This window comes from Salvelinus sp. IW2-2015, linkage group LG11, assembly GCF_002910315.2.
Source record: "Salvelinus sp. IW2-2015 linkage group LG11, ASM291031v2, whole genome shotgun sequence".
Classification (NCBI taxonomy): Eukaryota; Metazoa; Chordata; class Actinopteri; order Salmoniformes; family Salmonidae; genus Salvelinus; species Salvelinus sp. IW2-2015.
In genome coordinates, this window is record NC_036851.1 from 44,109,129 (window position 1) to 44,236,307 (window position 127,179).

A 127,179-nucleotide genomic window follows, 5' to 3' on the forward strand; every position below is an offset into this window, starting at 1 on the left:
GTGTTTTCTATCCAAATATACAAATTATATGCATATCCTAGCTTCTGGGCCTGAGTAGCAGGCAGTTTACTTTGGGCACGCTTTTCATCCGGACGTGAAAATACCGCCCCCTACCCGAAGAGGTTAAAGTTGATGCCATAGAGTGAGTTGCGTGATGAGATGAATGCATGTATGAGGTTTTCAGCAGCAGGATGAGAGATGGAGGACCTGACTTTGGCAATGTTGCAGCGGTGGAAGAATGGAGGTGTCCAGTCCTGGCTTTTTTAAGATGGGGGGTGATTGCAGCTGTTTTGTAGTTCCCTGAGGTAGGGAGAGGTTGACGATGTGTGTGATATATGGACAGAAAGCAGGCAGGCAGGCGTTGATAAGAACAGTGGGGAGAGGACCCAGGGAGCAAGTTGTAGTCTTGGATGACATGCTGAATTTTGAGATATAGCTCGAGTCAATTTGGATCGAATTCAGAAACCTGGGAGGTAGACAGTGGGAGGGTACGCTGAAGGAGATTGATCATTCAGTGATGAGTTTATTATGGTGATCATGTCCAAACTTAAAAAACTGAAGGAAGGAGTTGCAATAGTTCCGTGGAGGGAGTAGAGTTATCCAGACAGAAATACAGAAAGACAGACAAAGTGCGAGTGATGGCGAGCGGGAGAGAGAGAGCAGTGACAAATGTCTGATCTGCAGATGTCTTGCATTCTTGTAGTGACTCAGTGGAATTTTTACAAGGCTGCTATTGTCTATGATTTCCCCAGTAAACTAACACTCAGATTACTCATGCATCTAATATTCAATGTAATGAGATGATATGGCCATAAATGAATAAATATTATGTTCTTATATCAGTCAGTTACCTCCGTTTATGGATATTCTGTATCCACCAATTTAATTATTGTGACGGTATCATTCACTTTGAGTGTGTATGTGCAGGTGTGTGTGTGCGTGAGATTAGACAATAAAGATATTTTTCTATTCCATTTTACTCCTCCAATTCCTTAGCCATCTTCTGTCTCATAGTGATTGACCAATAAAAGAAACAGTCTTTGTGCATCTTCAGATTGTCTGGCCAGTCTGGGAGAAATGGTAACATTATTTGTTTGGTTTGAAAAGGCTGAGGAGAAGCGCTGAGGCTGCTGCCCATACAACCCTTCACACCTGTTGCCCTCTAAATGAACTGAAAACATGTCCGTCACTGACTAAGGTCTGTGTTTGAGCCCTGACTTTCCCAGAAGAGACGTGGTGAAATGTTTTCACATGCTGCTTTCCTAAACACCATGGTGTCCCCAGCTTTGCTTATTCAACAACAGTGAAGCTAGCGTCCTCTAAGGTTAAAAGCTGGCATCCTTTTAGCTAACTTATTGGGTGTTCCGTTCTTGAAGTTTTCTTCAGTTCAGTGACTGCAGTCACTGCCCAAAAGTCATTGTATACGGCTGGTTAATGCTGGTTAAAAAGCTGTCTGTCAAAATGAGCAGTAGCTAAGCAACCTGCTTAGGCGATGGGATGTGTAGCATTTGTGCATGCAGCAATACAGGACTCAGAATTTAGCTGTTTTCCTGTGCCTCCACTACACTTCTATTGGAGCAACGACCATTGCTCGTGCGTTTACAGTATACACACATGCTTTCTCTGTTTCTCTGTTCTTTTTAACTCTTTCTTGATTGTATTTGGTGTTTTTTCACTTGTGATAAAATATTGTTCCCTTCACATTGTATGTTGTTCCCTTCATAATAGTATGTTGTTGTTCCCTTCATAATAGTATGTTGTTGTTCCCTTCATACTAGTATGTTGTTGTTCCCTTCATACTAGTAATGTTGTTGTTCCCTTCATAATAGTATGTTGTTGTTTCCTTCATAATAGTATTGTTGTTGTTCCTTCATAATAGTATGGTGTTTGTTCCTTCATATAGTACGTTTGTTTGTTTTCCTTCATAATAGTTTTATGTTGTTGTTTCCTTCATAATAGTATTTGTTTGTTCCCTTCATAATAGTATGTTGTTGTTCCCTTACATACTAGTATGTTTGTTGTTCCCTTCATACTAGTATGTTGTTGTACCCTTCATACTAGTATGTTGTTGTACCCTTCATACTAGTATGTTGTTCCCTATATCCCTTCATACTATTAAATAGTGTATCGGTATATGTTTTCAATTTAGTATGTTGTTGTTCCCTTCATACTAGTTTGTTGTTTTTCCCTCGTAGAAGGAGGAGAACGCTACATACCTCAATTCTTTTTTTCATGGTTCTGGCCCGTTAGTCAGTGAAGTACTTAATACTACAAAATACAATGACATCCGAGATGATTCTGTGCTTCATACTTTGTGGCAACAGTTTGGGGAAGGCCCTTTCCTGTTTCAGCATGACGACGCCCCATTGCACAAAGCGAGGTCCATACAGAAATGGTTTGTCGAGATCTGTTTGAAACTTGTCTGGCCTGCACAGGGCCCTGACCTCAACCCCATCGAACACCTTTGGGATGAATTGGAACGCAGACTGTGAGCCAGGCCTAATTGCCCAATATCAGTGCCCAAGTCCCCGCAGCAATGTTCGAACATCTACCAGACAGCCTTCCCAGAAGAGTGGAGGCTGTTATAGCAGCAAAGGGAGGACCAACTCCATATTAATGCCCATGATTTTGGAATGAGATGTTCAATGAGCAGGTGTCCACATACACTACATGACCAAAAGTAAGTCTAAGAAAAGTCTCCAGTGAACAAAAATAGATTACTGTGTCTCAAAGCCTATCCCTGCAAAACCTATCCCGGCCTACTTTAACACAAAATACCAATAGGGCAATTTTCTAAATCTGTCTCTTCCCAGCTGTAGGAACTCGTTTTGCAGATTCTGGAAAAGTCTGTAATGTTTTTAGTCTTGTCCAGCCAGAGCACGCATGGTGCATTAATCTTAGTGTCGGATTCACCAAGCTCACACATATTTCAGACAATGTTGTATCTGTAACGATAGTCGTCATATTCCTCCTCCTCGGACGAGGAGAGGAGAGAAGGATCGGAGGACCAAAATGCAGCGGGTTGTGAATACATAATTAAGTTTATTAAAGTACTGACGAAAACCGAAAACACTTCAACAAACTACAAAATAAGAAAACGACGTAGACAGACCTGAACATGGAACTTACATAAATGCACGAAGAACTCACGAACAGGAACGGACTACATCAAACGAACAAACAAACCGAAACAGTCCCGTGTGGTGCAACATACACAGACACAGAAGACAATCACCCACAAACAAACAGTGTGAACAGCCAACCTATATATGGTTCTCAATCAGAGGAAAACGTCAAACACCTGTCTCTGATTGAGAACCATATAAGGCTAATTACAAGTGACCTAAACATAGAAACACAAAACATAGAATGCCCACCCCAACTCACGCCCTGACCAACTAAACACATACAAAAATAACATAAAACAGGTCAGGAACGTGACAGTATCTGTATTGTTTTCCACAGGATCGGAGATTGTCTTCGACTAGAGAATCGCTCCAAAATCAGTCTTAGGTATGTAACTGTGCGACGCTAACTTAGCCATCCTCTAAATGTTGTGTTCTCTTATACTTCCTAGCATATAATGACTTTCAGATACATTGGCATTGGAGTCTGTGTCCATAACATTACAAAGACATATTCAGGGATAAACCAGAGTTGTACAAAAATGATGTGTCATTATGGAATCACAGATGGGACTAAGCAGATAAACCAGATGGAAAGCAATTTAGAGTGTTATATAACTCTCAGTGGTCTCGTTTAGCACCTATAAAGATGTAACATCACTTCTGGATCGTGATAGATTTATGGATTTACAATTACAGACAGCGTACATTTGGGAAACTTTAATGTCATGGTATATCATTCAAGTCTGGTTTTTAGATAGTTGACAGTCAACTTTACCATACCGCATAACTTAGTACATGCACACAAGAGCGAGCAGGCACACGCACACACAGGCGCACACGCACGCACACTCAGAGGCGCAGACGCTCGGACACACTCAGAGGCACGCACACACAGAGGCGCGCACACCCACGCACACAGAAGGACACACACCCACGCACACAGGGGCGTGCACACACAGAGGCACACAAGCAAACTGACACACACACACACACACACACACACAGATAAGCACGCACAGTGGTGTAAAGTACTTAAGTAGTACTTAAAAGTATTTTTACTTAAGTCGTTTTTGGGGTATCTGTGCTTTATTTTACTATTTATATTTTTGACAACTTTTACTCAACTACATTCCTAAAGAAAACAATTTACTTTTTACTCCTTACATTTTCCCTGACACCCAAAAGTACTCATTACATTTTGAATGCTTAGCAGGACAGGAAAATCTAATTCACGCACTTGATCAAGAGATCATCCCTGGTCATCCCTACTGCCTCTGATCTGGCAGACTCACTAAACACAAATGCTTAGTTTGTAAATGATGTCTGACTGTTGAACTGTGCCACTGGCTATCCATCAATTTAAAAAACAAGAATTGTGTTGTCTGGTTTACTTAATATAAGACATTTAAAATTATTTTTACTTTTGATACTGAAGTACATTTAAAACCAAATACTTTTAGATTTTTACTCAAGTAGTATTTTACTGGGACACTTTGACTTGAGTCATTTTTTTTAAAGGTAGATTTACTTTTACTCAGTTATGAAAATTGGGTTATTTTTCCACCACTGTAAAGGCACACAAGCACACGCACATGCACAGAGACACACACAGTTGCACAGGCGCACAAGTACACACAAACAGATACACGCACACCCACACACAGAAACACACACACAGATGCACAGTCACACGCACAAAATCTCATGCACACACACATACAGCTTTGTTTTCGTGACATTTCTGGACTTTTTGGAGTGTAAAAATGTTTGACCATTAACCTTAACCACAAAACCCTTCAACTTAAAATAGCAGTTGACAAATTCAGGACCTGAAAAAAGTCCTGACTTTTCAAAAATGTTATTGTTTTCCTATCTTTTCAGCACATTCGGATGAATCGTTCGGACATTAAGGTCCTGATAATGTAGGAAAACTAGTACACACACAGCTCCAGGATGTTTCACTCACCCTTCAGGAATGTACTTTTTAGTGTTTCCCAATACGATCTGTATTAGCTAAAGGAACACAAGTAATGACACACTAGGAGTCAAAATGAATCTTTTAGTCCCTATAAGCCCCGCTTAAAAGAGAAATGCCCCATGTGAATACATCACACAAACACACCTAGGGTGAGGACAGATGGTGGATGATGGTCTGCTATACTGCCTGCTGTCTGTTGAGAGATAATGTAGGGTCGTATTCATTAGGCACCAAACGGAAGATAATGGACTGAAACAGGGAGGGACTACTGGAACTTGTCCAATGAGAAGCGCCTGTTTTCGTATCCGTATACCTACGGTGTGCCCTAATAAATACGACCGTAGAAAGTCTGTCTAAATCACCACGGCGACAACCCAGGCCAGGCAGGATATGATGTCGTAGTCTATATATCTGGAGATCTCCAGACAGAGATAACAAGGCACTCTGTCTGGTGAAGGGAGGAGAGGAAACAGATAACACTGTTGTCCTCAGTTTCCTCCTTTCATCCTCCCCGTGCCCAGATGAAACACTTCAAACATCAAGACTGAGATCGTTGTCATATAGACACATTTAATGACATTTATGTTCTATGAAATGTTATGATCATTGCTATATTTGAGATAATGTGTCTATACACCCAATCCCCCCCCCCCCCCCCCCCACACACAACACACACACACACACACACACACACACACACCCACACACACACACACACAACACACACAACACACACACACACACCCCACACACACAAGGAAATGGAAAGGGGAAGTGGGAGGTCTTCATTCTAACCCTAGGGTCCTCCACTCACTATGAAGGAATGACCAACAGGAGGGTTTGGGGGATTATGGGTCTCATCCTGCTGTGTGTGTGTGTGTTTGTGTGTGTGTGTGTGTGTGTGTGTGTGTGTGTGTGTGTGTGTGTGTGTGTTGTGTGTGTGTGTGTGGTGTGTGTGTGTGTGTGTGTGTGTGTGTGTGTGTGTGTGTGTGTGTGTGTGTGTGTGCACATGTGTGTGTGTGTGTGCACATGTGTGTGTGTCATCATCTGTATCTGGCTGCATTATCTGTGTTCTTTTAGCATCTCTGTTTGTCTACATTACGTCTGTGTTTATGGTTGTATGTCTTGTCTATTTCCCTGAAGTCTGTGTGTAAAATGACTGGCCCAGTTCTGCCTCATCCCTCTGCTGCCATGACAATCCACTAGCCCCAGTCTTAGTGGAGATGGACCACCACATCTGGTTTTAATGAATGGAGGGGGTTGAGATAAATGTCAGCCGCTGTGGCCTCTATGATCCAGCACAGCCTCACCAGACGAGCATGTTTCATATGAAGCGACAGCACCAGGGATTGTCACAATGATGAAGTGAAACCCAAACCAGACTCAGAATCTTCTCTCCACATGCACATTGACCAGAGCAAATGAAGGCATATTCAGCCGAGATTAGGGAAAGTGTTGAGGAATGTTTCTGATAGAACTAGAAGTATGTAATGAAATGGAAATTGTTCTCTGCCAAAGGGGAGGTTATGTACAGTAATATGTTAAATGATATTGTTACATCTAGAAACGGGGATGGAGCATATGTTAAATATAAACATTATTTTCAATATTCCCACTGGTCCCTTTACATACGCAGAAAGCGCTGAGCAAAGAAGAGAGAGGAAGAAAGGCGAGCGTGAGAGAAATATTGTCACAAATGTGTGATACTTAAGAGAGAGAACCTTTTACCTTTTACATAGAGGGAGAGAGAGAGCTAAAGAGAAAAATGGGAGCTCCTGAGCTTAACTGCGATGCTTCTTCGCTGCCCATCCCCCCTGGCCAAAACACCTCCCCCTCCCAGCAGTCACGACATTATGTTCACTTTAAAGGCCACCCTCTCCCCCGTGGCCACAACTCTGTCCATCTGTGCGAAACCCTACAAGTAGAGCTCTTGGCCCTTACTCCCAACCATGAGAGAGAGAGGAGAGAGAGGAGTAGGGAGAAAGAGAGAGAGACTAGAGTAGGGAGGAAAGAGAGAGAGAGAGGCGGTAGGGAGAAAGAGAGAGTGGGGGAGAGAGGGTAGGGAGAAAGAGAGAGACAGAGAGAGAGAGAGAGGGTAGGGAGAAAGAGAGCGAGAGAGAGGGTAGCGAGAGAGGGTAGGGAGAGAGAGAGAGGGGGAGAGAGGGTAGGGAGAAAGAGAGAGAGGGTAGTGTGTGTTTTATTTATTTTTACATTCGGTATATTGTTTCAACTACATTCTTTTCACCTTTTTGCTGAGATAAACACTATTATGCTATTTAAACAATGTTTTCTCCCTCGTTCTTAATGAAAATTGTTTGAGGCACATAGTTGAGTTTTAAAGCCATATTGAGCATTTCTTATTTTACCTTTATTTAACTACACAAGTCAGTTAATTAAGAACAAATTCTTATTTTCAATGACACCCTAGGAACAGTGGGTTAACTGCCTTGTTCAGGGGCAGAACAACAGATTTTTACCTTGTCAGCTCAGGGACTTGATCTTGCAACCTTTCTGTTACTAATCCAATGCTCTAACCACAAGGCTACCTGCCACCCCATGCCCCCTGAGTATGGTTACATGCACACAACAAAACGATTATTGTGAATAGTCAGATTAATATAATAGTTAGATTTAAACGTTTACATGCTTTGCAAGAAGAACGATTTCCTTAATAATCCTGTTCACTTGGAAACATCTGAAATCAGCCTACCTGATGAGACTTTGTTAAATGCAGAAAATCGGCAATCATAATAAACGTTCTACCACAGCGACCATGTTATTTTTGGGAAGCCTATTTGATTCGGACATACAAAGTTTATATGTGAAAACTATTTCTAAGATACCTACCTTCAGTTTTTCTAAACTCGCTTCACTCGAGCATAAGAGGGAGGCTTGCGCTGCTGGTGCTTACACATGCACAGATCAAATATACCATGTCTTAATAATTCATAAGATTGTCAAAAAACAACAGGTGTTTTAATCGGTGTATGCTTACTTACGATTATGACCATAGATAAGCAGAGTAAGGTGTTAACATGTCTAATGCCATACTTGTCTTACTGCCATAATCAGTTTAATATCAAATTATTAGTGTGCATAAGCATACTCATTGAGACAGAGAGAACAGCTGACACGCTCTCCATTCCAGTTACTTAATCTACATTATTCTTGTGCGTTTGGCTCAGAGAAGTAAAAACTTCTCAGTTCTCTCTCCTTCTTAATGAAAATGTTTATAAGCTAAGTGCAGTCAAAAGCGTGATTTTCCTGTGTGTCATATATACAGTGCATTTGGAAAGTGTTCAGACCCTTTACTCAGTACTTTGTTGAAGCACCATGGCAGCAATTACAGCCTTGAATCTTCTTGGGTTGGCACACCTGTATTTGGGGGTTTCTCACATTCTTCTATGCAGATCCTCTCAAGCTCTGTCAGGTTGGATGGACAGCGTCGCTGAACAGTGATTTTCAGGTCTCTCCAGAGATGTTAAATAGGGTTCAATTCTGGGCTCTGGCTGGGCCACTCAAGGACATTCAGAGACTTGTCTGAAGCGACTCCTGCATTGTTTTGGCTGTGTGCTTAGGGTCATTGTCCTGTTGGAAGGTGAACCTACACCCCAGTCTGAGAACCTGAGCGCTTTGGAGCAGGTTTTCATCAAGGATCTCTCTGTACTTTGCTCCGTTCATCTTTCCCTCGATCCTGACTAGTCTCCCAGTGGTTTTCATCAAGGATCTCTCTGTACTTTGCATTGTTCATCTTTCCCTGACTAGTCTCCCAGTCCCTGACGCTGAAAAACTTCGCCGAAGCATTATGCTGCCACCACCACGCTTCACCATAGGGATGGTGCCAGGTTTCCTCCAGACGTGACACTTGGCATTCAGGCCAAATAGTTCAATCTTGTTTTTTTCAGACCAGAGAATCTTGTTTGTCATGGTCTGAGAGTCCTTTAGGTGCCTTTTGGCAAAATCCAAGCGGGCTGTCATGTGCCTTTTACTGAAGAGTGGATTCCGTTGTCCTTCTGAAAGGTTCTCCCATCTCCACAGAGGAACTCTGGAGCTCTGTCAGAGTGACCATCGAGATATTGGTCACCTCCCTGACCAAGGCCCTTCTCCCCCGATTGCTCAGTTTGGCTAGGCAGCCAGTTCTAAGAAGAGTATTGGTGGTTCCAAACTTCTTCCATTTAAGAATTATGGAGGCCACAGTGTTCTTGGAGACCTTCAATGCTGCAGAAATGTTTTGGTACCCTTCCCCAGATCTGTGCCTCGACACAATCCTGTCTCAGAGCTCTACGTACAATTTCTTCGACCTGATTGTTTGGTTTTTGCTCTGACATGCACACTAGACAGGTGTGTGCCTTTCCAAATCATGTCCAATCAATTGAATTTACCACAGGTGGACTCTATTTCTAGTCTCATAGCAAAGGGTCTGAATACTTACGTAAATAATGTATTTCTGTTTTAGTTTTTTTAATCAATTTGCAAAATAATTCTGACAACCTGTTTTTGCTTTGTCATTATGTGGTATTGTGTGTGGATTGATGAGGAAGAAAGTTAATTTAATCAATTTTAGAATAAGGCTGTAACGTAACAAAATGTGGAAACAGGGAAGGGGTCTGAAAACTTTCTGAATGCACTGTATTTCCACACTTTGATGTTGGAATAATACTGTGAAATTGGGAAAACTATCACAATGCCCTTTTAGTGTAAGAGCTGTTTGAAAAGTACCTGACATTTTTGCCTGTTTTGCTGGAATTTGTGTTTTGGTCTGCCTGGTGACACCACCAAGCGGTAAATTAGTTAATATACCAATAAGAAAGCGTTTCAAAGTTTTCCCCTCCCCACTCAGACCACTTCAAAACAGTCCTAACAATATTCTTGCTTGAGAAACTGTTATTTTTGTATATTTTTGACAATATTTATTGAAAACAATCACAGTGAGGTACTTCATTGTTACCCAGATTTCATTTGACATTGAGATAAAAATTGCTGCATTAGTCCATTAAGGATTGTTTAGTCAGTCCTGATGTTCGTCGCTCTCGAAACGACCGACTGGAGAGAGAGAGCAGCCATATTAAATTTTGCCATATTCAAAGCACTTCACTTCCATACCTTGTAGCTTAAAGCTGCGAGAAATAAACACTATTCTCTTTCTCTGTCTGTCTCTCTCTCGACGAAAACACTCAAGGAATGTTCAAGCAACCCCACCGCTCACACACTAGCTCTTGAGTTTCATTCACCATACCAGCAACCCCTCAGAAGAAGGCTACAGTCCAGAGAGGGTGTAACCTTACATTCCATCATTCTGCTGTGAAAGCAGCTAGCTATAGCTAGCCTATCACTCTGCTAATGCCCTGCTGGTGCACTGGGCCATTTTCATTCGGCACTAAACGTAAGAAAAACGGTTGGAAATACGGAGGTACTACCTGGTCCAAAAACGATTTGCTAAGGTGTGCCATAATGAACTGGACCCTGGAAGTCTGCTCTATGCCATCTCTTCCAAGTGTTCTCTTCCAAGTGTTGTAACACTGGGCAGTCTCATAGAGCAGTGGTTCTGTGCAGAGGAAATGAAAGAGTTTGTGTCCTAAAAATCACCCTATTCTCTATTTAGTGCACTACTTTTGTCTCTAGCCCTATGGACCCTGGTAAAAAGTTATGCATTATGTAGGGAATAGGGTGCCATTTGGCAGGCAGCTTAAGCCTAATAGCCAGTAAAAAGAGGAGACTCTAAAGGGCACTAAGCTATGAAGCTACCCTCCCAAAGCCTTAATGATTAATGATTCAAATAGACAGAAGGGAGCCGCTATAGAGCCGCTATAGAAGGAGGCGATATCAACGGTAGGTTGTGTTGTTATTGAGTGTGGGGAAGGGTTTGTGTATGTATGTGTAAGTCGATATTTGAATACTCATTTCACTTTAGATCTAAATACAGACACACACTCATTTTAACACTTTATTGAGATCCAAAATGAAATAAAGCTTTCAAGTTTGTGTCTGAGCACGTGTGTGTGTGTGTGTGTGTGTGTGTGTGTGTGTGTGTGTGTGTTGGTGTGTGTGTGTGTGTGTGTGTGTGTGTGTGTGTGTGTGTGTGTGTGTGTGTGTGGTGTGTGTGTGTGTGTGTGTGTGTGTTGTGTGTGTGTGTGTGTGTGTGTGTGTGTGTGTGTGCGCACGCCTGTGTGTGTGTAAAGAAAGAGAGAGAGAGAGCGAGAGAGAAAGAGAATCCCACACTGGTCTGAAGCTACTGCTTCCTCTGAGAAAAAGCCTGAAAAGCCTAGAGGGATTTTCTTCTGAAAGGGAAAGCTTTTCTCCTCCCCCTTCTCAGGCATTTTCTCTTACTCCCTCTCTCTCCTGCGCTCCCACTTGCTCCAAAAACACAGTGCTGCCAGAGAAGCTGAAACGTGGAGCCAGTGAAGCAATAGGCAGCTAGACACTTCACAGCTCTGAGCTCAACTTACTCGAACGGGAAAGCCACTAACGAATGGGAGTTTTCCTTCTTATTCTGGGTCGCAGACCACTAACTGTCATGTGGACCTTCCATTATTGATGGCAGGAACTTGGCTATTGAGAAACATGGCAAGAAGACCTCTCTCTCTCTGGAGTCAAATTGAAGTTATCTGGATTGGATTATAAAGAAAAACGTGAAGAAAAATTCAGCAGGATAGAAGAGATACTGTCAGAAAGATGGTAACGAAAGGCACTTTTTCTATTGGGCTGTCATGTGCTTTTGTTTCAGTTGTCTCATGTTACAGTACTTCTCCAGGTCTATGAGTTGTGGTGCTCCACTGACCTACTGAGTTAATAACCTGCGGGTTTGAACGAGTCTGTGTTGTCTTTCTCAGTGGCTTCTTCTCTAATGCATGAATGGAGAGTGTTCTGTATGCATTTTATTATTCGAAGCACACTGTTGGCAAACTGAGATATAGAGTACAGTATGGATTTCAAAGATGAATAGCAAAGCAAGTTAGCCTACTACTGCAGCAGGTGCTATGGCCTTGATAATGTTGATTAAAAACGTGTCATCTGAAAGAAATAAGTGAACGCTCACTACAAGTATTTACCAATTTCGATCTCCTAAAAAAGTTACACATATTAAATGCATTGCCCCTAAAGCACAATGTACTGTATGTTGTTAGGGACACTGTTTCATACAGCTAACTGAACACATCATCCCAAGCCCCTCAGGTGTCCCTCCACTACTCTACTACTCCACTACTAAAAGAAGCTGCAGCACCGTGTCTTTGTTATGTTGCGACGGCAAAACTTAAGCCCTTTGATTCTAATTGAATTGATATGAATTGCACTCATCAACGGGATAGCCAATGACGGTATAGGGGCTAAGCAGGAGTATTTCTCACACTGGGCAGTATACAAGGCAGAGTGCTTTGCATTTTGGAATAATGTGATTCTTCAGTTCAGTGAGCTGCTTCTATAAACTCTGTCAAAGTCCGGCCCAGAATCCCACAGAGTCCTTTCTGTCTGTTGGGGACTAATCCTGGTCACAATGGGGACTAATTAATGACAGCGGTTCAACCACATGAAGAAGCCGAAAGTGGTGCGACCACTGAGACATGAATGGGGTTTTGGAAGGATGTGGCGTTTTTCAACTTTTATGGAGATGTTTTTGGCTGTATAATGTTGGAAGGAGGAAGACATAGCGGATAGCTTTAGTGGACTAGCGCTGAGATTGGAGTCATTCAAACATGTGCCAAAAACCTGGAATCTGAGTAAACAAAAGCTGCAGACGATGATTGTTTTCAACGCATTCTCAAAGCAAAAACTATGACGTCTGAATTTGTCTGATCATTTGCATAGCTTATAACGTGCATTTGTTTTGCAGGCCATGTTCATTTGATCAGCCTCCAGTTTTTGGCATTGCAGGGTTGATTGAATCCCAAGCCAAGTGATACCATACATGACATATCTGTTCCACTGTTCCACTGCAACCTTGAGTGGGAGGTAGCAGCTCTAGACATACCTCTGTATCTTCCTTTCCAAGGTTTGTCCCTTAGTTACACATCTAATGTAGGCTTCACTCACTTCACTCACAGGGGCTACAGCTCAAACCGTTGCTTGGGAAATTGTGTGACTTCATGGCTGCAATGTTCTTAGAACTTCCTACATTGTGACTGACGCTGTCGTCACGTTCCGCCCACCTGATTTACATTTGTTATCCTATCAGTTAAAATGATTCGATTACCATACTGTGCCTGTTCTAGTTTTCCATTTTCCATTTTTTTTTAAAGCTCAATGCTGTTATACAGTAATACTGTATGTTAGTCATTCACTACTTACTGGTCTGTTTGTTTAATACATGACAAATCACCATGTCAAGTAAACGATTGACTAAGAAAATATAAAAATTCCTATCAAACTTCCTTGGGTCTAGATGCCACATCAGCATGTGTGCTCCAGTCAAACACAACTTGGTGGTCTGATGCCGAACAGATTGGATTTGGGACGCCACGCCAAAAGGGTTTGTCATGGGATTCAAACTGTATTCAAACTTCATGTAAATGATCAACCCCAGAGCCTGAGCAGCTCTTTTGGATGAATTCTCAACAGTTCAAAGTCAACAAATGTTTATTGACAGCTTAACACGACTCTCCATTGCTCATAAATGACTGTGACACAAACAACAGAGAGTACAACATACAGTATGAGAAGGTCATGAATTTTACAGGAATACAGGTCAATGATTTGGTTGAATCTCGAATTGTTGGCTATAGTATATCATATACATTGTGGGACTCTTTCTTGGCATGTGCCAACACTATTTGACTCACTGAATCAACCCTATTGATACAGTAGGCTATGTGAGAACTACTTTGTCCATTAAGGATATTTCACAATACCATGGCACAATACAACAACATGATGCTCATAAAGTATGAAGTTGTGGGAACGTATGTTTTTGGTTTTATATTGGTTGTGGGAACGGAGCCATATGTTTCCTTAATAAATCGGAGAGTGTTTTAAACACTCTGAGAACAGAAGTGAACATTTCACCTGTTCTGGAAACATTTATTTTTAGGTTGCAGGGAGGTTCTTAGAACATTTTAATCTGGTTCTTTGTAAGATTTCCTGGGAGCTCTTTTATTAAGAGGTTTTGGAATAACTTCTTTAAAACTTTCACTGAACGTTTCAATAAAACACTATTAATAACACTGCTAGTTTATTTTGGATTAACTTTTTTTTTAAACTTCAAGCACGTATAGGACACATGGAAATTCAGTTCCTTAGGCATTAATCCAGCCTGGTCAATAGAAACATTTCGGACATTTCTTCTATTTCGGACGTTTGAAAAGGTCTTGAGGACGTCGATATATGCCTTCCTTGGTGCTCAACCCCCCACAAAAATGTAATTAAATAAAAAATTAATAAAAACAACGATAACACTGGGCACCAACTCTTGAGACTTGGCACTAGACCATGCTGCTTTGACCATTGCGCCACCTCAGTTCACAAGGCTCTAGCAAGCAGGAAGAGTACATGATGATACTTGATGGAAACAGCTAATTGTTTTTAAATATTTTGTTTTAAGCCTTCCCCAAACCATAGCCCTAACCTTAAACTTGAAATAAATGCCTACATTTAACCCTTTGAGTTGTTTCTATTTGAACCCTGCAACCACACGGAATTAACCCTATAACCACGTGGAAATAATGCACCCAAAAATCGACTTTCATCCATAATAAAGCAAATTCCGAAGTGAAACTATGAGACCAACACATGTATTGTGACTCGAGTTCTTCACAGATCTGGGTCCAAAATTGTAGAATAATAGTGAAGACATCAGAACTATGAAATAACACATATGGAATCATTAAGTAACCATAAAAGTGATAAACAAATCAAAATATATTTTATGACAGCTTTGCACACTCTTGGCATTCTCCCAACCAGCTTCATGAGGGTGTCACCTGGAATGCATTTCAATTAAGAGTGCCCAAATAAATGCTTCACAAGAGTTCAAGTAACAGACACATGTCAATGTCAACTGTTCAGAGGAGACTTAGTGAATCAGGCCTTCATGGTCAAATTGCTGCAAAGAAACCACAACCAAAGGACACCAATTAGAAGAAGAGACTGGCTTGAGGCCAAGAAACACAAGCAATGGACATTAGACTGGTGGAAATCTGTCCTTTGGTCTAATGAGTCAAAATGTAAGATTTTTGGTTCCAACCGCCATGTCTCTGTGAGATGCAGAGTAGGTGAACGGATGATCTCCGCATGTGTGGTTCTCACTGTGAAGCATGGAGGAGAAGGTGTGATGGTGTGGGGGCGCTTTGCTGGTGACACTGTCTGGGATTTATTTAGAATTCAAGGTACACTGGTTTGCGCTTAGTGGTACTATCAGTTGTTTTTCAACAGGACAATGACCCAACACACCTCCAGGCTGTGTAAGGGCTATTTGACCAAGAAGGAAAGTGATGGAGTGCTGTATCAGATGACCTGGCCTCCACAATCACCCGACCTCAACCCAATTGAGATGGTTTGGGATGAGTTGGACCACAGAGTGAAGGGAAAGCAGCCAACTAGTGCTCAGCATATGTGGGAACTCCTTCAAGACTGTTGGAAAAGTATTCCTCATGAATCTGGTTGAGAGAATGCCAAGAGTGTGAAAATCTGTTATTGGTATACTTTCAGAGATTGTTGAATTATTGGTGTCTATCCCAGTTTTAAGTTAACGTGGTGTTATAGATCCCCATGAATCCTGTGCTCTCCGTCTTGTGATAATAGAACTGTTGTAGCCAGCCAAATGCACTTCAAAGCTCGCCCACTTTTTAGCCTCAGAGAGATCTTGGCATTAGCAGAGAACAAGAAAAAAACATAGCAACTGTCAGTGCCGTTCACCTACATAAACATACACACACACCACCCGCCAGTGTCTCCACACTCAGTGTTTACTGAAGGCAAAATCATTCACTCTGATACCTGGAGTGCAAAGAGTAAATGGGATGCCCTACGGGCTAAGACTACCCCTATTAGCGCTGCGTCCAACGCTTTGGCCTATTTAACTAGGTGAAGGGTACTCTGGGAGCCATTACTTACAACTCCCAAAAAACAAACAAACAAGTATTTTTCCTGATGTTTTTCTCGGAAAGCAAGCTCAGAGGACAGCTTGGAGATGAAAAAATACAACGTTTTTTCATGCTAAGTGGGTCGTCAGTATTCAGCTGTCGAAAAAGTGCCCGGGAAAAAAACACATGAGCAATTTCATGGTAAAGGAATCGGAGTGTCAGCGTAATTCTGTTAGCGTGGAATTGTCCAGATATGAAAAACATATATATTTTTAAAAGCTGCCCGCTGTTCCTCTCACAATAGGATATTTTTCTTTGGGTTGGTTTGTCAGAATTGGCATGTGAACCAGTTCCACAGGTGCACCTCCGCCAGGTGAAGCGGTTGAGGTGTAAGGATGCAGGGGCTTACTTTGAACACTTTAAAAATCCTTCCTTCAAATTATAAATCAATATGATTCCATAGATGAAAGCTAGGTTAAACTTTAACTTTTACCTAGCAAAGCATTTCAAGATATTCAAGGAAAGGAGGAATTAACTATGCAATGTCACACTATTATGGATTTTTCATTTAAATCATAAGCATTGTTGCTTTTGGCCAAAATGTGACAGGGGGTGGTTTATGGGAGCATTTAATTACACTAAGCCCATTGTCATCAGAGGCATGGCACAATACAGTATAGGCCTTAATGTATTTTATTCATCTGTAACTCAAGATTCAGATCATTTGTATTTGCCCTTGAATCCCAGCACACCAACAGGCACCCGTTTTTAATACTGGCCCTTCCGAGGACAAAGACAAACAAAACATCAGACACCCCTAACACTGCCGGAGAGTCTTAGAGGCTTGTTAATTAAAACTAGTGGTGTATACAGTAGGCCAAATCCATTTTCTAGCAACACAACATACAAGACTTTGCTAAAGCTAGATAGATGGATGGATGGATGGATGGATGGATGGATGGGTGGGTGGGGGAGAGGAAGGATGGAAGGGGTGGGGGGTTGGATGCATGCAGGGACTTGTCTTGTTGGGGGCCTTCTTTATTAGGCGGGTTCAGCTTTAAAGGATTTAAAATGGCTTAGTTCAATTGTGTGCCCCTTTGCCAAAGCCCTGAGCCGTGGTTTACAACAGGGCCTCAGACAAAGACAGTACTGTCCCAACAACCAACGAGAGTAGCGCTCTCCTGAAGAATTAGAGGAAAAAGAGAAAGAAAGGAGGGGGTGGGGGAACATGCTGGGAACAGGGAGCATGCTGGGAACAGGGAAAGAGTTGTTGCATGTTGGAAGCTTCTTATACCTTAAAGCAGTTTGTTCTTAGTTTATTTGCAAATGTGCTGCCCACGTATTATACATGTGTTCGCTGAAACAAGTATCCTGCCCATTTACTGTATATCGTACTGTCCTAAGTTGCTCTAAATGCTGATACATGAGGGATACGGCACAAGTGACACAAAGTGCATAACTCGAAAATGAGCCATACGCCCCGAGTAGGGCTCCCGAGTTGCGCAGCAGTCTAAAGCAAAGCATCTCAGTGCTAGAGGTGTCACTACAGACCCTGGTTCAATTCCAGGCTGTATCACAACTGGCTGTGATTGGGAGTCCCATAGGGCAGTGCACAATTGGCCCAGCATCGGCCAGGGTAGGCCATCATTGTAAATAATAATTAGTTTTTAACTTACTTGCCTGGTTAAAGAAATTAAATAAATTGAAACTGGAATTGCGTTTCAGTTATTTGATCTCTCTAACGGTTATTTTAGCTTTCGCTTGTTTTGGGAACAATGTGGAATTGTCCTGCCCATCACCTTGTGTCCACAAAGACATAATAATGTGGTTTTGGGTAGATGTGTCGTCTGGGATTTGCTGTCTACCTGTCTGTCTGGCCAGACGAGCATGATGAGTCACTAGAGTTTACCAACGGGTCACTGCTCTTTCTCTAAAACCACAAACCATCACTTCTAATCAAAGGTGACATTCCTTGGAGCATTGCAGAGTTTATAGCCTACTTTCCCTGCGTAGTGGTTAGGGTTGCGGTCTTTGGCCCAGAGGGGCTATTGACTTGCCTGTCCATCCCTCACAAGTGTTTGTGGAAAAATGTGAGGATTAGTTCTTGAAATCATGAGCCCATGATGGTATGTCGCACAAAGGAATAGTGGGTCATTTGGTTGGAGGTCAGAGATGATCTTTACGCTAAGCACATTTGCATTTGTTTTACACGCCTTTAAGCTTTTGACCTTGCTGCTGATTACAGGGTTCAAACACTGCCAGTCTACACATAGCGTGACACACACCTTGACAGGTTGTTTACATAGCCGATGAAATCCAAGAGCAGTCCTGCCTTCGTTGACCAGTGCCTAAGGCAGTAGAAGGAGGGAGGGAGGGAGAGAGAGAAAGAAAGACGTGGTAAGAGTGGGGGGGGGGGGGTAAGAGAGAGAGAGAGGGGGGTAGGTAGAGAGAGAGAGGGGGTAGGTAAGAGAGAGAGAAGAAGAGTAGGTAGAGTGGGGGGTAGGTAGAGCGAGAGAGAGGGGGGTAGGTAGAGAGAGAGAGGGGGTAGGTAGAGAGAGAGAAAGAAAGAGTAGGTAGAGTGGGGGGGTAGGTAGAGCAAGAGAGAGAGAGGGGTAGGTAGAGTGAGAGAGAGGGTAGGTAGAGAGAGAGAGGGGGTAGGTAGAGAGAGGGGGTAGGTAGAGAGAGAGAAAGAAAGAGTAGGTAGAGTGGGGGGTAGGTAGAGAGAGAGGGAGGGGGTAGGTAGAGAGAGAGAGGGGGTAGGTAGAGAGAGAGAAAGAAAGAGTAGGTAGAGTGGGGGGGTAGGTAGAGCGAGAGAGAGGGGGTAGGTAGAGAGAGAGAGGGGTAGTAGAGAGAGAGAAAGAAAGAGTAGGTAGAGTGGGGGTAGGTAGAGCGAGAGAGAGGGGGTAGGTAGAGAGAGAGGGGGTAAGGAGTAGAGAGAGAAAGAAAGAGTAGGTAGAGTGGGGGGTGTAGGTAGAGCAAGAGAGAGAGAGGGGGTGAGTGAGTGGGAGAGAGGGGTAGGTAGAGAGAGAGAGGGGGGTAGGTAGAGAGAGGGGTAGGTAGAGAGAGAAAGAAAGAGTAGGTAGAGTGGGGGTAGGTAGAGAGAGAGGGTTAGATAGAGAGAGAGAGAGGGGTAGGTAGAGTGAAGAGAGAGAGAGGGGTATAGATAGAGAGAGAGAGGTAGAAGAGAGAGAGAGAGGGGTAGGTAGAGTGAGAGAGAGAGAGGGTTTAGATAGGAGAGAGAGAGAGGGGAGGTAGAGAGAGAGAAAGAAGGAGTAGGTAGAGTGTGGGGGGTAGGTAGAGTGAGGAGAGAGGGGGTAGGTAAGAGAGAAAGAAAGAGTAGGTAGGAGTGGGGAGGGGTAGGTAGAGCAAGAGAGAGAAGGGGTAGGTAGAGAGATAGAGTGGGGGTAGGTAGAGAGAGAGAGAGGGTAGGTCAGTAGAGAGAGAGAGGGGTAGGTAGAGAGAGAGAGATGGTAGGTGAGAGAGAGAGGGGGTAGGTAGAGAGGAGAGAAAGAAAGAGTGGGTAGAGTGAGGGGGTAGGTAGAGAGAGAGAGGGGGGGTAGGTAGAGAAGAGAGAGGGGGCAGGTAGAGAAGAGAGAGGGGGTAGGTAGAAGAGAGAGAGAGAAGGGGTAGGTAGAGAGATAGAGAAAGAGTAGTTAGAGTGAGGGGGTGGTAGAGAGAGAGAGAGGGGGTAGGTAGAGGAGAGAGAGAGAGAGAGGGTAGGATAGAGCGGAGCGAGGGGGGTAGGTAGAGTGAGAGAGAGGGGGTAGGTAGAGAGAGAGGGGTAAGGTAGGAGAGAGAAAGAAAGATTAGGTAGAGTGAGGGGGTAGGTAGAGAAGAGAGAAGTGGTAGGTAGCGAGAGAGAGAGAAAGAGTAGGTCGAGTGAGGGGGGTAGGTAGAGAGAGAGAGGGGGTAGGGTAGAGAGAGAGGAGGGGGGGTAAGGCAGAGTGGGGGGGTAGGTAGAGAGAGAGAAGAAGTGGTAGTACGAGAGAGAGAGAGAAAGAGTAGGATCGAGTGAGGGGGGTAGGTAGAGAGAGAGAGGGTGTAGGTAGAGAGAGAGAGGGGGGGGTAGGTAGAGAGAGAGAGAGAGAGTTAGAGGGTAGGTAGAGAGAGGGGGTAGGGTAGAGAGAGAGAGGGGGGGTAGGTAGAGAGAGAGACGGGGTAGTGAGGGGTAGAGAGAGAGAGAGCGAGGAGTAGATGAGAGGAGAGGTATGGTAGGAGAGAGGGGTAGGTAGAGAGAGAGGGGGTAGGTAAGAGAGAGCAGGGGTAGAGAGTAGAGGAGAGAGGTAGTTAGAGAGAGAGAAGGGGGTAGGTAGAGAGATGGGGTAGGTAGAGAGAGAGAGAGAAGAGAGAGAAGAGAGGAGGCTATAATATGAGCTGTGGTTCGAATACCTATACTAACATACTGTATACTATGGTTACATACTTTAATGAGTATATACTACATACATATGCACAATATACTGTAAGCATATCGGAATTGGACAATATTAGCTAAAAATGCCAACATCGGCATCGGCCCGCTTTTCTAGTTTAACACGATGTGCAAACTGGATGTCAAAGCTGACGGTGCATACTATAAAATAGGTAAATGACGTAATGACACCACAAACATATAGCGCTACACGATGCAACACAGCATCTACTTAACCTAGCCCACAATGTCTGCTTGTGTGTATCGAGCAGTAACAAGTCGAGCATTCATTTGAAGAGTAAAAATTCAGCGAGACAACTCAAAAGCCAATCCATTAGCGCAAGATAATGAATTCATTGCCCTTGACACATCAACCGTTCCTCTGTCGTGGATGATGTTGGCTTTTCGCCGACTGGTCGATGCACCTTGAGCCCGGTACACACTAAGTAGGTGCTATTTTTTCAGATGTTGCCCCACTTGGAGTTAGCACAGATTTTGTTAAAATGCATATCCATTAGCTACTTGCTAATGGGCGTCACTGATATTAGCTTCATGACTGACATTTGGACCAGCGACGTCAGCCCCATGAGCATGCTGAGTCTGACAGCACAGTGGGTCGATGAGGATTTCCTACTGAGGAAAGCTGTATTGCATGCTCAAGAATGTGCTGGTTCTTATACGGCTGCTGCCTTTTCAATGGCATTTGAGAACATGTTTCAAACTTGGAAACATGAACACTCCTAGCTCCATTCGAACAACTGTCTCGAGAAATAAGCTCAACTGACAATGCTTGACATGTATGATGAAATCCTGGTTGAGACTGAACAAATGAACAACGAAATATCGCAGCAAGTAAGTGAAAAAAATAGGTTTTGATTATGTTTTACTGGAAATTGGGACATACTTAAATGCCAACAAAATAACTTGGTCAGTGTGTGTGTCTTTCAACTATTTAACTGTACTAGAACGCTTTAAAGGTGGCAAAAATGTTAAATATCGGTTATCGGTATCAGTATTGTTTTTTTTGGGGCAAGGAAAATATTGGATCATATTGGTCATATCGGTGCATCCCTACTACATCATTTCAGTTGAGCGTACCAGAGCTTCGCCTGTCTATCGGAAGTTGATGCTGTTGCTTTGCAACCTCTTGCTAGCTTGTTAGCATAACAAATGACTAGCTAAACATTTTATGATTTCAGATGTGTTCGTAAATTCAATCTGTAGTGCCAGAGTGTGCTCTGGGCCTTCATAAATTCAGAGCGTTGTCCGATTGTCCGGTCTAAATTCAGAGCGTTATCCGATTGTCCGGTCTAAATTCAGAGCTTTATCCGATTGTCCGGTCTAAATTCAGAGCGTTTCGCTCTCGGTGCGTTCAGTGCGCACACTGGACGCTCTGGCCGAGGAGTAGGGTTGATCCGAGCATTCAATGGCAATCAAGCCTCCCAAGCTAACTGGCTAACATTGGCTAGCTACTTCCAGACACAAATGAGAGAACACCTCACTCTGACCATTTTACTCGCCCTAGCAGAGCTGGTTAGGCTGTTTTCATGTTATCCAGAGCATTGGTGACTGTAACTGTGCTGCTGGCAACAATTTAATTATGCTTTTTTCCCCCAACGTTTACTGACACCGGCCATATTCAACGGGTGTTGTCGAGTGTTCGTAAATTCATTAGTTATTCTGCGCGAGAGTGCTCTGAAATCGGAGTAGATTGACAGAATTAACAATGTTCCTTGATACGCACAACGACTATACCACTTAGCTAAGAATGATGTGAATAATCAAGTAAAAAAAGTTGGGTAGTTAGTTAGATATCAGATAGTTAATATACTGCCTGGCAAGTTAGATGTATTAGTAGCCAACTAAAATTAGGTAACTAAAGTTAGCTAACATACCGGTAAAGTACATACTGTTGTAATGCTATGCGGTTCGTAAGGATAGCATAGCTAACAAATTGTCAGCCAACATAACGTGTAACATAACTTATTTGAAAAGTCATTACTTTATTACATTGCTCAACATTTTCTGAAACATTTGTCATAATTAGTTAAAGCAATGAATTTGTATCCGCTCTCGTACAACTTCGGTTGCCATTTTCTTAAAATCTGCAAAGTTATGAAGCCACGCCCATTTTCTGAAGAATTGCATTGTGGGCCCTAAAAGAACAGAAATAGTGTCCACTGCATGTATACTTAGTATTTTGGCGAACTTAGTATGACATCCGGGAACTTTTGGCATACTAACCATTTCCATACTATGACCAATAAGCATACTATATACTCAATTCACATCACAAATACTACGGTTAGTGCAGTTAGTATGGGTATTGAAACACAGCTTAACTCTTCAGTGCTTACCTCAGTGAAATACCCAGGGGACATCCCTCTGATAGACAGGACAAAGACCCACCCATCACGACAGATGCCACAGCAGAGAACAGACAATCCATGTCAAACAATGACCTTTGATTGAAAGGCTTCAAGAGTGCGTTGAATAGGGTTAAACCTCTGGATACACAGGACAATAGATGCCAGATGGAAAACCCCAGGATGTCTCACACACACACACACACACACACACACACACACACACACACACACAACCACACCACACACACCACACAACACACACCACACACACACACACACACACACACAACACACACACACACACCACACACACACACACACACACACACACACACACACACAGCAGGACTTACTTGAGTGGGTGGCAGGGTAGGCGGTACTGGAATGTTGCTGTCAGCTGGATTCAGAAGTAGTCTACTGTCTGTGTGGACTAGGGGGAATCCCAATAGTGTAATGTGCTTTCCTCTCCCTGTCTCCTCTCCTTTGTTTGCACTGGTCTGAAAGCATTAGATAGGTGAAAGTAATGTGGTAGATGCCCAACAAGGATTTGCTTACACCAGCTCAGTAATATCAGTACAGGTAAAGGAGCCGAGAAGAGGAGGCTAATACCTCCTATTGAGATACATCCTCCATTATAATGCTTGTGGATTCAAGTTTGATTAAATATTTTGCTCTGGGTCTGGGTCCCTAACCCTATTCATTTTAGTTTTTTATATATGGAAATAGAGCTAGATACAGAAATATACTGTAGAGCTGTTATGTGTTGTCACAAGGATGTGGGGCAATGATAGTGCAAAGGTGTAAATGGGAGTTAACCAAATTGTTATAAGCCAGAAGTAATTTTAGTGAGAGAAAGCGCTGAAATACAAAGCAGTAGCATCAATAATACTGAAAACAATGCAACAAACTAATTAATCCTCACCTTTCCCCTACACTATGGTATGGGGGTCGTTGTGGTCAAAAGGATTTTCAAACGGGTTTCCTATTTTTCATAATCTGTTTTTGTTGCTGAGTTGTTTATACCATCACATTTCATTTAATCACAAATCATCAGATATTTGATTAAGAGGGCTGACAGGTTGCTATGAGCCTGGCCAATGCTTAGCATGTAGTCAGAGGCCAAAGGGGCTGCTATCAGAGCCCCATCTGAGACACGGCTCCTTTATGCAAATACCGGACCCATCTGCCATCAAAGACAGTGTTTTCCCTGGGAAGAAGTCATGCTGAACTGTGCACAGCCCCAGCCTGTTTGGCATGTCATGCTGGCAGTTGGTCAAGTGTAATGGGATACAAAAGAACTCATAACACCAGACTTCCTTCCTCCACTCACTTTACTTGGCTTAAAGAGGCATTCTGAACTGGATCCAGCTGCGGAGCTATGTTTACTGTAGCTCAACGGGGTCCCACTCACCAGAATATATCACCAGCCAAGCCACCCATGAGGTGGAATGAGTCAAGGTGAGAGGCAAAATGTTCAATGAGTTCAGCCTGTCTGGATTGAAAATGTACCTTGTCAGGATTTGGTCATTTTAGCCAGGTGTGAAGTTAATGAAAAGAGGTAGCCATTTAAGGTTATATTTCATTTTTAGCTTTATTTAACTAGGCAAGTCAGTTAAGAATAAATTCTTATTAACAATGACGGCCTACCGTGGCCAAACCCGGACGACGCTGAGCCAATTGTGCGCCGCCCTATGGGACTCCCAATCACGGCCGGATGTGATACAGCCTGGATGTGGCGGTCAATGTGCCTGCTAGCTACTACTAGCTAGCTTCATTCATTGACAACACAGAGTTGGAACTTATGTAATATTATTTTATAGGTCCGTAATAAATCATTTATAAGGTATTTAGGTAACATATTACTAGACACCCAGTGTCATAACACATTATGACACGGTCATAACCATGTCATAATATGTCATAACAGCTGACATAACTTGTCATCACATCTCATAATATGGTCACTAGTCTCAACGTCAACAGTGAAGAGGCGACTCCGGGATTCTGGCCTTCTAGGCAGAGTTCCTCTGTCYAGTGTCTGTGTTCTTTTGCCCATCTTAATATATATATTTTTTATTCGTCAGTCTGAGATATGGCTTTTTCTTTGCAACTCTGCCTAGAAGACCAGCATCCCGGAGTCGCCTCTTCACTGTTAACGTTGAGACTGGTGTTTTGCGGGTACTATTTAATGAAGCTGCCAGTTGGGGACTTGTGAGGCGTCTGTTTCTCAAACTACACACTCTAATGTATTTGTCCTCTTGCTCAGTTGTGCACCGGGGCCTCCCACTCATCTTTCTATTCTGCTTWGAGACAGTTTGCGCTGTTCTGTGAAGGGAGTAGTACACAGCGTTGTACGAGATTTTCAGTTTCTTGGAATAGCCTTAATTTCTCAGAACAAGAATAGTCTGACAAGTTTCAGAAGAAAGTACTTTGTTTCTGGCCATTTTGAACCTGTAATCGAACCCACAAATGCTGCTTCTCCAGATACTCAACTAGTCTAAAGAAGACCAGTTTTATTGCTTCTTTAACAACAGTTTTCAGCTGTACTAACGTAATTGCAAAAGGGTTTTCTAATGATCAATTAGCCTATTAAAATGATAAACTTGGATGAGCTAACACAACGTGCCATTGGAACACAGGAGTGATGGTTGCTGATAATGGGCCTCTGTACGCCTATGTAGATATTTCATGAAAAATCTGCTGTTTCCAGCTACTATATTTATTTACAACATTACAATGTCTACACTGTATTTCTGATCAATTTGATGTTATTTTTTAATGGACAAAAATGAAGATTTTCTTTCAAAAACTAGGAAATTTCATAGTGACCCCAAACTTTTGAACAGTAGTGCATGTATTTATTTAATCATATTTTAAATGACTTTTAGAAAATACACTTTATGACACGGTCAAGAAGCATTATGACCATCCTGTGTCACTTAGACTAAGAAAATACACTTTATTACGCTGTTAAAGAAACACTATGACCATCATAATCATATAAGCCAGATAGGCCTATCACGTACATTCCCTTATGTCAGTCATCAGTCAAAAAGAGGGTGTCTTGTCCTGCTCCTGAAATCTGCTCCTGCATTCATACCAGTCATTGGCAACAGAGCATTGGGGTAAGTTCATGTCTGACATCAGTGTGTGCAAAAATATAAACGCACCATGTAAAGTGTTAGTTCCTTGAGCTGAAATAAAAAATTCCAGAAATGATCTGTACACACAAATATCTTATTTCTCAAATTATGTGCACAAATTTGTATACATCCCTATAAGTGAGCATTTCTTCTTTGCCAAGATAATTCATCCACCTGACAGGTGTGGCATATCATATTCGTCTGAGGAGGGGTGCTGAGGAGTATTTCTGTCTGTAATAAAGCCCTTTTCTTGGGAAAAACAAAATCGGTTTGGCTAAGCCTGGTTCCCCAGTGGGTGGGACTGGCTGCCAATTGGGTGGGCCTATGACCTCACAGGCCCACCCATGGCTGCAACCCTGCGCAGTCATGTGAAATCCATAGATTAGTGCCTAAAGAATTTATTTCAATTGACTGATTTCCTTTTATGAATTGTAACTCTGTAAAATCTTAGAAATTGTTGAATGTTGCATTTATAACTTAATGACTCCAACCTAAGTGTATGTAAACTTCCGACTTAACTGTATATATACTGTACACAGTACCAGTCAAAAGTTTGGACACACCGATTCATTCCAGGGTTTTTTCCTTATTTGTACTATTTTCTACATTGTAAAACAATAGTGAAGACATCATCAAAACTATGAAATTACACATATGGAACATTAACATTAAGTAACCAAAAAAGCAATAAACAAATCAAAATATATTTTATATTTGAGATTCTTCAAAGTAGCCACCCATTTGCCTTGATGACAGCTTTGCACACTCTTGGCATTCTCTCAACCAGCTTCACCTGGAATGCTTTTCCAACAGTCTTGAAGGAGTTCCCACATATGCTGAGCCCCTGTTTGCTGCTTTTCCTTCACTCTGCGGTCCAACTCATCCCAAAACATCTCAATTGGGTTGAGGTCAGGTGATTGTGGAGGCCAGATCATCTGATGCAGCACTCCATCACTCTCCTGCTTGGTCAAATAGCCTTTACACAGCCTGGGGGTGTTTTGTGTCATTGTCCTGTTGAAAAACAAATGATAGTCCCACTAAGTGCAAACCTGATGGGATGGTATATTGCTGCCCGAACGCTGCGGTAGCCATGCTGGTTAAGTGTGCCTTGAATTCTAAATAAATCACAGAGAGTGTCACCTGCAAAGCACCCCCACACCATCACACCTCCTCCTCCATGCTTCRTGGTGGGAACCACACATGTGGAGATCATCCGTTCACCTACTCTCCGTCTCACAAAGACACGTCAGTTGGAACCAAAAATCTCAAATTTGGACTCAAGGACAAATTTGACCAAAGRACAGATTTCCACAGGTCTAATGTCCATTGCTTGTGTTTCTTGGCCCAAGCAAGTATCTTCTTCTTATTGGTGTCCTTTAGTAGTGGGTTCTTTGCAGCATTTCGACCATGAAGGCCTGATTCACCCAGTATCCTCTGAACGGTTGACGATGAGATGTGTGTTTCTTGAACTCTTTGAAGCATTTATTTGAGCTGCAATTTCTGAGGCTGGTAACACGAATGAACTTATTATCTGCAGCAGAGGTTACTCTGGGTCTTCCTTTCCTCATGAGAGCCAGTTTCATCATAGCGCTTGATGGTTGTTGTGACTGCACTTGAAGTGTTTCAGATTGACTGACCTTCACGTCTTAAAGCAATGATGGACTGTTGTTTCTCTTTGCTTATTCAAGCTGTTCTTGCCATAATATGGACTTGGTCTTTTACCAAATAGGGCTATCTTCTGTATACCACCCCTATCTTGTCACAATACAACTGATTGGCTCAAACGCATTAAGAAGGAAAGAAATTCCACAAATTAACTTTTAACAAGGCACACCTGTTAATTGAAACATATTCCAGGTGACTACCTCATGAAGCTGGTTGAGATAATGCCAAGAGTGTGCAAAGCTGTCATCAAGGCAAAGGGTGGCTACTTTGAAGAATCTCAAATATAAAATATATTTTCATTTGTTTAACACTTTTTTGTTGCTATATGATTCCATATGTGTTATTTCATAGTTTTGATGTCTTCGCTATTATCCTACAATGTAGAAAATATTAAAAATAAAGAAAAACTCTTAAATGAGTTGGTGAGTCCAAATTTTCACTGGTACTGTATGTATAACATAAACATACCATTGACACGTAGGTTATGGTGTAATGGAATGTTTTGCCTTGTGTGATTGGTTTAGTGGGTTTTGACACTTATGTAGGTGTCATAACCAGCCATAAAATAACTACCGTAGTAGGTTTTGTGGGTTTTTCCACTCTATGTACAGTAGGTGTCATTAACAGCCATAGAATAACGCAGTTTATGTCACAACAGGTCTAAATATATGTGTCATGACAGTTATGACCATATTATAACAGGTTATTACAAGTTATGTCAGCTGTTATGACATATTGTGACATGGTTATGACTGTGTCATAACGTGTTATGACGCTTGGTGTCGAGTAAAGTATTGCCAGTTTTTATAAAGTCTGTGTTCACCATTTATGAATCATTACTCCCACATCTGTAAACCATTTACTTATCAATAGTAGTCATTTTGCAGCCCCTAATCTAAAGTGTGAGCTATTAATGCTTTATAAATACTGTTTTGAGTGTCCAGTGTAATTTCTCACAAAAAGATGTGCATGCCATTGGTAGACATTCCAGCAGTACCTGGTACCCTTGTGGCGCAGTGGTCTAAGGAACTGCATCTCAGTGCTAGAGGTGTCACTACAGACCCTGGTTAGATTCCAGGCTGTATCACAACCGGCCGTGAGTGGGTGTCCCATAGGGCGGTGCACAATTGGCCCAGTGTCGTCCGGGTTAGGGTTTGGCCGTCATTGTAAATARGATAAATATTGTAAATAAGAATTTGATCTTAACTGACTTGCCTAGTTAAATAAATGTTAAATAACATACAAATAAATAATAAGCACACAACACAGGATATTTAAGGAAAAATACATTTCTGAATATTTTTGAATAACTAGCTTATTAACATTTACAAATATAAATGGTGAGCATACTGTTTGTAAATGCCTTATTAATGGTTGTTACAGACCCTTAAAATAAATAAAGTGTTACCAGAACTTAACTAGCTAACAAGTGATTTTGGGCACTGATAAACAGCGTGTAGCTTGTGCGTTATTTACAATAGTTTGACAGCTGCAGATGATGATGTTGTAAACATGTTATTGTTCTCAGAAATCAGCCCTGAGCAACTTCCCAACTCAATAGACTGTATGCAGACTAGTTTTACATGCACATTTTTTAAACTTGAGAAATACTACACCAAACACCTTACCTGGATGTAAAATTGTGCTACTAATGTCTAAATTATTTACAGATTTCTTGATTTTATCATCTATCATCAACTATTTTAAGGAAGTGTGCGAGGAAGTGGGGGGGGGAGTGGCTATGTTGTTGCTACGGTGACCCAGGAGGGACCAACAACAGTACCTACCAGGGCATGATATGCAAACATAACACACCCACATCAAACTACACCCCCAAGACAGCTCTCGTTTGGCTTCAGTCATGGCCGCTAGCATTTCTTAATGAGCAGTCTTAAAAACGAGGCCAAATCAGGAACTGCAGTGGACGTTTAAAGCCGCAGTCTATAGTTTTATTTCTGGTAAAAAGTATTGATCTCAGCAGGGTTGAATGGGAAGGCCTTTGCGAGAGTACTGATACACCGATTTGCTAATTGTTTTAAACGCACGTGTGTCTTGTTTGTCTAAATTTTTGCTTAATTTTGTCCTGAGCCCATAGGGGACAAATAATGGATAGACTGTCTAGAAGCAAATATAGAACAATGTGCTGGCTCAGTCTGGTATACCTTCAGAGTACTTTTTTATTGAACATGGCGCTAAGTCTAGGTCAGAACTCATTCTTGAATGATGACTCATTCACAGCTGTTATACATTAACATCTGATGACCGGCCTCAAAGGCAGTTCTGTTCTTCAACTCCTGATGTATTGTGACAGATGTGCACAATTAGCAGAAATAAGCATTCTTTTCAGTTGAGTACGAAATCTTTCTAACAGACACAAAGATTTAATGTAATTAGGTAACTATCGATGGAGGTTCAATACAACCATAAGTTTTATTATTGTATTTTTTTATCCACGTCCTGTTGGTGTAATGTACTAATAATGTGAGCACAACTGCAAAGCCATACCTCGACCTACATTAACATAATGGTCAAAGTAAAACCTTGATTATATCCTGTAGAACAATGTTTTTTAGATGATTCCTGAGGGACAGACTCATTTTTGTTTGAGCCCAGCACTAACAAACCTAATTCAACTAATCAGGAGCTTGGCGATTATTATTTGAAACAGGTGTTAGTTCTAGGCTACAACAAAACATTTGAGCACCATGCAGGAATGGATTGAGAAATGCTGCTGTATAATCCACAGTGTGTTTTGCTCATGAGGGAAGTGCATTAGCAGGTTATCATACATTAGCATTTAGCATATCTTTTGAGTCATCTGGCATATATTAGCATAGCATATGTTAGCGTATCTCTCCCTCAGCCAGTGTGAGACCTTTGAAGATGTTGGAGGCCTGTTTACCCTAGACCTCCCAGTGGCCTTGGCTAAGCCAGAGAGCTAAATCAGGTCAAGTCTAAAAACAGTCATTGCGGGATTGGAGATCAACACAGAGGGGAACTTTGAACCGACTGTGAGAGCTAGCATGCTTTTTCTGCATCTCTGTGCTGAGATATCCTATAAATCCAACATATACAGTACACTGGGCAAGTATGAAAGGTGGACCAAAGCTGCCAACTGACTGTGCAAAATATGCGAGTTCTCTCTCAGTCCTAGACAAAGCCAATAGCATATTCAAGTCAAATACACATGACAGGCCTACAGACCTAAAGCTCAGCTGCATTCAGATGAAATAGGAATCCAGTCTTGAAAATCCATGGAATTTCCAGATAACTGTTTTCAGGTAGCATGTTCACGAATCCTCACAAAAACTAACAATTATGCTGCGTTTACACAGGCAGCCCAATTCTAATACTTTTTTCACTAATTGGTATTTTGATCAATCAGATCAGCTCTGAAAAAGATCTGATGTGAAAAGATCTGATGTTATTGGTCAAAGAACCAATTAGTGGGAAAGCAGATCAGAATTGGGCTGCATGTGTAAACGCAGCCATAGCAATCCAAATAGTAAATGAGCTACGTAAATCTRACCAATTGTGTCCAACTGTCTGAAAACAATTAGTCAGATTTATGTAGCTCATCCCCAATCACATCATGTTATTCTATATTGTGATTGGTCCTTGAATCCATAGGAAGCCCATTTGTAAAAAGGATATGGGCTAAGCATTTCTCCAATAGCAAGCATTTCGCTACACCTGCAAGAACATCTGCTAAATATGTGTATGAGACCAATAAAATGTGATTTCATTTGATTTAAATAGATGAATATCCTTCTCTTCAGTTTGCTCCTCTTCCTTGGTTGGAGAAGGAGTGTTCCTTTCACAATATTCAACAAAATGATCAGTCTTTGGCTTTTTGGATATGTCTAGACTTCTAAAGGCTTAACAATATTAGGCTTAACAATATTCCAAGCATCTGTTAACGATCTACACAAAATACTCTGTCAAAGTGGAAGAAAAATTTTAACATTTGTAAAATAAGAWTGAAAAATAAAACACTAATATACTATATCTCGATTAGATATGTATTCAACCCGTGTAGTGGAGGGTATACACACTTATTTTTCAGTAGGCATTACATATACTCACTTCTTAATCCCCACGATGCGTATCAAAGTAGCCATATCAATTAATAAGGCTGGTAGCAAAGATTAGAATGTTTAGCTTAAAATGTTGATAAACTATTATTTCTTCACATTTTAGGCGCAGCAATGTCAAATCAAATCAAATCAAATTTTATTAGTCACATACACATGGTTAGCAGATGTTAATGCGAGTGTAGCGAAATGCTTGTGCTTCTAGTTCCGACAATGCAGTAATAACCAACAGTAATCTAACCTAACAATTCCACAACTACTACCTTACACACACAAGTGTAAAGGGATAAAGAATATGTACATAAAGATATATGAATGAGTGGTGGTACAGAACGGCATGGCAGATGCAGTAGATGGTATAGAGTACGGTATATACATATGAATGAGTACTGTAGGGTATGTAAACATAAAGTGGCATAGTTTAAAGTGGCTAGTGGTACATGTATTACATAAAGATAGCAAGATGCAGTAGATGATATAGAGTACAGTATATACATATGAGATGGGTAATGTAGGGTATGTAAACATTGTATTAAGTGGCATTGTTTAAAGTGGCTAGTGGTACATTTTTACATAATTTCCATCAATTCCCATTTTTAAAGTGGCTGGAGTTGAGTCAGTATGTTGGCAGCGCCGCTAAATGTTAGTGGTGGCTGTTTAACAGTCTGATGGCCTTGAGATAGAAGCTGTTTTTCAGTCTCTCGGTCCCTGCTTTGATGCACCTGTACTGACCTCGCCTTCTGGATGATAGCGGGGTGAACAGGCAGTGGCTGGGTGGTTGTTGTCCTTGATGATCTTTATGGCCTTCCTGTGACATCGGGTTGGTTAGGTGTCCTGGAGGGCAGGTAGTTTGCCCCCGGTGATGCGTTGTCCAGACCTCACTAGCCTCTGGAGAGCCTTACGGTTGTGGCGGAGCAGTTGCCGTACCAGGCGGTGATACAGCCCGACAAGATGCTCTCGATTGTGCATCTGTAGAGTTTGTGAGTGCTTTTGGTGACAAGCCAATTTCTCAGCTTCCTGAGGTTGAAGAGGCGTGCTGCGCCTTCTTCACAACGCTGTCTGTGTGGGTGGACCAATTCAGTTTGTCCGTGATGTGTACACCGAGGAACTTAAAACTTTCCACCTTCTCCACTACTGACCCGTCGATGTGGATAGGGGGGTGCTCCCTCTGCTGTTTCCTGAAGTCCACAATCATCTCCTTTGTTTTGTTGACGTTGAGTGTGAGGTTATTTTCCTGACACCACACTCCGAGGGCCCTCACCTCCTCCCTGTAGGCCGTCTCGTCGTTGTTGGTAATCAAGCCTACCACTGTAGTGTCATCCGCAAACTTGATGATTGAGTTGGAGGCGTGCATGGCCACGCAGTCGTGGGTGAACAGGGAGTACAGGAGAGGGCTCAGAACGCACCTTGTGGGGCCCCAGTGTTGAGGATCAGCGGGGGTGGAGATGTTGTTACCTACCCTCACCACCTGGGGGCGGCCCGTCAGGAAGTCCAGGACCCAGTTGCACAGGGCGGGGTCGAGACCCAGGTCTCGAGCTTGATGACGAGTTTGGAGGGTACTATGGTGTTAAATGCTGAGCTGTAATCGATGAACAGATTCTCACATGGGTATTCCTCTTGTCCAGATGGGTTAGGGCAGTGTGCAGTGTGGTTGCGATTGCGTCGTCTGTGGACCTATTGGGTCGGTAAGCAAATTGGAGTGGGTCTAGGGTGTCCGGTAGGGTGGAGGTGATATGGTCCTTGACTAGTCTCTCAAAGCACTTCATGATGACGGAAGTGAGTGCTACGGGGCGGTAGTCGTTTAGCTCAGTTACCTTAGCTTTCTTGGGAACAGGAACAATGGTGGCCCTCTTGAAGCATGTGGGAACAGCAGACTGGGATAAGGATTGATTGAATATGTCCGTAAACACACCAGCCAGCTGGTCTGCGCATGCTCTGAGGACGCGGCTGGGAATGCCGTCTGGGCCTGCAGCCTTGCGAGGTTAAACACGTTTAAATGTTTTACTCACCTCGCGCTGCAGTGAAGGAGAGCCCGCAGGTTTTGTAGGGGGCCGTGTCAGTGGCACTGTATTGTCTCAAAGCGGGCAAAAAGTTGTTTAGCCTGTCTGGGAGCAAAGACATCCTGGTCCGCGACGGGCTTGGTTTTTCTTTTTGTAATCCGTGATTGACTGTAGACCCTGCCACATACCTCTTGTGTCTGAGCTGTTGAATTGCGATGTGCACACAGGCATTAGGCTACACGCACATGTTCCAAAAAACAGTTTGCGGATAAACACTGTTCTGAAATGCACAACACACATGCAAGCAGTTTCATGGACAGATATGGAAATATCCATTCGAAATTTAGAAAGAGGGGCGATCTAAAGATGCAACAACTATCATGGGTYGCTAATATGACTAGGATAGTGACTTTGGCTGCTAGACAATGAAAGAAAGTTGAAAGAAAACCAATAGAACAAGAGAATGCATAATGAGGAAGTTTTTATAAAATAATTGCCTCCACGTTTCTATGGTGCGATTTTGGCTATAGGCTACTTTGAAGCAAGGTGAGACATGCCTCATAATATGAAGAAAATCTTCCAGGTTTCAAACAAGGAACAGGAACAATATAGCGATGCTAATGATAGGCCTAACCRTCTTCTGGCAGATGGAAAGGCTTTCCCAAAAACCTTCTCTATTAACTGTTAACTAGCTACAAAGTAGCCTATTCCTACCTGGCAGAATGATATCATGTAGCTTTGGCCTGGTGTTTTAGGTTATTGTCCTGCTGAAAGGTGAGTTCATCTCCCAGTGTCTGGTGAAAAGCAGACTGAACCAGGTTTTCCTCTAGGATTTTGCCTGTGATTAGCTCCATTTGTTTCTTTTTTATCCTGAAAAACTCTCTGGTCCTTAATGATTACAAGCGTACCCATAACATGATGCAGCCACCACTATGCTTTAAAATATGTAGGGTGATACTCAGTAGTGTAGTGTGTTGGATTTGACCCAAACATAACACTTTGTATTCAGGACAAAAAGTTTAATGCTTTGCCACATTTTCTGCAGTATTACTTTAGTGCCTTGTCGCAAACAGAATGAATGTTTTGGAATATTTTTATTCTGTACAAGATTTGTTCTTTTCACTCTGTTAATTAGGTTAGTATTGTGGAGTAACTACAATGTTGTTGATCCATCCTACGTTTTCTCCTATCACAGCCATTAAACTCTGTAACAGTTTTAAAGTTACCATTGGTTTCCTGAGAGGTTTTCATTCCTCTCCAGCAACTGAGTTAGGAAGGATGCCTGTATATTTGTAGTGACGGTGTATTGATACACCATCCAACGTGTAATTAATACATTCACCATGCTCAAAGGGATATTTATTCAATGTCAGTTTTTTTTTTTATACCCATCTACCAATAGGTGCCTTTCTTTGCAAAGCATTGGAAAACCACCCTGGTCTTCGTGATTGAATCTGTTTGAAATTCACTGCTCAACTAACGAATCTTACAGATAATTGTATTTGTTGGGTACAGGGATGAATTAGTCATTCAAAAATCATGTTAAACACTATTATTGCACACAGAGTGAGTCCATCCAGCTTCTTCTGTGACTTGTTAAGCAAATTTGGACTCCTGAACTTATTTAGGCTTGCCATATGAAAGGGGTTGAATACTTATTGACTCTAGATATTTCAGCTTTTCATTTTTATTCATTTGAGGATAAAACAATTCTAAACATAATTCCACTTTGACATTATGTGATATCATGTGTAGGCCAGTGACAACAAATGTCATTCCCACAAAAAAATCACATTTTAAGTTCAGGCTGTAACACAACAAAATGTGCATAAAGTTAAGGGGTGTGAATACTTTCTGAAGGCACTATATATATGTAGAGTTAGAGAAATCAATGCGTATGTCCATATCAGTGTCACAGAACCTAAAGGGACATTACACTCCAAAATCAAACATTTTTCCGATGTTTTTCAACATTGTGGAACTGAATTTATCTTGACATTTGACTAATAAATACGACTGTTAATACCAATTCTTGGTATACAGTCTGAAACAAAGCACTGCAAAAACTTGGTAAGTTTCCTTACAAGTCAGAATGTTGAATAAAATTCAGCTGGTCGACCTTTGAGGCAAAATACCCAAAGAAATTATTACTTACCCTAGTTTTTAGAGCACTGGCGCTGGAGTTGAAATGTCGATCACCTGGCACATGCACAAAACCATGTAAACATCTGCAAGACTTCGGTGCATGTACTTCCGTCTTGTGCACGTGCCTTAGGTTATGCACAAACACATCTTGATTGCCACACACCGAAACCTACATTTTKAAGTCAGTTTAATAATACTTTTGTCCCAAATTTCGACCAGCTGAAGGACGAACTCCACAGTATATCGTCAGAGTAAGTTCAAAGATAATTTTATTCAACATTTGTGATAGACAAGGGATGTTTAAGTGTTTTTCTATCTAAATGTGCATGGCTATGCTGTACACCAGTGGTTCCCAAACTTTTTGAGTTAATGTACTGTACTGCAACTGAATGTTGCTCTGCCTGGAGTACCCCTGAAGTACCCCCTCATGTGCATTTTACCAGTATGCTGGTAAATGAGTCTTCTCAAGTACCGTCTGTGGATAGGCCAAGTACCCGCAGGGGTCCTAGTACCCCTGGTTGCGAACCACTGCTGTACACAATGGAAAGCATCCCCACATTCGGGACTACTTGACAGTATGCTACTTTTTCAGGTGGGACAATGTCTAACAAAGTTTGATTTTGGCGTGCAACATCCCTTTTAAACTCCCCCGATTGCTTCTGTGTGTTTTGCTTGTACTATTCTCCACCGGTGGTCCAAGGAGCAGTACGCAGAGCGCAACCCTGGATAAATGTGGCCTAGTTCTTATTGCCGTGACTATCTAAAACAGACATATGTAGCATAGCATATACTGTATGTAGTAAAACTACCCTCATGCCTGATGTTAGTGCACAACGGTGTCCGTTTACACAACTTCTTTTCTATGGGGACCTGTGATGTGAAGGAGACCATACATTTCTTTGTTCTCTCACTCAGACCACGACTCTTCCCCTGCTTGAAGAGTACCAGCTTAAATTAGGTGCATTTTGGAAGGACATGAAACACAGAGCTAAGTATATCCAGAGCATGCCAAAGGCTTTCTGATTAGTTTAGTTCCCCACTCAAACAAAAACCTTGATCTTCCAAAATGTCTGTTTTTAATTTCCCTGAAACTAAAAATGAAGTCAGAGAGTGAAATTATTACATTTTAGAGGAATGTTTTGGTTTTGGGGCATTGTTCCTTCTTTGCAGCGTTCCAATCACGTTTTGAGGATGTTGATGATTATTCTGAATATGAAGACACAACTAGAGGCTACAATGCCCCTAAAATTATATCCATACAGTTTACTTCAATGTTCAACATTTTTGGGTTGCTGACTCTAAAGTGATATTGCTTTGAGGCATTCCAGAGGGCCCAGCGCAGGAGTAAAAGCCAAGAAGGATATCTGTCCTGTGGCTTTACGTTTACAGATTATCTATCTTTTTGGACTTTCTACGGTTATGTGGACTTTTTTCAAACAAACCGGCGCTGTCAACACTAGTGGAGGTCAAAATATACACTCACCTCTGAAACTATTCACATACACACATAYGCGCGCACACACAAACACACAGGCACACACACACATATTTTGGGATTTGCACTCTGGCAAACATACGTGCATTGCATTCCAACTGCTGCAATGAAAAAGGTCAGGGTACAATTGCATTATTATTCACTCTTTGGTCATGCGTTCCAATCTTATATGAAAGTGAAATGAAATGAATTTGATGTTTGAACTTGTTGATGTGGAAGTTGACTTGAAACTAAAACATTCCTCTATCACTCTCACTCACTCTCTCTCCTCACTAGAATCCAGAATCCCTGGACTCGTCCATTCAGAGTGCCCTGTCGGCCCTGTTCCCGCCCTTCGAGGCCACAGCGCCCACCGTCCTCAGTCAGCTGTTCAGGACCATCGAGGAGCGATACCGCGGTGATGCGCTGCACTGCCTGCTGGACTTTCTCATCCCGTCCAAACACCTCCTGGAGATCGTGCAGCAGGCGGCTTGTGTGAGTACACACACACACACACGCACGTACATAGATACCCATACAACCAAATGCATATATACACACTCACTCACACACACATTGACACACAAAAACACACACACACCTCTCTATCTCTCTCAGACAGACACACACACACACAGAGAGAGAGAATAGATCGAGCAACTTGACTGTAACAGTAAAACTGCAGAGGTTTACAACTGAGGTTCTAGCTGTACCTCAGCAAAAAGAGATCAACAAAAGGTTTACTTGTCCATCAGGGGATACATCCAAGCTGTTCTTTATGCTTCATCAATCCCGAATTCTATTATTTTCTGTGGTTGCTAGACAGACACGCAACTGAGCTGACATCGCTCAGCAAAGGATTATATTGTATTGTTTTTATTGTACAAAAGAAAACAGTCTAGAATACCAGGCATTTGTCTTATTGGAGGCTCAATAACAGTCTGGTGTAGGCCAGAATCAGTTTTCCATAACCACAGCTCAGTAGTGTACTGACATAAAGGTGAATTTGAGGTGAAATGAATGGTGAATCTATCCTTCCCTCATTGCATTCCAGTCTGTCAAATGCAATTTAAAGTAGACATAAGCCTGATTTGTTTTGGATTCTAGTCTCCTCACATGGCACATGTTACATAGCTTAAGTGCACCCCTAGTGGGCACCCCGGAAATTTAAATGATGGATCATTTAATATTTTTTCTTCTAGTCCAGCATTAACACACCTGATTAAACTAATCAAGGGTGTTGATAATTGGTTGAGTTTCGCTGGTGCTGGGCTGGAACAAAAAAGTGCAGTCCTACCGCAGGAGTAATGACGAAAAAATACTGACCTAAGAAATCGTAAATCCATGCAACTTACCCCCTCTCCAACCTCTCCCTTCCTGTCCCCAGGCTGCGTACTCRGATGTGCTTTTCCGTTGTGAGGGCTGGCCCCTATGCCTCCGCGACAGGACCGTGATCCAGCTGGCCTCGCTCAACCCTCTTCTGCTGCGCCCCGGAGACTTTTACCTGCAGGTGGAGCCCTTTGGAGAACAGGCAGCCCGCATCGTTCTCAAAAGTCTCTTGGAGGAGGGCTGCCGTGAGGTGGAGGAGACCCCCATCCCCGAGACCTCTTACCCGTGCATCTTCACCCTTGACTGGCTGAGGGAGGTGAACGACGGCCGTCATGGCGCCCCGCTGTCCCGCTGCCTGCTTTCCACCGACCAGGGAGTGATGAAGGTGCCCTGGGCACAAGTGGCCATTCCAGAGTTTCTGGACAAGCCCAAGACCATCACTACACCAAGTGTTATCCGTGACGTTCCGTTTGAGCCGATGCCGTTGCAGATTCCCTCCTCTTCCGACTCTACTTCTTCCGCCCTTTCCCTAGAGACCATGATCCTTCCTGCCAGGAATGGGATCTCTGTGTCTTTGAGACTCATGGATGGTACTTCGAAACTAATCAAGGGGGACCATGAAAAACCCATTCCCAAACCGCGTGCCAAACCACTAGTCAAGCCTGTAGGCTGGGTGTCGCCTAACACCTGGGACACCAGCCGGAACTACCGYGGGGTCGAAGGTGACTACGTGGATTTAGTGTTCGCCAAGGAGAAAGAGTCTCTTACGGGATGCAGTAAGACTCCCAACTCTTCTACTCCCCCTTTGTTCAAACCAGTCAGGCCCCCTCCCCCTGTACCGCTCATGAACAGCACCCCCTGTGGGCGCACCCTCAGATTTTCAGAAGAGCCTTGCATGCCATGCAGCCAGAGGAGGCTAGGTCAGGGGTCTAGTGGGCAGGAACTAAAATGCAGGTACAGGGACTCCTACCTGGCAGCTCTGCGCAACCCAGTTCCCTTTGAAAGGGGGAGTGTAGGTCTGCTAGATGCTCTGGAGGAGTCTGGCCCCTGTGAAGGGGAGGAGATGGGCTTCAGGGGTCACGCCAGAGGTCCGGGTCAGGACCCCGGGGAGTGCTCTAACCACTATAAGGAGTCTATTGTAGGTCACGAGCCACACCAACATGGACACTTCGGTAAGGAATCCCCATTGGACCTAAATCACATACCACACAAATCCATCGAACCTGCCATAACTCACAAACCAGGAAAAAATACTAAAGAAATTCAAATAATCCATAAACTGTGCCAAGGGGAACCCTATCTTCAGACACAGCACATGGCCCATCAAATGGGACCTGACTCAAAGGTAGCGTTACCTCCGGCAATCTCTCACCCGGTCATGGTTGATGCATTCGAGTGTGACTACACCTCCAAACCAATTTGGAACCCAGAGGCGGTGAAAACCATTGGTAAACACAAAACCAAGCCCAGGTCACTGTCCACCGTGTCTGAGAAGGCCAGAGGAAGTCCTCTGGTCCATAAACTGAACTACAGGAGCCACAGTGACATCTGCCCAGAGATGATTCCCCCCAGTTCCCAGGTGGTGCAATGTAAAAAAGGCACGGCCTTTGGCCCGATGTCCCCCAAGCTGGACAGGCAGCAGTCTGCCAAGAAAGGTAATAGTGACTATGTACAGCATCCATATAAGAACGTCTCTCATTTGTCAGATGAAATTTCCTCAGTTATCAGTTTTCAGATGAAACAACTGGCAGTTTCGTCTGACAGCTGAGTGACTTCAACATATGAATACCGTAACTGTGACCACTGTGAGAACTAACCGTTTAATAACATGTTTAAAGGGACGTTGATGTTGTTTGGGATAACAACAGATTTAGAATTAAATGAGCCTATACTTGCATTGAGTTGGCAATGAATTGAATCCTAGATACAGTGTCAGTAGATTTTTACTGCTCTGCAATTGTATGAGATTAATGTTTTGTATTTGCCGAGGGTCGAAATACACACAGACACACAGAATTGCAACATTTAGGCTATTGTATTGTTGTACCACATTCAGCATACTGTCTTGCTTCATAAAAAGTGCATGTTTCAAATGGACACTGAAACCATCTCTGTGTACACCAACTAATTTAAACTCAACATTGACCCTTTTTACTGAAGAGAGTGTACTGTGTCAAATGTCAGAGGATGCCATAAAGAGGCTCCCTATGATGTAGGGGTCCGGAGTGAATATGATGTTCCTGGGGGGGGATTCCAATTCCCCCTCCCCTGCTCTCTGGTCTGTTCTCATTGGCAGAATGGCTGCAATCACTTCATTCCAGATACCAAGGGAGAAGGACAGAAATAGCTCTTATAAGGCTGTACTCTGAGAAGGGACCATTAGGCCAGTGTCCATTGGCTATGGTAGTAAACATGACATTCCTTTAATGGAGAGAAACAGTTCCTGTTCCCTAAGCACTCACAAGGGCCCTAACAAGGACACTCAGAGGACTGTCAGTGAGCTAGGGAAGAAGGACAGTGCACTGTCCCCATTTCTTATTACATACTTCCTCCCTACACCCTCACAAGGGTACTTAGAGGTCTGGAGACATGTTAGTCAGAGACTATTGGACTGGTGAGGGAGAGGGAGCACAGACAAGCCTTTGTTGGCTCTGGAAGAAGTTAGAATGCTAGAAATCAAAGCCAGGCTTAACAGCCTCAAAGTGTTTGGCTACAAGGAGAGAGCAAGTCCAATGTCAGATTTTTTTTTCTCGAAACAATTTGACCAGGAAGACTTTACAGTAGAGCTTTGTTCTTCAACCCTGTGTGTTTCACAAACCGTGTCTATCTTCCTGGTTAAATTGAAATTAATATGATCTGTCATTTCTTTTCACCACAAGATCCCCAGCCTGGCAAAGTTGAAACGCGGGCTATTGCACCCCCCAACAGACCTGACACCAAACCCCAGAGCCCAAAAACGAAGCCCTCAGCGCCCCCCATCCAACCCCCCTCCCCCGTATCCAGTTCTCCTCCATCTCCCTCCACCCAACACTCCATTTTCAGAAGCATCAGCGGCCTGCTTCACCTGGGCATTGTCAGTCTGCCAGGTACAGTGTTTGTTCTGCATTGCGTTTAGTGTTATCCAGTGTTGTCCAATAACAAACACTCATTTTCGTTTTCAGTTGCTGTTGCTACGATCTGCCCTTATGAATACGACCCTGGTCCACACTTTTCTCCATCTAACCTCTCCATGACACCCGCTCTTGTCTCCTCATCCTCCAGGGAGCAGAGACAGGGTGGGCAGGGCCGTGCTGGAGGTCCATGGGGACAGGCAGGGCTGGACATCTCCTCTGCTGTCCGCCCATGAGGTGTGCAAAGTGCTACTCTACCTCCACTCCATCCCCAGGTAACACCAATCAATCCCTAATCATCTTCGGTGATAGTTCAAGGGAGTTTACTGTATGTGATTTTGTATAGGGTGTAGGTGATCAACTAGTCTGGTCTGCCCTTACCTTACTATAATATACAGTCATTCATGTGTTGTGTCCTTTTACTAGACATTGAAAACACATTGCGTGAGATGACCTACGAAATTAATGACATGGAAATKAGTATTTTACATTGTTTGGAAATAATTTAAGTGACCCTCTCAGCACTTTCTAGTGCAAGTTGTCAAAACATCCCAGTCATGGATTTTTGGTTATATTTTTTAACCAAAGGGGGGCAGTAAAACATTACTGTACATGTCTCATACACATGCCTAGTGCTTGAGCCCTATTTGAATACTCTATTAATGCATCCTTCCTTCTTTACTTCCTTCCTTCCTTCCTTGAAGTAATCACTGACCTGACATCGTTTGTGGACTCTACATTTACATTTTTGTCATTTATAAGACGCTCTTATCCAGAGAGACTTACAGTGCATTCATCTTACAATAAGATAGCTTTTTWAAATTTATTTTTAACCTTTATTTAACTAGGTAAGTCAGTTAAGAACAAATTCTTATTTAAAATGACAGCCTACCAAAAGGCAAAAGACCTCCTGCGCGGACGGGGGCTCGGATAAAATAAATAAGTAAATAAAAAAATAACATAGAAATATAGGACAAAACACACATCACGACAAGAGAGACAAAACAACACTACATAAAGAGAGACCTAAGACAACAACATAGCAAGGCAGCAACACATGACAACACAGCATGGTAGCAACTATAGCTAGGTGAGACAACCACATGTCACAGTCGTAGTAAGTACATTTTTCGTCAATAAAGAAGCTATCAGCAATGTCGGTGCAGGTAGTGCATGTTTTTMTTTCATTTTTTAAGTCGTCTAGCTTTACCCCCAGCTGACATGGTCTCGGAGCTGGGACTATTTAAAAGCCAAATGTCCTCATAATACACATTTTACAGTCTAATCTGTTTACATAGCTTTAATAAAGGACACACTTTGAAGTTCAAGGTGACGGCTGCCTGGTTAAACAGATAGGCCCTTTAATGTTGTTGCCTTTGTGTCTCTCATTTAACCCTTTATGATGCATCTAATCCTGACAAACCACAATGACTGCCAACTGTCTGGTATGCATGCTTTTAAAGAACAGGGGGAAGGTGGGGGCTTGAGTGGAGGTACCCCCTTCTGTGTGTGAGAGCTAATTATCAAAATCCAGAAAAGAGACGTTCAATTCTACAACCACCTAAAAGGAAGCAATTCCCAAACCTTCCATAACAAAGCCATCAGCTACAGAGAAATAAACCTGGAGTTAAACCTGCCCCCTAAGCCAGCTGGTCCTGGGTCTCTGTTCACAAACACAAACATGCCCCAGGACAGCAGCACAATTAGACCCAACCAAATAATAAGAAAACAAAAATAGAATTACTTGAAACGTTAGAAAGAATGTACCAAAAAAAACAGAGCAAACTAGAATGCTATTTGGCCCTAAACAGAGAGTACACGGTGGCAGAATACCTGACCACTGTGACTGACCCAAAATTAAGGAAATCTTTGACTATGTACAGGCTCAGTGAGYATAGCCCTGCTATTGATAAAGGCCCCCGAAGGCAGAGCTGGCTCTCAAGAGAAGACAGGCCATGTGCACACTGCCCACAAAATGAGGTGGGAACTGAGCTGCACTTCATAACCTCCTGCCAAATGTATGACCATATTAGGAGAGACATATTTTCCTCAGATTACACAGACCCACAAAGAATTTGAAAATAAATCAAATTTTGATAAATTCCCATATCTAAACACCATTATAAATACAACCTATATTTATGTTGATTTATTTTCCCCTTTGCACTTTAACTATTTGCTAATCATTACAACACTGTATATATACATAATATAACATTTGAAATCTCTTTATTCTTTTGAAACTTTTGTAAGTGTAATGTTAACAGTTATTTTTGTATTGCTTATTATCTATTTCACTTGCTTTGGCAATGTAAACATATGTTTCCCATGCCAATAAAGCCCTTAAATTGAATTGAGCGAGAGACCCTTTGAATTGAGGGGAGGGGGGGGGGCAGAGACACAGGCAGAGGGAGAGGAGAGGTGAAACCACTAAAACCACGGAAATGACACCTCAATCAGGTAAAGTGAGAGAATGCCAAGATAGTGTGAACAACTTTCTAACATGCTCAAACTCACTTCCCTGTATTTTCCTAGAAAAGAGGTGCGGGACCTGGGAATGACAGTGGTGATCGATGCCAGGAAGAAACCTCCTCCCTCCTTCTTCTACAAAGCCCTACTGATGGTTCAGGTTAGGAAAATAAGAGTTATTCCTTCACATTAAGAGTCAACTGTCAAACTATAATCCATCTGCCGATCGAGATTCTGCGATAAAGAGTTGATAGTGGGGTGTCATACTATGGGGTATCTAGTTTCTTGGTGTTAAAGGTCATGAACAGTCATGTTTTTCATGAAATTGTATGATATTTGAAGAGAACCAGATTAAAGTATGACGACCAAAGTATGAAAAATGACAGTTGCTTCTACATTGATACATTTTGACCATAAAGTTACTGGTCCCTTCCCCCATGCCAAACACTTGGATTCATTTTAAAGAAGACAAGGTTAACTCTCATTTTAATACACCAAAGGCTACATGATATTCGCTTACCTAATTTAAATAAGTACCGCCTTGTGAACAACATCGGAGAATTATTGGTTGCAAAGGGGTGTGGTTTATATAGCTAGATAGCTACTCTACTGGTAAAAAATTTGACTGTAGGATGTCAGCCGTTGTGACCCGTTTCAGGAAACTAGGCGTATGTCGCGGGTCACTACTTCACAGGAGAGCCGTTTGAACGTAAACTTTTCTTTTAAATCAAAATGCGKTTTTTTGGCAGAAATGCCTTCTGGAACATATGAACTTTCATGTGCCTTAATAACAAACTTGTATGCCATCTGAAAATACAAATACAATTGTTAAATTAAGAGCGTAGTTGGTTTTGCCACAGAAAAAGTCAGAAACTTTCCCGCTACCCATGATTGGCTGAGATAATGAGTGGGCTGGACATGCCAAGAGATGAGTTTGGATCGGTCTGCCATATAGCATGCTTCTGTCTATTTGAGCTGGTCTGTATGTCTAGGTAATCCTCTCTAACGCAGCTTCAAAAAAATGTGTCTTAACAAAAGACTCTCGTCTGAGTGTGCCAGAGTGTAGAATAACTAATGAATTTACAAACGTAAATAGCTATTTTGAATCTGTGTTTAATATAGGTTTTTACAGGGGTGCTTGACTGCTGTTGTTAGCACAGAATGCTCGGATCAACTCTTAAAGAGATGGGTGGGGCTAAAGCTTAAGAGGGTGTGAACAATGCTGAATGGGTGTGACAAAGAAGGTCTCTCCAGTTGTAGTACCTAAACATTCAAAGGCTATTTTCTCAAACGTAAGTTTACAAGTTTATTAACTTTCAAAGCAAAATAACTTTCCCATTGTTCCTCAACTGTAGTGTATGATATACCATTTTCTAGCTCTGAGTCTCTACTTTTATCCAATGTAAAAAACAACATTTCAAATTTTGCTACATAAGACCGATTTGAGCCGGTTGGTCACAAATATAATTAAAAGCTTACCCTAAACAACCAACCCGCCTGTACTAAAGAACAAGCGATGCAAAAAATTTTCAATGGACCCTATATTCATATTGCATACATTGTGATGATCTGCAATGATGTCTTGTCTTGACATGTTTCCTTAATGGTCGTCTCCATAGGAACAAGCCCTGCATGCAGTCCGCATTGTGCTGATGCTAGTAGATAAAGAAGCAAGCCCTCGCCCTGAAAGACACCCTGGACTACAGGTCAGAGGGCATACATACACACATGTGCAAGCACACACACACATATTCTGTTTTGCAAGACACCATGGATTTGTCTAAAGGGGGGGGGGGGGGGGGGGGGTCCTCTCCTTGTCTCCTCTCCTTCATATACACTAATCTGAAAGCAATAGGAGGGATACGTCCTTTCCTCATTTTCAAAGCCTGCAATCTGGACTATTGAGACATGTCCACACGGGCCCTCACTCTGTAATATGACTGACCGCTCCCCACATGCCTCCTGTCAATCAGATGGACATGGTGACTTCTCTGAAGGCCCTGCACAAGCTGGTGGAGGGACAACAGCTGACCTCTGACTTGTGCGGGACCTTCCCCTACAGCCACACTGATTGGCTGCAGTCTCATCAGGTGCAGTATAATATTTATAAAATGTTTCAACATATGTCATGGCCTCTTTAAATCATTTGTATGGTCAAGATTTGTAGTAGAATTCTAGTAAATCGGATATACAAGTGTCATCAAATTCCTTTTACATCGTTGTTGACAGATGTAGGATCTTATTTCGATCAACCTGTTGCAGGAGAACTTTCCTGCAATCCAGGAAATGTAAAACTTGCAGTGTAGTTGAGGTTTAAAAAGGCCTCTTAAGTTTTTTTAATTTCCACTTAGAAATTTCAGACTACGAAAATGTTTTAAATCAACCCCTACATGTCCATTAATTATAATCCACATAAKAATTCAAATTTCCTGTTGTTGCAGGATTAGTCAACAAGGATCTTCTTGGGAAAGTGGGCGAGCTTGGGCTTGTTTGCATAGCTGTTGTCATTGCTATTCCAAAGCATAAATCCCCCCCAATCTATTGCATTGGCTTTGTTTTAAGTCTGAATCCTAAAATCTATTTTCTTAATCCGTTTCAGAAACTCATTTCCTTTGTGACGGACTTGCAAGGGGCAGCCCATATACTACATAGAGCAATCAAGAAAATTGATGGCAATCCAAAAATGGACACCGCCCAGGTAGTTACAGTTTCATGAAGTAACTTAAATAAAACATTTATTTAAAAAATAAATGTATCTTTAGGTTGTTGTTGTTGTTTTTTGTTCAGGACGTGCAGCTATGTATTCAAGATCAGAAGAACTCAATGAAAGAGGTACTGCAGGACATCCGATTGGTTACTTTACAGAGAGAAGGTGGGGCCATCCTGGCCAGAATGAGGAGGGAAGAGTTTCGATTTGACAAGTCCGATGACTACAGGTATTGGTCATCAAATTCATGATTTGTTGTGGATAACTGATGTGTAACACCCATACAATTGTGAAAGCCCTACATGACACGGCCCAAGCTAAAACGGGCTTTGTGGCAAGTGACCCCAATTCATCCATCTCTATGGTATCAACCATCTAGGTGATGCCACGACAGCCATTTTGTGCCAGAACTCCATAAACCATCTATCATTGTGAAGTGGTGAGGACAGGAGTGAATGTTTGCTAACGTCCACCTCTTACTACAGTGACGCTTTGGAGTCAGTGACGGTCCTGTATAACCAGGTGGAGGAGAGTGTTCATACGCTGGTGATGAGGTCCAACGAGTCACTGCAGCACCTGGACTTCCTGCTCAAACTCAGGGAGGCGGAGTCAGATCTCGACACGGTAGGTCAGGAGGTTGCAACTTTACAGGACATTCAGATAGAAGTACAGTGTCTTCAGAAAGTATTCACACCCCTCCCCTTGACTGCTTCCACATTATTTTGGGTTATAGGCTTGATTTCAAAATGGACTAAATTTAGATTTTTCTGTCACCTGCCTACACATAATACCCCATAATGTCAAAGTGGAATTATGTTTTTTTACATTTTTACAAATTAGTTAAAAATGAAAAGCTGAAATGTCTTGAGTCAATAAGTATTCAAACCCCTTTGTTATGACAAGCCTAAATAATTTCAGGAGTAACAATTTGCATTTTTACAGTTATTTTATTTTATTTAACCTTCATTTAACTAGGTTCTTATTTACAATGATGTCCTACCAAAAGGCAAAAGGCCTTCTGTGGGGACAAAACACAAAGCATGGCAGCAACACATGACAACACAGCATATGTTGTGTTGCTACCATGCTGTGTTGTCATGTGTTGCTGCTATGCTATGTGGTTGTCTTAGGTCTCTCTTTATGTAGTGTTGTGGTTTCTCTCTTGTCGTGATGTGAGTTGTTTCTAATATTTTTTTTTATTGTATTTTTTAAATCCCAGGCCCCGTCCCGCAGGAGGCCCTTTGCCTTTTGATAGACCATCATTGTAAATAAGAATTTGTTCTTAACTGACTTGCCTAGTTAAATTAAGGTTGAAATAAAATACAAATAAAAGCACGGTAACAACATCATGGTAGCAACTCAACATGGCAGCAGTACAACATGGTAGCAGCACAAAACATGGTACAAACATTATTGGCACAGACAACAGCACAAAGGCAAGAAGGTAGAGGCAACAATACATCACACGAAGCAGCCACAACTGTCAGTAAGAATGTCCACGATTGAGTCTTTGAATGAAGAGATGGAGATAAAACTGTCCAGTTTGAGTGTTTTTTGCAGCTCGTTCCAGACGCTAGCTGTGGCGAACTGAAAAGAGGAGTTTAACCAGTCACTTAATAATTTGCATGGACTCTGTGTGCAATAATAGTGTTTAACATGATTATTGAATGACTGCCTCATCTCTGAACCCCACACATACAACTATCTGTAAGCTCCCTCAGTCGAACAGTGAATTTCCAACACAGATTCAACCACAACCTCTCAAACAAGGGCAACTATTGGTGGATTATTATATATATATATATATATATATTATATATTATATATATATATATTTTTTTTTTAATTAAAGCTGACAATTTTTATTCATTTGAGCATGGTGAAATTATGAATTACACTTTGGATGATGTATCAATACACCCAGCCACCACAAAGATACAGGCGTCTTTCCTAACTCAGTTGCCGGAGAAGAAGGAAACCAATCAGGGATTTCATCATGAGGCCAATGGTGACTTTAAACAGTTAGAATGTAATGGCTGTGATAGGAGAAAACAGAGGATGGATCAACATTGTAGTTACTCCACAATACTAACCTAATTGACAGAGTAAGAAGAAGGAAGCCTGTACAGAATGAAAATATTCCAAAACATGCAATTTGACAGAGCTTGAAGACTAATTGGCAAATGTTGCACAATCCAGCTGTTAATCGCTGCCCCAGGTGCTTCTACAAAGTATTGACTCAGGGGTGTGAATACTTATGTAAATGAGATTTCTGTATTTTATTTTCAATAGATCTATAAAAATATCTAAAAACATGTTTTCACTTTGTCATTATGGGGTATTGTGTGTGGATTGGTGAGATTATATATATTTTCCATCCATTTTGAATTCATGCTGTAACACAACAAGATGTGGAATAAGTCAAGGGGTATGAATACTTACTGAAGGCACCGTACATTGTGTACAACAGACATTCTTATTTGTCACTTAGAATAGGAAACTACACCTGCCTGCTCTTAAAGATCGTACAMTTTTTTTTCATTTTCGCCTAAAATGACATACCCAAATCTAACTGCCTATAGCTCAGGACCTGAAGCAAGGATATTMTTTATACCATTTGAAAGGAAACACTTTGAAGTTTGTGGAAATGTGAAATTAATGTAGGAGAATATAACACATTAGATTCCATCATCTTTGAAATGCAAGAACATGTAGATGATGGCCACCATACAGCAGCAGTGTGTGTGCAAAGTCTCAGACTGATTCAGTGAACCATTACATCACTACACTATATATTGTATCAAGTCTGCCAGGAGTTTTTCCGAATTGGTCAATTTATACATTTTCAAGTACATAACTACAGAGAACATACATTTTTTATTACCATAGCATTTTTGTAAGTTTACACACKCCAAGGAATGTCATACATGTTGGATAATTAGCTTCCCTACAGAAAAGACACTAACCTTCACACATCTAGATGGCCGGGTGGGGTGGGTGTGGAGCCAAAGACAGCAGGGGTTCAAACTGAAGAACCCAGTTCCTACATTTGAATATAAAAATAGATTTGATCAAACACAGCTATGCTACCTGTTATCTCTGGGACCCTCAGGATGACAAATCAGAGCAAGATTACTGAATGTAAGTACATTATTTACCTTCAGAGGTGAATGTGTCAAACCAGTTGCCGTGATAAAAGCGTTTTGTGGTTGTGCACTCTTCAAACAATAGCATGGTATTTTTTCAATGTAATAGCTACTGTAAATTGGACAGTGCAGTTAGATTAACATGAATGTATGCTTTCTGCCAATATAAGACATGTCTATGTCCTGGAAGRTTTAGCACTTTAGCAACAACCTTCCCGGTTTAGGGACACCGATCACGTAAAGGTTAAATCAAGGGCAGCTAAAATGATTGAAAGAAAATGAATACTCTATTCACCTAGGTCTGATTAGTATGCCTTATGATATATATTTTTCTATCTGAATGTGTACTTCATAGGCCAAGATGTGGTTTAATACAGAAGGAGAGCAACAGCTAAAGGTTTCCAACTCAACTGAGGACACCCTGGAGAGTGTGAGCCAAGCCCTTCAGCACTTTGGCTCCTTCCTCACTCAGGCCAAGGTACAGCTGGGTTGGGGTTAGACTGTTTAATAAAGCTTATGAGGTATATTCAAGTCAATGATCGAAAATGGTTGTAAAACTCACGGAGTGGGCATTTAAGGGCTGATTCCTTAGTTGAGCTCACATTTCTCTGCAGACCCCCTATTGACATTAGTGGAGGCTATTCGCAAAGGTCTGGTTTATGTAGAAACAGTTTTACTAGTCGGAAGTTTACATACACCTTAGCCAAATACATTTAAACTCAGTTTTTCACAATTCTTGACATTTAATCCTAGTAAAAATTCCCTGTCTTAGGTCAGTTAGGTTCACCACTATATTTTAAGAATGAGAAATGTCAGAATAATAGTAGAGAAAATTATTTATTTCAGCTTTTAATTATTTCTTCACGTTCCCAGTGGGTCAGAAGTTTACATACACTCAATTAGTATTTGGTAGCATTGCCTTTAAATTGTTTAACTTGGGTCAAACGTTTTGGGTAGCCTTCCACAAGCTTCCCTCAATAAGTTGGGTGAATTTTGGCCCATTCCTCTTGACAGAGCTGGTGTAACTGAGTCAGGTTTATAGGCCTCCTTGCTCGCACACGCTTTTTCAGTTCTGCCCACAAATTTTCTATAGGATTGACGTCAGGGCTTTGTGATGTCCACTCCAATACCTTGACTTTGTTGTCCTTAAGGTAATCAAATGGCTACCCGGACTATTTGCAAACCGTAGTCTGTTTTTTTTATGGCGGTTTTAGAGCAGTGGCTTCTTCCTTGCTGAGCGGCCTTTCAGGTTATGTGGATATAGGACTCGTTTTACTGTGGATATAGATACCTTCGTACCTATTTCCTCCAGCATCTTCACAARGTCCTTTGCTGTTGTTCTGGGATTGATTTGCACTTTTCGCACCGAAATACATTCATCTCTAGGAGACAGAACACATSTCCTTCCTGAGCGGTAWGACGGCTGCGTGGTCCCATGGTGTTTATACTTGCGTACTATTGTTTGTACTGATGAACATGGTACCTTCAGGSGTTTGGAAATTGMTCTGAAGGATGAACCAGACCTGTGGAGGTCTACAATTGTTTTTCTGAGGTCTTGGCTGATTTCTTTTGATTTKACCATGATGTCAAGCAAAGAAGYGCTGAGTTTGAAGGTAGGCCTTGGAATAAATCCACAGGTAAACCTCCAATTGTGTAAGTGGTGCGGAACTGGTGGCAGGGAAGTCATACGAAGGAGAGCAAAACTAGGTAATAGCCGGAGCAGTTTAATACAAAAACCCAACGGCATAAAGAAATAACCAATATGGGTACAAAACCCGACACGCACCAGTAATCATGTGCACAAGCACTTACAACAGACAATTCCACACAAAGACATGGGGGGAACAGAGGGTTAAATACACAACACTTAATGAGGGTAATGAGAACCAGGTGTGTAGGAAAACAAGACAAAACAAATGGAAAATTAAAAGTGGATTGACGATGGCTAGAAGACCGGTGRCGCCGACCGCCGAACGCCGCCCGAACTAGGAGAGGAACCGACTTCGGTGAAAGTCGCACGGCTCCAGCAGCGCGTCGACACCGGCCTCGAGGATGACCCGGAGGGCGAGGTGCAGGGTGATCCGGACGGAGACGGTGGAACTCCCGCAGCATAGAAGGGTCCAACACGTCCTCCACCGGAACCCAGCATCTCTCCTCCGGACCCTACCCCTCCCAGTCCACGAGGTACTGAAGGTCCCTCGCCCGACGCCTCGAATCCAGTATGGATCGAACGGCGTACGCCGGGGCCCCCTCGATGTCCAGAGGGGGCAGAGGAACCTTCCGCACCTCAGACTCCTGGAGCAGGCCAGCCACCACCGGCCTGAGGAGAGACACATGGAACGAGGGGTTAATACGGTAATCGGGGGGAAGCTGTAACCTGTAACTCACCTCGTTCAGTCTCCTCAGGACTTTAAATGGCCCCACAAACCGCGGATCCTGCTTCCGGAAGGGCAGGAGGAGGGGCAGGTTTCGGGTCGAGAGCCAGACCCAGTCCCCCCGTGCGAACACGGGGCCTCATGTCTCCTCCGCGCGCCGGAACCAGTCATCCACCACAGGAGCCTCGGTCTGACTCTGATGCCAAGGAGCCAGAACCGGCTGATACCCCAGTACGCACTGGAAGGGGGAGAGGTTAGTGGAGGAGTAGCGGAGCGAGTACTTGGCCAACTCTGCCCAGGGCACAAACGCCGCCCACTCCCCCGGCTGGTCCTGGCAATAAGACCTCAGAAACCTACCCACATCCTGGTTAACTCTCTCCACCTGCCCGTTACTCTCGGGGTGAAAACCCAGGTAAGGCTGACCGAGACCCCCAGACGTTCCATGATTGCCCTCCAGACCCTCGAAGTGAACTGGGGACCCCGATCAGACACTATATCCTCAGGCACCCCATAGTGCCGGAAGACGTGCTTAAACAAGGCCTCCGCAGTCTGTAGGGCCGTAGGGAGACCGGGCAGAGGAAGGAGAYGGCAGGACTTAGAGAAACGATCCACAACAACCAGGATCGTGGTGTTTCCCTGTGATGGGGGAGATCGGTCAGGAAATCGATCGACAGTTGTGACCAAGGCCGTTGTGGAACGTGTAAGGGGTGTAGCTTACCTCTGGGCAGGTGCCTAGGAGCCTTACACTGAGCGCACACCGAGCAAGAGGAAACATAAACCCTCACGTCCTTGGCCAAAGTAGGCCACCAGTACTTCCCACTCAGACAGCGCACCGTCCGACCGATGCCTGGATGACCAGAGGAAGGTGACGTGTTGGCCCAATAGATCAGCCGATCACGGACAGCAGATGGGACGTACAGACGCCCAGCGGGACACTGGAGGGGAACGGGCTCTACACGTAACGCCTGCTCAATGTCCGCGTCCAGCTCCAATACTACTGGTGCCACCAGGCAGGAGGCCGGGAGTATGGGGGTGGGATCCATGGGCTGCTCCTCTGTGTCAAACAGCTGGGACAGTGTGTCTGCCTTCACGTTCTGGAAACCTGGTCTGTAAAAAAGTGTGAAAACAAAACGGGTGAAAAACATGGCCCATCTTGCCTGGCGAGGGTTCAGTATCCTCGCTGCCCAGATGTACTCCAGATTGCGGTGGTCAGTCCAGATGAGAAAAGGGTGTTTAGCCCCCTCAAGCCAATGTCTCCACGCCTTCAGAGCCCTGACGACAGCCAACAGCTCCCTGTCCCCCACGTCATAGTTTCGCTCCGCCAGGCTGAGCTTCCTCGAGAAGAAGGCACAGGGGCGGAGCTTCAGTGGTGTACCCGAGCGCTGAGAGAGCACGGCTCCTATCCCAGCCTCGGACGCGTCCACCTCCACTATGAACGCCAAAGAGGGATCCGGATGGGCCAGCACGGGAGCCAAGGTAAACAGAGCCCTCAGGAACCAAAAGCCCTGTCCGCCTCAGCCGACCACTGCAAACACACCAGTCCCCCCTTCAGTAGTGAGGTAATGGGAGCCGCTACCTGACCAAAACCCCCTAAACCTCCGGTAGTAATTGGCAAACCCTAGAAGCCGTTGTACCTCCTTTACCGTGGTGGGAGTCGGCCAATTACGCACCGCTGAAATGCGGTCACTCTTCATCTCCACCCCTGAGGTGGAAATGCGGTACCCTATGAAGGAGATGGACAATTGGAAGAACAGGCATTTCTCAGCCTTGACGTACAGTTCATGCTCMAACAGTCAACCAAGCACCCTGCACACCAGGGACACATGCTCGGTGAGTGTAGCGGAGTATATCAGAATGTCATCAATATACACCACTACACCCTGCTCGTGCAGGTCCCTGAAAATCTCATCTACAAATACTTGGAAGACTGATGGAGCATACATCAACCCATACGGCATGACGAGGTACTCATAATGCCATAAGGTCGTACTGAACGCCGTCTTCCACTCGTCTCCCTCCCTGATACACACCAGGTTGTAAGCGCTCCTGAGATCTAGTTTGGTGAAGAAGCGCRCCCCGTGCATTGACTCAATCGCCAGGGCGATAAGAGGTAGCGGGGAACTGTACCTCACCGTGATCTGATTTAGGCCTCGGTAGTCAATACACGGGCGCAGACCTCTCTCCTTCTTCTTCACAAAAAATAAACTCGAGGAGGCGGGTGAAGTGGAAGACCAAATGTACCCCTGATGCAGGGATTCGGAGACATACAGTATGTTTCCATAGCCGCAGTCTCCGCCTGTGACAGGGGATACACGTGACTCCTGGGAAGTGCAGCGTCTACCAGGAGATGTATCGCACAATCCCCCCGTCGATGAGGTGGTAATTGTGTTGCCTTCTTTTTGGAGAAGGTGAGAGCCAAATCGGCATATTCGGGGGGTATGCGCACGGTGGAGACCTGGTCTGGACTTTCCACCGTAGTAGCACCAACGGAAACCCCTAAACACCTCCCTGAGCACTCTCGCGACCACCCCGTGAGAGCCCTCTGTTGCCATGAAATAGTGGGGTCATGACRAGTTAACCAGGGAAGGCCTAGTACCACGAAAAACACAGGAGAGTCAATGAGGAAGAGACTGATTCTCTCCTCGTGACCCCCCTGTGTCACCATGCCCAGGGGGATGGTAGCTTTCCTAATTACACCAGACCTTAATGGTCGACTGTCCAGAGCGTGAACTGGGAAAGGCCTAACCACTGGAACAGTAGGGATCCCTAACCTATGGGCGAATGCTCTGTCGATAAAATTCTCAGCCGTGCCTGAATCGACGAGCGCCTTATGCTGGGAATGCGGGGAAAACTCAGGAAAGTAAACATGCACAAACAGGTGTACAACAGAGGGATYTGGATGAGAGTGGTGCATGCTCWCCTGGGGTGACGCCAGAGTGCCCTACCTAATGCCTCGACCCCTAGAGGAACCCACCCGGCACCGACCAGCAGTGTGACCTCTGCGGTCACAGATGGTACACGTGAAAGCCCCTCCTCCGGCCTCCCTTAGCAGCACCTCCCAGCTCCATAGGCACCGGAGCGGTGGTGCTGGGAGAGGGACATCCACAGGTGCCCTCTCTGGACATCCACGGGTGACCAGCAGGTWATCCAACCAAATGAACAGGTCCACCAGCTAGTCGAAGGTGAGGGTGGTATCCCTGCAGGCCAACTCCCGACGGACATCCTCGGGCAGGCTGCAACAGTAGTGGTCRATAAGGGCCCTGCCGTTCCATCCCGCTCCTGCGGCAAGGGTCCGAAATTCCATGGCGAACTTCTGGGCGCTCCTCCTCCCCTGCMTCAGGTGGATAAGACGTTCACCCACCGCTCTACCCTCGGGYGGAAGCGGCGGGTRAACTCCGTGAAGTCGTCCAACGTCGCATCTCCATCTCCCCACACGGCGTTAGCCCACTCCAGAGTTCTCCCTGAGAGGCACAAGGCGAGGGCGGCCTTCCCGACGGAGCCGGGTAAACAGTGCCCAGGTATAGGTCCAGCTGTAGCAGGAAGCCCTGGCACCGTGCCGCCGTCCCATCATACTCCCTGGGAAGGGCGAGACGCATTCCACTGGGACCGAGTACAGGAGGGACGAGTAGTGGGAACCCCTGTTGTGCTGGTGGAGGCGCTGGAGGGACTCTCTATCTCTCCCAGCAGTCCAAAGTGGATCGACGATGGCTAGAAGACCGGTGACGCCGACCGCCAAACACCGCCCGAACAAGGCGAGGAACCGACTTCGGTGGCAGTCGTGACAAATTGACTAAAATTATGTCAATTAGCCTATCAGAAGCTTCTAAAGCATGACATCATTTTCTGGAATTTTCCAAGCTGTTTATTAAAGGCACAGTCAATTTAGTGTATGTAAACTTCTGACCCACTGGAATCGTGATACAGTGAATTATAAGTGAAATAATCTGTCTGTAAACAATTGTTGGAAAGATTACTTGTGTCATGCACAAAGTAGAGTTTTAATGACTCCAACCTTAGTGTATGTTAACTTCCGACTTCAACTGTATGTAGACCTTATCTCAAGTTAAGATTTGACTCTGAAGATGCAGGACCCGGTGAGAGAAACAGTCACTAATAGTCGGCAGAACCCAGAAGATGAGGCAGACTCAGCAGTACTAGAAATGGTGGTTTAATAAAAGGACAAGATCTTCAGGCAAAGAATATAAATCCACCACGTCCAAAAATAAAGCCAAGAGGCACAAAATGGATATCCTCCAAAATACAAAGAAACTCCACAAAGTGGTAAAAACAGCAGGGAAAAACAAACCTCAAAAGACTACTCAAAAATACACAAGCACTAAACCAGAGAACCTCTGGAAAATCCAATAAGAGAAATATGTTCACAACAAGGCTGGGCGGGTGCTAACATACAAACACTGAGCAAAGAACTGAGGAACACACAGGGTTTAAATACTAACAAGGAACGACACACAGGTGCAAACAATAATTAGAGCAAGGAAAAAACAAAAAGGTACAAAAAAGGTGCAATGGGGACATCTAGTGACCAAAACCTGAACAGTCCTGGCCAAAATCATGACTAGAGAAGCAAAACTTCTTTGACCGTATTATTTTGAGATATCCATTTCATAATTCATTTCCTTTTACTCCACAGCTGCAAGAAAAACAGTTGGAGCATATTTCCTCAGAACAAATAACGAAAAACCTATTTATCACAATGAATTGCGCTTATCAGAGCTTACGTAATGTGCAGATGGGGAGGAAAAGCAGGAGTTGTGGGAATTTAAATCTTTGTTATTCTTCATAGGAGAAAAAACAGCAGACCTTGACACTGATGATGGAGGTTGAGAAGATTCTGGGTCCCACCAACTCTAACACTGAGATGGAGGTTTTTCGGACCGTGATGAACACTTTCAAATCCAATATGGCCGACTTTCTGTTAAGAGCAGAGAAAAGGCGTACCGAGCTTGACAACATGGTGTATGTCTATCGCTTCTGTGAACAGGTTAGTCGAGCAATACCCTGGTTCTTTCAAAACCTCTTCTTTCTTTTTTACTCTTTTATTATTTTATTTTTATTTTTATTATTTACTGGGTCAATTCCACTTAAATTCCAGTCAGGTACARGATATGTATTACACTTTGATGGAGGACTGACAGGAATTAAAATGGAATTGATTCTAACTCTGCGTCATTTCTCCCACGATATTACTTTTACCATCACTACCACCATGTTTCTATGTTGTAAATCATATCATGTATGAACTGAAGGAAGGAAGGATAAATACATTTACGGACATGCCCCCTCTTTAACCCCTAGCCACAACAGTCGTAAATCCCTCCCATCAATCTTTTCTGAACCCCAACTTCCCATCCAAGTAATACACAACAAAAACACTTCACTTCTAATACTTCTGAAATAACACTATGACACTAACAAATCTGCTCTCTGTATTGTTTCCTGTAGGTTGCTGCCCTAGCCAAGGAATGCAGGCAATATCTTGAGCAGGTAGAGACAGGGTGTTACCCTGCCAAAGCCAATCTAAGTACACTTAAGACCTACAAGGAGAGATTGGGTAACTGCTTCTCGGCTCGACACTTCCAGACTGTGAAAGCCAAAGCCTACAGTGCGAGGGGCTCTGGGGGGATGAGGCTGTGGAATGCAGCCTGGATCCAGTGCCAAGAAGTCAGCCAGCGGCTGGGGGAGAGATTGCAACAGCGGGGAGGAGCAGCCGGCAAAGACCAGCAGCAGCCCACAGCCTGCGGAGCTCAAGTGAAGAGCAGGGTGCTAGAGACAGGAAAGGAGAGTGAAGAGGAGAAGGAGGAGGAGGTGGGGGCCCCTTGCTCCCTCGCTCCGGCCTCAACTTCCCCTCCAGGGGTGGCCGATAACTCAGGGAGGGCCTCCCAGGACCAGATGGAGAGCAGAGAAAGCAATACTAGGGACTGCGCTCACATCACATGTTTTAACCTCCCTTTCAAAGCGGACTCGAAAAGGGGCAAAGGAGCCAAAGAAGTGTCCCAGTCACCTAAATTCCCAGGCAAAGAGGGGACACTGATTCCAGTGATGCCTCAAGATGGAGGAGGTGGCCCAGGGAGGCGCCACAGCGAGGCGGACCTCAAGAGGGGGGATCCAATTGGCAAGTGTGAGGTGTTTCCATGGAAACACAGTGCCTTGGGGCGGTCCCTGAGTGAGGGTTCCTGTATGAGCTCTCTCCTGTCCTCAGAGTGTGGCTCCTCCCCCTTATCGGCAAGGCACTCCCATAGCCGGCACCTAGTAGTGGCACTGCAGTCACCCCAAAACCCTCATGATATCTCCCGTAATGGAAGTTTCTGCTCTGGCCACTCCTGCTGTAAGTCAAATGGGGATAGGGAAGGTGGTGACCCCATACAGGTGTCTTCAGTGTCCTTGACTGACCCTAGTGGTGATGAAACACAGGAAGCCTCGTCATTAGCCGACACACAATCTGAAGAAAATGCCAGCAATGTCCTGTGAGTGATGCACCTCCACCTTCTCAACAGCTATCAGAATTTTTTTTCTCCCAGAAATGACCAGCATAGATGCGGTACAGAGGTCAATGCAACGCAGACCGTGGGGGATAGAAGAAGGATACCGGATTGGCGCACGTTCAACAAATCTGCTCTTACGCTCTTAAAATCCATCATGACGGATGTATTGTAACAGGYCCACAATGTGGTTACTAAAGTCTGATTTGGGTGTATTTGGCTGTTTTTGCTGCATAACATTTAGAAGTAGTCCTTTTCAGGTTTAGAAGAAGTGACTGCTAAATRCTAACTCCCGTTCTTATAATCTGGTAGCATAGAGAAATCAGAGGTGTTAGTCAAAGTCGTTTTTAACTGTAATGCAGTTGATTGGTAATGATGACATGAACATGTATTCGGTTTGAGATCCATACAAGCATTACACTCCGATTTTTACCTCAACATAGTATGACATACACATTTTAACAATAGCCTAAATGTAGGCTAATTTTGCTGGGGGACAATGAGGAGATTCGGGATCTTTCCCTCACTGCATCATTCCCCCAAGTGTTTCCATGGCATTTCCATTGTTTTGGCCGAGTTCCATTGACCTCTTTACAGCAGCTATGCCATTAGTCACACAAGCTATTATCAATCTGCAATTGTTATGGGAATGGGTTTATGGGAAATACATGGGAAATACATGGGAAATAAATACTTAAATAAACAAATGAGTGACAAAGGAAATTTACAGCATGCAGTGTTCGTAGAAATGCAGCATCGAGATGGTTTCTCTTTGGGTCTTTGTTAGATTTCAGATTAAGATTAGTTGCCTGTAATCTTTACAATAACTACATACCGCACAGCAAGCGGTACCGGAGTGCCAAATCTAGGTCCAAGAGGCTCCTAAACAGCTTCTACCCCCAAGCCATAAGACTCCTGAACATCTAATCAAATGGGTACCTAGACTATTTGCATTGCCCCMCCCTCCCTTTACGCTGCTGCTACTCTCTGTTATTATCTATGCATAGTCACTTTAATAACTCTACCTACATGTACGTATTACCTCAATTACCTCGACTAACCGGTGCCCCCGCACATTGACTCTGGACCGGTACTTCCTATATATAGCCTGTTATTTTACTGCTGCTCTTTAATTATTTGTTACTTGTATTTCTTTTTTTGTGGTATTTTTCGTAAAACTGCATTGTTGGTTAAGGGCTTGTAAGTAAGCATTTCWCGRTAAGGTCTACACCTGTTGTATTCGGTGCATGTGACAAATACAATTTGATTTGATTTGATTAAGGAAATCGGTCACTGTTAATTTGTATAATCCCCTATAGATGATCTACAGATGTTCAAACTACCAACAAACTATCAACTGCAACTCTGTTGAAATGCAACAGCTTGCTAAAGTTACAGGGTTATGTTACAAGGTTAGCTTTAGGGTTAAAGTAAGTAGGGTGAGGGTAAGGGGTAAATTAGAGAASGCATTGTCCAAATTCCTCCTCCTTATAATTCCCAATTTCCTGTTTCTTGTGTGGACAGGAAGTTGCAGAGGATCATGGAGGAGCTGTTGTTGACTGAGAGGGAGTATGTACGATCTCTAGGCTACGTGCGAGAGCACTACTTCCCTGAGCTGGAGAGGCCTGATGTGCCTCAGGACCTAAGGGGCCAGGGGGGGAACATTTTCGGCAACCTGGAGAAGCTCCATGACTTCCACCGCCATCACTTTCTGAAAGAGCTGGAGGGCTGCCTCCGAGAACCMTTCAGAGTGGGACGCTGCTTCCTACGACATGTGGGTTCCCATGRTTACGAACCTTAACCGTGTGATAACTAAACCTAACTTGAAGCGGATATTTCAATCTTTTGTTCATAAATCCACTGTTAATACAATCCCAAAAATGTTGCATGTCAGCAGTCAAGTTTTCAAGAGCGCTTTTACTACAGAGCAAAAACTGTGATGATGCGTTTTAAGTGAAGGACGGCAMCCTTTCCAGGGTAGTGTCCTCATCGCTTCACAGAGAAGTTAAAATAGACAGTTAGTAACACTGGTATAACAGTATTTAGTAACACTGGTATAACAGTATTTAGTAACACTGGTATAACAGTATTTAGTAACACTGGTTGTATTACAATGTAGTTAGTAAACACTGGGTATAACAGAAGTTAGTAACACTGGTATAACAGTATTTAGTAACACTGGTATACACAGTATTTAGTAACACTGGTGTATAAACAGTATTTAGTAACACTGGTTAAACATATTTAGTAACACTGTATACAGTAATATAGTAACACTGGGCATTAACAGTATTTAGTAACACTGGTTACGTATATTAGTAACACGTGGTGTACAGATTTAGTAACACTGGGTATAACAGTATTTAGTAAACACTGGTGTTAAACAGTAATTTAGTAACACTGGTAACAGTATTTAGTAAACACTGTCTGTAACCAGTATTATGAGTAACCACTGGTGTAACATATTTAGTAACACTGGTATAACAGTATTTAAACACTGGTATAACGATATGTATAGTAACACTTGTAACATATTATAAGTGACAGATATACATTTAGTAACATGTAAAGTAACACTGGTATAACAGTATTGTAGTAACACTGGTATAACAGTATTTAGTAACACTGGTATAACATATTTAGAACACTGTAAACAATTTTAGTAAACACTGGTTATAACAGTATTTAGTAACACTGGTTACAGTTAGTAACACTGTATAGTAACAAGTTATAACACTGTTAACGTATTAGTAACATTGGATTAACAGTATTTATAACACTGGTATAACAATTAGTAACACTGTATAACAGTTTAGTAACCACTGGGATAACAGTATTAGTAACACTGGTATAAACAATTAGTAACACTTGGTATAACAGTATTATAACACTGGGGAACAGTATTTAGTAACACGATAAACAGTATTAGTAACACGGTATAACAGTATTTAGTAAACACTGGTGTATAACAGATAGTTGTAACAGTATTATACACTGTATAACAGATGTATAACACGGGTAACAGTATTTAGTAACACTGGTTAAGAAGTAACAGGATCATTTAGTAACACTGGTAACAGATTGATATACAGTATTTAGTAACACTGGTATATAACAGTATTAGTAACCATGTAACAGTATTTAGACACTGTCGATAACAGTATTTTGTAACACTGGTATAACAGTAGTTGTAGTACACTGGTATAACAGTATTTACAGTAAACACTGGTATAACAGTATTTAGTAACACACTGGTATAACAGTATTTAGTAACACTGTTGTACCACGTATTTAGTAACACTGTATAACAGTATTTAGTAACACTGTATAACAGTCACTTTAACACACTGGTATATAACAGTATTTAGTAACACTGGTATAACAGTATTATTAACACCTGTTATAACAGTATTTAGTAACACTGGTATAACAGTATTAGAACACTGGTAAAACAGTATTTAGTAACACTGTGTAACATATTTAGAACACTGGTATAACAGTATTAGTATACACTGGGTATTTAACTAGTATAAACATCTGATAACAGTATTAGTAACACTCTGGTATAACAGTATTTAGTAACACTGTTATAACAGTAAGTAGTAAACACTGTTAAAGTATTGTAACCACTGTGTATAACATATTATAACACGATATGAACAGTATTAGTAACACTGTATATACAGTATTAGTAACACTGCTATAACATATTATAACACTGGTATAACAGTATTTAGGAAGCACTGGTTATAACAGTTATTAGTAACACTGTATAACAGTATTTAGAACACTGGTATAACAGTATTTTATAACACTGGTATAACAGTATTTAGTAACACTGGTGTATAACAGTTTATAACATGCGAAAACAGTATTTAGTAACACTGGTATAACATATTAGTAACACTGGTATAACAGTATTTAGTACACTGGTATAACAGTATTTAGTAACACTGTGATAACAGTATTTAGTAACACTGGATAACTATTTAGTAACACTGTATAAACAAAGAATTAGTAACATGGTATAACAGTATTAGTAACACTGGTATAACAGTATTTAGTAACACTGGTATAACAGTAGTTAGTAACACTGGTTATAAAACAGTATTTAGTAAACACTGTATAACAGTATTTAGTAACATTGTATAACAGTATTAGTAACACTGGTATAACAGTATTTAGTAACACTGGTATAAACAGTATTTAGTAACACTGGTATAACGTAATTTAGTAACACTGGTATAACAGTATTTAGTAAACATGGTATAAACAGTATTTAGTAACACTGGTATAACATATTTAGTAACACTTGTAAACATAGTATTAACATGGTATAACATTATATTAACACTGGTTAAATATTAGTAACACTGTATAACGAGTTAGTAACATGTTATAACAATATTAGTAACACGTATAACAGTTAGAACACTGTAAACAGTATATTTTAATCCAACTGCCTCTAAACAAACAATCAACAAGTGTTTACAATAACATTGCTTTACTTTTTGGGGTGAGAGACGTTTCAGTCTTTATTATAACTTATCTTTCATCCTCTTTGGCACTCACCAACAACAAGTGATTGACCGCATGCCACAAGTCAGTCAATTATAATCTTGAAAATCAACAGGCACGTAGGTTCTACAGCTGTGTAAAACAGAATACAACAATAATACTTTATAGTTTATTTGTATTTTCTATGAATTCTGTGCTCTTACCCCTATCCAGAGAGAGATCTTGGTCTGTACGCCCTCCTTCAGCAAAAACAACCCCAGTCAGACAGCTACTCATCAACCACGCCATGACTTTTCAAGTAGGGACGTCAAATAAACTGTCAGAGACACTGATATTATAGGATATAATGCATACTCATCCTTTAATAGTGGTATGTAGAAGTGCCCCCGGAACAATGGTGTTTGCCCAAAAAATTGAAAAATCCCTTTATTAACAGATATTTATAACATGCATGTCCTAACAGGTTTGTGTCAATTCATTTAAATTCGGTCAACAATCAAATTCCAATTTTTAAAGAAATGCAATTGGAATTTCAGTTTTTAATTTCTGATTTGAATGAATTATATGGAATTGCCCGAACTCTGTTTTCCTAACACTCCAGCAAAAACAGCTGCAGCTGGGGGACAAGATGGACCTGTCTTCTTACCTGCTGAAGCCGGTGCAGCGGACAGCAAGTACAGCCTACTGCTGCAGGACATGGTGAGGGAGTGCGGGCCCCACAGGAGCCGGTGAGAGGCCGAGTCCAGCACGCCCTGGAGGTCATCCAGTTCCAGCTACGGCATGGCAACAACCTGCTGCCATGGACGACATCCAGGACTGTGATGTGAGTGAGGATTGGGGAAGAGGATTGGAGGAGGAGTAGAAAAGGAGGACTGAAGAGTAACAATGTAAATAATGGCACTGGAGGAGATGGCTGCCGTTTTACAGGCCCGAACCAATTGTGCATTTTGTGTTTTTTCACGTTTTTGTAACTATTTTGTACGTAATGTTTCTGCCACGTCTCTTTGATCAAAAAGAGCTTCTAGATATCAGAACAGCGTTTACTCACCTCAAACTAGACAAAATATTTTTTCTTTAACGAGTCGGACACGAAGGATTTACCGGACCAGGCCTAATCCCTGTCATTCGCATGAAGAAGAGATGCCGATACAGGGACGCAAGTCCGGGTGCCTTGTGAGAATTAGTCAGCAGATGGGTAACCCGCATCTACCATACATTCTATTGGCCAATGTGCAATCATTGAGAAAACTGGATGAGCTCCGTCAAGACTATCCTACCATTGGACATTCAAAACTGTAATATCATATTTTTCACAGAGTCGTATCTGAACGACACATGGATAATATATACAGTTGGCTGGGTCCTGTGACAGAACAGCTGCCTCCGTAAGACGAGGTGGTGGTTGTGTTTAATTATCAATAGCAGCTGGTGTGCAACATCTAATATAAGAAATCTCAAGGTTTTGCTCACCTGAGGTGGAGTATCTGATGATAAGCTGTAGACCACAGTATTTACCAAGAGAATTTTAATCTATATTTTCATAGCCATCTATTTACCACCAAACCGATGCTGGCACTAAGATCGCACTCAATGAAAGGTACAAGGCATAAGCAAACAAGAAAATCCTAATGCAGAGGCGGTGCTGTGTCTATGGGGGGACTTTAATGCAGGGAAACTTAAATCCGTTTGACCTCATTTCTATCAGCATGTCACGTGGAACCAGAGGGAAAAAAAACTCTAGACCACCTTTACTCCACACACAGAGACGCATACAAAGCTCCTCCTCGCCCTCCATTTGGCAATCTGCCATAATTCTATCCTCCTGATTCCTGCTTCAAGCAAAAACTAAATAGAAAAGTACCAGTGACTCCTTCAATATGGAAGTGGTCAGATGACGCAGATGCTACGCTACGGACTGTTTTGCTAGCACAGACTGGAAAATGTTCTGTGATTTATCCAATGCATTGAGGAGTATCCAACTCTAGCCATCAGCTTCATCAATAAGTGCATCGACGACGTCATCCCATAGTGACCAAAAGTACATATCCAACCAGAAGCCATGGATTACAGCAACATCCGAATCGAGCTAGACGCCGCTTTCAAGGAGCAAGACACTAATCCAACGCTTATAAGAAATCCCCTACACCCTCTGATGAACCATCAAACAGCAAAGCTCAATACAAATAAGATTGAATCCTACTATACCGGCTCTGGCGCTCGTCAGAATTGGCAGGCTTGAAAACTGTTACGGACAACAAAGGAAACCCAGCCATGAGCTGCCCAGCTAAATTCTTTTAGCTCGCTTAGAGGCAAGCAACAATGAAACATGCTTAGAGCGACCAGCTGTTCGGACGACTGTGTTAGTAACGCTCTCAGTAGCCGATGTGGAGGTCACCACAAAACAGGCAACATTTCACAAAGCAAAGCGTGGGGCCAGATATGCTTACCAGGGCGTGTACTCAAAGCATACACACCAAACTGGCAATGTCTCTTCACTGACATTTATCACCCTCTCCCTGACCGATTCAGTAATACCTCACATGTTCAAGCAGACCACCATAGTCCCTGTGCCCAAGGAAGTGAAGGTAACCTGCCAAAAATTATACCGCCCCGTAGCACTCACGTGTAGCCATAAGTGCTTTGAAAGGCTGGTGATGGCTCACATCAACAGCATTTATCCCGATACCCTAGACTACTCCAATTCACATACCGCCCCAACAGATTCACATGCGCAATCTCAATCACACTCCACACTGCCCTTTCACACCTGGACAAAGAAGGACACCTAGTGTAGAATGCTGTTTCATCACTACAGCTCAGCGTTCAACACCACAGTGCTCCACAAAGCTCATCACTAAGCAAGGACCCTGGAATAAACATCTCCCCTGCGCAACGGAGCCTTACGTCCTACGCGGCACTGACGACACAACAGTGGTAGGCCTGATTACCGACAACGATGAGACAGCCTATAGGGAGGAGGTCAGAGACCTGGCCAGGACAACAATTCTCTCCCTCAATGTGARCAAGACAAAGGAGCTCATTCTGGACTACAGAAAAAGTCCCCATTAACATCGACGGGGCTGTAGTGGAGCGGGTCGAGAATTTCAAGTTCCTTGGTGTCCACATCACCAATGAACTATCATGTTCCAAACACACCAAGACAGTCAAAAAGAGGGCACGACAACACCTTTTCCCAATCAGGAGCGTGAAAAGATTTGGCATGGGTCCCCAGATCCTGAAAAAGTTCTACAGCTGCACCATGGAGAGCATCCTGACCGGTTGCATCACCGCCTGGTATGGCAACCGCTACAGAGGGTAGTGAGTACGGCCAAGTGCATCACTGGGGCCAAGCTTCCTGCCATCCAGGACCTACAGTATATACTAGATGGTGTTAGAGGAAAGCCCAAAAAAGTGTCAACGACTCCAGTCACCCAAGTCTTAGCCTGTTCTCTCTGCTACCGCACGGCAAGCGGTACCGGAGCGCCAAGTCTAGGACCAAAAGGCTCCTTAACAGCTTCTACCCCCAAGCCATAAGACTGCTGAACATTGAATCAAATGGCCACCYGGACAATTTACATTGACCCACCCCCCCATTTGTTTTTACACTGCTGCTCCTCGCTGTTTATTATCTATGCATACTTTACCCCTACCTACATGTGCAAATTACCTTGACTAACCTGTACTAACCTGCACGTTGACTCAGTACCAGTACCCCCTGTATATAGCCTCGTTATTGTTATTTTATTGTGTTACTTTTTATTATTTTTCAATTTACTTTATTTGGTAAATATTTTCTTAACTCTTTCTTGAACTGCATTGTTGTTTTATTAAGGGCTTGTAAGTAAGCATTTCAAGGTCTACACCTGTTGTATTCGGCACATGTGACAAATGAAGTTTGATTTGATTTCGTTCAGCCGACCCACATTGGAAGAATTGGCACGACCCAAATCACCATCTGTAGCCTATACTGTAAACCACAATTGTGAGTTAGTTCGGATGTTAATATTTCCTCCCTTTTTATGTTATCTTCCGTTGTCAAGGTTGTAAGATTAAGATAAAAGTTTGACTGTATAGGGCAGGGGTTTTGAAACTGGGTGACCCACTTTGGCCAAATCATTTACCCACCTAACCCAAATACCATTGATCTACCACATTCGTGAGGTCGTTCGGAACCTAAAACACTTCTTAGTTTATTCCTATCAGGGGATGAATACAGTATAAGTGTCACGTTCTGACCTTAGTTCCTTTTTTATGTCTTTATTTTAGTTGGTCAGGGYGTGAGTTGGGGTGGGCATTCTATGTTGTTTTTCTATGTTTTGTTCTGTTGTTAGTTTTCTATGTGTTTGGCCTAGTATGGTTCTCAATCAGAGGCAGGTGTCAGTCGTTGTCTTCTGGATTGGAGGCCATTAAGTGTTATGGCTTAGTCTGTGTTTTCTATTGTGTTTTTGGGTGGTTTGGTTTCCTGTGTTAGTGTTTGCTCCCATCATCGGGACTGTTTCTGGTGTGTTTGTTGTGTACTTTTTGTTATTTTGTTCCAGTGTTCTGTTAGGTTATTATATATCTCATTATGGACACTTGTACCACGCTGCAGCCATGTGTGTCCGATCCTTGCTACTCCTCTCAGAGAAGAGGAAATCCGTTAAGAACCACCCACCAGAAAAGGACCAAGCAGCGTGGTAACCAGGAGCAGAGGGTTCTGGACTCCTGGACATGGGAGGAAATTTTGGACGGCAAAGGACCTGGGCACAGGGGGGGAGTATCGCCGTCCGAAAGAGGAGCTGGAGGCAGCTAGAGGGAGCGGAGCGGCGCCACTACGAGGAATTGGCGCGAGTTAACGGCCAGGAGCAGCACCAGAATATTTTTTTGGGGGGAGGCACACGGGTAGATTAGGGCGGATCAGGTAGGAGACCTGAGTAACTTCCGTGCTTACCGTGGCGAGAGAGTGACTGGGCAGGCACACGTGTTATGCGGGGGAGCCGCACGATGTCCAGTGGCGCACACACAGCTCTCGTGGCGCGCGGCTAGAGTGGGCATCGAGCAGGAGGGGATGATACGGGCTCAGCGCATCTGGTCTCCAGTGCGTCTCTCGGCCGGGGTATACTGCACCAGCCTACGCACAGTGTTCCGTTTGCCAGCACGCCAGTGCGGCCTGTTCCAACTCCCGCCTTGCGGGCTAGCAGGGGGGATCCAGTCAGGACGAGTTGGTGCTAGCTCGGCGCTCGAGATCGCCAGTGGCCTCCGCGTCCAGTGTATCGATGCTCGGCCAAGGAAGGCCTCTTGCATATCTCCAGCCTGGTGAGTTCTGTGTCTGTGCTAATCATAACCCTCCTGCATGTTCTCCCAGCCTGGGAGTCTGTGTTTCTGCCAGAGCGGTCCTGTGTGTCTTTCCACTCCTGTGGTGATCCATGGCAAGAAGCTCAGTGATAATCCATGGCACGAAGCCTCCAGTGATGATCATGGACGAAGCTCCAGTGAGGATCCATGGCATGAGGACTCTAACAAGGACGTCATCGGAGCCTCCAGCAACGCTTCTAGTCCGGAGCGTCCAGCGACGCCCTCTAATCAAGCTCTCAGGTCGCCTCCTAGTCCGGGCTCGCGTCGCTCTATTCCGGAGCCTCCAGCGTCGCCTCTAGTCTGGAGCTCCAGCGTGCCCTCTGTCCGGAGCAGCGAGTCGCCTCTAGTCGGAGCAGCGCGAGTCGCCTCTAGTCCGGAGCAGACCAGAGTCGCCTCCTAGTCCGGAGCAGCCAGAGTCGCGCGGTCGGTAGTCCGGAGCAGCCAGAGTCGCCTCTAGTCGCGAGGTCCGATTAGTCGTGAGTTCCAGCCCAGAGCGTTCGCCTCTTAGTCGGAGCAGCCAGAGTAGCGCCTGCTAGTCGGAGGCAGCCCAGATCGGTCGCCTCTAGTCGGGCAGCAGAGTCTCCTCTTTGTCGAGAGGTCTCGTGAGCGGGCCGTTAGTGGCAGTGAGCTGCTCGTCATTTGTGTTTTGTTTCGGCGCGGCGGGCGCCGGAGTCGCTCTTTCATCTCTGGTGGTAGCCGTTGAGTTCGCGCTGGTCCGGATCTGGCTGGGTAGTTTCCGTCTATTCGGGGCCCGCTGAAATGGTCTCCAGTCTGAGGTCGGCGGCGAGGGTCGCCGCACCAAAGGCGCCACATAAGTGGGCCAAGACTATGGTGGAGTGGGGTCCACGTCCCGCACCAGAGCCGCCACCGCGGTGAAATGCTCACCCAGACCCTCCCCTATAGGTTCAGGTTTTGCGGCCGGAGTCCGCACATTTGGGGAGGGGGGGTACTGTCACGTTCTGACCTTAGTTCATTTTTTATGTCTTTATTTTAGTTGGTCAGGGCGTAAGTTGCGGTGGGCATTCTATGTTGTTTTTCTATGTTTTGTTCTGTTAGTTTTCTATGTGTTTGGCCTAGTATGGTTCTCAATCAGAGGCAGGTGTCAGTCGTTGTCTCTGATTGGGAGCCATATTTAGGTAGCCTGTTTTCTATTGTGTTTTGTGGGTGGTTGTTTCCTGTGTTAGTGTTTGCACCATACGGGACTGTTTCGGTTGTTTGTTTGTACTTTTGTTATTTTGTTCAGTGTTCTGTTGAGTTATTAAATATCTCATTATGGACACTTACAGCGCTGCACATTGGTCCGATCCTTGCTACTCCTCCTCAGACGAAGAGGAAATCCGTTACAATAAGGTCAAATGTCAATGTACTAAAAAGGGTTCATCTTACCACAGATGCATCCTGACAGAATACAGCCTGCCCTCAATGTAATTTCTCTTCTGTAGGTCAACTTGAAGGAGCAGGGGCAGCTGATTCGTCAGGACGAGATCCTGGTGTCCTTCAGAAAGAAAAAGTGTTTCCGCCACATCTTCCTCTTCCAGGACCTTGTCCTCTTCAGCAAGACTAAGAGGACCGACGTGGGCAACGACACTTATGTATATAAACAGTCATTCAAGGTATRCAGGTATACACAACACAGCACAATATACCCCAATGTGAAACGTGAGCCAAAGCTACCTGTCACGGATCCCTCCGGAACTTTCATTACGCACACCTGTCCCCTATTCCCACTGATTGGTATTTGTATAAGTGTRCCCTTTGGTTTCCATTGGGCTGTCAATTATTGTTTCATTGTCCGTTGGTGTGTGTGAGTACCTGTGCTGTGTGTTTTGGCTGTCGTGCCATTGTGGATTGCGCAGATGATTTTGCGTCTCGTCCCGTCTGTTAATGTGCGCGTGTGTTATTTATTCGAGGTACTCCTCGCTCTTTTGTTTGGGTTTCAACCCTGTGTTTTGTATAGTGTTTGTTTGGTCTTCGTCCCCGTGCCTTTACACGGCACGCCRTAATTTGGGGTATAATAATAAAAAAATATTACGCATTCCTGCAGCTGTATAATAATTTATACCAGCGTGACACTACTTTCCTTGGAAATCATTGAAACACATGCTTACGTCATAAAAGGGCCATGTGGAGGCCTTGCGCCACATGAAAAGTATTATGTGAAATTTCCAATTTGAGCTACTGTAGCTACCCTCCAAAAGTTTCACTTCCAGGCCCACTCTATTGCGTGGAAAACTGTATATGATTCACTGTACGTTAACAAATACCCTGTTTGTAAATGGAGAAGGAAACCTGTCTGTCTAGGTTGATTACTTTCAAAATATACATACACTGTTATATCCACGTATAGTCCTTAATATGCCTTATAAAGGGTTTATGAACACTTCATAAGCCTTTTACAAGTTGTAGTTTGTTTAAAGACCATGTTTTCTGTTCTGACAGACCTCTGACATTGGGATGACCCACAATTCGGGGGACAGCGGGCTGTGCTTTGAGATCTGGTTCAGAAGGAGGAAGTCCCAGGACACTTACACCCTGCAGGCCGGGAACAGAGAGGTGAAGGTTGCCTGGACCAAAGACCTTGAGCGTATCCTCTGGGAGCAGGCTGTACACAACAGAGGTCAGAGTTACCCCTGAGATTAATCAGCCAATCAGATCTCTCGTGTCCTAAAATGATCTGGTCTGTATTTGAAAACATTACTAGCAGTCAAATCCTTGCTTGCTCTGTTCTTTTTTCCTCAATTCCTCTCAAAGGGCATTAGAGGTGACGGTCCCATGGAAAGACTATGAATCGTCCCCTCCAATGCACTTTGAGAGGAATGGAAAACACAAGGACTGTGGAAGAAAGGATTTGCCAGCTTGAAAAGTTTTCAGATCCAGCCACAGAGGTTAACCTACTATATTTTCCCACACTACCACTGATCTGAAAAGAGTTGATGGAATAACGCAATGACTATTAAACCAACACTTTCAACTGTAGTCATGTGGAACAGACAATGAAAATAAGCAATTTCAGATTACTGGTATCTGGTATACAGCCCCCATTACTTGGCAAGCAACCAATCAGATTGTAGGACTAAGTGGAAGAAGGGAGGGTCTTGACGGGAAGCTCTTGCACCAAAGATCTATATTAAGCGCTGATATAATGTCCAAGACACACTGGTGGGATTGAGACTAGAACACAGCCATAGATTTGTTGGTTCTATGTTTGAGTTTTCTTAATGTGTTCCTCCCCTAGTAGGTCAATTACTTGCTTACTAAATCCTTATTTTYGTCCCCTTTGGGACATAGGTAAGGCTATAATGAACTCCCTCTATTTCAGGGCTCTCCAACCCTGTTCCTGGAGAGCTACCCTCCTGTAGGTTTTCAATCCAAACCTCAGTTGTAACTAACCTGATTCAGTTTATTAATAACCAGCTAATTATTAGAATCAGAAAGTGGAAGGGGTAGAGTGTAGTGAACTTGTTTGTTTGCCCATTATTAAAGACCAAAATTGGCACAGTTTTATTTTACGTAAATACAAAAATATACCAGTTTTACTTGAGGACCAAAATGTAGAAATCGGCACCATACAGGTTGCAAAATAGTTAGGAAGAGATTTTCGATGTGCCGATTCTGTGGCACATGGTTTATGAATTGATACGAAAAACAACTCTTGGTTAAAAGCATAGTATTATACAAAATTCTTGCCACAAACAGAATGTTATGAATATGGGGCGTACAACCATCTCAGCTCTGCAGATTTTGCTACAAAGAGACAGAATCATTGGATCACTTGTTATTGCCCCTTTGTAGCTTGTTTCTGGTCACAGGTTCAAGAATGGCWGAAAAATCACAACATTTATCTAAAATGAAACCTACAAATAGCATTGTTGGGAGATTTGAAAAACCATAGTCAATCAATCAACAACATAACAATACTTTTACTTTTAGAAAAATATGTATCTTTAATTTCCAATCTGGAGATACTATGCGGTTAGACAGGTTCAGGATTTATGTGAAGAATCACAGCACAGTTAAAAAATATATGGCACATGGAAATCAGAAGAGGGCGTTTTACGGAGATAGGGGATGGACTGAGAGTAGCTGAGGGGTGGGGTCACGGAGATAGATGGGATGGACTGAGAGTATTTGAGGGTGGGTTTACGGAGATAGGTGGGATGGACTGAGAGTAACTGAGGGGTGGGTTTACGGAATAGGTGATGGAACTGAGAGTAGCTGAGGGGTGGGTTTACGGAGATAGGTGGGATGGACTAGAGTTGCTGAGGGGTGGGTTTACGGAGATAGGTGGGATGGACTGAGAGTTGCTGAGGGTGGGTTTACGGAGATAGGTGGGATGGACTGAGAGTTGCTGAGGGTGGGTTTACGGAGATAGTGGGATGGACTGAGAGTTGCTGAGGGGTGGGTTTACTGAGATAGGTGGGATGGACTGAGAGTAGCTGAGGGGTGGGTTTACGGAGTAGATGGGATGGACTGAGAGTATTTGAGGGGTGGGTTTACGGAGAGTAGGTGGGATGGACTGAGGGTAACTGAGGGTGGGTTTACGGAGATAGGTGGGATGGACTGAGAGTAGCTGAGGGGTGGGTTTACGGAGATAGGTGGATGGACTGAGAGATTGCTGAGGGTGGTTGGAGATAGGTGGGATGGACTGAGGAGTGATGGGCTGAGGGGTGGGTTTACGGAGAATAGGTGGGATGGACTGAGAGTTGCTGAGGGTGGGTTTACGGAGATAGTGGGATGGACTGAGAGTTGCTGAGGGGTGGGTTTACGAGATAGGTGGGATGGACTGGAGAGTAGGCTGAGGTGGGTTTACGGAGATAGGTGGGATGGACTGAGAGTGTGCTGAGGGTGGGTTTACGGAGATAGGTGGGATGGACTGAGAGTTGCTGAGGGGTGGGTTTACGGAGATAGGTGGGATGGACTGAGAGTTGCTGAGGGGTGGGTTTATGGAGATAGTTGGGATGGACAGGAGTTGCTTGAGGTGTGGGTTTACGGAGATAGGTGGGATGGACTGAGAGTAGCTGAGGTGTGGGTTTATGGGAGATAGGTGGGATGGACTAGGAGTAGCTGAGGGGTGGGTTTACGGAGATAGGTGGATGGACTGAGAGTTGCTGAGGGGTGAGTTTACGGAGATGAGGTGGGATGGATGGAGTAGTGCTGAGGGGGGTGATTTAGCGAGATAGGTGGGATGGACTGAGAGTTGCTGAGGGTGGGTTTACGAGATAGGTGGGATGGACTGAGAGTTGCTGAGGGGTTACGGAGATAGGTGGATGGACTGAGATAGCTGAGGTGGGTGTTTACGGATATAGGTGGGATGGACTGAGAGTAGCTGAGGGTGGGTTTACGGAGATAGGTGGGATGGACTGAGAGTAGCTGAGGGGTGGTTTACGGATATAGGTGGGATGGACTGAAAGTTGCTGAGGGTGGTTTAAAAGCTCATGTTCTATAATAGTTATGACTGAAAACACTATGTATATAATGTATCAGTACTACTAAAAGTATCAAATTACTTTATTCTTACTCTGCTAACTACTGTAAAAAAAAAAAAGCCATTTAAAATGTGTGATAGAATGTACATAAATAAAAATAAAAGTTGGGGGAGGTGGTGTATGGGTTAATAATAATAATAATAATATATAGAATCAGGAGCGCTAGATTAGGGTTGGAATGAAAAACCTATAGGATGGTAGCTCTCCAAGGATCAGGGTTGGAATGAAAAACCTATAGGATGGCTGTAGCTCTCCAGGATCAGGGGGAATGGAAACACCTATAGGATGTAGCTCTCCAGGATCAGGGTTGGAGATGAAAACCTATAGGATGGATAGCTCTCCAGGATCAGCGGTTGGAATGAAAACAGCTAATAGATGCGCTAAGCTCTCCATGATCAGGCGATATTGATGCGCCTGCCCACAGTACCGAACTATAGATGTAGCTCTCCAGGATCAGGGTTGGAATGAAAACCTATAGGATGGTAGCTCTCCAGGATCAGGGTTGGAATGAAAACCTATAGGATGGTAGCTCTGCAGGATCAGGGTTGGCGAGCCCTGCAGTCTACTTATTTCTGTCTATGGTATTATATTGTGCCTCGCTCCAAGAATGGTTGACCTGTGACAGTTTATCTAGGTAAATGTTATTATTGTGGTTGGTTTGTTCCAGAGATCCATATGCAGGAGAGGGTGTTCATGGGTATCGGGAACAAGCCCTTCATGGATATCCAGCCTAGCGACGCGGCCATCAATAACAGGGCAGTCAACTGTGCTCTGATGGGAAGAGGTACAAATCCATAGCAGACTATAGAGATTACATTAGGACAAATTTAATTCCATTGGAATTCAATTCATCCCATTATTATTACGCATTCATTCATCAAATTCATCTAATATTGTAATTAGACTCTGAATGGATATTCAGATTAAGAATTTCACACCCTCATAGATGTTTTTACCCAATCCTAGTTGTTCCTACTTTGGCAATTCTCTTGTTGTCTCAATCCCGTCCTCTCCCATCTCATACAATTTGATCTCATCTGGCCCTCCCAGAATCCAAGGCGTTKGCMTCCTCAGGGACGTCTGGCTTGCAGGGCAGGTTTCCTGTGCTGCGGCCAAACTCCTTTGGCTCTGGGAGCTGTTTTTCAACCTCCGGCAGCCACTCCTCTTCCTCCTCGGGGAGAGGGTCCCTGGCCTCCCCGACGGGGGGGTACCTGTGCGGCCCGAAGCTGAGGGGGGTTKCTGGGGGTCAAGGGGGGTATTCGGAGCGCCCTGGCGTCCTGGAGGAGAATGACATGGACCAGGAGAGCGGGAGTCAGAATCTACTGAGTGAGTGGTTTTAATAAGGAAGGTAGCATGTTTGAAATGTAAAGCATGCTAATTTGARGGATATTGACTTGTATTGGTCTTTCGATTGAAATGCTTAAGTTATCATTTGGTGACACCAACCAGGTAAAGAAAACCAAAGCATGAATCGTTGTCTTTCCTTGTCCAAATCCTGCTTAAAGAGTAAGGAAACAAATGTAATTTTGTAATTTGGGTGAACTATCACTTTAAGTCTCATGTGTCAGACTCTCTTCCTCACATTAAGCTGAGGCATCTGATGTCAACAGCGCAATATTTCTCTTAAAACAGTGCAGAGGTGGAAGATGGCTGTAGATGGCTAGGTAACTGCTGTTTGACTTCACATCAAACTAAACTGCAGTTTTTAATCCTAGTGCTAAACTTGTGCATAGCAGCTAATTGCTATATGTTTGTAGAATGATAAGTCTAATATCAACTGAGGGGAATGCTACTGCTACAGCAGTGTCATAACTCTCCTGTGACGATCTGAAGGATCATGTTACAGTGGGTCCTCTCTACAGTGTGCTCTCTCTCGTAGAGAGGGAGAGCGGGAAGTCAGCTGTTTTATGTCATAAAATATGCTGCCCCTATGCTCTGTAGTGTTCGAGATTGGAATGTAAACTGTGGAACACAGAGAGACCCTTGGAAATCAAAAGTTTGAATAATTAAACAATATTTCTATGTTTGAGAATGTGGGAGTGGTCCGTGGACACTTAAAGGACAGTCATGACGAGTGTGTTTTATTTGGTGATCTCATGAAGGGCGGGAAACACACATTACTGTGTCTTTGGTTGAGTACACTTCTTAATTATGGGGTTTACATCTAAATATTGTGAAACTTATGTGATTAAACATGAAACTATTTGTGAAAAGATGTAATGTGATGTTAACGTTCTAAATGAGAAATTACGTGTTTTCATATAAAGTTAACCAAATCAGGGGCCACGTGGGCATTGACATTACGTCGGCGTCATGGACCGCCCTTTCCTCAGAAGTGTATAAAACCTGCTCCTGACAAAATTTACATCAGACCAGAAAATATGGAGCTGACGCTACATGTTGAAATGGTTAAGACCTATAACTCTATAGGCCACGGAGACCAGACAGCGTGTAGCGCTRRCTACACGGCTGGAAATGGTTAAACTCTGAGACTATCAAYCACTACAGAATAAGAGTAAATCCTAGACGTAGTATTACTAGTCTGCAGCTGGAAATTACGTAAATCTAGTATGAGAATACCGACAACCGCGGAAGTATCTATTCTATGCAACGACCATCTGTCCGCCTGGCGTATCCATTACAACAGACACTATCCAGAGCCGCGGAGAAAGCTACAACCAAGAAATACATTGTGACTTCTGGGGAAGTTAACTAGAGACTCTCTGATGAATTGAATCTCCAGCAGACGGACCGGCGATWYCAACAGAGTAGACAACAACGACATACGGGCGTAAATATATACATTGCAATTATTTTCGAGTGAGAGGCCGTTCATGTGCAAAGGATTAGCATTTCAATTAATATAATAATCAACTGTGTGTAGTGAATACATTTTGTCTCTCTTCTCTTTCGCTGTCTCCACCCCTTTCCATTGTCTACCAAGCCGTCATCCCGGTTTAGCCCACTACGGACTTATCAATGCATTGAGTTAGCAACCAATAACTATGTTTGTTTATGTATTTCTGTGATAATTTAATTAGTTAGTAAATAAATAATTAAGCCAATTTGTATATCGTTGATTCATCATTTAGGCTAGGGTTCGTGCAGATATCCAAGGGTTTGCGATGTTCAGTAATGAGAACTGATGAGGTAATAATGGTACATTAATAGAAGACTAATTGATAAGATATAAAAAATATCTGAAGTCGATTTTGGAAATAGAGACTATATAAAAAAAAWTCAGTGGTGCCCAGACTTCCTAGTTAATTAAAGTTTACATGATTAGYTTAAYCACATAATAATAATTACACAGAGAATTGTATTTGATAATACAACAGTCTTCACATTAATGAAAAGTCACAAACACGACAGCAGCAAAAGGTTATCATGGCTGTAGTCAATTTTGCTTGTTTTCGCCTTTTTCAAAATAGCATTTTAGTGTTTAAATTGTGAAGAAATGTATTAAATTAGCTTTAACTTGATCAAAATTAATTGGAAGGGGGGTGTGGTCTGTCTGTTTTACTGTCTGGCTACTGTGGATGCCTCAACACAGACCAAATCTGGTCAAATTGGCTTTTGCCAGACAGGCAATAAATTCCATGTGTGCTTTATTATTAACATGAGAGRGGATCTATGTTGACATAACTAAAGACAGAGAACTGCCAGGCACAAAGCGGATCAGTTTATTATTTTAAATCAGAATGAATAAGCACTCCTACTCTGAGATGGTTTATGAATATCGACCCTGGTGTATACAGCCCCTCAATCCTTTCAGATTAGAATGTGGACAATAGTCTTCAAGTTTCCCTTCCTTTTCCAGTGGACAGCTCCGAGTCTTCGGGAGAGAGCGTGAGYGGCTTCAGCAGCTCTGCCTCCTCTGTGTGCGCCTCCATCGTCAGCCTGAAGGAGCCTCTAGCCCGCAGACCTGAAGACAACGACCTCCACAAGGCTAAGAGTCCCATCTGGTCTACAGTAAAATCCACCTCACCCTCGCTCCCACCCAAACCACCTGGCCTGACTAAGGAGCCTCCCAAGGTGTGTGTTGAGACTAACCATGAGCTGTTAATTTTCCCATGAATATCATGCTATTAGGCCAAGTCATATGTTCACTTAACCATGCATTGATGTTGTGCACCGGACACCAGGTCCGCCTTTCCTCCTGTGTCTCCCCTCTTCATCTCTATCCCCAACTACATCTGTACAGTTTAATTAAAGCATTAAAAAAAAGTTGACCTTTAAAAAAAAAGAATCATGCTGTGATGTCAATGGGAGGCATGAACTGATGTTCTGGTAATTTTCCCCACAGGTTCAAAATGCAGTCATTGGGAAGTCAACTGAGGTTTGAGCTCTGAGTTTGGTAAGTTTGTCTGTAACGATGACATCACTCKGCACCATCTACAGTTGGCCTGTATATATGTCTGGCTATTTTCTAATATGATTTTATGTATGTTTGTGTTGCATGTAACTATTTTACACATGGATGTTATTTGTTTTCAGTCATTTTCCATAGGTTATCAAATTCAATCTTATTCGTGTATCTTTTTTCACAGATTTGGAATTATCCAGAACAGAAGGAAAGCATGAACTGTGTTACTGTATAAAGAGGAGTGTTATATGACTCTGTTATATGACAGTTACTGCACTCTACTTGTACCATTCTGTTTTTTTGTTTTGTTTTTATTTAACCTTTATTTAACTAGGCAAGTCAGTTAAGAACAAATTCTTATTTACATTGATTTACAAGGATTTTATAATTTCCCATTAACATGAAGTTTTATATTTTGTAAAAAAAAAGAAGCATTTCTGTCATATTCAGTTTGTTTCTGATGTCAAGACTTTTACCCATGATCATGTTGTTGTGTGCCTTATTGGACCATTCAATATGTAGTAAATATTCTTACCACAGAACCTGTGTTGGTGTGCATTACTTGTACTTATGCTATGTTTGCATTAAATGTATTAATACATCTTTAAGGACCAGAAAGTCTGGATTACCAAAGTGTTTAGTATGTAAGTGTTTGGAAGTGACTCCCAAATAATCTGTCAATGTTAAGTCAACATAAACCAGTCTGTGGGTCTCCTCAAAATGTCTTTCATATGAAGTTCAAAAAGTGTATTTCATATGAAGTTCAAAAATGATCTCCAAAAATAATCTCTTTCATACTGTCAGGTCAGATGACTTGCATGTATCACAGAGGAACAGGGAGGTTGTCTTCTATGGCTGTGGGTTTTGGCATAGATATGGAAATATAGCACACGTTCTATCCTGGAAAATGGCGTCTTCAGTTATACCATCGGGCAGCACCATCAGAGAGTAAGAAGCGAAGCAATAGGGTTCTGTCCATGTCCATGTTAAGCAGATCATTCATTATTAAGCAAGTAGGGAGTTTTTGTATGGGAGGCAATGAGAGAGTGTTGAATATAGTCAAGATAATAATGTATTGCTGTTATGATACCTGACGCTTATTTGATCTAATATAAGTTTTGTAATGCTTAGGTTGTTACGAGTGTACTGATATAAGTGTGATGCACATGACATCCCAGCAGCTTTGAGAAAAAAATGCTTTATATCGGAGTTCGAAATTAGAGACGGTCTATGCATATTCATATCATCTCACTTTCCACTGATTACAGGCGGTTGACGTCAACGCCCCTCATCGAATATTCAAAAAAGTATTAAAATAACTAAATGTGTCCACCAATCCAAAGAGAGGAATAGGCAGGAGCTTGACAGCTTGCTGTTCCGCTATGTGGACAACAAATCCCGTTGTTAGGGCGGAGACACAAGCTTCTCATCATAAAATCCAGTATCTCTGCCGCCATTGAGAGCTTTTCATCATTTTAAAGTAGTAAATGTTTTCTTCTTCTACTTCTACGAGTGTATTGGTTTTTTGTAAATAAACTGGAAATGTGCATACCTAGTCTGCTGGAGTGTGCATAGTCTGAACAGGTATCTAGCTAAGGTTGGTGATTTACTGCCATCTGCAGTTMTGGAATGTTTGCTCAGGGTTTAATTTAATTGGATGACCCCTCCTGGATGGAATTTTGTGAGCCTTTCTTAACCCATAGCACGTTCCACCCAGGTGATGACACTATCCATGCTAAAACGGGCGCTATCTATCCAGAGCCCTCTTTCTCTATGGTTTAGGGAGAATTTATGAGGAGATGGCTGCCGTTTTATGTGCTCCTAACCAATTGTGCTATTGTGTGTGTTTTTTCACGTTATTTGTAACTTATTTTGTACATAATGTTTCTGCCACCGTCTCTATCTCAGACTGGCATTCTAGGCAGAGTCCCTCTGTCCAGTGTCTGTGTTCTTTTGCCCATCTTAATATTTTATTATTATTGGCCAGTCTGAGATATGGCTTTTTCTTTGCAACTCTGCCTAGAAGGCCAGCATCCCAGATTCGCCTCTTCACTGTTTACGTTGAGACTGGTGTTTTGCGGGTACTATTTGATGAAGCTGCCAGGTGAGGCATCTGTTTCTCAAACTAGTCACTCTAATGTATTTGTCCTCTTGCTCAGTTGTGCACCGGGGCCTCCCACTCCACTTTCTATTCAGGTTAGAGCCAGTACAGCATTGTACGAGATCCACAGTTTCTTGGCAATTTCTCGCATGCAATAGCCTTCATTTCTCAGATCAAGAATAGACTGATGAGATTCAGAAGAAAGTACTTTGTTTCTGGGCATTTTGAGCCTGTGTCACGGCCGTCGTCGAAAGGAGACCAAGGTGCAGCGTGGTGAGCGTACATTTTACTTTTATTAGAATGTCGCCAAGAAAACAACAAATGAAGAAACAACCGTGAAGCTTACAGGGCTATAGTGCCACTAACAAGATAACTACCCACAATCCCAAAAGGAAAAAAGGCTGCCAAAGTATGATTCCCAATCAGAGACAACGATAGACAGCTGTCCCTGACTGAGAACCATACCCGGCCAAAACATAGAAATATAAATCGTAGAAATAAAGAACATAGAATGCCCACCCAAATCACACCCTGACCGAACCAAATAGAGACATAAAAAGGCTCTCTACGGTCAGGGCGTGACAGCCTGTAATCGAACCAATAAATGCTGATGCTCCAGATACTCCACTAGTCTAAAGAAGGCCAGTTTTATTGCTTCTTTAACCAGGACAACAGTTTTCATAATTGTTTTTGGTTTTTTGCTCCGTTGCACCCTAGTATTTTTATTTAAAAAMATTATTTTACCTTTATTTAACTAGGCAAGTCGGTTAAGAACAAATTCTTATTTTCAATGATGGCCTAGGAACAGTGGGTTAACTGCCTTGTTCAGGGGCAGAATGACAGATTTTTACCTTGTCAGCTTGGGGATGCGATCTTGCAACCTTTCGGTTACTTGTCCAATGCTCTCTACTTGCACATTCATCTTCTGCACATCTATCACTCCAGTGTTTAATTGCTCAATTGTAATTATTTTGCCACTATGGCCTATTTATTGCCTTACCTCCCTAATCTTACTCCCTAATCTTACTCCCTAATCTTACTTCACTGTATATAGACTTTTTCTATTGTGTTATTGACTGTACGTTTGTTTTTTCCACGTGTAACTCTGTGTTGTTTGTGTCGCACTGCTTTGCTTTATCTTATCCAGGTCACAATTGTAAATGAGAACTTGTTCTCAACTGGCCTACCTGGTTAAATAAAGGTGAAATATAGACAGTGGGGAGAACAAGTATTTGACACACTGCCAATTTTGCAGGTTTTCCTACTTACAAAGCATGTAGAGGTCTGTCATTTTTATCATAGGTACACTTCAACTGTGAGAGACGGACTCTAAAACAAAAATCCAGAAAATCACACTGTATGATTTTTAAGTAATTCATTTGCATTTTATTGCATGACATAAGTATTTGATACATCAGAAAAGCAGAACTTAATATTTGGTACGGAAACCTTTGTTTGCAATTACAGAGATCATACGTTTCCTGTAGTTCTTGACCAGGTTTGCACACACTGCAGCAGGGATTTTGGCCCACTCCTCCATACAGACCTTCTCCAGCCTTCAGGTTTCGGGGGGGGCTGTCGCTGGGCAATACGGACTTTCAGCTCCCTCCAAAGATTTTTTATTGGGTTCAGGTCTGGAGACTGGCTAGCGCACTCCAGGACCTTGAGATGCTTCTTAGAACTACTTAGTTGCCCTGGCTGTGTGTTTCGGGTCATTGTCATGCTGGAAGACCCAGCCACGACCCATCTTCAATGCGCTTACTGAGGGAAGGAGGTTGTTGGCCAAGATCTCGCGATACATGGCCCCATCCATCCTCCCCTCAATACGGTGCAGTCGTCCTGTCCCCTTTGCAGAAAAGCATCCCCAAAGAATGATGTTTCCACCTACATGCTTACGGTTGGGATGGTGTTCTTGGGTTGTACTCATCCTTCTTCTTCCTCCAAACACGGCGAGTGGAGTTTAGACCAAAAGCTCTATTTTTGTCTCATCAGACCACATGACCTTCTCCCATTCCTCCTCTGGATCATCCAGATGGTCATTGCACAACTTCAGACGGGCCTGGACATGCGCTGGCTTGAGCAGGGGGACCTTGCGTGCGCTGCAGGATTTTAATCCATGACGGCGGAGTGTGTTACTAATGGTTTTCTTTGAGACTGTGGTCCAGCTCTCTTCAGGTCATTGACCAGGTCCTGCCGTGTAGTTCTGTGCTGATCCCTCACCTTCCTCATGATCATTGATGCCCCACGAGGTGAGATTCTGGCATGGAGCCCCAGACCGAGGGTGATTGACCGTCATCTTGAACTTCTTCCATTTTCTAATAATTGCGCCAACAGTTGTTGTCTCACCAAGCTGCTTGCCTATTGTCCTGTAGGCCATCCCAGCCTTGTGCAGGTCTACAATTTTTTTCCTGTGTCCTTACACAGCTCTTCTGGTCTTGGCCATTGTGGAGAGGTTGGAGTCTGTTTGATTGAGTGTGTGGACAAGTGTCTTTTATACAGGTGCAGTTAATACAGGTAATGAGTGGAGAACAGGAGGGCTTCTTAAAGAAAAACTAACAGGTCTGTGAGAGACGGAATTCTTACTGGTTGGTAGGTGATCAAATACTTATGTCATGCAATAAAATGCAAATGAATTACTTAAAAATCATACAATGTGATTTTCTGGATTTTTGTTTTAGATTCCGTCTCTCACAGTTGAAGTGTACATATGATAAAAATTACAGACCTCTACATGCTTTGTAAGTAGGAAAACCTGCAAATCGTCAGTGTATCAAATACTTGTTCTCCCCACTATATATATATATATATATTTTTTAAACATGGTTTATGAACTGGTACAAAAAAACTACACTTGATTCAACACTTTTAATTAAAATGATCATATAACATTCTTGTGATTGTAACGGCGTTCCTCCTCCTCTTCATCCGAAGAGGAGGAGCAGGGATTAACCAAAATGCAGCGTCTTGATATGACATGATTTTATTAAGTAAAGACGAAAACACGAACTTCACTTGAAACTAAACAAAACAACAAACGGAGTAGAATTAGACGAACCTGAACATAAGAACTTACATAACACGAAGAACTCACGAACAGGAAAATGACTACACAAAACGACGAACGAACGAAACAGTCCCGTGTGGTGCAAACAAACACAGACACAGGAGAACAACCACCCACGACAAACAAAGTGAAAACACCTACCTTAATATGATTCTCAATCAGAGGAGATGAAAACCACCTGCCTCTAATTGAGAACCATATCAGGTACCCAAAACCAACATAGAAACAGAAAACATAGACTGCCCACCCAAACTCACGTCCTGACCAACTAACACATACAAAAACTAACAGAAAACAGGTCAGGAACGTGACAGTGATCAACAGAATGCTATATATATGGGGCATACAACAATCTCAGCTCTGTAGATTTTGTTGCGAAGAGACAGAATCAATAGATAATTTATTCTGGTATTTCCCCTATGTAGCTTGTCTCTTGTCACAGGTTCAAGAATGGTTCAAAAATCATGCACCTAAAATTWACTTTACAAATATCAGTGTTGGGCTATTTGGAAAGCCATAGCCAGTCAATAAATAATATAATAATTCTCATAGGAAAGGTTTTCATCTTTAGCTCACAATCTGTGGTTAATATACGATTAGAAAGGTCATTTTGTTTTGTAAAACATCACAGCACAATTGAAAAATGTATGGGACACAGAAACCAAACGAGGGTGGTCTATGGTGATAGGTGGGATGGGCTGAGAGTGGCTGAGGGTTGATTTTAAAGAGCTTATGTTTTTTTATGTATTATTGTTATGTGACTGCTTTATATGAAAGTACCATGTATGTAAAATKTATATGTAAAATGTATGTATATGTAGCAAAAAAGCTGTAAAAAAACAAAGATATTTATCGTCCGAAAAAGTAGGGTTTAAWTTTTTTTTATATATTCTTTAAAGTTACCTTCGCTTTCTTGGGCATAGGGACTGTGGTGGTCTGTTTGAAACATATAGGTATTACAGACTCGGTCAGAGAGAGATTGAAAATGTCAGTGAAGACACTTGCCAGTTGGTCTTCCCATGCTTTGAGTACACGTCCTGGTAATCCGTCTGGTTTTGTGAATATTGACCTGTTTTAAGGTCTTGCTCACACCGGCTACGGAGAGCGTGGTCACACATTCGTCCGGAACAGCTTGTGCTCTCATGCATGCTTCAGTGTTTTTTGCCTCGAAGTGAGCATAAAAGGCATTTAGCTCGTCTGGTAGGCTTTCCCTTTGTAGTCCGTAATAGTTTTCAAGCCCTGCCACATCCGACGAGTGTCAGAGCTGGTGTATTGGATTCAATCTTAGTCCTGTAGTGACGCTTTGCCTGTGGGTATAGCGGGATTTCTTATAAGTGTCCTGCTCCTTGAAAGCGGCAGCTCTAGCCTTTAGTTCGGTGCAGATGTTGGCTGTAAATCATGGCTGTAAATCATGGCTTCTGGTTTGGAAATGTACATATGGTCAATGTGGGAATGACATTGTCGATGCACTTATTGATGAAGCCGGTGCCTGAGGTGGTGTACTCCTCAATGTCATTGGATGAATCCCGGAACATATTGCAATCTGTGCTAGTAAAACAGTCCTGTAGCGTAGCATCCGCGTCATCGAACCACTTCCATATTGAGCGTGCCACTGGTACTTCCTGCTTTAGTTTTAGCTTGTAAGCAGGAATCAGGAGGATAGAATTATGGTCAGATTTGCCAAATGGAGGGCGAGGGAGAGCTTTGTATGCATCTCTGTGTGTGGAGTAAAGGTGGTCTAGAGTTATTTTTCCCTCTGGTTGCACTTGTTGGTAGAAATTAGGTAAAACGGATTTAAGTTTGCCTGCATTAAAGTCCCCGGCCACTAGGAGCGCCGCATCTGGATGAGCATTTTCTTGCTTGGTTACAGCTCGTTGAGTTGTGCCAGCATCGGTTTGTGGTGGTAAATAGATGGCTACGATAATATAGATGAAAATTATCTTGGKWAATACTGTGGTCTACAGCTTATCATGAGATACTCCACCTCAGGCGAGCAAAACCTTGAGATTTCCTTAATAGTAGATTTCGCGCACCAGCTGCTATTGACAAATAAACACAGACCACCACCACTCGTCTTATCAGACGTAACTGCTCTGTCCTGACGAAACACGGAGAAGCCAGCCAGCTCTATATTATCCGCGTCGTCGTTCAGCCAAGTTTCGATGAAACATAAGATTTTACAGTTTTTAATGTCCCGTTGGTAGGATAGTCTTGAAAGTAGATCATCCAGTATTTTTTCCAATGATTGCACGTTGGCCAATTATACGGAGGGTAGTGGTGCTTTACCTACTCGTCGGCGAATTCTTACAAGGCACCCGCCCTCCTCCCCTTTTCCTCTGTCTTTTCTTCACGCAGATGACAGGGATTTGGGCCTTGTCTTGACAAAGCAGTATATCCTTCGCGTCGGACTCATTAWAGAAAAAATCTTCTTCTAGTTCGAGGTGAGTAATAGCTTTTCTGATGTACAAAAGCTTTTTTCGGCCATAAGAGATGATCACAGCACCATTATGTACAAAATGAGTTACAAACAATGTGAAAAAACAAACAAAATAGAACAGTTAGTTAGGAGCCCGTAAAACGGCAACCCTCTCCTCCGGCGCCATTATTACCCTGCGTTCCGTCAATGTGGATAGCACCATTGTAAACAAAAGAGAGAAAACATTTCAACCCTTCAGGTGCGACACAAAACGCAGAAATAAAAATATAATTCATGCCTTACCTTTGACGAGCTTCTGTTGTTGGCACTCCAATATGTCCCATAAACATCACAAATGGTCCTTTTGTTCGATTAATTCCGTCGATATATATCCAAAATGTCCATTTATTTGGCACGTTTGATCCAGAAAAACACAGGTTCCAACTTGCTCAAACGTGACGACAAAATATCTCAAAGGTTACCTGTAAACTTTGCCAAAAAATGTCAAACTACTTTTGTAATACAACTTTAGGTATTTTTTTTACGTTAATAATCGATAAAATTGAAGACACTATATCCTCAGGCACCCCATAGTGCCGGGAAAGTGTTGTAAACAGGGCCTCTGCAGTTTGTAAGGCCGTAGGGAGACCGGGCAAAGGGAGGAGACGACAGGACTTCGAAAACCGATCCACAACGACCAAGATCGTGGTGTAACCCTGTGAAGGTGGAAGATCAGTCAAAAAATCCACCGACAGGTGCGACCACGGCCGTTGAGGAACAGGTAAAGGTTGAAGCTTACCTCTAGGCAGGTGTCTAGGAGCCTTGCACTGGGCGCACACCGAGCAGGAGGAAACATAATCCTCACATCCTTAGCTAAAGTGGGCCACCAGTACCTCCCATCAAGAACAGCGCATCGTCCGACCTATCCCAGGATGACCAGAGGAGGGTGACGTGTGAGCCCAATAGATCAATCGGTCGCGGACAGCAGACGGAACGTACAGACGACCAGCTGGACACTCAGGACGAGAGGCTCTGCACGTGACGCCCGCTCAATGTCCGCGTCCAGCTCCCACACTATGGCGCCACCAAACACGAAGCTGGGAGTATGGGAGTGGGATCCATGGACCGCTCCTCTGTGTCATACAGCCGAGACATGCGTCTGCCTTGACGTTCTGGGAGCCTGGTCTGTAAGTAAGAGTAAACACAAAACGAGTGAAAAACATGGCCCACCTTGCCTGGCGAGGATTCATTCTCTTCGCCTGCCGGATGTACTCCAGATTGCGGTGGTCAGTCCAGATGAGAAAAGGGTGTTTAGCCCCCTCAAGCCAGTGCCTCCACACCTTCAAAGCTTCTACGACAGCTAACAGCTCTCGGTCTCCCACATCATAGTTTCGCTCCGCCGGGCTGAGCTTCTTCGAAAAGAAAGCACAGGGGCGAAGCTTCAGTGGCACACCCGAACGCTGAGAGAGCACTGCTCCTATCCCAGCTTCGGATGTGTCCACCTCTACCATGAATGGCAAAGAGGGATCCGGATGAGCCAACACAGGCGCCGAGGTAAACAGAGTCTTCAGGTGTCCAAAAGCCCTGTTGCCTCAGCCGACCACTGCAAGCGCACCGGGCCCCCCTTTAGCAGTGAGGTAATGGGAGCCGCAACCTGACCAAAACCCCGGATAAATCTCCGGTAGTAATTGGCAAACCCCAAAAAGCGCTGCACCTCCTTTACCGTGGTTGGAGTCGGCCAATTACGCACGACTGTAATGCGGTCGCTCCTCCATTTCCACTCCTGAAGTGGAAATCCGATGCCCTAGGAAGGAGATGGATTGTTGGAAGAACAAGCATTTCTCAGCCTTGACATATAATCATGCTCCAACAGGCGACCAAGCACCCTGTGCACCAGGGACACATGCTCGGCGCGTGTAGAGGAGTATATCAGAATATCATCTATATACACCACTACACCCTGCACCGTGCAGGTCCCTGAAGATCTCATCTACAAATGATTGGAAGACTGATGGAGCATTCATCAACCCATATGGCATGACCAGGTACTCATAATGACCTGAGGTGGTGCTAAATGCCGTCTTCCACTCATCACCCTTCCGAATACGCACCAGATTATACGCACTCCTGAGATCCAATTTTGTGAAGAAGCGTGCCCCGCGCATTGACTCCATAACTGTATTTATCAGAGGTAGCGGGTAACTATATTTCACCGTGATTTTATTGAGACCTTGATAATCAATGCACGGGCGTAAACTGCCATCCTTCTTCTTCACAAAAAAGAAACTCGAAGAGGCGGGTGAAATGGATGGCTGAATGAACCCCTGACGCAGGGATTCAGAGATATATGTATCCATAGCCACCGTCTCCGCTTGCGACAGGGGATACACGTGACTCCTGGGATATGCAGCGTCTACCAGGAGATCTATCGCACAATCCCCCTGTCGATGGGGTGGTAATTGAGTCGCCTTCTTTTTACAGAAGGCGAGAGCCAAATCGGCATATTCTGGAGGAATGTGCACGGTGGAGACCTGGTCTGGACTTTMCACYGTAGTAGCACCAACGGAAACCCCTAAACACCTACCTGAGCAYTCTCGCGACCACCCCGTGAGAGCCCTCTGTGGCCAAGAAACAGTGGGGTTATGACACGCTAACCAGGGTAGACCTAGCACCACAGAATACGCAGGGGAATCAATAAGAAAAAGACTAATCTTCTCCTTGTGACCCTCCTGCRTTATCATWTACAACGGTGCGGTGAMCTCCCTGATAAAACCTGACCCTAATGGTCGACTATCTAAGGCATGAATAGGGAAAGGCATATCCACAGACACAATAGGGATCCCTAAACTATGAGCTAAATTTTTATGAATTAAATTTCCAGCCGCGCCTGAATCTACTAGCGCCTTATACTGGGAATGCAGGGAAAAWTCCGGAAAAGTGACAGAGACAAACATAAGAGCAACAGAGGGCTCTGGATGAGAATGGTGCCTACTCACCTGGGGTGATGCCAGAGTGCCCTGCCTGCCTTCTCTATTCCCAGAGGAACCAACCCGGCACCGATCAGCAGTGTGATCTCTGCGACCATAGATGGTGCTCGAGCGGGAACCCCCTCCGGTCTCCCGGCGCACCGTMCCTCCCAATTCCATWGGTTCGGGAGAGAGGGTGCGGGAGGATGGAACAACCAGACCCCGATCTAGACGTCCACGAGTAGCCAGCATGTTGTCCAGCCTGATGGACATGTCCACCAGCTGGTCGAAGTTGAGGGTGGTGTCTCTACAGGCCAGCTCCCGACGGACGTCCTCGCGTAGACTACAACGGTAGTGGTCGATCAGGRCCCTGTCGCTCCATCCAGCGCCGGCAGCCAAGGTCCTAAACTCCAAAGCAAAYTCCTGTGCACTCCTCGTCTCCTGCCTCAGATGATAGAGGCGCTCACCCGCCGTTTTGTCTTCGTGTGGATGGTCGAATACTCTCCGGAAATGACGGGTGAACTCCTCAAAATGGATACAAAACGAGCCGGTCGCTCGTTGTAGACGCAGCCAGCAGCGGCTGGCCACTCACCGGGCATATTAACCCGAGTAAGATAAAAGACGAGTGCGCAACTCTTCTCCCGGTCGGATGGTACTGGGGAGACCGTGGCCAGATATAAATTCAGTTTAGGAGGAAACCCTGGCAGCCGGCAAGTATCTCCGTTGTAACCCGTGGGTAGGGGTAATTGGATTTTGTTAGATTCAGGAGGGGAAAACGTGTTACATGTAAATCCCAGTTGTGGTTGGTGGAGGCGCTGGAAGAAACTCCGCTGTTCTCCCCAGCGGTCCATATTCTGGACAATGCGATCCAACGACGCCTCAAAATAGTCAATCTTCCCCCCGCTTGTTCCCGAACGCGTTCCTCCACCTCCATGAGCGTCGTGTCCTCTCCTGCTGACTTCATAATATTAAGGTCAGAGATTTCTGTCAGCGTCGCGTGTATAGGTGGCAGGGAAGTCAGACGCAGGAAGAGTCAAACAGAGTGTAGAATGGAGTCTTTTAATGAAAGTCCCAGCAATATGCTCCATAACCTCATAAGAAAACCATAATTACAATATGGGTAAGATGACCCGTCGCACACCTATACACATAAACATAACCCTCACAATAACCAATCTCTGACAAAGACATGAGGGGAAACAGAGGGTAAAATACACAACAGGTAGGGATGGGATAGAAAACAGTGTGTGGGAGACAAGACAAAACCAATGGAAAATGAAAAATGGATCGATGATGGCTAGAAGACCGGTGACGTCGACCGCCGAACACCGCCGAACAAGGAGAGGCAACGACTTCGGCAGAAGTCGTGACAACTGGAGGAAAACAATGTGTAGCATGCTTTTCCTCCAGTTGTCAAACTAACAAACAGGACACGTCGAGTGACTCTCGTTCAATGGCCGTACTTCTTCATTACACAAAGGAATAACCTCAACCAATTCTCAGGACTGTTGACATCCAGTGGAAGCCGTAGGAAACTGCAAGCAGGTCGCTTGAAATCTGGTTTCCAATGGAAATCCATTGAAAAGAGAGTGACCTCAAAAAAAGAAAATATGAATGGTTTGTCCTCGGGGTTTCGCTGCTTAATAAGTTATGTTATACTCACAGACATGATTTGAACAGTTTTAGAAACTTCAGAGTGTTTTCTAACCAAATCCCTACAAATATGCATATCTTGTCTTCTGGGGATGAGTAGCTGGCAGTTTGAATTTGGGTATGCTTTTCATCCAAACGTGAAAATGCTGCCCCTACCCTAGAGAAGTTAACACGCTTAAATGCCTCGGGAGCGGCCCGTGTCGGTGGCAATATGTTATCCTCAAAGTGGGCGAAGGAGGTGTTTAGCTTGTCCGGGAGCAAGACGTCGGTGTCCGCAACGTGGCTGCCATTTCTCCTTTGCAATGTAATCCATCCACCTGACAAGTATGGCATATCAATTAAACAGCAAGATTATTACACAGGTACACCTTGTGCTGGGTACAATAAAAGTCAACTCTTAAATGTGCAGTTTTGTCACACAATGCCAAAGATGTCTTCATTTTGAAAGAGCACACAATTGGTATGCTGACTGCATTAATGTCCACCAGAGCTCTTGCCAGAGAATTCAATGTTAATTTCTCTACCATAAGCCGCTCCAAAGTCCGTTTTAGAGAATTTGACAGTACGTCCAACCAGCCTCACAACCGCAGACCACGTGTAACCTCGCCAGCCCTGGACATCCACATACGGCTTCTCACCTGTGGGATCATCTGAGTTTAGCMACCCGGACAGCTGATGAAACTGAGGAGTATTTATGTCTCTAATAAGTCCTTTTGTGGGGAAAACTCCTTCTGATTGGCCGGGCCTGGCTCCCAAGTGAATGGGCCTMTGCCCTTCCAGGCCCAGCCATAGCTGCACCCCTGCCCTGTCATGTGAAATCCATAGATTAGGGCCTAATGAATGTATTTCCATTGACTGATTTCCTTATRTGAACTGTAACTCAGTAAAACTTTGAAATTGTTGCATGTTCAGTTTAGATTTTTGTTCAGTATATTTCCTAGAAGTAAATTGTATTTTGACATTGATGTACATTTTATTCCTGACATGATGACTGAATGAAAATGACTTCCCTATTCCTTATTGTCACACAAATGTATGCAGGAAATTGTGCAACTATTGTATAGGACGAGGTCGCTACAAGGTCAATACGTCAATAGAGTGTATGTGGATGTTTCTGTGTGAGTGCGTGCGTGCTTGCTCATGCATGTGAGCACGCGCACGAGGGCGTTCGACGGAAGAAAACCAACACGCCCAGATGACTTCCCAACCCACGTTATGCATTACGCCGTCAGCTTCCCCAAAATGGTCAAATGAGTCAACTGCCAATGAATTTTGGTGACGCGCATGACCACTACAAATATGACTTTCGTTCACAGTCAGAGTAGCTGCGCAGAGTAGAGAATACTTTCAACAGCCTGACACAGACTATTACCCGGCTGTACRTCAACGCGATAATGGCTCAAGGTAAGATTGTAATAACTGTTTGAAATGTTTTATTTGCATTGTTTTATTGAGTGTGTTGTATCTCTGTAAATCTTCTCTCTAGTACGTGCATAGCATTATTGAGCATTTGAACATAACTGTGAATTACATTTTTGAGTTTCATCAACAGTTTAACAACTAATGCATTTTCTTTTCAATATCAACGAAAAACTAGACAGTGGCAGATCATTTAAAATAGCTTATCATGTTATTGCTTCCTAAAATAAATACTTCCTTGCAGGACTGAGCCATATGCCAGAATATGTATCTAAATATTTGAAGCATTTAGAGGATTTCAATATTACCTTAAAAGGCTGGTGAACAATTGATTCGTTTAGAAAAAAATCTCAAAACTAAACAGCAAAGTGAAACCTGATCCATCCCTTCACTATGGACCAGGGTTTTCCAAACTCGGTCCTGGGGACATCCTGGGTGCACGTTTTGGTTTTTGCCTCTGCACTACACAGACCGAGTTTGGGAAACCCTGCTATGGACAAATGATGGCAAATATCTTACCGGTAGCTGGTTTCTTTTACGCCTGCTACATTAGGTTAGGTTGCCATTGATGACCTTATCCAGCGGTGTCAATCAAAATTTGCCTGAGGGCCACATGTGCACAATTTATTTTAAAAATATTTCCTCGCCATCAAAATTTACAACAAATTGTTATTTTCCATTTAAAAAAAAAAAAGTATTCTCCCTGGCTGTTTAGCTTTCATTTAGGTGATTATTAGCGCGCTGGACACAGGCAAGAAACTGTATGAATGTAGATCCATGATCTTTTCTACACAGTTTCAATTTGGTTTTAGTTATTTTAAGGTATATTGAGTTTTTTTATCCCTCAAAAAAAGAATACAAAAATAAATATACTACATGGCCAAAAGTATGTGGACACCTGCTCGTCGAACATCTCATTCCAAAGTCGTGGGCATTACTATGGAGTTGGACCCCCCCCTTTGCTGCAATAATAACCTCCAATCTTCTGTGAAGGCTTTCCACTAGATGTTGGAACATTGCTGCGGCGACTTGCTTCCATTCAGCCACAAGAGCATTAGTGAGGTCAGGCACTGATGTTGGGCGATTAGGTCTGGCTTGCAGTCTGCGTTCCAATTCATCTCAAATGTGTTCGATGGAGTTGAGGTTAGGGCTCTGTGTTGGCCAGTCAAGTTCTTCAACACCAATCTCGACAAACAATTTCTGTGTGGTCCTCGCTTTTTGCACGRGGGCATTGTCGTCATGCTGAAACAGGAAAGGGCCTTCCCCAAACTGTTGCCACAACGTTGGGAGCACAGAATCGTCTAGAATGTCCTGGCATCCTCCAAACCCAGATTCGTCCGTCAGACTGCCAGATGCTGAAGTGTGATTCATCACTCCAGAGAACGCATTTCCACTGCTCCAGAGTTCAATGGCGGCGAGCTTTACACCACTCCAGCCAACGCTTGGCATTGCGCATGGTGATCTAAGGTGTGTGTGCGGCTACTCGGCCATGGAAACCCATTTTCATGATGCTCCCGACGAACAGTTCTTAGGCTGATGTTGCTTCCAGAGGCAGTTTGTAACTTGGTAGTGAATGTTGCAAACTAGTACAGACAATTTTTACTCGCTACGCGCTTCAGCACTTGGCCGTCCCGTTCTGTGAGATTGCGTGGCCTACCACTTCGCGGCTGAGCCGTTGTTGCTCCTAGATGTTTCCACTTCACAATAACAGCACTTACAGTTGACCTGGACAGTTCTTGCAGGGCAGAAATTTGATGAACTGACTTGTTGGAAAGGTGGCATCCTATGACGGTGCCACGTTGAAAGTCACTGAGTTCTTCAGTAAGGCCATTCTACTGCCAATGTTTGTCTATGGAGATTGCATGGCTGTGTGCTCAATTGTATACACCTGTCAGCAACGGGTGGGACTGAAATAGCTGAATCCACTCATTTGAACATACTTTTGGTGCTTCTACAAAGTATTGCCTCAGGGGTGGGAATAGTTATGTAAATGGATCTTTCTGTATTTCATTTTCAATACATTAGCAAAAATTTATAAAAACATGTTTTCACTTTGTCAGAATTGGGTATTGTGTGTAGATGAGTGAGAGAAAAAAATAATTTGAATCAATTTTGAATTCAGGCTGTAACACAACAACATGTGGAATAAATCAAGGGGCATGAATACTTTCTGAAGGCACTGTATTCAGTAAAACCTGCAAAACGGCTAATGTAAACCAGGGGGACAAAACACACTATCCTCCCCTGTGCCCAATAAAAAAACACACACCCCTCACCAAAGCAAAACAAAAAGTTAGACAACCCTGTATTTTGGATGCTATGCTGTAATGCGTAAACACTTTGCCTAGCTGCCAACCTGCTTGCACCAATCCGCTGTAATTACAGTAAAATACTCAAATGCAAAACCTTCCCCTCAATGAATTTCAGGTGAGGTACACTGTAATATGACATACAGAATTTTCCTTGCCACTGAGCTACCTGTTAGTTAAATTCACAGCAGCCTCTTTACAGTGCATGTTATAATGGTGTGAAAGTTCAAGTTTCAAGTTTTAATGTCACATGCACAAATACAGTGAAATGCCTTTCTTGCAAGCTCTAAATCCAACAATGCAATCAATAACAATGTAGTACTAAAAATAACATAAGGAGGAACAAAAAACAGACAATAAATTGAAATAACAAATAAGAACACAAGAAAGTAAGTAAGCATACTATATATAGGGTCAGTCAGTTCCAGTACCAAATATACAATGTGCAGGGATACTGGCGTGATAGAGGTATATACTGTATGACTAGGTGACTAGGGATAAGGATATATGATAAACAGAGTAGCAGCAGTGTATGTGATGATTGTATGTGAGTGTGATGTGCAGTGCATAAGAGTCAGTATAAATGTGTGTGCATCTTATGTGTGTGAGCAAATGATGAAGTGATTGGTGTGTGTGTGTGTGTGTGTGTGTGTGTGTGTGTGTGTGTGTGTGTGTGTGTGTGTGTGTGTGTGTGTGTGTGTGTGTGTGTGTGTGTGTGTGTGTGTGTGTGTGTGTGTGTGGTGTGTGTGTGTGGTGTGTGTGTGCGTGCGTGTTGGAGTGTTAGTGTGCGTGAGTATGTAGGGTCCTTGTGTGGTGGCATAGAGACAGTGCAAAAGTAAAGGGTCGACTCAGATAGTTCGTGTGGCCATTTTGTTAGCTATTTAGTTAGCTATTTAGCAGTCTTATGGCATGGGTATAGAAGCTTTTCTGAAGCCTGTTGGTGTCAGACTTGATGCAGCGGTACCGCTTGCAATGCGGAAGCAGACAGAACAGTCTATGGCTTGGGTGGCTGGAGTCTTTAACAATTTTGCAGGCCTTCCTTACACACCGCCTGATATAGAGTTCCTGGATGGCAGGGAGCTTGGCCCCAGTGATGTATTGGGCTGTATGCACCACTCTTTGTAGTGCCATGCGATCGAGGGCGGTGCTGCTGCCATACCAGGCATTGATGCAGCCAGTTAAGATGCGCTCAAGGGTGCAGCTGTATAACTTTTTGAGGATTTCAAGGCCCAAGCCAAACCTTTTTAACCTTTTGAGGGGGCAGAGGTGCTGTCGCACCTTCTTCACAACTGTGTGTATGTGTGGACCATTTTAAGTCCTTAGTGATTTGTACACAGAGGAACTTGAAGCTCCACTGCATCCCTGTTGATGTGGATGGGGGCAATCAGCTCCTTGGTCTTACTGACGTTGAAAGAGAGGTTGTTGTTCCGGCACCACACTGCCAGGTCACGGACCTCTTCCCTATAGGCTGTCTCATCGTCGCCGGTGATCAAGCCTACCACCGTCTTGTCGTCAGCAAACTTGATGATAGTGTTTGTGTCATGCGTGGCTACGCAGTCGTGGGTGAACAGGGAGTACAGGAGGAGACTAAGCACACACCCCTGTGGGGCCCCCGTGTTGAGGGTCAGTGTGGCGGAGGTGATGTTGCCTACCCTCACCACCTGGGGTCRACCTTAAGGAAGTCCAGGATCCAGGTGCAGAGGGAGGTGTTCAGTCCCAGGGTTATCAGCTTGGTGAAAAGCTTAGAGGGGACAATGGTGTTGAACGCTGAGCTGTAGTCAATGAACAGCATTCTGACAACCGCACCAACAAAAACTGTCATCCAACATCTAAAAGTTGGATGGGGTGAGAACTTCTTCTCACATTGCCATAACCACTAAATGACAGYTTAACATGCTGTCTATAGGCCATTGGGGTTGATGTCTTAACAGAACCAAATGTAATTTTTATATATATAAAAGCAGCCTTTTATTTTTCTGGCTCACCATTGCTGATGACACAAGTGTTTTCTCCCACCYTAAGCTTTAGCCTAGTCGTATGCATCTTCAATGCATCTGAGGAATGTGTTTCAGAGGGAGTTAAGTGTTGCTAAGGGAACTTTGGGCTTTTAATAGCAGACAGCAGCTGTAACTGCAACCAGAAACTGTGGCGAACTTAATTTGTCCTTGGAATGATTTTGCGAAGCCCCTATGAACCCATTCAAACCTTTTACACCTTGCACACACACACACACACAAGCAYGCAGACACATACAGACAACGCTGAGAAGCACGCACACACATACAGACAGAGAGAGAGAGAGCAGAAAAATTGAACATGTTTATTTTTTGTTTGTTTATTATCTATTTCACTTGCTTTGGCAATGTAAACGTGTTTCCCTTGCCAATAAAGCCCCTTAAATTGAATTGAATTGAGAGAGAGAGAGCTCTTGCCGCTTCATTCGTGACTAGGCTGGATAGGTTGCTGTTAATAGATGAGAGAACGTATTTATTTTTCCTGGGATTTACTGTACCTGCTTCTGTGCATTTTTCCCTGACTAGGATCTTTCATTGCCCCGACCTTATTGGGTTTATTCTGGCCCAGTAATTCTGCTTGGCCTATAACAGGACACTTGATGTGGTGTTGTTCAAGTTTAGTAGACTGGAAGCAAAACAAGGGAGTGTAAGTCTCGAGTGATGGCATGGTGGAGATGGTGACCTCATGGTAGTAGCCTGCTCAATGGGGGCATGTGATCACATAAATGGGAAGACACCCCCTACACACATAGCTCACCTTGATCTCTGTCCGGAAATTTATTTTTGCACTATTCATGTTTGTGACAGACTGTAATACACTGTCTTCCCAGTGCAATAGAACAAAGCAAAACAACAATAACTACACCTTAATTACAGAAACCGTTCCGTTTAAATTCAGACTGCACATTATCTTACATCAGCTTTCATTCCACATTGCGAGAGTGTATAATAAACATGCATTTTATTTGATACCAACTGTGTAATACAAGAATGAAAAGCAGCAATAACTAGACTTTACCATTACATTGATTGAGCTTGCGTTGTCTGGACTGTGTTGTCGAAAACAACATTTTGGTTGTTTATCTGCTATTAATCTGCCTAATGGTCTCCAGATTCTAGGTTTGTAGTCCTGTTGCCTCTAGCTGTGGAAAAGCACAAGTTCCCAGACGCTTTATGACTGAGTAAAATAGGCTTATTGACAACTTAATTTCTCTTTAGGATGAAAGAGCTGGACTGGAGACTTAAGTTTGTCTCCTTTGAAAGACCACTTTTCTTCAACTACAAGGTGTAAAACACATGCAAAATTCCCCACGGTTGGTCAAATGTAGAAGATACACTATCCAGATGTTCCTACAGAAATGGATTTGTCATACATGTAGTCAGTGTTGGGTAGGTTACTTTTTAAATGTAATATGTTACAGTTACTAGTTACCTGTTAAATTATAATCAGTAATGTAACTTTTGGATTACCCAAACTCAGTAACATAATCTGATTACTTTCATGTACTTTCCATTTACTTCTCCCTTAAGAGACATTTAAGAGGCATTAGAAGAAGACAATAAAGAATCTAGCAAACGCTTTTGGTGTGTCATCATAGAGGTCTCTGACTTGTGGTCAGACTCACTCAGATGGAACAAACTTAAACACCTTTTTTCAATTCTGAATGGAATGTCATTGAGAAAACAGAACTGTGGCATAATGTATTTTTTTCTCTCGCAAACATCCTTTATGAAATTTAAAGTAATCCATTAAATAATAATCTAGTTTTTAAAAAGTATATGTAATCAGATTTTTGTTGTTATAGTAACTGATTAGTTTGTTTTTTTGTAATCAGATTGCATGTAAGTGATTATAATCAGTGATATGTAATCAGGTACTCCCCAACCCTGCATGTAGTTCAAAGTAGCACTCTAACATTATTCAAGAAGTAGTACACTGGCGATAGGGTATTTAAGCACCCTAGGGCAAGCAACCTTTTAAAGCTTGAACAATATTCCTCTGATTGCGTAATATGGCAATCAGAGGTAACATAATTACCTTAGCCGTTTGATGTTAAATTCTTTCTGAAAGATATGTCATTTTGTCCTATAAGAAATTGGGATAAGTGAGTGTTGACAATGCAGCTCAAAAGTGATTGGTGAAACAAGATGGTAATGTTATATTGCATGTCAGTGACTGAGCAACCCAGCATACAGTGTTATCTTAACACTTCAAGTGTTAACCAGTGACCAGTGTTAGAACACCAAGCTTTAATGCACCATGCAAACAAAAACAAACCATTGGAAACACTTGTCAGTTAGTCTTTGTTGTTATGTACTGTCTAGAACCAATAAGGGTTCTTCGGTTTGATAGGTTTGGATTTCTAAACTTTAAATTTAATTAGTCATTAGCTGTAACAGAGACCTGAGGGGTGCCATAGCCGAGGGGCTACACCAGAGGTTAATGGTTATCTGTAGGAGGGAAGTATATGGGGGGGGCAATTAAGCTTGGAATGTACTGAGTGTAGGGAAAGTGATCACATGTGGCAGGCATTGATAAGGGGAGAGAGCCATGGATTAGTGATGAAGGGGGTGGAGGGCAGGTCAGGTCACGTTAAGGGAGAAAGAAAAGTTTATGGCCCGTATCACTTAGTTTCTTGCCTAGCAATAAAAGATGCAATGTTTGTTCAGATGTGTAGGAGGAGACTCAGCATAGAAGAAAGGGTTAAATATCAGTGCTTGTGTGAATATGTCCTTGTCTGATGCAGCTGTATTGATCCTCTGGGAAGAATAAACTTGGTTTGAGCTTTCATTGTGTCCGGTGAGTTTTAACTCTGAGAATAAGAACCTAACAGGTTCACCCCATAGGAGAACCCTTTGAAAACCCTGTTGGTTCAGGTAGAACCCTTTGGGTTCCATGAAGAACCCAGGGTTCTACATGGATCCCAAAAGGGATCTATGAACCCAGGGTTCTACATGGAACCCAAAAGGGATCTACCTGGTACCGAAAAAGGTTCTATTGGGAACCAAAAATGGTTCTCCTATGGGGACAGCCGAAGAACACTTTTGGAACCCTTTTCTAGGAGTTTGGGCATAACCTTTGTCACCTCACATTTTGTTTTCATGTCGTTTTCTCCTGCCAATATTATTTAACAACAACCAGTCTTGTCTTAAAGAAGCAGGATGACTGTAAATAGGAAATCAGAGGGTGGGATCTTAGTCACACACCGRGCCCTGGGGACAAGGAGGTGTACAGTACTTGCTTGCACACCTCGCCTCACAGGGAGTGACAGAACACTGCTCATTCATGTTTTCTTGTTTTTTCTCTTGTGAAATACTTCCCTTTTTTAAATGAATCAATGAAAGAGTTCAAGTCTGTGTCTCAATGGGTTGGTGTAGTACTTACMCAATAGTGGTACTTGAGTAAATATAGTTCCCAAGATAGTTATTTGCAAAGCAGCATTTCCTGTCTGAAGGATTCCTATGATTTTTACGGCAATACAAGTCTTTCTGTTACACAACAGGTAAGGTTTTTTCTCTTTACACTCAACAACAGGAAGTGAACTCTTATGGTTAGTTTAAATAACAATGAAAGTCCTTGGATTCATGCCTGCTGCCAGAGATAAGATGGCAGAAGGTCTGAAAATGTCTGGAAACAATTTGCATCAGTCCTTTAACCATTTGTCTAAGGCCTATTTACCACAAGTTAATTCGACACCCTTAATGATTTAGCCATGCATACGTTTTATTMTATAGGCTATACACTTATTAATATGATTAAGTATACCATAGCTTATGTACATTTTCTTTAAAACTAAAACCGCTAAAGCAGTCATTTTGACAGCTCATGTATAAGAAAAATGTAAAGTCATGCCCCCCTCCGTCCTTGACACTTATAATGATGTTTAGGCTACTGATGTTTTCATCATTTGACCGCACGTCTTGCTGACCATGCGTCTTTGTGGTTGGGGTATTTTATTTATTTTGTTGTTATAAAAATAAGCTGTTGCCGTGTTCCAACACATATGCTTTTAGTTTCATAGTTGTAATAAAGGCATTCCCCAAATAAAATTGATTGAACATAAGAAATGTTGTKTTTTTTGTGTTTGTTTTTACATACAGTATATCCTATAGTAAAATAAACTAATGGAAATGCTATGGTGTTCTAAAATTAATATTATATTCCAATGTTACCGAAGACCTTCATAAACACAACCAAATTATTGTTTTTGCAATAGCATATATGAAATGTTCTCAATTACACTGTTRGAATGTTGGAGTCAGAATGGCTGGTCGTTAGCTTGAGGCCCAGTGGTTCTAGTGTTAACAGACATTTAGCAGACGCTCTTTCTGTAAAAGCACATAGTCAAAGAGCTGGACAGCTAGCATAAATACAAGCAACTCTCTCCTCAGAGGTTAGTAGAATACTTCATTGTAGTGCTAAAAATAGAATGAAGTACCAGAATTGAAATGCTACAATACAATGTAAAGCAACTATTATAGACATTTCCAGAGTAGTAGTGCCATTGGCGGTGAGAGGAAGGGGTGGTCTACTTGGAAGGAACCAGCGTTGAGAGTTGGGGAGCCAGTTTGAAGAGGAAGGTCATCAGCTTAGCTAAAAACAGGTATAGACCCAATTGTCTTAAAAGCAATGGGGGAGTTTGGTCCACCACTGAGGCACCATGAAAGAGAAGACAATCAATCGATAAAATGATATTTGTATAGCACTTTTGACGAACACATTTGTCAGAAAGTGTTAAGCCTTATTATACTGAAGACTGGACTGACACCCCCAAAGAGCAAACAGAGGAACTGTGGAGCAGGATTGTATTCCCTTGTAACTGGCTGGGTAGATGGTCAATCCTGAGGTATTTCTACTCACTGTTTCCTTTGTCTCTCTCATCCATCTCCCAGCACTGGACATTGCCCGATGGGACCTGGAGTGTGAGTTCAACAACACAGACCACCGCACGGAGCTCAACGGGGTGGAGCGCCTCATCGTGAGAAGGGGCCAGCCGTTCACCATCAACCTGCACCTCCGCTCGGGCGTCTACCAGCCTGATGGCAGCGCCCTTGACCTCACCGTAGAGACAGGTACTGTGTTATTCCTGAGTTGTCGACTAATCAATTCCATGTGAAAAGCACTAGATAAATGTTGTTTAATTTTTTATTAATCTAGCGCAGGCGTTCCACTAGCGGAACCCCTCGACAACATTCCGCTGAAAAGGCAGCGTGCGAAATTCAAAAATATTTTTGGGAAATATGTAACTTTCACACATTAACAAGTCCAATACAGCAAATGAAAGATAAACTTCTTGTTAATCTACCCATCATGTCCAATTTAAAAAAGGCTTGACAGCGAAAGCACAACATTTGATTATGTTAGGTCACAGCCAAGTCACAACGACACACAGCAGACATTTTTCCAGCCAAAGATAGGAGTMAMAAAAAGCAGAAATATAGATCAAATTAATCACTAACCTTTGATGATCTTCATCAGATGACACTGATAGGACATCATGTTACACAATACATGTATGTTTTGTTCGATAATGTACATATTTATATCCAAAAATCTCAGTTTATATTGGTGCGTTACGTGCAGTAATATTTTGATTCCAAAACATCCGGTGATTTTGCAGATAGCCACATCAAATCCCAGAAATACTCATAATAAACATTGATAAAAGATACAAGTGTTATTCACAGAATTAAAGATAGACTTCTCCTTAATGCAAMCGCTGTGTCAGATTTCAAAAAAACTTTACGGAAAAAGCATAATCTGAGTACGGCGCTCAGAGCCCAATCCAGCCAAAGAWATATCCGCCATGTTGGAGTCAACAGAAGTTAGAAATAACATTATAAATATTCACTTACCTTTGATGATCCAAATAGCCACTTGTTGTTAGCGTGTTCAGCCCAGTAATCCATCTTCATGAGGCGCGAGCACTACATCCAGACAAAAACTCGAAAAGTTCCGTTACAGGTCGTAGAAACATGTCAAATGATGTATRGAATCAATCTTTAGGCTGTTTTTAACATAAAACTTCAATAATGTTCTGTAGAACATTATTGATTCCATTGTCTGTAGAAAAGCACTGGAACGAGAGCTAACTCTGTCGGGACCGTGCGTCACGAGCCTGAGACACTCTGCCAGACTACTGACTCATTCAGCTCCCATTCCCCCCTCCTTTATAGCAAAAGCCTGAAACAAGTTTCTAAAGACGGTTGACATCTAGTGGAAGCCTTAGGAAGTGCAACTTGACCCCATAGACACTGTGTATTCGGTAGGCCAAGCAACCTCAGATTTCCCACTGCCTGGTTGGATTTTTCTCAGGTCTTCGCCTGCCATATGAGTTCTGTTATACTCAAAGACATCGATTCAAACAGTTTTAGAAACTTCAGAGTGTTTTCTATCCAATACTACCAATAATATGCATATATTAGCATCCTAGACTGAGTAGGAGGCAGTTCACTCTGGGCACGCATTTCATCCAAAAGTGAAAATGCTGCCCCCTATCCCAAACAGGTTCAATCCTAAAGGTTAATCTTAATTAAAACATAAGATCATTTCAGTGTTTCCCCTAGATATTTCCAAAGGCATGACACAAAGGGTCCCAAAACAAACATCTACGGTTCCTGACAACAGAAACCGAAGCCTGGGCAGGGTGAGTAATGGTAAACGAGGCAGGGTAGAGTGTCAGCTAGCTAACTGTTCTGTAAGAGTCAATAGTCTTATCACTGATAATTGGAGCAGGATGAAACCGTTTCCCTATCCTCTAAACAACAGTAGTGTCAGAGCTCTCGTCGTAATGAGGATCGGACCAAAGCGCAGCGTGGTAAGTGTTCATGATTTTTTTATTAACCAAAACACTTGAACAAAATAACAACGTGAAGAAACCGAAACAGTTCTGTAAGGTGCATAAACTAGACAGAAAACAACTACCCACAAAACACAGGTGGGAAAAGGCTGCCTAAGTCTAAATCTTAACTTCCCTGCAAGTTTGAAAATACCTCATGCATGTGCTGCTGCATAGTGTGTAACACTATAACAACATACTCTCTGCTATATTTTTCTATTGTTTTAACCCCTTGAAGTCTAAGGCCTTTTTTTCACTACCTTTACATTTTTGGCTTCTACAGGAATTTCTGTAATAGGAACCATCCACAGGTATTCACTGGAGCTATCCAATAAGTCGATTTTGGAACTGGCTTGCTGTTTAGATTTTGACCAGAGACCCAGTCTRTAATACCTACATGTTTCAAGCAGACCACCATAGTCCCTGTGCCCAAGGACGCCAATGTAACCTGTCTAAATGACTATCRCACCGTAGCACTCACATCTGTAACCATGAAATTCTTTGAAAGGCTGATCATGGCTCACATCAACACCATCATCCCAGACACCCTGGACCCACTCCAATTCGTATACTGCCCCAACAGATCCATAGATGACGCAATCTCTATTGCACTCCACACTGCCCTCTCCCACCTGTACAAGAGGAACACCTATGTGAACACCTATGTACACCTAACACCTATCGACTACAGCTCAGTGCTCAACACCATAGTGCCCTCCAAGCRCATCACTAAGCTGAACACCTCCCTCTGCAAMTGGATTCTGGACWTCCTGACGGGCTGCCTCGAGGTGGTGAGGATAGGCAACAACACATCCACCACGCTAACCCTCAACACGGGGGCCCCTCAGGGGTGCGTGATTAGTCCCCTCCTGTACTCCTTGTTCACSCACGACGGCGTGGCCGCACATGAACGCAACACAATCATTAAGTTTGCTGATGACACAACGGTGGTAGGCCTGATCACCAAAGACGATGAGACAGCCTATAGGGAGGAGACAAAGGAGCTGATCGTGGACTACAGGAAACGGAGGGSTGAGCATACCCCCATCCACATTGACAGAGCTGTAGTGGAGCAGGTTGAGACCTTCAAGTTCCTCTGTGTCCACATCACTAAGTAATTAACATGGACCAAACACACCAACACAGTCATAAAGAAGGCACGACAACGCCTCTTCCTCCTCAGAAGGCTGAAAAGATTTGGCATGGGCCCTCAGATCCTCAAAGTTCTACAACTGCACTATTGAGAGCATCTTGACTGGCTGCATCARCGCTTGGTATGGCAACTGCTTGGCATCCAACCACAAGGTGATACACAGGGTAGTGAGTATGGCCCATTACATCACTGGGGCTGAGCTCCCTGCCATCCAGGACCTCTATACCAGGCGGTATCAGAGGAAGGCCCTGAAAATTGTCAAAGACTCCAGACACCCAAGTCATAGACGTTTGTCTCTGCTACCGCACAGCAAGCAGTACCGATGCACCAAGCCTCGAACTAACAAGACCCCGAACAGCTTTTACCCCCAAGCAATAAGACTTCAAAATAGTTACACGGAATATCTGTATTGGCGCTTTTTGCAATGACTATTTTGACTCATCACATACGCCAGTGTTTCCTAACTCCGGTTCTCCAACAGCCCAAACACACCTCATTCAACTCATCGAGGGCTTGATGATTAGTTGGAAAGTTTAATCAAGTGTGCTTGTCCAGGGTTACAATAAAAATGTGTACTGTTGGGGTGTACTGGAGGACCAGGGATGGGAACCACTGACATACGCTGCTGCTGCGGTTTATTATATATCCTGTTGCCTAGGCACTTTACCCCTACCTATATGTACATGCAGTGCATTCGGAAAGTATTCAGACCCCTTCCCCTTTTSCACATTTTGTTATGTTACATCCTTTTTCTAAAATGTATTACATTGTCATTCTAAACACAATACCCCATAATGACAAAGCAAAAACAGTTAAAATAAAAAAATCTGCCAATTTATATATAATTTTTTTTAAATATCACATTTACATAAGTATTCAGACCATTTACTCAGTACTTTGTTGAAGCACCTTTGGCAGCGATTACAGACTCGAGTCTTCTTGGGTATGACGCTACAAGCTTGGCACACTTGTATTTGGGGTAGGTACTATGGCAACGCCTACTTGAGTGTTTCTATTGGCATTGTGAACTTATTTATTTTCCCCAATGGTCATTGTGATCTACAAAGTGATAAGGAGTAAGAAAAGCTAATGGTGAGGTCGAATGTTGTTTCAAGGAAAGGGAAACCGTTTAAGCCTGTTCAAATTTTCAGTGATAACGCTATTGACTCTTGCAGAATAGTTAGCTGACACTCTACCCTGCCTCCTTTAACATTACTCACCCTGCCCAGGCTTTGGGCTTTGGTTCTGTTGTGAGGAACCATAGATGTTGCGTTTGATGACCCTTTCTGTCCCGCCTTTGGAAATATCTAGGGGAAAACACTGAAATGATCAGATGTTTTAATCAAGATTAATGTGTCAGATGTAAGTAACAGTCATAAGAGGGGTGGAGTGGCCATTCTACAGACCACAGCAGTTTCTACAGTATCCACCAGTTTGAGAACAGGAAGAGGATCACTCCACAGGAAAGCATGTGTCCTTTCAAAGATAAGGCTATCACAGTGAAAGTTAAACAATTTTTTAATGGGCTGTAATATAAACTTTAATACACATAACAGCCAAGGAAGGAATCTAAGTTGTTTCAGCATGCTGCTGAAAGCAAAGGGGTTAAAAGGGGTGATTCTTTGGCGTTATGCCCAGTCTGAACACAATGGAATTTCAGTTCAGGCAGTTTATCTTAACGGAGGTCACTTGAAGGAAGCTGAGTTTCCATCGTCTTTGATCCCTGTGGAATTGTCCACCATTTTCCAATGTTCTCGCTGAAGGGTTTGGGAATAGTATGTCAATTGTACAGTCTGAATTATGAAAATGTTTCATGTGTGACCTGAAAGCATCTGTGTGCTTCATATTTTTTATGATACAGTAAAGAACGTAATTCTTATAAAGGACAGCAACTTCTGTCGAGGTCATGACTTTTGTCAAGGCCTATTTAAACCCTCACTTTAGACTAATGAGATCCATTGACACATCTTATGACAAAGAATGACAGAATAGCTATGGCCAATATTACTTTCCCTCCAATGGTAAAATAAGTAGGTAAGCTCTAGTGTTTTGGCTTTGAAGTCCTTTACATCATCCCTAGTCAAGTGTTCCATCTTTCACCCTTTCTCTTCTTCATGTCCTCTACTAGGTCCCCAGCCCTCTGACCAGTATGGTACACAGGCCTCCTTTGGGCTGACCGACCAAATCGACACCTCCCGCTGGAGCGCCGCCATCACCAGTCCCCCCGGGAACATGGTGTCCCTGTCCATCTGTTCCCCCCCGGACGCGCCCATCGGACGCTGGCGCCTGACCCTGGGTCAGGGGGGCAGGGTGGACTTTGTGCTGCTCTATAACCCCTGGTGCACCGGTAGGTAAACATTCCATACATCATTCTGTCTGTGAGTGTAGTAGGGGCTATGCATAGTTGAGTGGAATGCCTTAAGAGTAATTGACAGACGCAGAGACGAGACATAGCTATGCGGAATGTGTCGACAGTTGGAGAAATTGCTTGAGCCGTGCTGAGAATTAGAAAAGTAAGAGAGCCAACAGTCCAATATTTTAGAACATGTATGCGTACATATTTTGGACTCTGATAGGCGCTTTAGATGTCTCTGTTACAAAGACAGCCAGCATGACCAATGGAGAGATGCAGGTTTACAGGAAGGATCCCACAGTGGGGAGAACAGGATGGCATGGATGGATGGATGGATGGTAGTTTTGGAGATGATATGATAATCATACAATGGAGAATGGGATGGATGGGGATGGATAAGTATTTTCCAGTATCTCTAAATGTTTAGCCCTATCATGTGCTGTATCTACAATACAAGTTACACTTAGACATTTTGTTACCTTAGACATCAAAGTAAATGGACAGCAGATAGTCTCATTAAAGATGCACTCTCAAACTTTTGTATCATTTCAGCCAGTAGATTTGAAAGTGGTGATCACGAGCCAAAAGTGGTCCACATTTTTTGTGTACTAATTCATCCAATTGCTTCCTACATCATCCCCTCCGTATGATATGTTACAGGTGATGTGGTGTACATGGACAGTGAGGAGAAACTGAGGGAGTACATCTTGGCTCAAGATGGTATCATCTACCGAGGCGGCTGGAAATACCCCATCCCAACACCTTGGAACTATGGCCAGGTACCAACAGCAGCACAGCTCTGATCGTTGTTTAAACAGCCTCCTTGAGGAGAGACAAACCAGAATTTGGTGGTAGTGATAAAGGCTTGGCTTTTGAATTTGGCTTACGCTTACCCTGATAAGGGAGAAATAGCCATTCATCAAGAGATGTATGTTGAACTGCTTTCCAATGTAACTACTGTACTGTGCACTTTCAAAGGTGAGATCATGCTGCCTCATATTACTGTATATTTAGAGATGTAGGATCTTAATTTGATCACCCTGTTGCAGGGTGATACTTGTAGTGTATTTGAGGTTTAAAAAGGAAGTTTATCATTTCCATTTTATTCTTATGAAAGAAATTATCAACCCTTACAAAAATGTCCAATAATTATAATCCACATAATAATTTACATTTCCTGTTGCTGCAGGATTATTTTCCTTCTGTAGGAAACCGGCTCAAATTAAGATCCTACATCTGTATGATTGGCCTGACAAGTTTGATAAAGTGAGAAGATAAATTATGGTTGAGAAGAACTTGTGATGAGTGAACTGTTGACTGATAAAATCCAATTGAGGCTATTTTCTTTCCACATCAAGATGCTTCCATTGGTTCAATCTGTGTATAATTGACAGATCATGATAATCCCACTGAGATGGTGAGACCAAGGTTCAATTGTTGATACAACTCATTATCTAATTGGTGTGTGTCATAGTAGCATATCCTGCACACTGTCGTTCAGCTTTACTAAACGTTTGCACATGATATTTTCAGAAGAGAATCAAAGACGAGAAGCAAACTTCTAATCCTTTGATCTTTATTCGATCTTTTGCTCACCTTTGCATGCTTAGTTCCCTTTTGAAAATAAATAGCAGATTGATTTGACCTTGTGTGGTTTTCTCTGTGTGGTGTAGTTTGAGGATGGGATCCTGAATGCCTGTCTGAGAATCCTGGATATGAACCCGAAGTGCCTGCGTAACCCTGGGAAAGACGCTTCAGGGAGGAGAAACCCAATCTATGTGTCCAGAGTCCTCAGTGCCATGGTGAGATCACATCAATCGGTTTCACATCCTGTCATGCACTGCATTACACACTGCAGTTCATACAGTAGAATAGAATATAAAATATACACTTGAACATATAGTAGATGGCAAATAGCAAGGCTCAATATAACAACAAAGCTGAATGTGAAATGAAGAGCCTGACCATTGTTGTTCATGTCCCTCAGGTGAACTGCAATGACGACAAGGGAGTCTTGCTGGGCAGGTGGATTGATGACTATGACGGCGGGGTGAGCCCTCTGTCATGGAAGGGTAGTGTGGAGATCCTCCGGAACTGGGACACAAATGCCTGTCAGCCTGTGCGCTTTGGCCAATGCTGGGTGTTTGCAGCAGTGGCCTGCTCAGGTTAGACATGAATGCATAGACATTAAGACTGAGTTTTTTACATACTGTATCATTATATTATGTAAGAGACATTCTGTCCCCTTTTTGTATTGCACAAGACACCTTTAGTAACACATTCATCACTAAGATAAGGGCTCTGGGACTAAACACATCCCTCTGCAACTGGATCCTGGACTTCCTGACGGGCCGCCCCCAGGTGGTAAGAGTAGGCAACAACACGTATGCCACGCTGATCCTTAACACTGGGGCCCCTTGGGTGTGTACTTAGTCCCCTCCTGTATTCCCTGTTCACCCACGACTGCGTGGCCAAACACGACTCCCAACACCATCATTAAGTTTGCTGACGACACAACAGTGGTAGGCCTGATCACTAACAATGATGAGACAGCCTTTAGGGAGGAGGTCAGCAAACTGGCAGTGTGGTGCCAGGACAACAACCTCTCCCTCAATGTGAGCAAGACAAAGGAGCTGATCGTGGACTACAGGAAAAGGCGGGCCGAACAGGTCCCCATTAACATCGACGGGGCTGTAGTGGAGCAGGTCGAGAGTTTCAAGTTCCTTGGTGTTCACATCACCAATGAACTACCATGGTCCAAACATACCAAGACAGTCGTGAAGAGGGCACGACAAAACCTTTTCCCCCTCAGGAGACTGAAAAGATTTGGCATGGGCTCCGAGATCCTCAAAAGGTTCTACAGCTGTACCATCGAGAGCATCCTGACTGGTTGCATCACCGCCTGGTATGGCAACTGCTCGGCATCTGACCGTAAGGCGCTACAGAGGGTAGTGCGAACGGCCCAGGACATCACTGGAGCCAAGCTTCCTGCCATCCAGGACCTATATAAATTAATAGGTGGTGTCTATTAATAGGCGAAAGCCCATAAAATTGTCAGAGACAATGTCCAGTCACCCAAGTTATAGACTGTTTTCCCTGCTATCGCACGGCAAGTGGTACCGGAGCGCCAAGTCTAGGACCCAAAGGCTCCTCAACAGCCTCTACCCCCAAGCCATAAGACTGTTGAACAATTCATAAAAATCACTATCGGATAATTTCCATTGACACCCCCCCCCGTACACTGCTGCTACTTGCTGTTTGTTTGTTACCTATGCATAGTCACTTTGCCCCCACCTACATGTTCAGCTTACCTCAACTAGCCTGTACCCCCGCACACTGACTCGGTACCGGTGCCCCCTGTATATAGCCTCGTTATTCTTATTGTGTTACTTTTTATTATTGCTTTTTATTTTAGCCTAGTTGGTAAATATTTTCTTCTTGAACTGCGCTGTTGGTTAAGGGTAAGGGCTTGTAAGTAAGCATTTCACGGTAAAGTCTACACTTGTTGTATTCGGCGCATGTGGCAAATAAAGTTTGATTTGATTTGATTCTATGAATAGGGGGGCAGGTAGCCTAGCAGTTAAGAGCCTAGGGCCAGTAACCAAAAGGTTGCTGGTTCGATCCCCAAGCCAACTAGGTGTCCCCTTGAGCAACTTTACCCAAATTGTTTCTGTACATCACTGGATAAGAGTGTCTGCTAAATGACCTAACTGTAAAATATATACTTGTATATGATGTATTTATAATGCCATATGTTAGACCTGTAGTAGAATAGTTGATGAGTAGTATTGGCTAACTGTACATGATTTATGTGCCCTCTCAGTTTCACGAGCCCTGGGCATCCCTTGTCGACTGGTCACCAACTACAATTCAGCCCACGACACCAACAGTAACCTGGTGATAGAGCGCTACGTGGATGAGAACGGACAACTTGTTCAGAAGTCCAGTGACATGATATGGTGAGACCTCATGAGGACTATCAAATTGGTGGATTTCCACTCAGACAAATTCAATACAGAGCTAGCCATGTATTTGTTCATGCTTTTTGCCAACAATCTGGAAATAGTCAAGGCATTCCGGAGGTTGGGTATATGAGCAAATGTCCTTCAGTTGTAGCAGACCGTCTGGAAATGGTTAAGGGGTTACTATGGTTGTGTGTCTTTGTAGGAACTACCACTGCTGGGTCGAGAACTGGATGACCAGACCTGATCTCAAACCAGGTTTTGACGGCTGGCAGGTCATGGACCCCACTCCACAGGAGAAGAGTGAAGGTGAGGCCTTGATGGTATTGACAATAACCCCAACTACAATAACCCCAACTACAATAATCCCAACTATTTCAGAATAGCCCATTAAAGGGCCTGACCCCAATTCATGTGTAGTGATTCCAGAAAACTCCTGAATTGCTAATCATCAGATTTTACTAGAAGTGATAAGGATATGGCTTCAGATATGTCATAAAAACATGTAATCTTCAGTTCCCTCACAGATTGTCCTTCTTTCAGGTGTTTACTGCTGTGGCCCTATCCCACTGAAAGCCATCAAGGAGGGCGAGCTCACCTATAAATATGACGCCTCATTTGTTTTTGCGGAGGTCAATGCTGACATACACACCTTTATGAAGAGGAAAGATGGCAGCACGAAGAAGATCATCAGCTCCGTCCAAGTGGGGCTGAAGATCAGCACTAAGAGCGTGGGCAGTGATAGGAGAGAGGACATTACACACCTGTACAAGTACCCTGAGGGTAGGGAGCTTCACTATGACACCACTGTAACATGCCACCAGGACACACAAATGTCACATTACACCACAATATGCCGCCAAGACAGCAGATTAGAAAGAATATGTGACTTTCCTAAGTATTTGAAGTAGTCTGTTCTTTATATGTACAATCAGATAGAGTATGGAGCTTCAAAATAAGAAATATATGGTGAAGTTCACTAAAGACTACTCTGGAAACAAGTTCTTATTCTTCCCTAAATGTGTCAGTATATTAATTTACAGTATATGAAAGCATGTATAACTTTTGCTTTCTGTGCCCCCAGGTTCTGACGAGGAAAGGGAGGCCTTTACAAAAGCCAACCACCAGAACAAACTACTGCAGCAGCAAGACAATGCTGGCCTGCTTATCGTCATCAAGGTTTCCACGGAGATGAGAAAGGGCTGTGACTTTGACGTGTTTGCCGTGATTACAAACAACACGCCCAATGAGAAGAAGTGCCGTCTGGTGTTCGGCTCCAGAGCTGTGTCCTACAACGGCATTCTGGGAGAGAACTGTGGGTTCAAAGACCTGCTCAACGTACAGTTGGCACCTGGAGAAGGTCAGTTGGCTTTGTATAATGGAAAGATTTGAGTATATATACACTGCCTACGGAAAGTATTCAGACCCCTTGACTTTTTCCACATTTTGTTAGTTTACAGCCTTATTCTAAAATGGATTACCTTGTTTTCCCCCCTTATCAATCTACACATAATACCCCATAATGACAAAGCAAAAACAGGTTTTTAGAAATGTTGGCAAATTTAAAAAATGAAATATCACATTTACACAAGTATTCAGACCCTTTACTCAGTACTTTGCTGAAGCACCTTTGGCAGTGATTACAGCCTTGAGTCATCTTGGGTATGACGCTACAAGCTTGGCACACCTGTATTTGGGGAGTTTCTCCCATTTTTCTATGCAGATCCACTCAAACTCTGTCAGGTTGGATGGAGAGCGTTGCTGCACAGCTATTTTCAGGTCTCTCCAGAGATGTTCGATCGGGTTCAAGTCCGGGATTTGGCTGGGCCACTCAAGGACATTCAGAGACTTGTCCCAAAGCCACTCCTGCATTGTCTTGGCTGTGTGCTTAGGGTTGTTGTCCTGTTGGAAAGTGAACCTTTGCCCAAGTCTGAGGTCCTGAGCGCTCTGGATTAGGTTTTCATGAAGGATATATCTATACTTTACTCCGTTAATCTTTACATCTATCCTGACTAGTCTCCTAGTCCCTGCCACTGAAAAACATCCCCACAGCATGATGCTGTCACCACCATGCTTCACCGTGAGGATGGTGCCAGGTTTCCTCCAGATGTGACGCTTGGCATTCAGGCCAAGGTGTTCAATCTTGGTTTCATCAGACCGGAGAATCTTGTTTCTCCTGGTCTGAGAGTCTTTAGCTTCCTTTTGGGAAACTCCAAGCGGGCTGTCATGTGGCTTTTACTGAGGAGTGGCATCCGTCTGGCCACTCTACCATAAAGGCCTGATTGGTGGAGTGCTACAGAGATGGTTGTCCTTCTGGAAGATTTTCTCATCTCCACAGAGGAACTCTAGAACTGTAGTCAGAGTGACCATCGGGTTCTTGGTCACCTCCCTGACCAAGGCCTTTCTCCCCCAATTGCTCAGTTTCGTCGGGCGGCCAGCTCTAGGAAGAGTCTTGGTGGTTCCAAACGTCTTCCATTTAAGAATGATGGAGGCCACTGTGTTCTTGGGGACCTTCAATGCTGCAGAAATGTGTTGGTACCCTTCCCCAGATCTGTGCCTCGACACAATCCTGTCTCAGAGCTCTACGGACAATTTCTTCAGCCATTCTGACATGCACTGTCAGCTGTGGGACCTCATATAGACAGGTGTGCGCCTTTCCAAATCATGTCCAATCAATTGAATTTACGACAGGTGGCCTCCAGTCAAGTTGTGGAAACATCTCAAAGATGATCAATGGAAACAGGATGCACCTGAGCTCAATTTCGAGTCTCATAGCAAAAGGTCTGAATACTTTTGTAAATATATTTTCGTTTTTAATAACATTTGCAAAAAAAAAATTAAAACCTGTTTTCGCTTCGTCATTATGGGGTATTGTGTGTAGATTGATAAGGAAATTGTTTTATTTAATCCATTTGAGAATAAGGTTGTAACGTAACAAAATGTGTAAAAGTCAAGGGGTCTGAATACTTTCCAAAGGCACTGTATATGTGAGCGTGATATACTGTAGCTCATTTAGAGTTTAAGACCGTGTATGGAGTTATCTTTTCATGTTATTTCATGTCTAATGCTAATTCGTGAATGTGTGTCTGTGTGCATTGAAATCATACTGTCCAGTGTTCTATGTATCTGCTTATGTCAACATGTCAACATCCTGAGGAATTGGATGGTGTCTCACTTTCTCTGCTTTATGTCTCACTCCAGAAAAGCGGGTTGCTCTTAGGATGAACTACTCCAAGTATGCAGAGAACCTCACTGAGGACAACCTGATCCGGCTGGCGGCTCTGCTCCTAGACTACGGTACCCAAGAGGCTTACCTCGCTGTGAGGAACGTCGTACTGGTTAACCCCGAGATCAAAGTCAGGGTACGGCCACTATTCTCACTACTTTAAAACTTTACAAAACACAAGAATACAGTGATTAACATGAGTAATAACTATACTTATTGCAGCAACCTCAGTGGAGTACTCTGACTAGGGAATAAAAAATGTTCAAGCATTTGGTCCCAAGCCAAGGACGCTAACCACAGCTCCAAGATAACTAAGTTGCTTGGAAGTACTCATGCCAGAACAGAGGTCACAATGTGAAAGAACTGTACCAGCTGGCATTGCAAGCTTGAGTGTGATTATCAGAGATATCAACAACAACAAAAAGATCCTACATCTGTAGCTAAAGACATCCATAGATAGTCAAGATATTTATCTAAACTTTCATAAAAAATAATCAACTGTCTTATGTCAACATGTGTCAACATCTGATAAATTGTTTGAAAGAACCGTTCCAGCTGGCATTGCAAGCTTGAGTGTGATTATCAGAGATGGAGCGTTCTCCATGCTCGCCTAGCCGATGAAATGCAATATGTCAAAGCATTAAGATAATTTATGTTCCCTGATATATAGATCCTTGGGGAACCCAAAGAGAACCGTAAGCTGGCGGCTGAGATCACTCTGCAGAACCCTCTCCCAGTACCGCTGCAGAACTGCTGCTTCACCGTGGAGGGGTCCAATCTCACTGGAGGACAGATCTTCACTGAGAGGTAGGAGGGAACCATGACAGGGTGACGTTTATTTCCAAACGGGACTGTTTACAGATCAAGTGCATTTACCGCTAAAAGTAACAACAGGAGTGTAAATAGGACCCATTAGTGAGGGTCAAAGCAACAATTACATGTAATGTTTGTCAGGGATGTCTAAAAGGATATGTATAATTCATAGACATATAATCAATCATGTTTTAGTCACCAAGTGGTGCATGCCCATGCCTTGGTGGAGTTGGAGGTGTTCATGAGAATGGAAATGTATGTTTTGTAGCAGACTCACAATAGTGCTTACATGTCAAAAGCAGACTAAAAGTCTTATTAGTGCTAAGTGGGATACTGAATTCCCAGCCATGTACAATTCAAGCACACTTTAACTATCCAAGTGTTTTGCCAAGACCACAATTTCATGAATCTTCTCCAAAAAAAACGGGATTTGAAAACAAACACTTTCACCTCAAAGACTAGGAAGTTCGCTGGACGGAAGCTGACTGTTTCACTAGGTCGTGAATGTTTGTCTGGATTTATTCAGTATTTATAATAATAATTTGATTGTGAGTATCGTTTTGTCAGAGTTGGTTTTCCAAGCATTCAGATGGTATAAGAGACCCAGATGCAGACACGGGAGGCAGATGGTTTGAGTCTTTGATATTTATTATAATCCAAAAGGGTAGGCAAGAGAATGGTCGTGGACAGGCAAAAGGTCAAAACCAGTTCAGAGTCCAGGAGGTACAGTGTGGCAGGCAGGCTCAAGGTCAAGGCAGGCAGAATGGTCAGGCAGGTGGGAACAGAGTCCAGAAACAGGCAAGGGTCAAAACTGGGAGGACTAGCAAAAAGAGAATAGAAAAAGCAGGTGCACGGGAAAAACTTGCTGGTTGACTTGAACATACAAGACAAACTGGCACAGAGAGACAGGAAACACAGGGATAAATACACCGGGGAAAATAAGCAACACCTGGAGGGGGTGGAGACAATCACAAGGATAGGTGAAACAGATCAGGGCATGACAGATGATTGTGATGAGTTGTGGGTTTGGTTGGCATGTGACTCCTAGATGTTTGGCTCAATGTGGTGTTACACAATCGAGATGAGAATATGAATGGATTTGTTCATTAAAACAGTTTTGAATGAGTTTGACGAGCTTCTAAAACATAATTAAATATCCTATACTATAATAGGGTTATTTAGCACATGCTTTAATCCAAAGTGTTTTCTAGTTCAGACATATATATATATATCTATGTAGAGAACTATGGCTGATACAATACATACACAGTCCTTGCTGGTCAGCTCAGCAAAATAATTACAATCACACTATCACACTAGGATCTACATTTGAGCCAGTTTACTACAGAGGGAAAATAATCCTGCACCAACAGGAAATGTGAATTATTCTGGATTATAATTCATTTATTAATTTATTTWTTTTATTTTTTGTTGATCTATTTTTCATTAGGGCAAATCAAGTCTGAAATTACAAAATGGACATTAAACTTTATAAGCCTTTTTAAAACTAAAATACACTACAGGTTTGCATTTCAAGACTCAGAAACAAAAGAGTGATCAAATGAAGATCCTACATCTGTAGCTAAAGACATCCATAGATAGTCAAGATATTTAACTAAACTTTCATGAAAAATAATCAACTGTCTAAATATGTATGCTGGGAATGTAGTGTGATAGTGTTACAGTGCATGTAGATAGAGTAACTTCTAAATATTTACCCTTCTTAGACTTAACTCCACGGTGGAACCTGGGCAGGAAGCCAAGGTCAAAATCTACTTCACGCCCACCCACTCGGGCCTAAGGAAACTGGTGGTCGACTTCGATAGCAATAAGTTGTGTCACGTCAAGGGCTACAGGAACATCATCATCGGAAAATAGAGGACCCACCCTGAGCCTACACTCCATAAAACCTGATGAGAAAGAAGCCTTGTTACGAAATGTTTGCAAAGCAACATATTGCTGTTCTCAGATATATCTCACTTATCACCTATAGTTTTATACATTTATACATTTTATAGGATGTATAAATATTTTGTATGGAAAGCTTTGAATTGTAATACTTTCACATTTTTGCATATTGGTGTCAACAAATTCATATTGTAAATGAATTTATTGACAATATAGTGCTACACACCTTTTTAATAAATACATGGAAAATAACATATTTCTATTTTTCGGGCTCTCTTTTTTGTCAAGAAAATCCACAATTTGTTGGGATTAGAAATCTGTTCAAGTAAAGCTTAATAATGTAAGATTTGTGTTATGGTTATTGATACAGTAAGTGGCCTATGTTCTAAATTATGTATTGACAATGCATACATTTTTCATTAGGGCAAATCAAGTCTGACATTTTATAGGGGAAATTACACATTTTAAAAGCCTAATTAAACCTTGAATACACTATCAATTTGCATTTTCTGATGTGCAGGAAAATTATCAGTAACAAAAGAGTGATCAAATTAAGATACTACATCTGTATGAAATGGCATAATGGTTACTATGTACTATTTGTATACTTAGTTTGCGGTAACTGCTATCATTAAAAGCTATTGGATTATACTATATACAAATATATTTAGATACCCATAAAAGGTATTTGATATGCCCATTTATTATTTAGACAGACTCAGCTTTACAGAAGTCCCGCCAGCTCTAAGCCTATGAACCCTGTGTCAACAATTGTGCAAGGAGAAAAGTATTAAGCAACATGACCAAATAGGACTGATAAGTAATCTTTTGGCAAATACTTAGCAATTTCCTTGAGGACAAAAAGTTCACCTCCATCTTCTTGACAGCTCTGAAATAGGAAGACAGTGTTCTGTATTAAGGAGGTAAATAGTTGGCAGTAGCTAGAGATACAAATCGGAACTTCCACGATGAGATAACGCATGTCAGCGTAAAGCGTAAAAACAAAGAGATTGCCAACACCCTTTATCTGGAAAATAGTCAAGTCTATCATGAATGGACAAGCCACAGGTACATCTTATCCAGCTTGCACATTTGGTTCCTTGGAAGTTGTGGGAACATATGTTTTTGGTTTCACATTCATTGTAGGAACGAAGCCATGTGTTTCCTAACCGGTAAAACGTAACATTTTTTAAATGTTCTGAGAACAGAAGTAAAAATGTTGCCTGTTCTGGGAATGTTTCTTTGTAGGTTTCAGGGAGGTTCAGAGAATGTTGTGCTCTGATTCCTTGAAAGTTTTCCTGGGAGGTTTTATTAACACTCTGAAAAGGATTTTTGAATAACTTCCTAAAAACTTTCACTGAATGTTTCAAAAATACTTTTCATAACACTGCTGACTTATTTGGGGTTAACTTTTTTGAACTCCAATCACAGATTCCAAGATGGCATAGCAGTCGGACGTGTGTTTTGTCTTGTCCCGTCCTGTCCTGTGTAAATATAGTTTTTCCTTGGGTTTTTTCGTATATATTTTAATATCACTTTCTATCTACGGACTCAATATACTCTCCTGCTCACTCAATATACTCTTCTGCTCACGCAATGTGGTACGGATCTGCTATTTTTATAAGAACCCGAACCACCATCAAAAGCTAGCCAGCTAGCTGGCTACTAGCTTTTAGTCAGTTAGCCATTGCTAGGCCCATCTGCTAGGCCCATCTTCTGGCTAGCCGAAGAGGTCCATCAGCCACTCCTTGGGCTACAATACCTATTTTGCCAATTGACCTGGACCCCCGCCGACCCATCACGACTGGACTACCAACGTAATCCGCCCGAGAGGGTTCTTCAACTGGCTCCTCCGTCGCGACGTCCCCTGAATGCTCACCCACTAGCCTGCTAGCCGCGGCCCGCTAGCTGTCTAGAGCACATCGGACTGTTAGCTTAAGAAGCCCATCGGACAAATTCTTTGGCCACTATACCTATTTTGCCAATTGGCCTGGTTTACCACACGGAGCCCTGCTGATCCGTCTGCCGACGTGACAGCACGAGGGGGCCACAACCGACTTTCTTCCGTCGCAACGTTCCTCTAAGGCCCTTCTGCTAGCTTGCTAGCCCCGGCCCGCTAGCTGCCTGAAGCCACTCACTGGACTCCTATGATCACTCGGCTACGCATGMCTCTCCCTAATGTCAATATGCCTTGTCCATTGCTGTTTTGGTTAGTAATTATTGCCTTATTTCACTGTAGAGCCTCTAGCCCTGCTCAATACGCCTTAGTTAACACTTTAGTTCCACCTCCCACACATGCGATGACATCACCTGGTTTAAATGATATTTCTAGAGACAATATCTCTTTCATCGTCACTCTATGCACAGGTTTACCCCCACTGTATTCACATCCTACCATACCTTTGTCTGTACATTATACTTGAATCTATTCTACCGTGTCCAGAAACCTGCTCCTTTTACTCTCTGTTCTGAACTTACTAGACGACCAGTTATTTTAGCCTTTAGCCGTACCCTTATCCTACTCCTCCTCTGTTCCTCTGGTGATGTGGAGGTTAATCCAGGCCCTGCAGTGCCCAGCTCCACTCCCATTCCCCAGGCGCTCTCATTTGTTGACTTCTGTAACTGTAAAAGCCTTGGTTTCATGCATGTTAACATTAGAAGCCTCCTCCCTAAGTTTGTTTTATTCACTGCCCTAGCACACTCTGCCAACCCGGATGTCCTAGCTGTGTCTAAATCCTGGCTTAGGAAGACCACCAAAAACCCTGAAATGTCCATCCATAACTACAGTATAACATTTTCCGATAAGATAGAACTGCCAAAGGGGGCGGAGTTGCAATCTACTGCAGAGATAGCCTGTAGAGTTCTGTTTTACTATCCAGGTTTGTGCCCAAACAATTTGAGCTTCTACTTTTAAAAATCCACCTCTCCAGAAACAAGTCTCTTACCGTTGCCGCATGCTATAGACCACCTTCTGCCCCCAGCTGTGCCCAGGACACCATATGTGAATTGATTGCCCCCCATCTATCTTCAGAGCTCGTGCTGTTAGGTGACCTAAACTGGGACATGCTTAACACTCCGGCCATCCTACAATCTAAGCTTGATGTTCTCAATCTCACACAACTTATCAATAAATCCACCAGGTACAACCCCAAATCCGTAAACACGTGCACCCTCATAGATATCATCCTAACCAACCTGCCCTCCAAATAGACCTCTGCTGTCTTCAACCAGGATCTCAGCGATCACTGCCTCATTGCCTGCGTGCGTAATGGGTCAGCGGTCAAGCGACCACCCCTTATCACTGTCAAACGCTCCCCAAAACACTTCAGCGAGCAGGCCTTTCTAATCAACCTGGCACGGGTATCCTGGAAGGATATTGACCTCATTCCGTCAGTAGAGGATGCCTGGTTATTCTATAAAAGAGCTTTCCTCACCATCTTAAATAAGCATGCCCCATTCAAAAAATGTAGAACCAGGAACAGATATAGCCCATGGTTCACTCCAGACCTGACTGCCCTTGACCAGCACAAAAACATCCTGTGGCGTACTGTATTAGCATTGAATAGCCCCCGCGATATACAACTTTTCAGGGAAGTTAGGAACCAATATACACAGGCAGTTAGGAAAGCAAAGGCCAGCTTTTTCAAACAGAAATTTGCATCCTGTAGCACTAACTCCCAAAAGTTCTGGGACACTGTAAAGTCCATGGAGAATAAGAGCACCTCCTCCCAGCTGCCCACTGCACTGAGGCTAGGAAACACTGTCACCACCGATAAATCCGCGATAATTGAGAATTTCAATAAACATTTTTCAACGGCTGGCCATGCTTTCCACCTGGCTACCCCTACCCCGGTCAACAGCCCTGCACCTCTCACTGCAACTTGCCCAAGCCTCCCCGTTTCTCCTTCACCCAAATCCAGATAGCTGATGTTCTGAAAGAGCTGCAAAATCTGGACCCTCTCTTCGTAAAATTATTCGCCGAAATTGTTGCAACCCCTATTACTAGCTTGTTCAACCTCTCTTTCGTATCGGCTGAGATTCCCAACGATTGGAAAGTTGCCGCGGTCATTCCCCTCTTCAAAGGGGGAGACACTCCAGACCCAAACTGCTACAGACCTATATCTATCCTACCCTGCCTTTCGAAAGTCTTCGAAAGCCAAGTTAACAAACAGATCACCGACCATGTCGAATCCCACCGTACCTTCTCCACTATGCAATTTGGTTTCAGAGCTGGTCATGGTTGCACCTCAGCCACGCTCAAGGTCCTAAATGATATCATAACCGCCATCGATAAGAGACAATACTGTGCAGCTGTATTCATCGACCTGGCCAAGGCTTTCCACTCTGTCAATCACCACATTCTTATCGGCAGACTCAACAGCCTTGGTTTCTAAAATGACTGCCTCGCCTGGTTCACAAACTACTTCTCAGACAGAGTTCAGTTTGTCAAATCGGAGGGCCTGTTGTCCGGACCTCTGGCAGTCTCTATGGGGGTGCCACAGGGTTCAAATCCTTGGGCCGACTCTTTTCTCTGTATACAGCAATGATGTCGCTCTTGCTGCTGGTGATTCTTTGATCCACCTCTACGCAGACGACCCCAATCTGTATACTTCTGGCCCTTCTTTGGACACTGTGTTAACAAACCTCCAGACGAGCTTCAATGTCATACAACTCTCCTTCCATGGCCTCCAACTGCTCTTAAATGCAAGCAAAACTAAATGCATGCTCTTCAACCGATCGCTGCCCACACCTACCCACTCGTCCAGCATCACTACTCTGGACGGTTCTGACTTAGAATATGTGGATAACTACAAATACCTAGGTGTCTGGTTAGACTGTAAACTCTCCTTCCAGTCTCACATTAAGCATCTCCAATCCAAAATTAAATCTAGAATCAGCTTCCTATTTCGCAACAAAGCATCCTTCACTCATGCTGCCAAACATACCCTCGTAAAACTGACTATCCTACCGATCCTTGACTTAGGCGATGTCATATACAAAATAGCCTCCAACACTCTACTCGGCAAATTGGATGCAGTCTATCACAGTGCCATCCGTTTTGTCACAAAAGCCCCATATACTACCCACCACTGCGACCAGCATGCTCTCGTTGGCTGGCCCTCGCTTCATATCCGTCGCAAAACCCACTGGCTCCTGGTCATCTTTAAGTCGTTGCTAGGTAAAGCCCCGCCTTATCTCAGCTCACTGGTCACCATAGCAGCACCCACCCGCAGCACGTGCTCCAGYAGGTATATTTCACAGGTCACCCCCAAAGCCAATTCCTCCTTCGGCCGCCTTTCCTTCCAGTTCTCTGCTGCCAATGACTGGAACGAACTGCAAAAATCACTGAAGGTGGAGACTCATATCTCCCTCACTAGCTTTAAGCACCAGCTGTCAGAGCTGCTCACAGATCACTGCACCTGTACATAGCCAATCTGTAAATAGCCCATCCAACTATCTCATCACCATATTGTTATTTATTTTATTTATTTTGCTCCTATGCACCCCAGTATCACTATTTGCACATTCATCTTCTGCACATCTTTCACCCCAGTGTTTAATTTGCCATACTGTAATAATTTCACCACTATGGCCTATTTATTGCCTCTCACACCTTATCCTACCTCATTTGCACACACTGTATATAGACTTTCTCTATTGTATTATTGACTGTATGTTTGTTTATTCCATATGTAACTCTGTGTGGTTGTTTGTGTTGCACTGCTTTGCTTTATCATGGCCAGGTAGCAGTTGTAAATGAGCCTACCTGGTTAAATAAAAAAAAWAAAAAAGATAGGACACATGGAAATTCCTTTCCTTAGCCATTAATCATCCAAACATTGTGACACTCCATCAGTAAGATTTGGACCTATAGTCTTCTGTTCATTTTCTATGGAATTAGTCCACTGAGCCACCAGGATGGAGCAAATGTGGCAGGTATTTTTGTGCATACAAACCTGTTAATTTCAGTCTATTCACACAGACTACATTTCAAAGGAAACAAGAACTCATTAGGATCAGATGTGGCCAATTAGTGGGCGTGGCCAACACACCTGAACACACTCAACAAGATAGAGGATATAGAGCATTTGGTAGACGCTGAGAATGGAATGTATATGTTTTTAAATAACATTCTTAAAACGTTCTCTGAGAGTTAATCAAGTTCTTGTAGTTTTTATGGAAAATGTTGACGTTCTCAGAACAATTTGAGAACATGACTTTAAATAGAATCATGATGAAACCTGTTGGAAACGTTATGCTGAAGTACTGAAATTCCCACAGAAGAACATTGTTTCTTAACGTTCTCTAAACTTTTTGAGAAAATTCCCAAAGTCAAACCAGAATGGAGAACGTTCCTAAAACATTACCAAAATTTAAATGAAACCATGTTTTAACTTTTAGGAAACGTTCTGTTAAAGTAATGAAATACCAAGAATATAAAGTTGTTTTTGTAAAATTCGTTAAATGTGCTGAGAATGTTCCAATGCCAAGCAACTATTTTGCACGATTCCCAGAAAGTTGTGGAAAGGTTGTATGCAAAATAACCATAGGATAACCACTCTCTCAACATGCTCTAAGAAACATATGGTTATGTGCTAGCTGGATAATGTCCGTCATTGGATGATGTTGCCATAAAGAATAGGTGTGCCATTAAGTACATAGAGTTGAAGTCGGACGTTTACATACACCTTAGACAAATAATTTTAAACTCAGTTTCACAATTCCTGACATTTAATAGTACTAAAAATTCCGTCAGTTAGAATCACCACTTTATTTAAGAATGTGAAATGTCATTATAATAGTAGAGAGAATTAATTATTTCTGCTTTTATTTCGTCATCACATTTCCAGTGGGTCAGAAGTTTACATACACTCAATTAGTATTTGGTAGCATTGCCTTTAAAATGTTTAATTTGGGTGGAATGTTTCGGGTAGCCTTCCACAAGATTCCCACAATAAATTGGGTGAATTTTGACCCATTCCTCCTGACAGAGCTGGTGTAACTGAGTCAGGTTTGTAGGCCTCCGTGCTTGCACATGCTTTTTCAGTTCTGCCAACAAATTTCCTATGGGATTGAGGTCAGGGCATTGTGATGGCCACTCCAATACCTTGACTTTGTTGTCCTTAAGCCATTTTGCCACAACTTTGGAAGTATGCTTTGGGTCATTGTCCATTTGGAAGACCCATTTGCGATCACGCTTTAACTTCCTGACTGATGTCTTGAGATATTGCTTCAATATATCTACATCATTTTCCTACCTCTTGATGCCATCCATTTTGTGATGCACCAGTCCCTCCTGCAGCAAAGCACCCCCACAACATGATGCTGCCACCCCCATGCTTCATGGTTGGGATGGTGTTCTTCGGCTTGCAAGCCTCCCCCTTTTTCCTCCAAAAATAACGATGGTCATTATGGCCAAACAGTTCTATTTTTGTTTCATCAGACCAGAGGACATTTCTCCAAAAGGTCCGATCTTTGTCCCCATGTGCAGTTGCAAACCAGTCTGGCTTTTTTATGGCAGTTTTGGAGCAGTGGCTTCTTCCTTGCTGAGCAGCCTTTCAGGTTATGTCGATATAGGACTCGTTTTACTGTGGATATAGATACTTTTGTACCTGTTTCCTCCAGCATCTTCACAAGGTAATTTGCTGTTGTTCTGGGATTGATTTGCACTTTTCACTCCACTACGTTCATCTCTAGGAGACAGAACGCATCTCCTTCCTGAGCGGTATGATGGCTGCGTGGTCCCATGGTGTTTATACTTGCGTACTATTGTTTGTACAGATGAATGTGGTACCTTCAGGTGTTTGGAAATTGCTCCCAAGGATGAACCAGACTTGTGGTGGTATACAATTATTTTTCTGAAGACTTGGCTGATTTCTTTTGATTTTCCCATGATGTCAAGCAAAGAGGCACTGAGTTTGAAGATAGGCCTTGAAATACATCCACAGGTACACCTCCAATTGACTCAAATGATGTCAATTAGCCTATCAGAAGCTTCTAAAGCCATGACATCATTTTCTGGAATTTTCCAAGCTTTTTAAAGGCACAGTCAACTTAGTGTATGTACATTTCTGACCCACTGGAATTGTGATACAGAATTATAAGTGAAATAATCTGTCTGTAAACAATTGTTGTAAAAATGACTTGTCATGCACAAAGTAGATGTCCTAACCGACTTGCCAAAACTATAGTTTGTTAACAAGAAAATTGTGGAGTGGTTGTAAAACGAGTTTTAATGACTCCAACCTAAGTGTATGTAAACTTCCGACTTCAAYTGTATGTAGGACCTTATTTTGATCAACCTGTTGCTGGAGACCTTTCCTGCAAAAATGTGTATTTGTGGTTGAAAAAGGCTTCTGAAGTTAGTTTTTCCACATTGACATTTTAGACTTGATTTTCCCTTACGAAAAATGTGTCCATCAAATACATTTGGGTTTCAGTTTGTGGTGGCACTGTGGTAACACTCAACCCACACACAATATCATAAAAAATATCCCCATGCTTCTGAGATTCTGTTCTACCAGACATCTCTAAGAAGAATTCGGGCAATTTTATCCCGGGAATATGCCATGTTGGGAAGGTTTGGTGATACTACCTGTTAAATACTACYACTAAACCTTTGCACTGGGTATAATCCATTCGCTTCCATTGATTCTACACCACCAATCTCCTACAGGACTTCAGCTACAGAAACATTAAGAGCAGGTTAGAAGTCATAAGCAGACTATGATGGGAGGTGTTGGTGAGGGGACCAAGGTGCATTCAGAAGAAACAGGTCTCCAGTCTTGGCTGTAAAACTCAGTTGACCTCAGTGAGAGGAGCTAGTAATCCATCAGTTTACATATAGTACCATGCAAAAAGCTGAGGGAAATCAAATCCATGGGGGAAATGCACAAACAAATTCCAAAATGTTGATGTAACGGTCTGATTCTGGTTAGGTTCAGCTCTATTGTTTTTACGAGTGGACCTCCATTTTGTGGTGCACAGCCAAGTTAGCCAGAAGGAAGATTCTATGCACTGATTGTTCATTTTAATTGTTAACTTTGACAAAACATTACGTTGTATTTATAAAATGTCAGATACCATAAAATCTACTGCTACCAAGAGATGGTGACAGATTTACAAAACCCCTCCTCCAAGAAATTCTGAATTATTTTTCTCTTACTTGATTTCCTGTTAAATAATTTGATTGTTTGAAAACAAGCTAAACAAGTACAAGTATAAGTTGTAAAGCAAATGTGCAAACACAAACATACTATTATTCTGAAGGTAGTTTTACCAATGACCTCAGACAACTCTAACCTGCCCTTGGCATATTCTCAACATTGCAGCTGTTGTGTCATGTTGATGCATTGATCACTTCAGCGTGTTCATCTGGGCTGGAATTCCTACAGCATTTCCAGACACGCTTAAAGTGACAATCAGCAGTTGGCATTCTCCCCTTCCGTTTCAGTAAAAAGCTGAGGGATGGAGCTGGAGAAATATAACCACTCTCAAATTCATATACAGAGCTATTGATGCAAGGACTGACCATCCCTGGTATTAAAATTATAGTTTTAACCATGTTTTGACGCTATATGGTGCTTCTTTACATTGGCTTTGTTTACAAACATTGCAATAAAACAAGCTTATATTTTGGGTTCTGATGGGGTATAATGGTTGAACTAAGCTCATGATTCTTCAAGAATCAATGGCTACATGTCATTAATTTATAAGTAAACTAAATTGATGTGGTAACTGCAGATTGCCTCTTTAAGAGCAATACAGTGAACTAGCTCTGCTGAAATGAAGCATGTTTCCAACCATCTGAAAAGACTTGAACTGCGTCACATCCATGCGGGAATTACCTCACATGCTTTAACTTCACAGTGGATATTTTGGCATCAGCAGAACCTCATGACCATAACCTTACTTTTCTAAGTTAGGAAGACAGAGAGTTGACTGCATGGTTCATGGTGCAACCTTTTGTTACTGTGGTCCGTGATTGTAAAATCACTCCACTGAAAACTGCACCAGAGTCGTTACTGGGAACTTACTTTTCAAAGGGATAAGTAGTCTCAGATATGTGTAATGGCAGGTTAGGGTTCTGTTTTTTTATGGTCAATATGGTCAGCAGGTGATAGGATGTGTAACACGGACCTCTATTGTTTAAACAAGGAAGTGCAATTAAGCAGGCTGAGGAGCACTGGTAATTGTAATTCATTGTTAGGACTGTGTGTGGC

General features: G+C 43.0%; 2 protein-coding genes across 2 annotated transcripts; both read left to right on the plus strand.

Moving 5' to 3' along the window:
• Window positions 1-11,343: 11,343 nt before the first annotated feature.
• On the plus strand, window positions 11,344-79,301 carry LOC111970748 (pleckstrin homology domain-containing family G member 4B-like). Its single transcript, XM_070445769.1, is given in 28 exon segments — window positions 11,344-11,781; window positions 37,717-37,914; window positions 38,807-40,403; window positions 41,628-41,834; window positions 42,010-42,133; window positions 44,394-44,487; window positions 45,947-46,033; window positions 46,301-46,417; window positions 46,927-47,025; window positions 47,115-47,263; window positions 47,520-47,658; window positions 50,536-50,658; window positions 57,360-57,557; window positions 58,019-59,040; window positions 60,580-60,829; window positions 63,789-63,837; window positions 63,840-63,871; window positions 64,175-64,238; window positions 64,241-64,312; window positions 64,315-64,365; window positions 64,368-64,396; window positions 70,350-70,520; window positions 71,347-71,524; window positions 75,061-75,177; window positions 75,444-75,719; window positions 78,214-78,428; window positions 78,700-78,750; window positions 78,944-79,301. Coding segments are annotated over 27 exon segments (5,700 nt in total). The 5' UTR covers window positions 11,344-11,778; the 3' UTR covers window positions 78,739-78,750; window positions 78,944-79,301.
• A 12,972-nt stretch (window positions 79,302-92,273) lies between these two features.
• On the plus strand, window positions 92,274-117,212 carry LOC111970450 (protein-glutamine gamma-glutamyltransferase 2). Its single transcript, XM_023997190.2, has 13 exons — window positions 92,274-92,363; window positions 101,596-101,775; window positions 106,823-107,041; window positions 107,708-107,826; window positions 108,721-108,849; window positions 109,035-109,212; window positions 110,871-111,006; window positions 111,215-111,318; window positions 111,553-111,792; window positions 112,094-112,369; window positions 114,211-114,371; window positions 114,906-115,042; window positions 116,776-117,212. The coding sequence occupies exons 1-13, from the start codon at window positions 92,354-92,356 to the stop codon at window positions 116,924-116,926; spliced, it is 2,040 nt and encodes a 679-aa protein (XP_023852958.1). The 5' UTR covers window positions 92,274-92,353; the 3' UTR covers window positions 116,927-117,212.
• Window positions 117,213-127,179: the final 9,967 nt, after the last annotated feature.

Excerpts from the sequence above, each read along its gene's own strand:
- LOC111970450 (XM_023997190.2), top strand. Across the intron at positions 107,042-107,707 it reads CTATAACCCCTGGTGCACCG|GTGATGTGGTGTACATGGAC; the intron begins GTAGGTAAACAT and ends GATATGTTACAG. Across the intron at positions 109,213-110,870 it reads TGCAGCAGTGGCCTGCTCAG|TTTCACGAGCCCTGGGCATC; the intron begins GTTAGACATGAA and ends GTGCCCTCTCAG.